This window comes from Brachycentrus maculatus, unplaced genomic scaffold (assembly GCF_059751285.1).
Source record: "Brachycentrus maculatus isolate JH-2025_06_01 unplaced genomic scaffold, ASM5975128v1 h1tg000059l, whole genome shotgun sequence".
Taxonomy (NCBI): domain Eukaryota; kingdom Metazoa; phylum Arthropoda; class Insecta; order Trichoptera; family Brachycentridae; genus Brachycentrus; species Brachycentrus maculatus.
In genome coordinates, this window is record NW_028280813.1 from 199,891 (window position 1) to 319,398 (window position 119,508).

General features: G+C 39.8%; 5 protein-coding genes across 9 annotated transcripts; 3 read left to right on the plus strand and 2 right to left on the minus strand.

Annotated features, from left to right (window-relative positions):
• Window positions 1-6,236: 6,236 nt before the first annotated feature.
• LOC148311675 (protein TEX261) lies at window positions 6,237-13,001 on the minus strand. Its single transcript, XM_088256177.1, has 5 exons — window positions 12,798-13,001; window positions 11,514-11,593; window positions 10,408-10,629; window positions 9,409-9,520; window positions 6,237-7,771 (listed from the first exon to the last, which is right to left on the minus strand). The coding sequence occupies exons 1-5, from the start codon at window positions 12,865-12,867 to the stop codon at window positions 7,653-7,655; spliced, it is 603 nt and encodes a 200-aa protein (XP_088112303.1). The 5' UTR covers window positions 12,868-13,001; the 3' UTR covers window positions 6,237-7,652.
• A 1,469-nt stretch (window positions 13,002-14,470) lies between these two features.
• On the plus strand, window positions 14,471-35,030 carry LOC148311676 (uncharacterized). The gene is made up of 13 exons (XM_088256205.1): window positions 14,471-15,876; window positions 17,053-17,244; window positions 19,341-19,460; window positions 19,628-19,733; window positions 20,600-20,754; window positions 22,593-22,735; window positions 24,121-24,301; window positions 24,998-25,237; window positions 28,049-28,148; window positions 29,207-29,295; window positions 30,673-30,870; window positions 32,917-33,066; window positions 34,720-35,030. The coding sequence occupies exons 1-13, from the start codon at window positions 14,641-14,643 to the stop codon at window positions 34,789-34,791; spliced, it is 2,982 nt and encodes a 993-aa protein (XP_088112331.1). The 5' UTR covers window positions 14,471-14,640; the 3' UTR covers window positions 34,792-35,030.
• Window positions 35,031-42,568: 7,538 nt separating this feature from the next.
• On the plus strand, window positions 42,569-78,350 carry LOC148311677 (uncharacterized). 2 transcript variants are annotated; one of them, XM_088256202.1, is made up of 25 exons: window positions 42,569-42,632; window positions 46,771-46,979; window positions 48,016-48,258; window positions 49,114-49,263; window positions 52,715-52,836; window positions 53,630-53,875; window positions 54,345-54,542; window positions 56,325-56,533; window positions 57,450-57,573; window positions 57,688-57,739; window positions 57,876-58,093; window positions 59,415-59,631; window positions 60,833-61,061; window positions 62,241-62,342; window positions 63,417-63,528; window positions 65,389-65,532; window positions 66,831-66,963; window positions 67,822-67,913; window positions 69,211-69,429; window positions 70,344-70,470; window positions 71,932-72,093; window positions 73,279-73,546; window positions 74,712-74,882; window positions 76,414-76,531; window positions 77,410-78,350. In XM_088256202.1, the coding sequence occupies exons 1-25, from the start codon at window positions 42,599-42,601 to the stop codon at window positions 77,567-77,569; spliced, it is 4,059 nt and encodes a 1,352-aa protein (XP_088112328.1). In that variant the 5' UTR covers window positions 42,569-42,598; the 3' UTR covers window positions 77,570-78,350. The 2 variants fall into 2 exon arrangements, with proteins under 2 accessions (XP_088112328.1, XP_088112327.1); XM_088256201.1 differs by lacking the exon at window positions 57,688-57,739 and having other exon boundaries at window positions 57,450-57,625.
• Window positions 78,351-82,964: 4,614 nt separating this feature from the next.
• LOC148311678 (suppressor of cytokine signaling 5-like) lies at window positions 82,965-96,269 on the minus strand. 3 transcript variants are annotated; one of them, XR_015837210.1, is made up of 10 exons: window positions 96,106-96,269; window positions 93,645-93,860; window positions 91,076-91,680; window positions 90,161-90,263; window positions 89,311-89,409; window positions 88,468-88,582; window positions 87,629-87,787; window positions 85,712-85,849; window positions 83,571-84,195; window positions 82,965-83,261 (listed from the first exon to the last, which is right to left on the minus strand). XR_015837210.1 is itself a non-coding variant. In XM_088256206.1 (9 exons), the coding sequence occupies exons 1-9, from the start codon at window positions 96,190-96,192 to the stop codon at window positions 84,032-84,034; spliced, it is 1,686 nt and encodes a 561-aa protein (XP_088112332.1). In that variant the 5' UTR covers window positions 96,193-96,269; the 3' UTR covers window positions 82,965-84,031. The 3 variants fall into 3 exon arrangements, 2 of the variants coding, with proteins under 2 accessions (XP_088112332.1, XP_088112333.1); XM_088256206.1 differs by having other exon boundaries at window positions 82,965-84,195; XM_088256207.1 differs by lacking the exon at window positions 93,645-93,860 and having other exon boundaries at window positions 82,965-84,195.
• An 888-nt stretch (window positions 96,270-97,157) lies between these two features.
• Window positions 97,158-117,957, plus strand: LOC148311679 (heat shock 70 kDa protein cognate 5-like). Of its 2 annotated transcripts, XR_015837209.1 has the most exons (17): window positions 97,158-97,386; window positions 97,589-97,644; window positions 99,502-99,589; window positions 103,293-103,474; window positions 104,334-104,445; window positions 105,311-105,416; window positions 106,776-106,866; window positions 108,299-108,461; window positions 110,464-110,619; window positions 111,140-111,286; window positions 112,211-112,451; window positions 112,952-113,161; window positions 113,879-114,066; window positions 114,991-115,131; window positions 115,462-117,048; window positions 117,088-117,274; window positions 117,481-117,957. XR_015837209.1 is itself a non-coding variant. In XM_088256203.1 (15 exons), the coding sequence occupies exons 1-15, from the start codon at window positions 97,297-97,299 to the stop codon at window positions 115,549-115,551; spliced, it is 2,061 nt and encodes a 686-aa protein (XP_088112329.1). In that variant the 5' UTR covers window positions 97,193-97,296; the 3' UTR covers window positions 115,552-117,957. The 2 variants fall into 2 exon arrangements, 1 of the variants encoding a protein (XP_088112329.1); XM_088256203.1 differs by having other exon boundaries at window positions 97,193-97,386; window positions 115,462-117,957.
• Window positions 117,958-119,508: the final 1,551 nt, after the last annotated feature.

The following is a 119,508-nucleotide window of genomic DNA, read 5'->3' on the forward strand; positions in this document are numbered from 1 at the left end:
ATGACGTATGCAAACGCTCGTTTCTCGTTTTATAACAATATGTAAAGTTTAAACCCTCATATCGCTCACTCCTTTCAAGAACGTCATAAATCAAAAAACTTGGTTTTTCAGGAGAACGATTTTAAAGTTCGAAAATATAACACAATGTATTGAAAATAAATATCAAGCCACTTATTTAACTTTTTACTGTTCACTTTTTAGGTAAAACCTGAAGGTTTTTTCTGCATTTGAAAAATATTTAGTGTGTTTAAAAAATAATTAAACAATACCTTTTCTTCAAAATGCAAAAACAACATTTTCTGCCCTGTAGCGGGTAAATATTAAGTTAAAAATTTGCCTCTTTTGCTGGGATATAGTATATTTTCTGGGCATTCCGAAGACATGTACAACTGAAAATTGTCGTTTTTTGATTTATGACGTTCTTGAAAGGAGTGAGCGATACCTCCCTTATTTCTCTACACATTGCAATAAGAATGCTACTGATAGTATTGTGATTTTTCATATTAATTTATTAGCCAATAATCACACATATTTATCCATTGTGTGAGGCTGGAGTCGCTATTACTATTAGTAAAGAGGTTGGGCATTTAGAAGAAGCAGTTTGTGGCCATTTGTATCCTGCCTTAGATCCTACGGGAATAATCCCACGGGTCACTGAGCCGACAGCCCGGCTATGTATACTGCAGCTGTTACACCTGTTCCCATCCTGAGGCAACAAAATGACAGCCCAAATATTTAGTTTCATTTCTCTAAAGAAAAATTTATGTTTGATTTTGTGATCCGAAAATTCTGTATATTTTTATAATAAAAAAATGTAAATAAAAATATATTATTACTTATAACCTTATCCGCACCTAATGGTGCATAGGGCACTGCATCAAATTGACGCAGTGTTATCTTGATCATTACTTACATGAAAGCAAGGTGATCACTCTTGCGCTTCAGGAACCAGTCCAGGGTAATATTGAATAAATATTACAGTGTTAAATCACTAATATTTTTATTTTCACCCCCCCCTCCTGGGAATCGAACCTGGGACCTCCAGCACGGTAGCCTAAACACGCTGACCATTACACCACGGAGGCGGATGAAAATATATATAATGTAGGTAAAAAATGTTTTATTTTATACTAGCTGTATTCGGCCATGCATCTCTGTGCCTCATCCTGTAAGTAAAAATGTAAGCACTGCATCATGTAAACGCAGTGTTATCTTGATCATTTAGAAACTAGAAGGAATGTGTATTGATGAGGCATTTCTATCCATTGTTGCGCGGTATGATGGATAATCCTGAAACTATCCGGAGCATCGGTCTGTATGTTCCCGATAGTTAGCTAAGGACAGCGTGGGCATAGATAGTTTCCCATTCCTATATACAGGAGCAACCTGCCGATGGTTATGCCTGTAGGAAGAGCTACCAGTTCCTCCAGGGTATGCTCGGCTACAGCAGTCTAGAGACTAGAAGGAATGTGTATTTGATGAGGCATTTCTATCCATTGTTGCGCGGTATGATGGATAATCCTGAAATTATCCGGAGCATCGGTCTGTATGTTCCCGATAGTTAGCTGAGGACAGCGTGGGCATAGATAGTTTCCCATTCCTATATACAGGACCAACCTGCCGATGGTTATGCCTGTAGGAAGATATGCTGAACAATACCTGTTCCATGTGCCTGAGGGGGTATTCCCATAAGGGATTCTTCTACATCTTTAACAAGAGTATTCTGGCTTACTTCTGATTTTTTTGATAATGTATACGCTTTAAATTTTAGTTTGTAATGTGTTAGTTAATTATAAATAAATCAATTGAATTGAAACACATGAAGGAAAAGTGATTGGCCCTCCGCTTCAGGTACCAGTCCAGGGTAATATTGAATAATAATTTTTTATAAAACCCTTATCCGCACCCCAATGGTGCATAGGGCACTGTGTCGTATAAACGCAGTGTTATCTTGATCGTTTACACATGAAGGAAAGGTGATCGGCCCTCCGCTTCAGGTACCAGTCCAGGGTAATATTGAATAATTTTTTTTTTTAAAACCCTTATCCGCACCCCAATGGTGCATAGGGCACTGTGTCATATAAACGCAGTGTTATCTTGATCGTTTACACTTGAAGGAAAGGTGATCGGCCCTCCGCTTCAGGTACCAGTCCAGGGTAATATTTAATAAATATTTTTTTATGAAACCCTTATCCGCACCCCAATGGTGCATAGGGCACTGTGTCATATAAACGCAGTGTTATCTTGATCGTTTACACATGAAGGAAAGCTGATCGGCCCTCCGCTTCAGGTACCAGTCCAGGGTAATATTGAATAAATATTTTTTTATAAAACCCTTATCCGCACCCCAATGGTGCATAGGGCACTGTGTCATATAAACGCAGTGTTATCTTGATCGTTTACACATGAAGGAAAGGTGATCGGCCCTCCGCTTCAGGTACCAGTCCAGGGTAATATTGAATAATTTTTTTTTTTAAAACCCTTATCCGCACCCCAATGGTGCATAGGGCACTGTGTCATATAAACGCAGTGTTATCTTGATCGTTTACACTTGAAGGAAAGGTGATCGGCCCTCCGCTTCAGGTACCAGTCCAGGGTAATATTTAATAAATATTTTTTTATGAAACCCTTATCCGCACCCCAATGGTGCATAGGGCACTGTGTCATATAAACGCAGTGTTATCTTGATCGTTTACACATGAAGGAAAGCTGATCGGCCCTCCGCTTCAGGTACCAGTCCAGGGTAATATTGAATAATTTTTTTTTTTAAAACCCTTATCCGCACCCCAATGGTGCATAGGGCACTGTGTCATATAAACGCAGTGTTATCTTGATCGTTTACACTTGAAGGAAAGGTGATCGGCCCTCCGCTTCAGGTACCAGTCCAGGGTAATATTTAATAAATATTTTTTTATGAAACCCTTATCCGCACCCCAATGGTGCATAGGGCACTGTGTCATATAAACGCAGTGTTATCTTGATCGTTTACACATGAAGGAAAGGTGATCGGCCCTCCGCTTCAGGTACCAGTCCAGGGTAATATTGAATAAATATTTTTTTTATAAAACTCTTATCCGCACCCCAATGGTGCATAGGGCACTGTGTCATATAAACGCAGTGTTATCTTGATCGTTTACACATGAAGGAAAGGTGATCGGCCCTCCGCTTCAGGTACCAGTCCAGGGTAATATTGAATAAATATTTTTTTTATAAAACTCTTATCCGCACCCCAATGGTGCATAGGGCACTGTGTCATATAAACGCAGCGTTATCTTGATCGTTTACACATGAAGGAAAGGTGATCAGCCCTCCGCTTCAGGTACCAGTCCATGGTAATATTGAATAAATATTACAGTGAAAAAATCACTTATATTTATTTTACCCCCGTTGGGAATCGAACCCGGGACCTCCAGAACGGTAGCCGAGCGTGCTGACCATTACACTACGGAGGCGGACAAAATAAATATTACAGTCAAAATTACTTGTATTTATTTGACCCCCCCCCTGGAAATCGAACTCGGGACCTCCAGAACGGTCGCCGAGCGTGCTGACCAAATAAAATTCGTCTCCCATATTAACACATTGTGTACGGTGTGCACATATTTGTGCGTTTCAGGAACCTTGTGTGGTGGCGGGGTGCACATTTTTGTGCATTTCGGCTACCTTCAATTTAGTATACAAAAAACACGTCATAAACTTCTAATCTCTTGGCCTTCTTGCTTTTGTTGTGTAGTGGATAGATGGCGTTGTAATATAAAAAATAATACTGATATTTACTGGTTCAAAACATGGCTAATGGTCGTAATCTGTTTTGAAGGAAATGTTACAAATTAACTTTAAACAATGGATACAGACGGTGCGTTTTTTTCTTTGTCCTAAAATGAAATAAAATACAAAGATCATTGTCCTTTACTTAAGTCGGCAGTTGGTACTTACAAAGCAATAAACGCGTGTGGGGAAAGCCCATAAATCATTTTTTATTGGCAGATTTAGAGTTTTCGGCGGTTGTTAAACTGTGTTTTTATTTTCTAATATTTTATTAGTGTTTTTAACATGTTTTTTTACTTTTGTGATTTGTGGACTAACATGATTTTATTTTGAGACGTTAGAGACCATTTAACCGTTTTTGTATTGTTTTCAAGTTCAACCTCAGAGCATTCTTGTACTATAATAAAACAGCTGTCTAATGTCGCCCGCCTCAAGATACAGTTTTATCAAAACATTGCCGTAACTAATGTGTTAAAACGCAAACATCAATTTTGGAATAATTTATTCAATTATACATTCACGTTATATAAAAAAACTTACAATTATTCATTAAATAAGACATATTTACAAAGTTAAATATTCAACAACAGCCGGTTTATTTAGAGAAGCTTGTCACAAGCTAATACATATCGCTCACTCCTTTCAAGTGTCAGTTTTGAGACACCCTGTATAACACAGCAGAACATGTCGCTCACTCCTTTCAAGAACGTCATAAATCAAAAAACTTGATTTTTCAGGAGAACGTTTTTAAAGTTTAAAAATATAATACAATGTATTAAAAATAAATATCAAGCCACTTTTTGAACTTTTTACTGTGCAACAGGTCTTTTTGGTTAAACCTGAAGGTTTTTTCTCCATTTGAAAAATATTTAGTATATTTCAAAAAATAATTAAACGATACCTTTTCTTCAAAATGCAAAAACAGTACTTTCTGCCCTGTAGCGGGTAAATATTAAATTAAAAATATGCCTCTTTTGCTGGGATATAGTGCATTTTTTGGGCATTCTGAAAACAGGCACAACTGAAAATTGACGATTTTTGATTTATGACGTTCTTGAAAGGAGTGAGCGATGTATTTTAGGTTTTTTATTCAATTATATAAAAAGTTTTTTTATATAGACAATTCCTAATATAGGGGGTCATTGACATTTATTTTTGGTATGCGAATTACTCCTTATAAGAGGTTCCACTGTATTCTTTATTACTGTTATACATATTTTTATGTATGGAAGCGAAACATGGAGTTGGCAAGAGAAGGATGAAAGTAGACTGAATGCAGTCAAAATGCGATCTCTCAGAAGAATGTGCGACAAAACGATGTACGATAGATGTGCGAATAGTGAAATAAGGAAGGAATGCAAAGCTGAGATAAGCATTATCGATAAAATTAAGAAAGGTGTTTTGAGATGGTTTGGACATGTGGAACGAATAGTGAAGAAAGAACGGTAAAACAAATTTATGAGGCGAATGTGAGTGGAAAAAGGAGCAGAGGAAGACCGAGAAAAACATGGCACGATCAGGTATGCCAAATACTTGAAAGTGGTCAGGTTAGGAGTCGTAACAATCGGCGGGTATGTATGAGGAGATGCATGAACGTGGAAGAGGCGAAGAATGTTTGCAAAGACAGAGTGGGGTGGGGTTCTATTCTGTCTGCCTACCCCTGCGGAGAAGCGGAGCGATGTTTAGTTAGTTTTTCAATTATATAAAAAGTTTATTTATATAGACAATTCCTAATATAGGGGGGGTCATTGACTTTTCACCTTAAAAGTGGCGCAAAATTAATCATCCAATTTTGAAAATGAAAAACTTTTTTACTAAATAATAAAATAAAAAAATTCAGCAGTGGAATTCTTTATTCGGACCTTTAATATTTTTTCTGTTGAGTGGAAAAGATGATTATTTGTCAAGTGGCAGTCACTAGTGTCAATTCACATTTGTACCCGTTTTATCAATCCGTTAGTTTACTGCAGCTGTCTAGTTTGCAAATCGCTCACTCCTTTCAACAACGTCATATATCAAAAAACTATATTTTTCAGGAGATCGTTTTTAAAGTTTAAGAACATAATGAAATGTATTAAAAATAAATATCAAGCCACTTATTGAACTTTTTACTGTGCAACAGATCTTTTCAGGTAAAACTGGAATTTTTTTCTTCATTTGAAAAATATTTAGTATATTTAAAAAAATAATTAAACAATACCTTTTCTTCAAAATGCGAAAACAACACTTTCTGCCCTGTAGCGGGTAAATATTAAGTTAAAAATATGCCGCTTTTGCTGGGATATATAGCACATTTTCTGGGCATTCTGAAAATTGACAATTTTTGATATATGACGTTGTTGAAAGGAGTGAGCGATATGTAAGTAAATGGTGTCATAAAGATATTCAAGCCATTTTTACTGTGTCAATTATCTTTTCTTTTACAAACATATTTACATTACAAAAAATCAAATATTTAAAAAAATTACATTTTTTGAAGCAGAAACTCTTTCATTTGTATGTGAGGTCCGAATCCTGGTTTAAAATCACATATTGCCACTCCTTTCAAGAACGTCATAAATCAAAAAACTTGATTTTTCTGGAGAATGTTTTTAAAGTTTAAAAATATAATACAATGTTTTAAAAATAAACATCAAGCGACTTATTGAACTTTTTACTGTGCAACAGATCTTTTTATGTAAAACCTGAAGGTTTTTTCTCCACTTGAAAAATATTTAGTACATTTAAAAAAATAATTAAACAATACCTTTTCTTCAAAATGCAAAACAACACTTTCTGCCCTGTAGCGGGTAAATATTAAGTTAAAAATATGCCGCTTTTGCTGGGATATAGTACATTTTCTGGGTCTATGACGTCGTTGAGAGGAGTGAGCGAAATGTCAAATATGATTGACGTACGACGCCACTTGAAAAATTAATAAGGTTTGCACCATCCTGAGACATGGAATAAGTTCGGAGCAAATTCGGCGTTTGTGATAAAAAATCTAAAATATGTAACAATACAAATTTGTTGACCTTTTTTTTATTTTATTAACCTTTTAAACGCGTTGACTTTGTTCCTAAGAGACACTCGTGCGCGGCTGTATTTCGCCGTTTTTTAAATGATTACTTTTGTAATGATTACATGTATTTAGTTATGAAACGATTTATTTTCCTAAACAAAAACGTTCAATGGGATTCATTGTGCCTTTTTGGTACTCTATAATACACGTGTCACATTATTCTTGAAATATATCGTAATATAAACAAATTAGATCGTAACATAATAAATCAAAGCATGCATCGTGTGTCACTCTTACCCACTGGCGATGCGTAGCGTCGAGAGTGAGACAGATATAGGGCATGATTATGGCGCGGACTAATTACCGACCGCAAGAAAAATCAGGGATCTGTTCTTTTATTTATCCTTGTGATGTTACAAATTATTAGTCGGATATTTCAACAGATGTCATAAGGCCGAGGATTGACGTATTATTTTATCCAAAGTTCCACACCATGAAAAAATCCCTCCAAGTTGAACAGAGGTTCAAAACTTGGAGCAATGTAAAAACACAAACGCTTATGTCAGCCGCGTATGGGGCATGTCTTGTAAAAACACATACGCTTATGCGAGCCGCGTGGATCCGGTTAACAGGAGAAATATTTGTGTTTTTATTATAGACACAAATATTTCAATTTCCTACTATTTCTGTGAGCCTAAGCGGCTCATTATTAGAAATGGGTATCAAATTGTGGTAGAGGGGTTCGAGCCGAGAAACTCCGACTTGAGAGTCCGCGACACCAGCCACGGGACCACAACCCGACACAAATGATGGCTGTACTCTGTCGCTCGTTGTAAAAGGGGAAGGAGTATAAATAGGAATTAGACTAAGTGGCGGGCCGTACTCAATAGACCTTTTTACTCCTTTGCGGTAGGATGGAGTCCTTTGCAAAACTGAAGAAGGAGAGGAGACCATATTTCTTTCCTTTTCTTGAGAAGTAATTGCTGACGACGTCGTTATCACCTGGAAGAAGAATTGTAAAAACTATTGTAAAAAAATGGTTGATTTTTGATATAGGAATGATTGCAAGACAGGGTGTTACCAGCGAGAGTTTTTGCCTAGAATTTTCATGAATTACATGAAATTATAGTAACTTTAAACATAAAGAGTACATCCACTCACGAGTAGGCATAGGCTATGAAACTTATAAAGTTGAAGCCTGAGTAGGGACATGATAAACGGTGTCGCATAAGCCGTAGCTAGATTTCAGAGTCGCTTGGACGTTAGGTAATTCAAAAAAAAAATACTCAGAAACGGACAATAGAACAATAGAACGACCCTGCTATAAAAGCCTAAGAAATTTTTACATTTTGCACATTAGGACATATTCTTCTTCTTCTTCTCTAACCCAATGGTGCATAGGGCAATGCATCACCAACGTATTACCAATTCTACAACGAAAATTTATTTATATTGTCGTTTAAGGCAAAGTAAAGCGAGTGTTTTTGTCTAGAATTTTCACTCATGAATTACATGAAATTATAGTAACTTTAAACATAAAGAGTAAATCCACTCACGAGTAGGCAGAGGCTATGAAACTTATAAAGTTGAAGCCTGAGTAGGGACATGATAAACGGTGTCGCATAAGCCGTAGCTAGATTTCAGAGTCACTTGGACGTTAGGTAATTCAAAAACAAAAAACAGGATGTTATCATTGGATTTAATTCTACTTTTATTTACATATATAGGATAATATGTGACGCGTTTTGTCGTATTAAGACATTATCAAACACTCATGCACTTGATAATGTCCTAATAAGAGGAAACGCGTCATATATAATCATATCGTAGTCATACAGGAAAAAGTGACCAAGTGCATTGTTTTACAAAAACGTGATCATTGACTATTTGATATCTTACTAGCTTAATATTGCCCTGAAAAACATCCCAAAGGATTTTAAACTCGGAAGTATAATATATTGACTTGGCAAAAATGACTAACTGCATTGGTGTTTATTTTGTTGCCAAGCAAAAGTGACTTGAAATGGCCCTCCTGAACATTTTACCTTTTGTTAGTTGGTCACTTTCTCCTGTACGACTACGATATGTTGTTTATATTATTTTTCTTATAACGCGTGTCTTATGGTGCACCGAGCACTGCACCAAATCAACAATATGTTGTTATCAACAAACTGTTGCCTTTTGTATGCTGCTATATGCACAGGGCGTCCGAGAGAGAGCATCTAACATACATATCGCTCACTCCTTTCAAGAACGTCATAAATCAAAAATTGACAATTTTCAGTTGTGCTTGTTTTCGGGATGCCCAGAAAATGTACTATATCCCAGCAAAAGAGGCATATTTTTTACTTAATATTTACCCGCTACAGGGCAGAAAGTGTTGTTTTTGCATTTTGAAGAAAAGGTATTGTTTAATTATTTTTTTTAAATATTTTTCAAATGGAGAAAAAACCTTCAGGTTTTACCTAAAAAGATCTGTTACACAGTAAAAAGTTCAATAAGTGGCTTAATATTTATTTTTAATACATTGTATTATATTACTTTAAAAACATTCTCCTGAAAAATCAAGTTTTTTGATTTATGACGTTCTTGAAAGGAGTGAGCGATATGTAAAAAGGTAATAAATAAATCTGTCTTACCCAACAATGGCCGCATTTCCCCCGTAGTTGGGAGCACGTTGTCGTTGGCGGACAGCGACACAAACAGCGCAAAGGGCACCAGCCACAGGCAGAGAGTGAAGTAAGCCAACACCTTGAAAACGCAGATAAAAAATTGTATTGTTGATTAATATGAAATATTGGTTAGATTATCTTGGGTGTGTCAGAATGCTTGTTTGCAAATCTAAGTTATTTTACATGGATGAAGAAGAATATGAAATTCTGGGTATTTACAGGGCTTACGACCAGTCACATGGTTCTATGATGGTCACCATTCTATTAAATTTTTTGGAAATCGATTGAATTTTCGTAATAATATAATTATTCATATAATTCACACATCGCTTCATGTGTGAGTTCCCGACAGTATCTATGGCTAATTTGTGTAAGTTTTGTTTTTAGCAGAGACCTATATATATATTTTTTTAACGTATGCAAAATCGTTACCGAATTATTTCACATACTGGGAGATGCCTGAAAACGTGATTTGAAATTTTTATGAAACTTATAATTCGACCAGTTAATTTTAATCACAACATTTTGGGCGTGTCCAAATCCTTGTTCACAAAACTGGCTTTCTCCACTTGGGAGTTATTTTGACATCTTGACATAGATATGAAAGTCTGGGTATTTACAGAACTCATGACCTGTCATAGACTGTTCAATTGATAACTTCAAACACCCGTGGGTAGAATGTCAAGATAGATGGTAAATCGCGCTTAGAATGGTGATAATGTTACATGTGTGCAAAGTAAAGCCTTGTAAAAACCCTTCTTCTTCTTCTGTGCGTGTCATGTCAGGTCCCCCTGACATCGACTATCACTTGAGAGTAATTGCCCTTGTCTCGGGCAGCTCTTAACAGCGCCTCGACGGTCCTAATCCCCTTCCAATCTGGTATATTCCCAAATATTATTTATGCAAATACCCAGACTTCCATATTCTTCTTCATCTATGTCGAGATGTTGAATGTGATCATCTCACCTCCGAGAGTGGCGCGTGGTTGGTGCCGAAGTGGCTGAAGGCGAGGTAGTGATTGTAGAAGAGCAGGAGCAGGGACACTATGAAGCCGGGCCGGGCGGGGGCCACGTATGGGAAGTCACGGAGCAGCGACGCGTGCGTGGCCTGCGCGCCCAAACCGCACGCCACCATGACCCAGGACAGGTTCTCAAACGCTGCCAGCCCCAAGTACAGAACACTGGACACCTGTAAACGTACGAATGTCATCAAATGTTCCCGATAGTTAGCTAAGGACAGCGTTGGCATAGATTGTTTCTCATTCTTATATACAGGAGCAACCTGCCGATGGTTATGCCTGTAGGAAGAGCTACCAGTTCCTCCAGGATATGCTCGGCTACAACAGTTCAGAGACTAGAAGGAATGTGTATTTGATGAGGTATTTCTATCCATTGCTGCACGGTATGATGGATAATCCTGAAATTATCCGGAGCATCAGTCTGTATGTTCCCGATAGCTAGCTAAGGACAGCGTCGGCACAGATTGTTTCCCATTCCTATATACAGGAGCAACCTGCCGATGGTTACGCCTGTAGGAAGATGTGCTGAACAATACCTGTTCCATGTGCCTGAGGGGGTATTCCCATAAGGGATTCTTCTACATCTTTAACAAGAGTCTTTTACTTGCTTTGTAATTTCATACACCTTAAATGCAAGTTTATCATGTTAATTATATAATAAATTCAATTGAATGATCAATCTCATGACGTTCCATGATTTTAGTTCTTAACAGTCATCTTTGATTGGATTTAGAAAGCTTCTATTTAGCAGAGCCCTTTTGTTTACCTTTCTTCATCATTCTCTTCTACATCTTTGACGAGAGCGTTCTTGCATACTTTATAATTTTTGCTTTAAAGTATACGCTTTAAATTTTAGTTTGTAATGTATGTGTTGGTTAGTATTGAATAAATTGAATTGTTTGAGATATTCAAGGAGTCAGATAACAGTATTTTTGTACAATTTGGTTTTGGTTTACTTTCCGCTGGTTTTCGCCTGCCGTTCGCACTTATCACTATGCCGCGTACCCCGCACAAAATGTGTGAAGAATATTTTCAAAGGCGAGGTAATACTAACCAGAATCAACCAGCCGATGCACTTCTTTGCGACCACTGTGTACTCCTCTACCAGCTCAGCTAGATAGTACAAACCCGCGGCTAAAACAGAGAGTCAAGATACAGTAGCGGACAGATTAATAATAATAATAAACCATATCCACAGTCCAGCAGTCCACAAACTGTCTCCAGGCTTTTCTGTCGGCTGCCAGCTCCCTTGCATCCTCCCAAGTCAGATTCGCGTCCCGAAGTTCTGACGAGAACTGCCGCCGAATCGTCAGCAGTGGTCGGGAACCTGATGCCTTGTAAAGGAGGCGAGCTTGATGGCGGCTCTCGGGAGGCATGCGGAGTACATGGCCAAGCCAACTGAATCGCCTTTTCACTTAATCGAACAGACTAAGTGAAACAAAACTTTTTTTTACAACATTTTGAGTGTGTGCAAATACTTGTTCTCAAAATCTGGATTATCTCCAATTACAGGAGTTATTTTCATATTATTTTTTGATTAAAGATGAAGAAGAATATGGAAGGACACACTCAAAATGTTGTAAATAAATTATCTGGTCAAATTATAAGCTTAAATAATAAAAATGAAAATGATATTTTCTGGCGTTTCTCATGTGTGTGATTATAATCCAGGATTCGGACCTCACATACTAATATAAGAGTTTCTGCTTAGTAAAAAGCTTCTTTACATTTCACCAATAGATGTCTCTAGTGAAGTTCTAGTGATTCAAGAAAAATGTTTAAAATTGCTTCATATATATAGAACTTCCAATAATTTGAGTAGTGTGGTTGTCAATAATGGGTAGAATTGGTGAATGTTACACGTGTGTAAAGTGATCACTTAAACCTGCCTATGACGGTCGTAAGCCCCGTAAATATCCAGACTTCTATATTCTTCTTCATCTTTGATGAGATGTCATAAAATAATATCAAAATCAACTCCTAAAAATTCATTGGAGATAATCCAGATTTGTGAACAAGTATTTGGACACACTCGAAATTGAATTACGCTTTTGGATTTCAAATGGGAATTGAATTTTAAAAAATTCTTCGCACACAGCGGCACAGTTATTGATCAGCTTCAGGTGTGAGTCTGGAGTAAGATAAAATCAACACGCTTATATTTACGTGATATGTTTTACTTTATTTTTTTATAAAGCCTGTAAATGCCCAGACTTCCATATTCGTCTTCATCTACGTTAAAAATATGACAAAAAATAATATAATTTAATTTCTACTGACGTCAAAATCGAAATGTCAAAAATGGTGCAGCCAATTTGAACGTATAAAAAGGACTTACCAATTGAAACTGTGATAAAACAGACTTGCACGATTACGGCTAGTATGCTCATAGCATACATAAACCACATTTTGGAGTTTATTTTAAATTTCAATTGATGAAAAATAAATTTACACTATTTTAAGTGAGGTTATTATTATCTGTCAAATGATACGAGAGTGACATCAGTAATATATAGCGCGTTCGAGACTTCTACGCGATAACAAAATATAGAACGCGTTCTATAAATCTCTTCTTCTTCTTTTTAAAGATCATCAGGGCGTTTGTCCACTACACGGAATTACACGGAATGTTACCGTCCGGCATGTCAGTTAGCGTTTCAAGACGACGAGTGGCTTGGATTGGCGTGTGCTTTTGTACATATTTTTCCGGATCGGTGCTCTTGATCGGTGCGTCAACACGTTGCGTGTAAATTCAATCACGTTAAACTGTCGTAGTTGCTTTCATTTTTCAAAACCGGACTGCCGGACGGTCAAATTCCGGGTAGTGGACAATCGCCCTCAGGATATCTGTGCCGCCGCCTGTCGCTCTTAGGATCTTGACTGCCAGCTATTATTCCACCTTTTTGGAGGTCTGCCTGGGCGTCTACGTCCTTCGGGATTTCCTTTAAGGGCTATACGTGGAAATATGTCCTCTGAAATTCTGTTAACATGCTCATTCCAGTATTGCCTTCGTTGTCGTCCCCTTCACATTTATGCATCTAGTCATACATGCCCTTCGATTACATACCATAATCTTACTCTTTTAATTCCATCATCACCTTCAAACACACACACACACACACACATATACTCACACACACCCACCCTCTCTTTATTTTCAACATAATTCATAACATAAATGTGTAATTATTTAATTGACTTTATTATTGTCAATGTAACTATTTTAAAAAAATAACGTACAAGCTGTATAATTCCCAAGTCTTTTTCGGCCATCCTCGTTCTGTTCTCCTGCTCACATTCAACACATATATTTTTTTAGCCATTCCCTCGTTATCCATTCGCTCCACATATCCATACCACCTTAAAAAAGTAGTCTGTAATCTTTTCAATTATCGCTTGTTCAGCCTTACATTATTTTCTTATTTCTTCGTTTTTAATTCTGTCATACATAATTTACCATATATTCGTATGAGGGAGCGCATTTCAACAGCGTTTACTCTGATTTCATCCTTTCTTTGCTAGTTCCATGTTTCACTTCCATACATCAGTGTCGGTACCAGCACTTCGTTGTGAACCGCCAGTTTTTTTTGCCAAAATTATGAAATGTATGATTATTAAAATTCACACAATTTGATGCTTTTTTAGTAATTTAATGAGTCGGTTGAATTGAATATTTGTTAATTTACGATATTTTTGTGTACTTGAACCAAACCGGTTGCAAAAAAATTACAAAAAAATTACAGGTATATGAAATTATAGTAAATTTAAACATAAAGAGTAAATCCACTCACGAGTGAAACTTACAAAGTTGCAGCCTGAGGAGGGTCATGAAAAGCGATGTTTTATAAGCCATAGCTAGATTTCAGAGTCACTTTGACGTTAGATAATTCAATCAAAAAAAGTTACAAAAAAATTTAAATGCTGAGTTTTATTTTTGTGAACGCCATCTACAGTACCTACTTAATAAAATAATAAACATTGGCAACATTTCTCATTCGTCTATCTGCTGTCAAATATTTGACATGTTTTGTTGACATATTTGTAAAGTATAACTGTTTTGCGCTCTTAATTTGCGAAGTTGACATTGATGTCTCGTTAATATTAATGATCTGAACAAAACTCTGAAATCTCGAGGGGACAACACGCCCGAGGGGGCTCATCTCGCGGGGGAATAATGAAAAATGACTGAATCTGCGCGAGACTTTCCCGACCATATTGATAAGGAATCGCACGATAGCGGGGATAAACAGGAAGTATCAAGTCCAGGAAGGCATCCCGAGTACGAGATAAGTACGGATAGCGAATTAAACTATGATATCTCGTCAAATTCTGACAGCGTTTCTTCGAAAATCAATGAAAATAACATTGGGCAGTCTGACATTTTTAACGATGTGTCGGATTCGAATTCGGAACACTTGAAAAGATCGCTACAGAATTTATCTCTGGCATCGAATTTTCAAAATTCAAATGATCTTGAAAGTGTCAACTTTAAACTGGATAAAATTGTAAACAACTTGTCTGGCTCTACTGATAAATGTATTTTCGATGGAAAAATTCGCAGTGATGCTTTTGGGGAACAGAGTGTAGAAGCTACGAGAAGGAATTCGCTTCCAGAAGCCAGTCGTGGCGATTTCGGCGCGATCCCAAATAGCTCGTCTTCCGTTACTTTTAAAAATGAATCTCAGCTGCAGAAAAATGGCGCAAACAAGATCCCATCGCTGCAATCGGAACGGGCCAAGATCGCCCCGAACATGCACAACATCTCGGACGTCGTGCGAAATGTCCACGGCTTGTTTTCGATCGTCAAAAACGCATACAAGCCGATGGAAAAAAACATAGGAGAGATGATGTTGGCGACGCAGAAAAATTTATCATCCGCCAAAAATGGATATTTAAACCGGCACGAAGCGAAATCGCAGGATGTCGTAGAGAATTTAAATAAATACGCCACGTTAAATTTGTCCAATGAGAATAAAGACTTAGACGCTGCCATTTTTGCAAAGTGCGACAGATTCGGCTCGTCAGAAAGCGTTAAAGACGCAGATAAAAACGGAGGGAAAACAAATGAGCGCTACCCAAATAAATCTGAAATTTCTGATGTTAAAATTAATAATGATTTAGGAAATTGTGAACATTCAAAAATGACAAAAACAGATGGAGATGCGATTAGCCATAGACAAAATTTAGATGGAAAGAATTTCCACGGAGACGCGTTTTCCATAGACGAAGAGGTCTGCAACGCTCGCCAGGCTGATGAGTTAAAAGTAGGTACTGTTGAAGGCAAAATGAACAATTTGAACTCTGAAGATGTTTTAGAGGCTACTGTACTGGAACAGAATTTGGAGTTGGACGTTATGAGGAACAGTCTTGCCCAAAGGGATTCGCAGAAGAAAGAGATGGAGATGAAAATCGCAAATGTAAGTGTACAAATAACATATTTACAAACTTAAATACACTCAATCAAAAGCTGAATTATTTAGAGAAAATTGTCACAAATTAATACATACGTAAAGGTGTCTTTTTGTCCGCCTCCGTAGTGTAATGGTCAGCACGCTCGGCTACCATTCTGGAGGTCCCGGGTTCGATTCCCAAGGGAGGTAAAATAAATATAAGTGATTTTTTCACTGTAATATTTATTCAAAATTACCATGGACTGGTACCTGAAGCGGAGGGCTGATCACCTTTCCTTCATGTATCAACGATCAAGATAACACTGTGTTTATATGACACAGTGCCCTATGCACCATTGGGGTGCGGATAAGGGTTTTATTTATTATTATTATTATTAAAGGTGTCTCAAAACCCTTTCATTTTGAAATTCTAGCCATTTTTACTGCGTCAATTATCGTTTCTTTTACAGACACATTTCTTCTAACCCTTATCCGCATCCGATGGTGCATAGATATTAAATTATACGCTTTAAATTTTGGTTCGTAATGTGTGTCATAGTTAGTATTGAATAAATTGAATTGTTTGAGAAATTCAAGGAGTCAGATAAAGGTATGCCAAATATTTATAGATGTGGGAATAGTGAAATAAGGAAGGAATGCAAAGCTGAGACAAGCATTATCCATCAAATTAAGAAAGGTGTGTTGAGATGGTTTGGACATGTAGAGCGAATGAGTGAGGAAAGAACGGTAAAACAAATTTATGAGAAATGTAATTGGAATAAGGAGCAGAGGAAGACTGAGGAAAACTTGGCACGATCAGGTATGCCAAATACTTGAAAGCGGTCAGGTTAGGAGTCGAAACAATCAGCGGATATGTATGAGGAGATGCGTGAACGTAGAAGAGGCGAAGAAGTTTGCAAGGACAGAGTGGTGTGGCGTTTTATTCTCTCTGCCTACCCCTGCGGAGAAGCGGCGTGATGGTTAGCTAGTGGATAATTCCTTCTATTCTGCCTTTGAAACGAGGCTGGCGCAGAAGGTGAGAATGCCCTTCCCGTCCTTGGGCATCAATCCACCCAACAGGTACAAATACCTTTCCCGTTCAAAGTGTGCTAAGTATTTTTTTCACCATTAATTTTTGAGCAAAAATAACCCTAATTATGTACATGAATTATGGAATCGGGTGGATTTTTGTCTATTTTTCAGTTGTCCAAGCAGTTGGAGGCGAGCGTCATGCGCTACGCGGTGTCGGAGAGGTCGGCCATCGCCGCGGAGAAGGCGCGGGCGGCCGCCGCAGAACGGGAGGCCCGCGCCCGGGAGGAGGCGGCGCTGCTCGACCGCAGGCTGCGAGCGGCGCAGGCGGAGAGATCGCGGATATGCGATATGCTCGGCGAAAAGGTATAGTCACACTTCCATGTCAACCCATTGTTGTCGGGCGGTTTTGTTCATCGACCCTGCCCCTGATTGTACTCTGGTAGCCTGCTGCCCGACTTTAGTATACTAATCCCAAGTAGCCGAAACACCCAATTCCCATCTGTACAATGTTTGCAGGCGTCTCTCGCGCTCTACCTAAAGTAAGCAAATAGAACGCTCGCAAGCGTCTCCCGCTCTCTACCGACAGTATGGAAAAGGACCCTAATTATACCCTGGCAGTCTGCCGCCCGACCCTCAGTATACTAATCACAAGTAGCCGCAACACCCAATTCCCATCTGTACAATGTTTGCAGGCGTCTCTCGCGCTCTACCTAAAGTAAGCAAATAGAACGCTCGCAAGCGTCTCCCTCTCTCTACCAACAGTATGGAAAAGACACTTTTAAGCTTTTCACACAAATCATGTGTTTAAGAAGCCCATAAATCATTAATCTTTTAACCGCGTTAACTTTGTTCCTAAGAGACGCCCGTGCGCGGCGGTATTTTGCCGTTTTTTAAATGATTACTTTTATCATGTATTTAGTTAAGAAACTAATTATTTTCCTAAACAAAAATGTTCAATGGGATTCATTGTGCCTTTTTGGTACTCTATAATACACTTGTGTCACATTATTCTTGAAATATATCGTAATATAAACAAATTAGATTGTAACATAAATAAATCAAAGCACGCATCGTGTGTCACTCTTACCCACTGGCGATGCGTAGCGTCGAGAGTGAGACAGATATAGGGCATGATTATGGCGCGGACTAATTACCGACCGCAAGAAAAATCAGGGATCTCTTCTTTTATTTATCCTTGTGATGTTACAAATTATTAGTCAGATATTTCAACAGATGTCATAAGGCCAAGGATTGACGTATTATTTTATCCAAAGTTCCACACCATGAAAAAATCCCTCCAAGTTGAACTGAGGTTGGAAACTTGGAGCAATGTAAAAACACATACGCTTATGTCAGCCGCGTATGGGGCATGTTTTGTTAAAACACATATGGTTATGCGAGCCGCGTGGATCCGGTTAAGGGCATTGGTTTAAAAAAAAATGTAATATAGGTTTTATTCATTGTTGACGTCTCAACTTAGATCTTATTCGGTTGATCATAAATAAACTATATTACAACATTTTGGCTGTATACACCTTGTTCACATCCTTGTTCACATATGTGGGTTTCTCCACTTGGATCAAATCGACCATAGATACTGCCGCGAACTCACACATGAAACGATCTGTTAATTATACGACAATCTTAATGGACAAAACACAGATTTATGAACAAAGGTTCGAACGCACTCAAAATATTGTAATTTTGTCTGTTTTCGGCAGGTCCAAAGATATTGAGTCAGAGTAGAACACCCGCCATGATAACGAGCTTATTCTAAACCCTCCAAGAGACTTTATCGCAAAAAAAAGTTGACCAAAGCTTCCCTCTTCCCTCTCCATCCTTCCTTTTTTTGTTATGACTTTTACTATTATAATTTTTTTTACAACCCTTATCCGTTCCTAATGGTGCATAGGGCACTGCATCAAATTGACGCAGTGTTATCATTACTTACATGAAGGCAAGGTGATCACTCTTGCGCTTCAGGAACCAGTCCAGGGTAATATTAAATAAACATTACAGTGTTAAATCACTAATATTTATTTTCACCTCCCCCCCTGGGAATCGAACCCGGGACCTCCAGCACGGTAGCTAAACACGCTGACCATTACACCACGGAGGCGGACGAAAAAATATATAATGTAGGTAAAAAATGTTTTATTTTATACAAGCTGTATTCGGCCATGCATCTCTGTGCCTCATCCTGTAAGTAAAAACGTAAGCACTGCATCATGTAAAGCAGTGTTATCTTGATCATTTAGAAACTAGAAGGAATGTGTATTTGATGAGGCATTTCTATCCATTGTTTTTTCCAAATTTTTCTTTTGTTTGAACTAGTAAAGATGAATTGTTCATATGCAAAGTCCGATGGAAACTAACTGAACAAAGCGTTTTCTTAGTATCATTCTAAGTAGGTACTGAGTTTTAAATGACAATTAATTTTTTGTTTTGTTTTATTTCAGGGTCACGACGTGGCCTCCATCCAGAGGGAGCTCGCCCGCTGCAAGGAAGAGCTGCAGGGCTGCGAGGTGAAGCTCAAGTGGACCCAGAACAAGCTCATGAGCGAGATCGAGGCCCACAAGGTTGGTCCATATTTGGTCCGTCTTCATTCTAAACAGAAAAGCCTGGAGACAGTTTATGGACTCCATACGCTCCACCTAGGGAGCGGATATGGTTTTTATTATTCATTCCAATCTGCGGTTCGAATGGCCACCCATAAATGTGTATAAATATTATCCTCTTCTTCTAGGAAGCGACTTCGCTAGCTGAGAGGCTGGGACATCAAGTGGCGCAGTTGGAGAATTCACCCGGAACTAACTCGCAAAGTATCGCTTTGCAACAATCTACCGAAATAGGTAAGAACAACTGTTTGGCCTTCAGATACAATAAAGTAGAAAAGAACTCATTCCTCAGATACAGTATAGTCACCAAGAACTCCTTCCTCAGATCTCACTCCTCATATACAGTAATGTCAGCAAACTTTAAATAAAGATAAACTTTATTCAATTAATCAATCGATTCTCACTCCTCAGATAAACTTTAGTAGAAGAGAACTCACTCTTTAGATACAGTAATTTAGGAAAGAACTCCTTCCTCAGATACAGTATAGTCGGCAAGATCTCACTCTTCAGATACAGCATAGTCAGCAACTCCTTCCTCATATACAGTAATGTCAGCAAGATCTCACTCCTCAGATAAACTTCAGTAGAAGAGAACTCACTCCTTAGAAACAGTTTAGTCAGCCAGAACCCCTTCCTCAGATACAGTATAGTCAGCAAGAATTCCTTCCTCATATACAGTAATGTCGGCAAGATCTCACTCCTCAGATAAACTATACTAGGAGACAACTCACTCCTTAGATACACAGTCAAGAACTCCTTCCTCATATAAAGTAATGTCACAAGATCTTACTCCTCATATAAACTTAGATAAAGTAGAAGAGAACTCACTCCTTAGATACAGTATAGAAAGAAAGAACTCACTCCTTATATACAGTAATGTCCGCAAGAACTCACTCCTCACATACAGTATAGTCAGCAAGAACTCCTTCAGATACAGTATAGTTACCAAGAACTCCTTCCTCAGATACAGTATAATCAGCAAGAACTCCTTCCTCAGATACAGTATAATCAGCAAGAACTCCTTCCTCAGATACAGTATAGGTAGCAAGTTGATTGCTTCTGTATCGATGACTCACATCATTATATTTTTTCTTGGGCAGATGCGCAGATGAAGGAGAAGGAGGCGTCGGCCATCTTGGAGCGCCACGAGCGCATGCGCCTGGAGACGCTGTGCCGGCAGCTGCAGGGCGAGGTGGAGCGCATGCGCGCGGCGCTGGCCGCGGCCGCGACCGAGGCGAGGGAGCTCAGGGCGCAGGTCAGTCACCTAACCTAACCAGGTTACCAGTCCGGCCTTTTCAACTTATTTATATATCGTAGTCGCACAGGAGAAAGTGACCAACTAACAAAGTGTAAAATGTTCAGGAGGGCCATTTAAGTCACTTTTGCTTGGCAACAAAATAAACACCAATGCGTTAGTCATTTTTAACAAGTCAATATATTATACTTACAAGTTTAAAACACTTTGGGATTTTTTTCAGGGCAATATTAAGCTAGTAAGATATCAAATAGTCAGTGATCACTTTTTTGTAAAAAATGCTCTTGGTCACTTTCTCCTGTATGACTACGATATACAATATATACAGTGAAACCTCTATCTATCATTCCTCGAATAACCGTTTTCCCGGATGTGTTGTTTATTTCTCCTACCCCGGATAAGAGAGATGCCCAATCATCCCGGTTTAATAACGTCACCTAGCTCGGTTAATGGTTTCATCTAACTCGGTTAGTAACTTAATTCAAACCCTTATCCGCACCCTAATGGTGCATAGGGCACTGCATTATATAAACACAGTGTTATCTTGATCGTTAACACACAAAGGAAAGGTAATCAGCCCTCTGCTTTAGGTCCTCTGCACCAGTCCAGGATAATATTGAATAAATTAGAGTGAAAAACAGTGAAAAATTTAAAAAAGAGTGAAAAAATCATAAGGGTAAGTGGTTCATTTTCATCCTGGCTTAGCATCTCTAAAGGTGTTAAGCAGGGATGTGTAATGTCACCGTGGCTGTTTAACCTATACATGGATAATTGCATGAAAGAACTGAAAGATTTAAATGTTGGAGCCAGAATGAATAATTTGACTGTCTGTTGCCTTTTGTATGCTGACGATGCTGTTCTTCTTGCCGATAACAGAGAAGACCTGCAGGCGTTGGTGACAAAAGTGTATAATGTGTGCAAGGAAAGTGACTTATTGATGAATGTTAGCAAATCCAAGATTATGGTTTTTGAAAGAGAAGAATGCAGATCTGAATGTGAAATATTGGTAGACGGAGAGATTCTGGAACAGGTAGATGATTTCGTGTATTTGGGTAGTATGTTTTCTAGGGATGGAAAGATTGATAAAGATATAGAAAGGAGAGTGAATGCTGGGAACAAAGTGAACGGTGCACTGAAATCAGTTATAGCAAATAAAAACCTATCAGCGGAAGCTAAACTGGCAGTGCACAACGGAGTCCTGGTTCCAACTCTAATGTATGGAAGTGAAACATGGAGTTGGCAAAAGAAGGATGAAAGTAGACTGAATGCAGTCGAAATGCGATCTCTCAGAAGAATGTGTAACAAAACGATGTATGATAGATGTGCGAATAGTGAAATAAGGAAGGAATGCAAAGCTGAGATAAGCATTATCGATAAAATTAAGAAAGGTGTGTTGAGATGGTTTGGACATGTAGAACGAATGAGTGAGGAAAGAACGGTAAAACAAATTTATGAGGCGAATGTTAGCGGGAAAAGAAGCAGAGGAAGACCGAGAAAAACATGGCACGATCAGGTATGCCAAATACTTGAAAGTGGTCAGGTTAGGAGTCGTAACAATCGGCGGGTATGTATGAGGAGATGCATGAACGTGGAAGAGGCGAAGAATGTTTGCAAGGACAGAGTGGTGTGGCGCTCTATTCTCTCTGCCTACCCCTGCGGGGAAGCGGCGTGATGGTTAGTTAGTTTTTTTTTTAGTTAGTTAAAAAATCACTTATATTTATTTGACCCCCCCTCGGAATCAAACCTGGGACCTCGAGAACGGTAGCGGAGCGTGCTGACCATAACACTACGGAGGCGGGCAAAAAACATAGTAACTCAACCGTACGCTATTTTTTTAGGCTGGTTCTAACGCAGCGGAGTCTGAAGCCCTCAGAGACGCGTGTGCCGAGCTGCGCTCCCAGGCCGCCAGGGACTGCGAGCGCCTGGCAGCGGCCCAGGCGAGGGCCGCCCGGGTAGACACGCTCACAGCGCACCTGCAACAGTATGTTTAAAAATATATATATTATTATCAACCGTTTGATGCTCTTGAAGGAGCAGTGTTTGGGGGCGGCGAATTTATTGCTTGAAATACCATTTTTGTATTGAAATGAAATGAATTACCTCTCCTTGTAAAAAATGCACCTTGGACACTTTCCATTCCTCGCCATAACACATCATTCTTCAGTAATTCCTCCTCTGTCCAAGCGGCCAGACTATGGAATGAATTACCTCTCCGCGTAAACAAATGCACCTTCTCTAACAACTTTCAAGGAACATCCGAGACATTACTATCTATCATTAGTACCCTAACTGTCCATCAAACCTCCTCCCTCTACCTCCTTCCCTAAACTCCCTTCTTCCTTTGCCTTCCTTATTATCATCAATTTGTAATTTATGTTTTTTTAAATGTTCAAGTACCATCTACCCTCCGATTGCAAACAGCTGTATATGGTATCAAACGTTTTGACTAATATCACTAGTCTGTTTTTGGTTGGTTGGAAGATATTGCTTTTTAGCAACAAGCCCGCTAATGTGCCAATTTCATTTCTCTACATGAAGTTTAAATAAATAAATAAATACTTACTTACTTATTTATAACCCTTATCCGCACCCAATGGTGCATAGGGCACTGAATCGAATTGGGGCAGTGTTATCTTGATCATTACTTACATGCAGGCAAGGTGATCACTCATTTGTTGCGCTTCAGGAACCAGTCCAGGGTAATATTAAAAAAATATTACAGTGTAAAATCACTCATATTTATTTTCACCCCCTCTTGAGATCGAACCCGGGACCTCCAGCACGGTAGCTAAACACGCTGACCGTTACACCACCGAGGGGGACAAATAAATAAATCTTTTCTTTTTTTATCATGTTCGCTTCCTAGGTGGAGCATATGGCCAACACGAGACGTCTCCAAGTCACTTTGTCGCGCCATCTCCTTGGCTTCCTCCCAGGTCAGTCCGGCGTCTGGAAGTTCCGCTGAGTATAGTCGGTGAATGGGCGCCGGAATCCTCGGGGTTGGAAGAAGAGACACGAGGGATTGATTCTCTCGGGTGGCATTCTAAGGACATGTCCCAACCATGTCCACCTTCTCCTCTTCGGGACTTTCAGTATGAGAGGCTGTTGAGTTCTTCTCCTCACATCGTCGTTCCTGACCAAGTCATACCACCCAGTATTCGCCTCAGGCACCTATTTTCAAAACTTCCTAGTTTCTTGCTTTGAGCTTTGGTAAGGTGCCACGACTCACATCCGTACAGCAGCACTGTTAGGATGCAGGCGTTAAAGAGACGACACTTGGTTTTTGTCGAGTAAAGCAAATAAATAATAGACGTCAATTATCGTAAGCAGAGTGTGGTGGTGTGATGAGGTGTTTGTTGTCTGCAGGGAGCAGGAGAGGGCGTCGCGCCTGCAGGCAGAGCTGGAGGCGGAGAAGCGCGGGCGCAGCGAGGCGCTGGCCGAGGCGGGGCTCAGCACGCGGCGCGAGGCGGAGCTGCTGCGGCAGTCCGAGCGCCTCACGGCCGCCGGCGTGCGCCAGCAGGCCGCCTGCTCCGAGGCCGAGGCCAAGGTCAGTGGCGTTCCTCCCGCGAGCTATATCGCTATCCTTTTAAGTAGTGTGGAATCCTTGCGGTAATATCGCTTCATATGCGGGATTTAAAGACCTAGAAAGATGAAAGATATATTTTTTCGCAGTATATAATATATTTTATTTTACACACTGGGTAACGTCTGACAATAGTCATAATCTTGGTAACACTCACAGTGAAGCTGCAGACATTTTTTCCAACTCCCTATCAGCCTATAAACAGACCTGATACAGAAGCATCTAGGCTTCCTGACAGACCTTCTCTATAATAATAAGCGAGGTACATTGAGAGCTGTCCCACCGCATTCCCAGACCTGATACAGAAGCATCTAGGCTTCCTGACAGACCTTCTCTATAATAATAAGCGAGGTACATTGAGAGCTGTCCCACCGCATTCCCAGACCTGATACAGAAGCATCTAGGCTTCCTGACAGACCTTCTCTATAATAATAAGCGAGGTACATTGAGAGCTGTCCCACCGCATTCCCAGACCTGATACAGAAGCATCTAGGCTTCCTGACAGACCTTCTCTTGCAAAGTAATTTTTTTTTTTATGTATGTTGCAAAATTTATTGAAAATGTGAAACAAAATCGTATCTCGATTGTGAAATACAAGACCCAATGGACTGCATGGAATGTCCCAATGGACGATGCCTTATGGTTTCAAGTGCTCCGCAGGCGCTGGCTCTGTCCGTGGACAACGCGTCACTGCGCGCGGCGGCGGCGCGCGCGGCCGAGCAGCGCGCGGAGGCGGCACGTGAGGCGGAGTGCGAGCGGGCAGGGCGCGCGGAGGACGCACGCGCGCTGGCGGCGGCGGCCGCGCGGCACCAGCGCGCCGCGGCGGCCGCCAGCGCGCGCGCCGAGCAGGCCGAGGGGGGCGCGCGCGCCGCGGCCGCCAAGCACGCCAGCGCCGTTAAGGTGAGCCTCCAACTGGGCCATTCATCGTGCTTTTTATTTTTTTCAAATGACTTTCATTTGGCTGGCTTAGGCGGTCACTTTATGCTCCTCCTATATCGCCTATATCGCTCACTCCTTTCAACAATGTCATATATCAAAAAACTTGACTTATATTTAAATGGCGGTATGTCCAGCATAGTAACCCCAAAAGCCCTGGTACCCAAAAGACTGGCAACCTTCACCGTTCCGATGTTTTGAATTTCCCGGAATGAATTAAAACATTGGGCAAGTTCTACGGGAATGGTAAAGTTGACAGACATATATATCGCTCACTCCTTTCAACAACGTCATATTTCAAAAAACTTGATTTGTCAGGAGATCGTTTTTAAAGTTTAAAAATATAATACAATGTCTAAAAAATAAATATCAAGCCACTTATTGAACTTTTTACTGTGCAACAGATCGTTTTACGTAAAACCTGAAAGTTTTTTCTCCATTTGAAAAATATTTATTATATTTAAAAAAATAATTATACAAAACCTTTTTTTTCAAAATGAAAAAACAACGCTCTCCGCCCTGTAGCGGGTAAATATTAAGTTAAAAATATGCCGCTTTTGCTGGGATATAGTACATTTTCTGGGCGTTCCGAAAACATGCACAGCTGAAAATTGACGATTTTTGAAATATGACGTTGTTGAAAGGAGTGATCGACTTATGTGGCGTTCACCATTCTGCCCATCATTGAACACCCCTATTGCATTAATTATTGAAACCTGTATATAAATGCAATGGTTTTAGATACTTCTACATACGGTAAGGTTTTCCATACATTGTTCAAGTAGGCTGATTGTAACGCTATCAGTTGAGGGATTTACGAACTTTTTTTATGAGGTCAACGGATCTTGCATCCCTTATGTCACTGCGACCATATTAGGTCTATTGTGACCTCCCTCTGTATCACAGCTCACTCTCAAGACCTACATGAGTCATGTAGCTTAGATATTTACCATAATTTAACATATTATGTTTAATATTATTTGACATCTCATCAATGATTAAGAAGAATATGGAAGTCTTGGCATTTGCGGGGCTGACGACCGTCATAGGCTGGTTTAAGTGATCACTTTACACACGTGTAACATTCACCAATCCTACCCATTATTGACAACCACGCTACTCAAATTCTTGGAAGTTCTATATATATGAACCAATTTTGAAACATTGTTCTTGAATCACTAGAGACATCTATTGGTGAGATGAAAAGAAGCTTTTTATCAAGCAGAAACTCTTTTATTAGTATGTGAGGTCCGAATCCTGGATTATAATCACACACATGAGAAACGCCAGAAAATATCATTTTCATTATTTTAGCTTATAATTTGACCAGATAATTTATTTACAACATTTTGAGTGCGTCCAGATACTGAGATGTTTCTAAGTGATGTGACGTCAAAAAATAATATGCAAATAACTCCTGTAATTGGAGATAATCCAGATTTAGGACGCACTCAAAATGTTGTATTATTTATTGACTTGGCGTTTAATTTGTAGAACTCCATTTTAATTTATGTATTAATTTAAAATCAAATACAGATTTTTGAGTCTACTAAGTTGTATTTTATTAACAAAAACACATAAAAAATTATACTGTGACAATTGTTTCGCCTTGATAGGGCATTATCAAACGAATGTGAAGATCAAATGGACTACGGTCCTTATGTAGCTATACAATTCTGGCAATATGGCCATGTCAATAAATTCTTCCTTTCCCAGAAAATAAATATAAGGGTACATACCTACATCCCCCATTAGCTACTGTTGTCTCCCATAAATTATTGCTGCACGTGTTAAAACTGTCACTTAGAATTGTATAGCTACATAAGGACCGTAGTCCGTTTGATCTTCACATTCGTTTGATAATGCCCCAACAAGGCGAAACAATTGTCACAATATAATTTTTTATGTGTTTTTGTTAACCGGATCCACGCGGCTCGCATAACCGTATGTGTTTTTACAAGACATGCCCCATACGCGGCTGACATAAGCGTTTGTGTTTTCACTTTGCTCCAAGTTTCGAACCTCAGTTCAACTTGGAGGGATTTTTTCATGGTGTGGAACTTTGGATAAAATAATACGTTAATCCTTGGCCTTATGACATCTGTTGAAATATCTGACTAATAATTTGTAATATCACAAGGATAAATAAAAGAACAGATCCCTGATTTTTTCTTGCGGTCGGTAATTAGTCCGCGCCATAATCATGCCCTATATCTGTCTCACTGTCGACGCTACGCATCGCCAGTGGGTAAGAGTGACACACGATGCGTGCTTTGATTTATTTATGTTACGATCTAATTTGTTTATATTACGATATATTTCAAGAATAATGTGACACACGTGTATTATAGAGTACTAAAAGGCACAATGAATCCCATTGAACGTTTTTGTTTAGGAAAATAAATCGTTTCATAACTAAATACATGATAAAAGTAATAATTTAAAAAACGGCAAAATTCAGCCGCGCACGAGCGTCTCTTAGGAACAAAGTTAACGCGTTTAAAAGGTTAATAAAATACAACTTAGTAGACTCAAAAATCTGTATTTGATTTTAAATTAATACATAAATGTTGTATTATGTTAAATGCCAAATGTGATCCTTCTTAACTGAGCGCAGGCAATCTAAATTTGGAGCAATCGTGTTATTCTCACAAAACTAGACGTTTTTTCCGCGGCACACCAACTAATCACCGCGGTACACCAGTGTGCCGCGGCACAATGCTCTATCGCACTTTGATAACAGACTGTTTGGTTCAATCCTGTTTGTGTTTGCAGGAACTCAAAAGGGAGATTCATCAGTGGAAGAGGAAATGCGAGAAGCTGGATTCTGAATCCCAGTCGCACGCGGCGACTCCTAAACCCGCGCACAGAACTGGTACCATGTCAATTATTTTATTTTTTCATTTTTAACCGGATCCACGCGGCTTGCATAACCGTATGTGTTTTAACAAAACATGCCCTATACGCGGCTGACATAAGCGTTTGTGTTTTTACATTGCTCCAAGTTTCCAACCTCAGTTCAACTTGGAGGGATTTTTTCATGGTGTGGAACTTTGGATAAAATAATACGTAAATCTTTTGCCTTATGACATCTGTTGAAATATCTGACTAATAATTTGTAACATCACAAGGATAAATAAAAGAACAGATCCCTGATTTTTTTTGCGGTCGGTAATTAGTCCGCGCCATAATCATGCCCTATATCTGTCTCACTCTCGACTACCCATAATCATGCCATAATCATGCCCTATATCTGTCTCACTCTCGCTACGCATCGCCAGTGGGTAAGAGTGACACACGATGCGTGTTTTGATTAATTTATGTTACGATGTAATTTTTATATTAAGATATATTTCAAGAATAATGTGACACAAGTGTATTATAGAGTACCAAAAAGGCACAATGAATCCCATTGAACGTTTTTGTTTAGGAAAATAAATCGTTTCTTAACTGAATACATGATAAAAGTAATCATTTAAAAAACGGCGAAATACCGCCGCGCACGTCGTCTCTTAGGAACAAAGTTAACGCGGTTAAAAGGTTAAGTATTGTGGATTTAAAACAATGCACAAACATTTTAAACTTTAGCATTTTGTGGTCCTTTACGGGAGCGTGGATTTGCTTGGTTCATTGCCTACTGGTCCCAGACAGGAGCGCTGATTGCGAGGCATTTGGCTATTGGATAACATTCATTTCTGACAATAGTCATCGCAGGCTCGATTTGAAAATGAATTTTGGTAGGACTTGGTGTGCATTTTAGGGATTTTATCATAGAAGGACTGTCTACAAAGAAGATAAGTTGGGTTGGAGCAAGGAAAAATAAGAAATGGGAACGTTTTGCACTTTTTTAGCTGTTTTTTAAAGAATTCCGTCTCTAGACAATTTGCTACTCTATTATTCCTGAGTTTGAGCTATTTTATTCATTTATTTTAGGCTCCTGCAGCTCTCTGAGCAGTTTCGAGGGGTCGTCCACTCAACAGAACTCTCAGACCGACTCTCTGGAACCAATTCTGGATGTACAGGTACTTTGTAACATATTGCATTAACCGTATTTTATGGACCATTTTCTTTGTATGAAAGCGAAGTAGTTGTCCGCCTTGGGGCCGACAGCGCAGTGCAATGCGGGGGAGTCTAGAAGGTTCCATTCTTCTCACATCCGCATACCATTTTAAATTTTTTTTTTTATTATGAGGTCGGTTTTTATTTTTGGCGTAGGACGCAGCAAATCTTGGTCACAACTGTCGTCAAGAAAAGGCGATTCAGTTGGCTTGGCCATGTACTCCGCATACCTCCCGAGAGCCGCCATCAAGCTTGCCTCTTTTACAAGGCATCAGGTTCGCGCCGCCCAGGACGATCACTGCTGACAATTCGTCGGCAGTTCTCGTCAGAACTTCGGGGAGGGATGCAAGGGAGCTGGCAGCCGACAGAAAAGCCTGGAGACAGTTTGTGGACTCATATGCTCCACCTAGGGAGCGGATATGGTTTAATATTAATAATAATATTATGAGGTCAAGGGATCTTGCATCCTTTATGTCACTGCGACCATATTGGGTCCATTGTGACCTCCCCGTGTGTCATAGCTCACTCTCAAGACCTACGTGAGTCATATAGCTCACAACCTGTCTCAGCGGTAGGAGCTTCACCTTCTCGAAGTCTTCCCAAGGATGTGACTTGGTTTGCGAGCGAGCGCGTCACAGTTATAGAGAATGTGGATGGGTGTTTCGTTGTCCTCCATTAAAAATCTGCATACTGGGGAGTCCTGTAGTTCAATTTAAGATATGTGTTTCCTCAGTCTGCAGTGCCCTGTCAAGGTCCTGGTTAGGATTCTTATTTCGCTCACTCCTCCCAACGTCATATATCAAAAAACTTGATTTTTTCAGATCGTTTTTAAAGTTTAAAAATATAATAAAATGTATCAAAAATAAATATCAAGCCACTAATTGAACTTTGTCCGCCTCCGTAGTGTGATGGTCAGCACGCTCGGCTACCGTTCTGGAGGTCCCGGGTTTGATTCCCAAGGGGGGCAAAATAAATATAAGTCATATTTATTCAATATTACCCTGGACTGGTACCTGAAGCGGAGGGCTGTTCACCTTTCCTTCATGTGTAAACGATCAAGATAACACTGCGTTTATATGACGCAGTGCCCTAGGCACCATTAGGGTGCGGATAAGGGTTTTATTATTATTATTATTATTGAACTTTTTACCGTGCAACAGATCTTTTTCATCAGTTTCATCAGTTTCCTCAGTCTGCAGTGCCCTGTCAAGGTCCTTGCACATACCCCACCTAGCAACATCCTCCATCTCGCACACTCTTGCCAGACATGCTCCTTGGAGTCTTCGTTTCTGACAAAATGTCTATAAATTGTTTGACGAGCTGGTCTCTCTCTCTCCTAGGTGGACCGGCAGCAGCTGGTGGAGCGCGTCGTGCAGCTGCAGCGCGCGTCGGCGCGGCGCGCGGAGCGGGTGGAGTTCCTGGAGGGGCACGCCGCGCAGCTCACGGCCGAGCTGCAGCGCAAGGCGCGGCTGCTGCGCGCGCTGCTGGCCGCCGCGCCCGCCGGCTCCGTGGCCGGCCCGCGCAGCGACCAGGCCAAGGTATCCACCTCTGTCGGTCTTACTGCATCAACACGCTGTGTCGGCACTAGGCCATCTGGGAAGCGCCAACTGTGAAATCAGATCGACCTCTGTTGGTCCCATTAGGCGAGGTCTTACTATATTAACACACTGTGTCTGGGATCAGATGAGGCACTAAACCATCTGGGAAAGGTGTAGCGTGCCAACTGTGAAATCAGATCGACCTCTGTTGGTCTCACTAGGTGAGGTCCTACCGTTTTATGTGAGGTCAGATATAACAGGCCATTTCTGAGTTCAGTTGCAACATGCTTTTATTGCATGCCAACTGTACAATCAGATCACCAAAGAGATGGTTCGACAGCGGAGAATCGACATGGCAGGAGGCTAATCCCTCTTAAGGAAAATAAGAATTCAGCTATTACCAAGTGTCTTGTATACCTGTCAAGTGTAACTAGCTATTATTTATCTAAATAATGTATTACAATGATCCACAATGCTTTAAATATTTAAAATAGGTATCATTGTCTTACACTACGGAGGCGGACGTTACGTCGGCTACCGTTCTGGAGGTCCCGGGCTCGATTCCCAAGGGGGGTAAAATAAATATAAGTGATTTTTTCACTGTGATATTTATTCAATGTAACCCTGGACTGGTACCTGAAGCGGAGGGCTGATCACCTTTCCTTCATGTGTAAACGGTCAAGATGACACTTCGTTTATATGACGCAGTGCCCTATGCACCATTGGGGTGCGGATAAGGGTTTTTTAAAAATTATTGTCTTAGATCATCAAGTGTCTTTTACAGCTGTCAACTGTAGCTAGTTATTATTTGAGATCACACGCGATATGCAGGGTCTGTTGTATTATGCTTTTAACTGATACTAGGTGTAGTAAGCGCCCTGTATCCGGGATCTCGGCCATCCGGGAAGGGTTGTAGTGGGCCGTCTGTGAAATCAGATCAGCGTGACACTTCAAGACTATTTATTAACCGAATCGCCTTTTCTTGACGACAGTTGTGACCGAGATTAACGCCTTATCTCTTCATTCCTCACAAAGTCAAACCACCGCTCGCCTAAAATTCTCCGCAGACACCTATTCTCAAAGCTCAGTACACGGCTGCTCTGGGCCCTTGTAAGGTGGCATGTTTCACAGCCGTATAAGAGAACAGGTGCAATGCAGGCATTTTACAGGCGGCATTTGGTCTTCCCCAGACAGATCTCCAGACAGCCTTCATACTGTTAAATGCACCACACATTGAGATTAATATTATTTTTTTATGTCATGCAGCTTGCTAACGGAATGACAGACCAGGTATATTATTTTTCACTATGTTTTCGCTGGTAAAAAATACAATGAAACAAATAAATGAAAATAAGGAACAGTTCCTACCCCCTCTGCAACCTTCAACGTCCCAAGGACGTTGGGTCTGAAATTTACTTTCAACATTTTGAGTGTGTCCAAATACTTGTTCACAAATCTGGATTATCTCAAATTTTAGGAGTTATTTTTCATATTATTTTTTGACATCTCATCAAAGATGAAGAAGAATATGGAAGTCTGGGCATTTACGGGGCTGACGACCAACATAGGCTGGTTCAAGTAATCACTTTACACACGTGTAACATTCACCAATTCTACCCATTATTGACAACCACACTGCTCAAATTCTTGAAAGTTCTATATATATGAACCAATTTTAAAACATTGTTCTTGAATCACTAGAACTTCACTAGAGACATCTATTGTAAGAGTTTCTGCTCAATAAAAAGCTTCTTTACATCTCACCAATAGATGTCTTTAGTGAAGTTCTAGTGATTCAAGAATAAGGTTTCTAAATTGGTCCATATATATATAGAACTTCCAAGAATTTGAGTAGTGTGGTTGTCAATAATGGGTAGAATTGGTAAATGTTACACGTGTGTAAAGCGATCACTCAAACCAGCCTAAGATGGTCGTCAGCCCCGTAAATGCCCAGACTTCCATATTCTTCTTCGTCTTTGACGAGATGTCAAAAAAATAAAAAATTATGATATGTACTCAAATTTATTGCATTTGGTTTGATTTCAGGCTGAGATAAGTCGGCACGGTGGAATCATGGCTTCAATATTCAACCACGAGGTGTCGGATAGCGGGATGACTCTGGAGCTCTCCCTGGAGATGAACTCCAAGCTGCAGAGCCTCCTGGAGGACACGCTGCTGAAGAACATCACACTCAAGGTGACAAAACATCTCCGTTTATCCGGAATTCCAGATTAATTATAACGTCTTTGAATAGTATAACTTTTAACCTTTTAACCGCGTTAACTTTGTCCCTGAGAGACGCCCGGCGCGGTGCGCGGCGGTATTTTGCCGTTTTTAAATGATTACTTTTATCATGTATTCAGTTAAGAAACGATTTATTTTCCCAAACAAAAACGTTCAATGGGATTCATTGTGCCTTTTTGGTACTCTATAATACACGTGTGTCACATTATTCTTGAAATATATCGTAATATAAACAAATAAGATCGTAACATAAATAAATCAAAGCACGCATCGTGTGTCACTCTTACCCACTGGCGATGCGTAGCGTCGAGAGTGAGACAGATATAGGGCATGATTATGGCGCGGACTAATTACCGACCGCAAGAAAAATCAGGGATCTGTTGTTTTATTTATACTTGCGATGTTACAAATTATTAGTCAGATATTTCAACAGATGTCATAAGGCCAAGGATTGACGTATTATTTTATCCAAAGTTCCACACCATGAAAAAATCCCCCCAAGTTGAACTGAGGTTGGAAACTTGGAGCAAAGTAAAAACACATACGCTTATGTCAGCCGCGTATGGGGCATGTTTTGTGAAAACACATACGGTTATGCGAGCCGCTAAGACGTTTCTTAACCGGTGGATCCGGTTAAGAAACGTCTGAGGCATTACTATCTATCATTAGTAACTGTCCATCAAACCTCCTCCCTCTACCTCCTTCCCTAAACTTCCTTCTTCCTTTGCCTTCCTTACTATCATCAATTTGTAATTTATTTATTTTTTAATGTTTCAGTACTACAAATGTGAATTTTCTAAAAGAAAATGATGAATGAAAATATTGATTATATCGGCTGTTGCAAACACTTCACGAGTCTAATACAATCCTTTATAGGTTGAGTGTGTTCAATTACATATTCCTCCCGTCTGACAAAGATCTATTGGGGATAATCCAGATTTGTGAACAAGTATTTGGACACACTTAAAATGCTATATATAAATAAACTAACTAACTAACTAACCATCACGCCGCTTCCCCACAGGGGTAGGCAGAGAGAATAGAGTGCCACACCACTCTGTCCTTGCAAACATTCTTCGCCTCCTCCACGTTCATGCATCTCCTCGTACATACCCGCCGACTGTTACGACTCCTAACCTGACCACTTTCAAGTATTTGGCATACCTGATCGTGTCATGTTTTTCTCGGTCTTCCTCTGCTTCTTTTCCCGCTAACGTTCGCCTCATAAATTTCTTTTACCGTTCTTTCCTCACTCATTCGTTCCGCATGTCCAAACCATCTCAACACAACTTTCTTAATTTTATGGATAATGCTTATCTCAGCTTTGCATTCCTTCCTTATTTCACTATTCGCACATCTATCATACATCGTTTTGTCGCACATTCTTCTGAGAGATGGCATTTCGACTGCATTCAGTCTACTTTCATCCTTTGTTTGCCAACTCCATGTTTCGCTTCCATACATTGGAGTTGGAACCAGGACTCTGTTGTGCACTGCCTGTTTAGCTTCCGCTGATAGGTTTTTATTTGCTTTAACTGATTTCAGTGCACCATTCACTTTGCTATATATAAATAGTTGATTTTAATGTAAATTTTTTTTTTCCAGGAAAACATGGACACGCTTGGAGATGAAATAACGCGCTTGAAAGCTGATTTGAATAAAAGGCATAAAAAATAAAAATTGCATTGTATAACTTTGTTTAACGGTATTTCTCAAATGGGTATTTTTACTTCTAGACGCATTCCTTTCTTCTTCTTCTTCTTCCTGGCTACATCCCAGCTTGTTGTCCTTGCAGACTGCTGGGGTCAGCTCTCCTCGTCCTCAGGCTGTATCGCTCACTCCTTTCAAGAACGTCACAAATCAAAAAACTTGATTTTTCAGTAGCACGTTTTTAATGTTTAAAAAATATAATAAAATGTATTAAAAATAAATATCAAGCCACTTGTTGAACTTTTTACTGTGCAACAGATCTTTTTAGGTAAAACCTGAAGGTTTTTTCTCCATTTGAAAAATATTTAGTATATTTAAAAAAATAATTAAACGATACCTTTTGTTCAAAATGCAAAAACAACACTTTCTGCCCTGTAGCGGGTAAATATTATGTTAAAAATATGCCGCTTTTGCTGGGATATAGTGCATCTTCTGGGCATTCCGAAAACATGCACAACTGAAAAGTGACGATTTTTGATTTATGACGTTGTTGAAAGGAGTGAGCGATATGTCCTTCTGTCATTTACAACGTCACCTAGGCCATTCCTAGATACATCCTTTCATTACTTTCAATAGTTTCCTAAGGGAAGCCAATATTCATCTTCTTCCAACCTTTATCCGCACTCGATGGTGCATAGGGCACTGCATCATATAAACGCAGTGTCGTCTTGATGGTTAACACGCGAAGGAAAGGTGATCAGCCCTGCGCTTCAGGTACCGGTCCGGGGTAATATTGAATAGTATTTTTCGACATCTCATCAAAGATGAAAAGTTTCCTTAATTCCTCTATCATTTGTCTTTACCTTAACTCTCATATGACCTTACCTCAACTCTCGTGTTTCCTTAATTCCTCTATCATATGTCCTTACCTTAACTCTCATCTGACCTTACCACAATTATTATTTATCTTTAATTCCTCTATCACGTGTCCTAAACTCAACTCTCATGTGTCCTTACCTCAACTGTCATATGACCTTACCTCAATTGTTATTTATCTTTAATTCCTCTATCATGTGTCCTAAACTCAACTCTCATGTGTCCTTACCTCAACTCTCATATGACCTTACCTCAATTCTCATGTTTCCTTTATTCAAACTGTTTAGTGTGTCACAATTTTTAGAGCTTGTCTAATTTGAATATTGGAGCTGTTTACATCAAGATGTTATTGTACCCTCAACAAAGATGAAGAAGTTTATTGAGATGGGAATGTGAAGCATGCATTAATGAAAGTTTCTGCTAGCTTCCTAAATTCCATCATAGATGTCGCATATGTATATATATAATTAGTGTTGGTTCTTTGTTAACGTAAATATATCCAAGTTTATAAAATAATTTAATTAAAATATATATTTATTATTACCAAAATGTTTTTTTATTCATTATATATTTTGCCTTTACTGACTTATTCAACATGTGTAGGTGTTACCATCACTCAAAAAAACTCCGATTTGACGCATATATGGCAACACTATCGCCAGGCCATTATGATTTATGAATAGTACCTACCTTCGGACGATACGTGTCGAAATTTCATGGCATTCTGACGGTTAGTTTACAGGCTGCAGCAGTTTTGGTGCCCCCGTTGACTTTTTAAATCAGTCAAATAAATATAAAATAAATTTTGTGTTTTGTTGTGTTACTCAAAAAGTCTCCCTTCTGACGCGTATATGGCAACACTATCGCACAGAGTATTAATAGGGTAGGCAGTAAGGTAAGCTAGATACTACTTACTAGGGTAGGCAGTAAGGTAAGCTCGGTACTACTTACTAGGGTAGGTAGTAAGGTAAGATATGTGCTACTTACTAGGGTAGACGGTAAGGTAAGCTAGGTACTACTTACTAGGGTAGGCAGTGCGGTAATCTCGGTACTACTTACTAGGGTAGGTAGTAAGGTGAGATATGTGCTACTTACTAGGGTAGACGGTAAGGTAAGCTAGGTACTACTTACTAGGGTAGGCAGCAGAGTAAGATATGTGCTACTTCCTAGGGTAGACGGTAAGGTAAGCTAGGTACTACTTACTAAGGTAGGCAGTAAGGTAAGCTAGGAAATACTTGCTAGGGTAGGCAGTAAGGTAAGCTAGGTACTACTTACTAGGGTAGGTAGTAAGGTAAGATATGTGCTACTTACTAGGGTAGACGGTAAGGTAAGCTAGGTACTACTTACTAGGGTAGGCAGTAAGGTAAGCTAGGTACTACTTACTAGGGTAGGTAGTAAGGTAAGCTAGGTACTACTTACTTGGGTGGGTATTAAGGTAAGCTAGGTACTACTTACTAGGGTAGGTAGTAAGGTAATAGGTACTACTTACTAGGGTATGTAGTAAGGTAAGCTAGGTACTACTTACTAGTGTAGGTATTAATGTAAGCTAGGTACTTCTTACTAGGGTAGGCAGTAGAGGTAGGTAGTAAGGTAGGCTAGGTACTATTTACTAGTGTGGGTAGTAGAGGTAGGTAGTAAGGTAAGATATGTGCTACTTACTAGGGTAGGCAGTAAGGTAAGCTAGGTACTACTTACTAGGGTAGGTAGTAAGGTAAGATATGTGCTACTTACTAGGGTAGGCAGTAAGGTAAGCTAGGTACAGTAGTACCTACCCTAGTAAGTATACTAGGGTAGGCAGTAAGATAAGCTAGGTACTACTTACTAGGGTAGGCAGTAAGGTAAGCTAGGTACTTAGTAAGGTAGGGTAGGTACTGATTGCGTTTTTATGTCACGCGGGTAAGTTAGGATTGGCACTACTTTTCTGTCTATATAAGAGAAGACACGCCCCTGGGTACGGCTTACGGCAATATAATCGGAAATACCATATGCTGCCATGTTCTTCTGCCAAAGTTTTCTCGGCTCTTCGAATTCAATCCTTATTTCGTATCGTTATTGGTACCATATCGCTCACTCCTTTCTAGAACGTCATTAAATAAAAAAAATTAGGTTTTTCAGGAGATCGTTTTTAAAGTTTAAAAATATAACACAATATATTAAAAATAAATATCAAGCCACTTATTGAACTTTTTACTGTGCAACAGATCTTTTTAGGTAAAACCTAAAGGTTTTTTTCTCCATTTGAAAATATTTAGTATATTTAAAAAAATAATTAAACAATACCTTTTCTTCAAAATGCAAAAACAACATTTTCTGCCCTGTAGCGGGTAAATATTAAGTTAAAAATATGTCTCTTTTGCTGGGATGAAAATCAACTCCTGTAATTGGAGATAATCCAGATTTGTGAAGTATTTGGACACACTCAAAATGTTGTAAATAAATTATCTGGTCAAATTATAAGCTTAAATAATAAAAATGAAAATGGTATTTTCTGGCGTTTCTCATGTGTGTGATTGATATCCAGGTTTTGGACCTCACATACTAATATAAGAGTTTCTGCTTTATAAAAAGCTTCTTTACATCTCACCAATAGATGTCTCTAGTGAAGTTCTAGTGATTCAAGAACAAGGTTTCTAAATTGGTTCATATATATAGAACATCCAAGAATTTGAGTAGTGTGGTTGTCAATAATGGGTAGAATTGGCGAATGTTACACGTGTGTAAAGTGATCACTTAAACCAGCCTATGACGGTCGTCAGCCCCGTAAATGCCCAGACTTCCATATTCTTCTTCATCTTTGATGAGATGTCAAAAAATTATATGGGATATAGTACATTATCTGGGCATTCCGACAACTGAAAATTGACGATATTTGCTTTATGACGTTCTTGAAAGGAGTGAGCGATATGCTGCCATGTTCTTCTGCCAAAATTTTCTCGGCTCTTCGGATTCAATTATATCGTATAATGATTAAAGAAAACACTTCGTTTTTTACCACTTGAGTTTTATTATAGACTACATGTTTCAGAAGTTAAACTTCCATCATTCAGGTCTGTATAATAACTAAAATATAAAATTGTTCTATAAATAAGGAGAGGGGAAAGTAAGGGGAAGGGGTTAGTCAAGGAACGGAGTTTGAAAACAAAGGAAAAATGGAAAGCAATGGCGAAGAATTTTGAAACAATATACTATTTAATAAATTATTATTAGAATTCAGGTATATATCGTATCGTTATTGGTACCATATGTATTATGAAGATCAAAAATCTTCGGACAGATCACATACTAGTTTAAATATTTAATTTTCATTATCAAATATGACGGTGGTAGGTGTCCGAGTATGTGACATTGTTTATTTTTTACGTATATCTTTCTCTCACACAATGAGGAACATACTGAACTCATATCGGAGCATAAAATTAGATAAACTGGAGCTACCGACACATTTCGCTCACTCCTTTCAAGAACGTCATAAATCAAAATTCGTCAATTTTCAGTTGTACATGTTTTCGGAATGCCCAGAATATGTACTATATCCCAGCAAAAGAGGCATATTTTTAACTTAATATTTACCCGCTACAGGGCAGAAAGTGTTGTTTTTGCATTTTGAAGAAAAGGTACTGTTTAATTATTTTTTTAAATAAACTAAATATTTTTCAAATGCAGAAAAAACCATCAGGTTTTACTTAAAAAGATGTGTTGCACAGTAAAATGTTCAGTAAGTGGCTTGATATTTATTTTTAACACATTGTATTATATTTTTGAACTTTAAGAACGTTCTCCTGAAAAATCACGTTTTTTGATTTATGACGTTCTTGAAAGGAGTGAGCGATTTGGGGAGAATTATCAATCATTATTTATATTTGCACACTAACTTCGTGATTTTCCACTTTATAATTAAAATGTAACTTTACAACATTTTGAGTGTGTCCAAAAATCACCATATATATATATATATATATTTTATTATAACTTAACCAAGCGGAGGGCTGATCACCTTTCCTTCATGTGTAAACGATCAAGATAACACTGCGTTTATACGAAGCAGTGCCCTATGCACCATTGGGGTGCGGATAAGGGTTAAATAATATAATAACTAAATTATAATGTCCACCGGTTTCCGAGCTAACCGCTTCTTTATCAAGATATTATCAAGTATTAATCAGTCCTGATAAAGAAGCGGTTAGCTTGGAAACCGGTAGACATTATAATTAAGTTATAATAAAATATTTATAGTGATTTTTAAACAAAGTTACATTTTAATTATATTTATCAATCAGTTTGTATATCGGATTGTATTGAAAACGTTATCGGACAATATCAATAGTGACAGGTCATCAGAAGCGGTCCGGATAGTCGTTCTTCTTGGCGAAATGACAGCATCTCACAGGTTTGCAGCAACATCTACTATTTACCTTAATAGGTAGATCGTAAGAGCATCTTAATAGATCGTAACAACGTCTTAATGGGTAGTAACAGCATCTTAACATTTTGTAACAATATACCTCAATAGCTAGAGCGTAACAGCATTTCAATAGATCGTAACATCTCGAAAAATTGTAACAGCGCCTCAATATATCGGTAACAGCATTTTAATAGATCGTTAAAGAACATTTTGTAACAGGTAATCAACTGTGAACTGTTCGTAACAGCGTATTTTAATAAGTAGATCGTAAGAGCGTCTCAATAGATCGTAATAGCGTCTTAATGGGTATTTACAGCGTTTCAATAGATTCGTGATAGCGTCTCAATAGTTCGTAAGAACACATATTATTAGGTAGATCGTAAGAGCATCTTAATAGATCGTAACGGCGTCTTAATGGGTATTAACAGCGTTTCAATAGATTCGTGATAGCGTTTTAATAGTTCGTAAGAACATATAGGTATGATTAGGTAGATCGAAAAAACATATTAATAGATCGTAACAGCGTCTTAATGGGTATTAACAGCGTTTCAATAGATTCGTGATAGCGTTTTAATAGTTCGTAAGAACATATAGGTATGATTAGGTAGATCGAAAAAACATATTAATAGATCGTAACAGTGTCTTAATGGGTATTAACAGCGTTTCAATAGATTCGTGATAGCGTTTCAATAGATTCGTGATAGCGTTTTAATAGTTCGTAAGAACATATAGGTATGATTAGGTAGATCGAAAAAACATATTAATAGATCGTAACAGCGTCTTAATGCGTAGTAAGAGCATCTGAATAGATCGTGATATCGTCTTAACGGGTAGTAAGAACGTCTCAATAGATCGTGATTAGTGCGTAACAACAAACCTCAATGGATAAATCGTAATAGATTGTAACAGCTTCTCAATTGTCCGTAATAACTAAGGTAGATCGCAACAGCATCTTAATAGATCGTAACAGCGTTTCAATATATCGCAAAAGCGTCTCAATATATCGTAAAAGCATCTCAGTAGTTCGTAACTGCATCTTAATAAATCGTAACAGCGTCTCAATATATCGCAAAAGCCTCTCAATATATCGTAAAAGCATCTCAATAGTTCGTAACAGCATCTTAATAGATCGTAACAGCGTCTCAATATATCGCAAAAGCGTCTCAATATATCGTGATAGCATCTCAATAGTTCGTAACAGTATCTTAATAAATCGTAACAGCGTCTCAATATATCGCAAAAGCGTCTCAATATATCGTAATAGCATCTCAGTAGTTCGTAACTGCATCTTAATAAATCGTAACAGCGTCTCAATATATCGCAAAAGCCTCTCAATATATCGTAATAGCATCTCAGTAGTTCGTAACAGCATCTTAATAAATCGTAACAGCGTCTCAATATATCGCAAAAGCGTCTCAATATATCGTAAAAGCATCTCAGTAGTTCGTAACTGCATCTTAATAAATCGTAACAGCGTCTCAATATATCGCAAAAGCCTCTCAATATATCCTAAAAGCATCTCAATAGTTCGTAACAGCATCTTAATAGATCGTAACAGCGTCTCAATATATCGTTACAATTCAATAGCTCGTAAGAGTAACTCAATATCATTTTAACAATTCGTAACAACATCTCATCAATTCGTAATTATATAACATTTCAATAGTTCGTAAGAGTAACTCAATATCATTTCAACAATTCGTAACAACTTAATAGTTCATAACAGCATTTCAATAGTTCGTAAGAGTAACTCAATATCATTTGAACAATTCTTAACAACATCTCATTAATTCGTAATTATATAACATTTCAATAGTTCGTAAGAGTACCTTAATATCATTTCAACAATTCGTAACAACTTAATAGTTCATAACAGCATTTCAATAGTTCGTAAGAGTAACTCAATATCATTTCAACAATTCGTAACAACATCTCATTAATTCGTAATTATATAACATTTCAATAGTTCGTAAGAGTAACTCAATATCATTTCAACAATTCGTAACAACATCTCATTAATTCGTAATTATATAACATTTCAATAGTTCGTAAGAGTACCTTAATATCATTTCAACAATTCGTAACAACTTAATAGTTCATAACAGCATTTCAATAGTTCGTAAGAGTAACTCAATATCATTTCAACAATTCGTAACAACATCTCATTAATTCGTAATTATATTACATTTCAATAGTTCGTAAGAGTAACTCAATATCACTTCAACAATTCATAATAACTTCTCATTAGCTCATAACGCCATCTCAACACCCCAAAACATCATACAAACTAACAGACAGCATCTCTACAGCCTGAAATATAAAATAATAAGTTTTTAAGAACATATTATAGTACAAAATATGTTCGCGACGGTCCAAAGCAGCATCCGAATATAAAAATACATCTTATTTCGAATGTTTCCCATCGGTCCGTTGATTGTGTGCTTATCAGGTCAAAAAGTTGAATTGACTGTTCAGAAACAATGCTGATAATGGAAGATTGTGTTCTCTGTACGTGTGGAAGGCAGAGTGGCGAGAGCACGCCAGCTCTTTCCAGATATGGACGCGTTTCGGATGCTGTGGATTATTTTAGGTAAGTTTTTATATCGCTCGCTCCTTTCAAGAACGTCGTAAATCAAAAATCGTCAATTTTCAGTTGTGCATGTTTTCGGAATGCCCAGAAAATGTACTACATCCCAGCAAAAGAGGCATATTTTCAACTTAATATTTACCCGCTACAGGGCAAAAAGTGCTGTTTTTGCATATTGAAGAAAAGGTATTGTTTAATTATTTTTTTAAATATACTTAATATTTTTCAAATGGAGAAAAAACCTTCAGGTTTTACCTAAAAAGATCTGTTGCACAGTAAAAAGTTCAATAAGTGGCTTGATATTTATTTTTAATACATTGTATTATATTTTTGTCCGCCTCCGTAGTGTAATGGTCAGCACGCTCGGCTACCGTTCTGGAGGTCCCGGGTTCGATTCCCAAGGGGGGTAAAATAAATATAAGTGATTTTTTCACTGTAATATTTATTCAATATTACCATGGACTGGTACCTGAAGCGGAGGGCTGATCACCCTTCCTTCATGTGTAAACGATCAAGATAACACTGAGTTTATATGACACAGTGCCCTATGCACCATTGGGGTGCGGATAAGGGTTATTATTATTATTATTATTGTATTATATTTTTAAACTTTAAAAACGTGCTACTGAAAAATCGAGTTTTTTTATTTATGACGTTCTTGAAAGGAGTGAGCGATATATCATATTTGTTATAAATATGGCGTGGTTCTGTCGGCAAACGGGTCTATGCGATATTCAGTATTAAGTAATTCAATATAATTTCAACAATTCGTAGCAATGTCTCATGCGTTCATAGTAGCATTTCAAAAGTTCGTAAGAGTATCGTTTAATCATATCAATAATGGATTACAATGTCATTTCAATAATTCGTAACAGTATCTTATTAGTTCGTGATAGCATTTTAATATTTCGTAAGAGTAACTCTTGTGAGTTACTTTATCATTCAATCATATCGTAGTCGTACAGGAGAAAGTGACCAACTAACAAAACGTAAAATGTCCATGAGGGCCATTTAGGTCGCTTTTGCTTGGCAAGAAAATAAACATCAATGCAGTTAGTCATTTTTAACAAGTCAATATATTATACTTACAAGTTTAAAACACTTTGGGATTTTTTTCATGGCAATATTAAGCTAGTAAGATATCAAATAGTCAATGATCACGTTTTTGTAAACAAATGCACTTGGTCACTTTCTCCTGTATGACTACGATATACAATATATACAGTGAAACCTCTATCTATCATTCCTCGAATAACCGTTTTCCCGGATGTGTTGTTTATTTCTCCTACCCCGGACAGGAGAGATGCCCAATCATCCCGGTTTAATAACGTCACCTAGCTCGGTTAATGGTTTTATCTAACTCGGTTAGTAACTTAATTCAAACCCTTATCCGCACCCTAATGGTGCATAGGGCACTGCATTATATAAACACAGTGTTATCTTGATCGTTAACACACAAAGGAAAGGTAATCAGCCCTCTGCTTTAGGTCTTCTGCACCAGTCCAGGGTAATATTGAATAAATTAGAGTGAAAAATTATACTTCCAAGTTTAAAATCCTTTGGGATGTTTTCAGGGCAATATTAAGCTAGTAAGATATCAAATAGTCAATGATCACGTTTTTGTAAACAAATGCACTTGGTCACTTTCTCCTGTATGACTACGATATCAATAATGAATTAAAAATGTCATTTCAATAAGTCGTAACAGTATCTCATTCGTTCGTGAGAATTTCAATTGTTCGTAAGACTATTAACTCTTGATTATAATATAATTTATCCATATATATAATGGTATATAGCGTCAGTTCAATAATTCGTAACAGTATCTCATTGCTTCGTAATAGCGTTTCAATAGTTCGTAAAAGTTAATCAGTATCATTTCAACAATTCGTAGCAATGTGTCATGCGTTCGTAGTAGCATTTCGAAAGTTCGTAAGAGTATCATTTGATCACATCAATAATGAATTACAATGTCACTTCAATGATTCGTAACAGTATCTCATTGGTTCGTAATAGCATTTCAATAGTTCAAAAGATTTAAACAATATTATTTAAAAAATTCGTAACAACGTCTCATTCGTTCAAAGTAACGTTTCAACAGTTCTTAAGAGTATCATTCAATAAAAAAATAATAGATTACAATGAAATTAAAATGATTCGTAACAATATCTCATTTGTTCGCAAGAGTATCATTCAATCACACCAATAATGGATTACAATGTCATTTCAATAAGTCGTAACAATATCTCATTCGTTCGCAATAGCATTTCAAATCTTCGTAAGAACTCTTGATATACTTTATTATTTAATCATATCAATAATGGATTACAATGTCATTGCAATAAGTCGTAACAGTATCTCATTCGTTCGCAATAGCATTTCAAATCTTCGTAAGAACTCTTGATATACTATATTATTTAATCATATCAATAATGGATTACAATGTCATTTCAATAAGTCGTAACAGTATCTCATTCGTTCGCAATAGCATTTCAAATGTTCGTAAGAACTCTTGATATACTATATTATTTAATCATATCAATAATGGATTACAATGTCATTGCAATAAGTCGTAACAGTATCTCATTCGTTCGCAATAGCATTTCAAATGTTCGTAAGAACTCTTGATATACTTTATTATTTAATCATATCAATAATGGATTACAATGTCATTGCAATAAGTCGTAACAGTATCTCATTCGTTCGCAATAGCATTTCAAATCTTCGTAAGAACTCTTGATATACTATATTATTTAATCACACCAATAATGGATTACAATGTCATTTCAATAAGTCGTAACAGTATCTCATTCGTTCGTAATAGCATTTCAAATGTTCGTAAGAACTCTTGATTACCTACTATATTATTTAATCATATCAATAATGGATTTCAATGTCATTTCAACAATTCGTAAGAAAATCTCAGTAGTTCATAACAGCGTTTCAATAATTCGTATCAGTAACCCAATATCATTTCAAAAGTTCGTCAAATTTAAACAATTAGTTAATACTCTTAAAAGCTTCTTTACATCTCACCAATAGATGTCTCTAGTGAAGTTCTAGTGATTCAAGAACAAGGTTTCTAAATTGGTTCATATATATAGAACTTCCAAGAATTTGAGTAGTGTGGTTGTCAATAATGGGTAGAATTGCTGAATGTTACACGTGTGTAAAGTGATCACTTAAACCAGCCTATGACGGTCGTCAGCCCCGTAAATGCCCAGACTTCCATATTCTTCTTCATCTTTGATGAGATGTCAAAAAATAATAGTTAATACTCACTAATACTCACTGTCCGCCTCCGTAGTGTAATGGTCAGCACGCTCGGCTACCGTTCTGGAGGTCCCGGGTTCGATTCCCAAGGGGGGTAAAAATAAATATTAGTAATTCTTTCACTGTAATATTTATTCAATATTACCATGGACTGATATATATGTGATATAAAGGTGATCAGCGGAGGGCTGATCACCTTTCCTTCATGTGTAAAACGATCATGATAACACTGCGTTTATAAGACACAGTGCCCTATGCACCATTGGGGTGCGGATAAGGGTTTTATTATTTATTAATACTCACAAATGTGAGATTAAAAAATGCAAAACTACCGGTTTAAATTCAATTTATTCAAAATAATAATATACACATTACAAATAAAAATATTTAGGGCGTATACATTAAAAATATAAATTGAAAAGTAAGCAAGAAGACTCTTGATAAAGATGTAGAAGCATCCCTTATGGGAATACCCCCTCAGGCACATGGAACAGGTATTGTTCAGCATATCTTCCTACAGGCATAACCATCGGCAGGTTGCTCCTGTATATAGGAATGGGAAACTATCTATGCCCACGCTGTCCTTAGCTAACTATCGGGAACATACAGACCGATGCTCCGGATAGTTTCAGGATTATCCATCATACCGCGCAATAATGGATAGAAATGCCTCATCAAATACACATTCCTTCTAGTCTCTAGACTGCTGTAGCTGAGCATACCCTGAAGGAAATGGTATCTCTTCCTACAGGCATAACCATCGACAGGTTGGTCCTGTGTATAGGAATGGGAAACAATCTATGCCGACGCTGTCCTTAGCTAACTATCGGGAACATACAGGGTAATATTGAGTATATATGCATTCCAGGTGTAATAGTAGCCAGCAGAGCCGACAAGACGTCTCCGTCTCCCTTGTTCCGCAGTCCGGGCGTATTCTCCTTCTCGTACAGCGCGCAAGGCGACAGCGGCTTCTCTCTGCCTGTCGGCGCCAGGTCCAGATTTGCCCTGTCGGGATCTCTGCAAGTGGTCGTGCCCGCGAAGGGCAACCCCTGGATCCTGCAACTGCAGGATCTGAAGGTGAAATTCTTGCCAGTTTTTTTTATTTAACCTGCTAACCGGGCGGTCCGCTGTCCAATTCCGCAACTTGTAACGGGCGCGAATACTGATACACTCCGTGCCTTGAATTCATGTCTAGCCTCTAAGCTGCTCGATTTCGAGTGTCAAACTTTCCGTCCCGTGCTGGATTATTTTACTTTACAATATTTTTCACAAAAAAAACATATTTTTGCCTATTTTTTGTAGTGAAACTTTCGGATATCCATCATAGATGTTCACAGTACACAATGCACTTTACTTATTATGTTTTTATGGTGTATTTACGCAAAAATATTAACATTTACGGACTCGCGGCCTAAAGTATGGCGGCTGTATAGAAGACGCGGCTGTCGTATCTGCGGAGCACGAGCCGACCGGAAGTATTCACGATAAAGTTGACACTAAATTAAAATAATTTTGATATTTTATGACAATAAATCAAAGAGAACTAATTCATCCATGCCTCGAACCAAATTTAAGTGCAAAAAATTATCCATAGGTGTTGATATAAGTACGCAAAGTTGAAAAACGACTATGCAAGCGATCCGCAGTCAACGGTACTTCTATAAAAAACGACAATAGATGCGATCCGCAGCTTACGGGCTAGACGTGTATGGATGACTAATACATTTGTTGTTCGATAAATATACGTCCAAATATATATTAAAATAAACAAATTAAACTTTTTAATTACTACCTAACGTCCAAGTGACTCTGAAATCTAGCTACGGCTTATGCAACACCGCTTATCATGGCCGCTTATCACCCTACTCAGGCTTCAACTTTATAAGTTTCATAGCCTATGCCTACTTGTGAGTGGATTTACTCTTCATGTTTAAAGTTACTATAATTTCATGTAATTCATGAGTGAAAATTCTAGGCAAAAACAGTCGCTATCAAAATCTATATATATATGAACCAATTTCGAAAAATTGTTCTTGAATCACTAGAATCTCACTAGAGACATCTATTGGTGAAATGGAGAAGCTTTTTTGAGATGGATGATCTCTGGTTTCAGTATGCTTCTCTGAGCGGAAAGCACGACGCCTCTGCCGACGGAGCGCCGCAGTACTCGGCGCTGCCCGGCGGCGCGGACGCGCTGCTGTCTCCGTTCCTCCTCCGGGTCCGGTCGGACGGCGCCGCCACGGCCATCGGGCTGGCCACAGCGGAGCCGCTGTGGGCGGTCAACATGAAGAGGGCCATCGCCGTGGCGCTGCAGATGAACGACCGCGAGATGCCGGGCGCCTTCAAGGTCAACGAGGTGAGTTAAATTAGTTGGAAGCCGTCCTGAAGAAGAGAATATATTTAAACTTACAAAAAGTGAACCGGAATGAGTGGTCGAAGATTTATTTATTTCTCAAATATTTCTTCGTTTCAACTTGAGATGAAACATTTATCGTTTTATATGAAAGACGATGGAAGTCTGAACATCTGTCTCCCTCTCTCTTCCTCCTCCCTTCCCCTCCTCTCTTTCTCTCTCTTCCCCTTTCTCTCATCCTTTCTTCCCCCTCCTTTCTCCCTATCTCCATCTCTATCAATCTCTATATCTCCCCCCCTCTCTCCTTCTATCTCCATCTGTTTCCTAATCTCCATATTCCTCTCCCAAAATATTCCCATATTTCTCTCCCCATATCTTCTCTCTCTCTCCCTCCCCATATCTACTTTCTCTATCTCCTCCTTTTCCAATTTCCCTTTTTTTTCTCTCTCTCTCTCTCTCTCCGTATTTCTTCCGCTCTCTCTCCATATCTTCTTGTCTATCTCCCCACATATTTTTTCCTCTCTCCTTCCTTCTCTGCCTTTCTCTCCCCATATCTTCCTCTCTCTCTCTCTCCCTATTCCCCTCTATCCCTCTCTTCCCCTCTCTTTCTATCTTTCTTCATCTCCCCATATTGTATTCCTTCTCTCACACTCTCCCCCGCCCTCCCTCTTCCTCTCCCTATCTGCCTTCATCTTTTAGTCTCTCTCTCTCTCTCTCCCTTTCTCCCCCTCTTTCTCTGTCTATCTCCCTCTTACCCACTCCTTCCCCCTCTCTTCCTCTCCCCATACCTCCTCCTCCCCATATCTTCCTCCATTGTATTGAGGTATATGATGACACTGTGCATGCGTTGCGTTGCAGCCGTGCCTGCACGGCGTGTGCGTGGTGGAATACAGCTCCGCGGACGAGAAGCTGGTGCGCAAGAGCAGCGCCGTGCCCACGCTGGCGCCCGGCCCCTCGCACCGCCTCTGGATCTCCGTCATGCCCGACATCTGCACTAAGGACATCAAGGTATGTGGCAATCTGCGCCAAAGAAACCAACTTACATAAATTGGGTTTGCATATCATCACTAGAGATTTTTTTTTTAAACCCTTATCCGCACTCCAACGATGCATGGGGCACTGTGTCATATAAACGCAGTGTTATCTTGATCGTTTACACATGAAGGAAAGGTGATCAGGCCTCCGCTTCAGGTACCAGTCCATGGTAGCATTGAATAAATATTACAGTGAATAAATCACTTATATTTATTTTACCCCCCTTGGGAATCGAACCCGGGGCCTCCAGAACGGTAGCCGAGCGTGCTGACCATTACACTATGGAGGCGGACACTAGAGAATTTAAAGAATTTAATTATATGAATTGTACACAAAATCTGCACTAAAGAAATCAAGGTACAAAAAATCTGCACTAAAAGGATTCAAATTACATTAATCGGGTATACAAAACCTTTACAACATTTTGAGTGTGTCCAAATACTTGTTCACAAAATCTGGATTATCTCCAATTACAGGAGTTATTTTCATATTATTTTTTGACATCTCATCAAAGATGAAGAAGAATATGGAAGTCTGGGCATTTACGGGGCTGACGACCGTCATAGGCTGGTTTAAGTGATCACCTTACACACGTGTAACATTCACCAATTCTACCCGTTATTGACAACCACACTACTCAAATACTTGGAAGTTCTATACATATGAACCAATTTAGAAACCTTGTTCTTGAATCACTAGAACTTCACTAGAGACATCTATTGGTAAGATGTAAATGATGTGGTTTCTAAATTGGTTCACATATATAGAACTTCCAAGAATTTGAGTAGTGCGGTTGTCAATAATGGGTAGAATTGGTGAATGTTACACGTGTGCAAAGTGATCACTTAAACCAGCCTATGACGGTCGTCAAGCCCCGTAAATGCCCAGACTTCCATATTCTTCTTCATCTTTGATGAGATGTCAAAAAATAATATACACAAAATTTTCACTAAAGATTTTTTTTTAATATAGATGGCGTTGCACATGAAATACGTTGCATTTGCCAACGTCAAGTCAATTGAATATTTTTCTATATTATAAAATATGATATACTTATTAAACTATAAATTTATTCCATTTAATTTCAAAAATACAACTAAAAAAACTAACTAGCCATCACGCCGCTTCCCCGCAGGGGTAGGCAAAGAGAATAGAGCGCCACACCACTCTGTCCTTGCAAACATTCTTCGCCTCCTCCACGTTCATGCATCTCCTCATACATACCCGCCGATTGTTGCGACTCCTAACCTGACCACTTTCAAGTATTTGGCATACCTGATCGTGCCATGTTTTTCTCGGTCTTCTTTTCCCGCTAACATTCGCCTCATAAATTTGTTTTACCGTTCTTTCGTCACTCATTCGTTCCACATGTCCAAACCATCTCAACACACCTTTCTTAATTTTATGGATAATGCTTATCTCAGCCTTGCATTCCTTCCTTATTTCACTATTTGCACGTCTATCATACATCGTTTTGTCGCACATTCTTCTGAGAGATCGCATTTCGACTGCATTCAGTCTACTTTCATCCTTCGTTTGCCAACTCCATGTTTCACTTCCATACATTAGAGTTGGAACCAGGACCCCGTTGTGCACTGCCAGTTTAGTTGCCAGTTGCAAACAACTAAAAGTCTGTACATAATAAGGTTCCTGCTCGCCAGGATGAGATGGATATCTGTAGGGAGGGGAATGAGCGGGGCCAGAGTTTTTAAAAATGTTGGCATTCGGTCATTTATTGGGCAAACAAAGAATATGTGGTTGAGGTCTTCCTCTTCAAAACGACACTCGCAAACGGGGGAGTCAAAGACACCAATCCTCGCAAGGTGATCTCTCGTACAGCAATGTCACTCAAGAATTCAAAGCACACAAAATCAGCACTAACGAAACTATGTTACATAAACCGGGTATCTTCTTCTTCTTCAAACCATAACCCAAATTTAAAAAAAGAGATTTTCACATAAATAGAACTAAAAATATCAAATTATCTTTTTATTTTATTTTTTACTTGTTAAATTAAACAGATTGAGTCTACTAAGTTGTGTTTTCATTTTTTTTCAAACCCTTATCCGCACCCCGATGGTGCATAGGGTACTACAAGTTTAAAACACTTTGGGATTTTTTCAGGGCAATATTAAACTAGTAAGATATCAAATAGTCAATGATCACTTTTTTTGTAAAAAATGCCACTTTCTCCTGTATGACTACGAAAAACAATATATACAGTGAAACCTCTATCTATCATGCATCGAATAACCGTTTTCCCGGATGTGTTGTTTATTTCTCCTACCCCGGACAGGAGAGATGCCCAATCATCCCGGTTTAATAACGTCACCTAGCTCGGTTAATGGTTTTATCTAACTCGGTTAGTAACTTAATTCAAACCCTTATCCGCACCCTAATAGTGCAAAGGGTACTACATCATATAAACGCAGTGTTGTCTTGATCATTAACACATGAAGGAAAGGTAATCAGCCCTCTGCTTTAGGTCCTCTGCACCAGTCCAGGGTAATATTGAATAAATTAGAGTGAAAAATTAAACTTCCAAGTTTAAAATCCCTTGGGATTTTCCAGGGCAATATTAAGCTAGTAAGATATCAAATAGTCAATGATGATAATAATAAATAATAAAACCCTTATCCGCACCCTAATAGTGCATAGGGCACTACATCATATAAACGCAGTGTTATCTTGATCATTAACACATGAAGGAAAGGTGATCAGCCCTCTGCTTCAGCTACCAGTCCAGGGTTGTTTGGACACACTCAAAATGTTGTTTATATTGGAGTGAAAAATCATGTATATTTATTTGACCCCCCCCCCCCCTGGGAATTGAACCCTGGACCTCCAGCACGGTAGCCGAACGTGCTGGAGGCGGACAAAACCGGGTTTACAAAATCTTTAGTAAAGAAATCAAGGTAGATTCTTACTAAACAATTCAAGCACACAAAATCTTCATGAGCTAAGCCTCAATATAGTATTAGCTGATATGAAACACCTGTTAGTATTTCTAATGTACATATCGCTCACTCCTTTCAAGAACGTCATAAATCAAAAAACTTGATTGTTCAGGAGAACGTTTTTAAAGTTTAAAAATATAACACAATGTATTAAAAATAAATATCAAGCCACTTATTGAACTTTTTACTGTGCAACAGATCTTTTTACGTAAAACCTGAAGGTTTTTTCTCCATTTGAAAAACATTTAGTATATTTAAAAAAATAATTAAACAATACCTTTTCTACAAAATGCGAAAACAACACTTTCTGCCCTATAGCGGGTAAATATTAAGTTAAAAATATGCCGCTTTTGCTGGGATATAGTACATTTTCTGGGCATTCCGAAAACATGCGCAACTGAAAATTGACGATTTTTTATTTATGACGTTCTTGAAAGGAGTGAGCGATATGTTTTGTTATTGTTTAGAATCCTTTGATTGGCAATTCTGAAAAGTGGTATCACTTGGACGAGCTAGGAATGACCAAGATGGAATCATACGGACTTATAGAAGTACACTACCACAAGCACGTGCTGACAGCGTCTGTCAAGTAAGTACAAGCCAAGCAAGTAACAATTAACTAAGTACATTTAGAACCAGTGCAAGTCAAGCAAGTATGTACAAATGAACTAAGTACATATAGAGCCAGTGCAAGCCTAGCTAGTACAAATTAACTTAGTACATTTAGAACCAGTGCAAGCCAAGCTAGTATGTACAAATGAACTAAGTACATATAGCGCCAGTGCAAGCCTAGCTAGTACAAATAAACTTAGTACATTTAGAACCAGTGTAAGCCAAGCTAGTACAAATTAACTGAGAAAATATCGAATTTTCTCAGACTAATGTCCGGCAAAATGATGTATGATAGATGTTCATATGGTGAAATAAGAAAGGAATGCAAAGCTGAGATAAGCATTATAGATAAAATTAAGAAAGGTGCGTTGAGATGGTTTGGACATGTGGAACAAATGAGTGAGGGAAGAACGGTAAAACGAATTTATGAGGCGAATGTAGTTGGAAAAAGGAGCAGAAGAAGACCGAGAAAAACTTCAGGTATGTCTAATACTTCAACGATCAGGTATGTCTAATACTTGAAAGCGGTCAGGCCAATAGTCGAAATAATCGGCGGATATGTATGAGGAGATGCACGAACGTGGAAGAGGCGAAGAATGTTTGGAAAGGCAGAGTGCTAGGGCATTTTATTCTCTCTGCCTACCGCTGCGGGGAAGCGAGAAACCGCATTCAGACTGCACGCAATTTTATCAAATCAATAAATGACAACTGTTTATCGGAGGACTCCCCTCCCGAAACCGGTAGTAAAAAACGAATCGTCCATCTTTCAGCATGACCCTCGAGCGTCGCAACGTCTCGGAGGAGGTCCCCGCCGCCGCAGGGGACTTCCCCGTGTCCGTGGGGCTGGCCTTCCAGCCGCCCGCGCCCGCGGACCCCAGCGGCGGCCGCGCGGTGCCCAGCGCACCAGCGCTGCAGGAGGAGCTGCTGGCACTGCTGTCACGCGCCGCCGACGGGCTGGAGCAGCACGGCCCCCGGGACACGCTGCTGAGGGACAAGCTGCCTTACGAGATACACAGGTGCCAAAAAAAACGATAGCAAACGCTGCCACATTTCGTTATGTTGAATTTTTTATACCTTATTATTTACTGAACATTTTTGCTGATACTTTATATGCAGCATATTTTATAAATATATAAAAAAAATACTGTGTCCAAATCATTGTTTACAAATCTGGGTTTCTTTGCTATGTGTGTGTGTGTGTGTTCCAAAATTTCAGTATTGTGGTTGTCAATTATGGCTAGAATGTTTTATGTGTGTAGAGTGATCACTCAAACCAGCCTATGACGGATCGTGAGCACTCACACCTCACAGCTACAAAGGAAACATACTATAAAGCATCTGTTTTTTTGTACAAATAAAATATATAAGTCTGAGCATCCTGGATGGCAGCACCATCTGTCAGATGCGACCGAGATCGTTATATCCTTCATCGTATTAATAAAAATAATATGAGGAAGGTTTCCACCACGTCTCTTCTCATTGCAGGGTCATGTCAACGATGCAGTTCCCTAGCCTGAAGGCTGTGCACGAAGAGCTGGATTTGGGTACCAGCTACCACCGGGAGACCATGAGGAACATCTTCCTGGAGGCGCTGCCGCAGTGCACCAACCCTGCCAGCGCGCTGCTGGTCAGGGACATTGTGCAGCAGGGCCGGGCAGGGGAAGCGGCACTGTCCATGCTACGGTAACCTGAACATTCCCTAATTCGCACCTGAGCTTATTTATTTATTTAATTATTGAAAATCAACAGCCATTAACAAAAATAATATAAATATACAATATAAGGAGCCGATAATGAGGCCAATTGCTGAATTCACATTTTATTATTCTTCTAACCCTTACGCGCATCCAATGGTGCATAGGGCACTGCATCATATAAACGCAGTGTTATCTTGAGCGTTAACACATGAAGGAAAGGTGATCAGCCTTCCGCTTCAGGTACCAGTCCAGGGTAATATTGAATAAATATTAGATTGAAAATTCACTTATATTTATTTGACCCCCCCTGGGGATCGAACCCGGGATCTCCAGAACGGTAGCCGAGCGTGCTGACCATTACACTACGGAGGCGGACTTTTAAATAGACATAAATATGTATTTGGCGAGAATCCATTATGACCATCGATGCATTCCGCAAGAATGGCAAGTTAGGTTAAGTTTAGGTCACAATAGACCTAATATGGCCGCAGTGACATAAGGGATGCGAGATCTGTTGACCCCAAAAAAATGGCAAATTTACTTATTGCTAGTCTATCATTGTATTGTAGAATAATTATGTTTTGAGGAAAAATGCTCAGAGTGAAAAAGGTTAAAAAATTAAGGATTCAATCTCCATTTGATCTGCCTTCAACAACTGAGTCCTCCATCCTACATCCACATCTGGTCCTTTTTTTTCATTTCCAATCCAATTCAATTTATTCAATAATTATTATATATTATTTTTTGACATCTCATCTAAGATGAAGAAGAATATGGAAGTCTGGGCATTTACGGGGCTGACGACCGTCATAGGCTGGTTTAAGTGATCACTTTACACACGTGTAACATTCACCAATTCTACCCATTATTGACAACCACACTACTCGAATTCTTGGAAGTTCTACATATATATATGAACCAATTTAGAAACCTTGTTCTTGATCACTAGAACTTCACTAGAGACATCTATTGGTGAGATGTAAAGAAGCTTTTTATCAAGCAGAAACTCTTATATTAGTATGTGAGGTCCGAATCCTGGATTATAATCACACACATGCCCAGACTTTCATATTCTTCTTCATCTTTGATGAGATGTCAAAAAATTATATGAAAATAACTCCTGTAATTGGAGATAATCCAGATTTGTGAAGTATTTGGACACACTCAAAATGTTGTAAATAAATTATCTGGTCAAATTATAAGCTTGATAATAAAAATGAAAATGGTATTTTCTGGCGTTTCTCATGTGTGTGATTATAATCCAGGATTCGGACCTCACATACTAATATAAGAGTTTCTGCTTAGTAAAAAGCTTCTTTACATCTCACTAATTAATACCTACATTACAAACTAACATTTAAGGCGTATACATTAAAAAAAACAAATTCAAAAGTAAGCAAGAAGACTCTTGTTAAATGTGTAGAAGAATCCCGCTTCGGAAGACTCCTTCGGACACATGGAACAGATCAATATCCAATGTGATATTGTTCAACATAGCGGTAGCTCTTCCTACAGGCATAACCATCGGCAGGTTGCTCCTGTATATAGGAATGGGAAACTATCTATGCCCACGCTGTCCTTAGCTAACTATCGGGAACATACAGACCGATGCTCCGGATAGTTTCAGGATTATCCATCATACCGCGCAACAATGGATAGAAATGCCTCATCAAATACACATTCCTTCTAGTCTCTAGACTGTTGTAGCCAAGCATACCCTGGCGGAACTCGGTCAGTCGGCTTGGTCTTCAAATCTCCTCGCTTGCAGGAAGCTGCCGTTCTCCGTGCAGGGCCTGGGCCCGAAGCTGCTGGGGGAGATGGCGCTGCTGCTGAAGCTGGGCCACGAGCAGCCCGCGGCCGTGCGGCACGCGGCCATCTTGGCGCACTCCACGCTAGTCTTTCGCACCTACATCTCTGGCGCCTGCTCCGACGACATGTTCGAGGAGTACGTTCAACTCTTCTTCTCCAGATTCACAGGTTGGCGCTTTTAATTTTACTCAATCGAACAGTTACATCAATTTATACACACATCGCTCACTCCTTTCAAGAACGTCATAAATAAAAAATCGTCAATGTTCAGTTGTGCATGTTTTCGGAATGCCCAGAAAATGTACTTTATCCCAGCAAAAGAGGCATATTTTCAACTTAATATTTACCCGCTACAGGGCAGAAAGTGTTGTTTTTGCATTTTGAAGAAAATGTATTGTTTAATTATTTTTTTAAATATACTTACTTTATTACTTATAACCCTTATCCGCACCCAATGGTGCATATGGCATCAAATTGACGCAGTGTTACCTTGATCATTACTTACATGAAGGCAAGGTGATCACTCTTGCGTTTCAGGAACCAGTCCAGGGTAATATTAAATAAATATTACAGTGTAAAATCACTAATATTTATTTTCACCCCCCTCTGGGAATCGAACCCGGGACCTCCAGCACGGTAGCTAAACACACTGACCATTACACCACGGAGGCGGACAAATATACTTACTTTATTGTAAATGATAAACTGTATTTTCTAAAATTCAATATAATTTAATGTATTTTGTTGAGTGGAAAATTCAAGATAAAAACTGTATAGTATATCTATTTACAACATTTTGAGTGTGTCCAAATACTTGTTCACAAAATCTGGATTATCTCCAATTACAGGAGTTATTTTCACATTATTTTTTAATATAAGAGTTTCTGCTTAATAAAAAGCTTCTTTACATCTCACCAATAGATGTCTCTAGTGAATGTTACACGTGTGTAAAGTGATCACTTAAACCAGCCTATGATGGTCGTAAGCCCCGTAAATGCCCAGACTTCCATATTCTTCTTCATCTTTGATGAGATGTCAAAAAATAATAGTATATCTATAGTTATATTACCTATTATATTTCCAGAGAGCTCAGACTACGCGGACAGGCTGACCTGGCTCATGGGGCTGGCCAACCTGCAGCTGCAGCAGGTCAGGACCTACCTGGCGCCCATCATAGGCGGCCGGCTGGGCCACTCCCAGCACGAGAGGTTCCTGGCCGTCATGGGCACCATGCCCCTGGCGCACCTCTACCCGCAGGAGGTAAGCCATCTAGGGCAGGCACACTTTCTCTAGAGGTAGGTGCCTCACTCCCAGCACGAGAGGTTCCTGGCAGTCATGGGCACCATGTCTCTAGCCCATCTCTACCCGCAGGAGGTAAGGCATCTAGGGCAGGCACACTTTCTCTAGAGGTAGGTACCTAGCTCCCAGTACAGGAGCGAGGTACCTACATACTTCTAAGGGGCGGACTCTTCCTCCTCCAATGCCGGAGCTGATGATTCCTCCCTTGCAGATGCACGACCTGTACTGGCCGATCCTGCTGAACCCGCGGGAGAGCCTGGAGCTGCGCGTGTCGGCGTGTGTGATGCTGCTGCTGGCGGAGCCGTCCCCGCACCGCCTGCTGTCGCTGCACTGGTACGTGTCTGCGCAGCCCAGCAGCCACCTCAAGCACTTCTTCCACACCACCGTCAAGAGCCTGGAGCACACAACCTACAACTGCTACAAACATATGTGAGTGTAACTCCTTCTTCTTCTTCTTTTTATTATGGGCCTTGCGGCCTGTTTTTAAGAGGGATTAGCCTCCTGCGACGTCGATTCCCAGCTATCGACCCATCTCTTTGGTGGTCTGCCCGGGAGTCGTCTACCATGTGGTCTGCCATACAGTGCGATGTGGGGGAGTCTGGATAGTTCCATTCTCCTCCCACGCGCATACCATTGTCTCCTTCGTTGCCTTCCCCACCTAACGACATCTTCCATCTCGCATATTTCCCTGATCCTGGCAAATCTGATTCTATCTCGAAGACTCTGGCCTGTTATGCTGAGTAATGAAAGTGTAACTCGTCCCCATTAAATTTAATTAAAATAAAAAGAGAAAATATAGACGCGCCAAATGGATCAGCCACGTGCTGAAACAAGAGGGTTTCCTGCACCAAATAATAGAAGGGACGATGGAGGGAACAAACGCCAGAGGACGCCAATACCTAAGCAACTTATACCAAGACATGGGCTTCTCCACGTATGAGGAGCTGAAGAGGACTTCCCAAAACAGGCGAGAATGGCGAAGGATATGTCATCCGTTGCTACAGACCAATCTGCAGGATTGAAACCAGAGTATATTTCACACAAATATTTCAATTTCATACTATTTCTGTGAACCTATACGGCTCATTATTAGAAATAGGTGTCAAATTGCGGTAGAGGGGTTCACTTAACTTTTAGAGTCCACGACACTAACCACGGGACCACAACCTGACACTATTGATCATCCATATTTTGCCCATCCTCTTCCGTAGTGTAATGGTCAGCACGCTCGGCTACTGCACTGGAGGTCCGGGTTCGATTCCCAGGGGGGAGTCAAATAAATACAAGTGATTTTTTCACTCTAACATTTATTCTTATATTAATACTATCCTGGACTGGTGGTACCTGAAGCGAAGGGCTGATTCCTTCATGTGTTAACGATTAAGATAACACTGCGTTTATATGATGCAGTGCCCTATGCACCATCGGGTGCGGATAGGGGTTTAAATTTTTCGACTTACACAAAAACTTTCGAAAATGAATCATGTAAGTAGAGGACTCACTAGTAACTAACTAACCAGCCATCACGCCGCTTCTCCGTAGGGGTAGGCAGAGAGAATAGAAGCCACACCACTCTGTCCTTGCAAACATTCTTCGCCTCTTCCACGTTCATGCATCTCCTCATACGTACCCGCCGATTGTTTCCACTTACTATACTGCATCATTTAGTCAAAATTGCATATTTTCAAGTTAACGTTTTTAGCCAGCACACCTGCGATATGCAATATTTGATTTTTCTTGTTTGCCTTAGAGCCAAGTTGTCTTCGTACCTGGGGCGGGTGGTGGCCAGTCCCGGCGCGAGGTTCTGGGCCACGGGGCTGTACCTGGTGGACGCGGAGGACCGGGGGCGCGACATGGCCGTGGCGGCGCAGATTCTGAGCGTGGCGGACCCCAACACGGGCCTGCCCAACGCGCTGCACTTCACCGTCGTCATGCAGAATGCGGGCCTGGTCGTGTACGACCTGGGGGTGAGTGGCTACCCTGCTGCAGAGGCGTGCAGAGGTGGATTGGAAGATAGTTAGCTGATTGGCTTGCCTGTTAGCCCTGGAGATCAAGACTAACTTGGCAGCTAGCTTTTCATTTCAAGACTGACTTACCTTGAGTTCAAGACTGACTCTGCAATTAGCTCTTGAACTCAAAACCGTTAACTCTAGAGATTAAGACACATCGCTCACTCCTTTCAACAACGTCATAAATCGAAAATCGTCGTCAATTATCAGTTGTGCATGTTTTCAGAATGCCCAGAAAATGTACTATATCCCAGCAAAAGCGGCATATTTTTAACTAAATATTTACCCGCTACAGGGCAGAAAGTGTTGTTTTTGCATTTTGAAGAAAAGGTATCGTTTAATATTTTTTTTTAAATATTCTAAATATTTTTCAAATCTAGAAAAAACCTTCAGGTTTTACCTAAAAAGATCTGTTGCACAGTAAAAACTTCAATAAGTGGCTTGATATTTTTGTATTATATTTGCAAACTTTAAAAACGATCTCCTGAAAAGTCAAGTTTTTTGATATATGACGTTGTTGAAAGGAGTGTATAACATCATTCAACAAATCTACCATAAAAAATTAAACAATAAATAAATTATCTGGTCAAATTATAAGCTTAAATAATAAAAATGAAAATGGTATTTTCTGGCGTTTCTCATGTGTGTGATTATAATCCAGGATTCGGACCTCACATACTAATATAAGAGTTTCTGCTTAGTAAAAAGCTTCTTTACATCTCACCAATAGATGTCTCTAATGAAGTTCTAGTGATTCAAGAACACGGTTTGGAAATTGGTTCATATATATATAGAACTTCCAAGAATTTGAGTAGTGCGGTTGTCAATAATGGGCAGAATTGGTGAATGTTACACGTGTGTAAAGCTCTGCTCAATAAAAAGCATTTTTTTATCTCGCTAATAGATGTCTCTAGTGAAGTTTTGTGATTCAAGAACAACGTTTCGAAATTGGTTTATAAATACAAGAATTTGAGTGGTGTGGTTGTCAATAATGGGTTAAATTGCTGAATGTTACACATGTGTAAAGTGATCACTTAAACCAGCCTATGACAGTGGTAAGTCCCGTAAATGCCCAGACTTTTATATTCTTCTTCATCTTTGATGAGATGTCAAAAAATAATATGAAACTAAACAATATCTAACCAGCATGTGATTGCAGATCTTCCTGAAGCTGCAGGGCGTGGCGGGCAGCTTCCTGACGCGGCTGCGCCGGCTGAGCGGGGAGGCGGTGCGGCTGGAGCGGCTGGTGGCGGCGCTGCGCGACGTGCGCGCCAGCACGCGCGTGCCCAGCCTCGTGCACGCCGAGCTGCTCGTGCGGCACCAGGGCAAGACCGTGTTCGCGGCACACGCCAACCAGACCACCTTCGACAAGTGGACCAACGGAGACCGTGAGAGATTTGGCCTTTAGCTTGCTATGCTAGCGGATTCTGATCATTGCGCATCAAAATGCACTACATATGGAAACGCACTATGTATCAAAATACACTATATTTCAATACGCACTACATATGAAAATGCACCATATGTCTAAACACACAAACACACGTCAAAATACACTACGCTTAGATACGCGTTGCATCCCTTTTCAGCTTTCAAAGACAACAGCTGGAGTCGCGTTGCAGGAGCCTGGATGAGGACCTATCCGACATCGGATCCGTGATAGTTCATAAGGAACTGCCACGAGAGGTGACATTTTTATCTTACATGATAAGGACATTGGTAACGTGAACCAAAGTAGGACACAAAATGCCGAACCCTCTTCTAGTGGAATGGAAGACCTGTAGAGGACAGTCCGCAGTCTCTCTGAGCTGCTTCTCCTGAGGAGTTCTACGTAGTTTCCTTCCAGCAATGAGCAAATGCTGACAAGTTCCCGACTGGCCCACACTAGATTATCCCTCCTGTTCCCAACACAGATTCTAATAAACACATATTTCATAATTTTTGACATCTCATCAAAGACGAAGAAGAATATGGAAGTCTGGGCATTTACGGGGCTGACGACGGTCATAGGCTGGTTTAAAAGTGATGACTTTACACACGCGTAACATTCACCAATTGGTCAATTCTTTATTCTTCTTTATTTTCTTCTTCATCTTTGATGAGATGTCAAAAAATAATATGAAATATACTTGCAGACATTGCTTCAAACCTTTATACGACTATTTCAAGTAAAAAATTATCTATTGACACAAAAATTACACTTTTTCCACTTTATTTAGTGACCGATAACCGAATTTCGTCATCGCTGACATCAGACTTGTGACGCACGGCATGTACTATGTCCAAGAGGGTGTGAGTGTGTGTATGTGTGACATTCAGTTTGTTGAAGGAAAGCGTCTGAATCTGGCATGGCCCAAGAAACGTTGTCCATGACAGAAGGACCTACAGCCTGAAGACGAGGAGAGCTGACTCCAACAGTCTACAAAGACGATAAGTTGATATGGGGCCAAGAAGAAGAAGAGATGGAAGCATCTGTAGCCTCCGAAACTAGTCGCAACAAAATATATTACTCTAAAAATAAGTGTTTTATTTACAATTTAATCTCAATGGCTTTTCTATAATTTTAGTAACTCAGATGGTGCACAACTTCCTACAGGCGGAGAGTCACATCAACCAGCAGACGATGCTATATCCCACACTCTTGACTAGTGTCCTGCCTTCAGATCTAGGTAATTCTCATGTATGGAAGTGAAGCATGGAGTTAGCAATAGAAGGATGAAAGTAGACTGGATGCAGTCGGGACGCCATCTCTCAGTGCGGCAAGACCATGTATGGTAGATGTTCCAATGGTGATATAAGGAAAGGGTGCAAGGCTGAGATGAGCACTATCCAGCAAACAAAGGAAGGCGGCTTGGGATGGTTTGGGAAGGATGAGAGTAGACTGGATGCAGTCGGGATGCCATCTCTCAGTGCGGCAAGACCATGTATGGTAGATGTTCCAATGGTGATATAAGGAAAGGGTGCAAGGCTGAGATGAGCACTATCCAGCAAACTAAGGAAGGCGGCTTGGGATGGTTTGGGAAGGATGAGAGTAGACTGGATGCAGTCGGGATGCCATCTCTCAGTGCGGCAAGACCATGTATGGTAGATGTTCCAATGGTGATATAAGGAAAGGGTGCAAGGCTGAGATGAGCACTATCCAGCAAACTAAGGAAGGCGGCTTGGGATGGTTTGGGAAGGATGAGAGTAAACTGGATGCAGTCGGGATGCCATCTCTCAGTGCGGCAAGACCATGTATGGTATATGTTCCAATGGTGATATAAGGAAAGGGTGCGAGGCTGAGATGAGCACTATCCAGCAAACTAAGGAAGGCGGCTTGGGATGGTTTGGGAAGGATGACAAAAAAATGTGTTGGTATTGTTTGGCCATGTGGAACTAATGCATGAAGAAAGAACGGTAAAACAAATTTATGAGTCAAAAGTAGTTGGAAATAGGAGCAGAGAAAGACCGAGAAAAACTTGGTATGATCAAGTGAGGAGTTAGAATAATCCGCAGGTATAAATGAGGAGATGCATGAACTTGGAAATAGGAGCACAGAAAGACCGAGAAAAACTTGGCATGATCAAGTAAGGAGTTAGAATAATCCGCAGGTATGTATGAGGAGATGCATGAACTTGGAAGAGGCAAAGATCTTTTGCAAAGACAGAGTGGTGTGGGGTTCTATTCTCTCTGCCTACCTCTGCGGAGAAGCAGCGTGACGGTTGATTAGTTTCTTAATTTCGGTTATTACTTGGCTGTTCCAGGAATGCCGGTACAGACTGACACGATGCTCGCGTCTCTGACCTCACTGAGAGGGAACCTCACGCAAGCGAGCCGCGCTGAGGAGATTTCCAGGCGGAACGACGTCCATTTCAGGTCTTTTAACTTCTCCTTGGTACCATCACCTTACCCCTACTGTGGGACCATAAAACAGCAGGTCAGATAGTATATAGAAGGTGAGATAGCAGGTCAGATAGTATATAGGAGGTGAGATAGCAGGTCAGATAGTATACAGGAGGTGAGATAGCAGGTCAGATAGTATACAGGAGGTGAGATAGCAGGTCAGATAGTATACAGGAGGTGAGATAGCAGGTCAGATAGTATATAGGAGGTGAGATAGAAGGTCAGATAGTATATAGGAGGTGAGATAGCAGGTCAGATAGTATATAGGAGTGCTTATAACGGTGTTTGAAAATGATGCGGAATGTATCGAAACACGTGTCACAGTGGATTTTAAGAAATGTGGTATTTACTAAGTAAAACGTTAATTAAAAATGGATAGATTTTACCACAAAGTGACTGCTGAATCAATTGATGAAAGTATATAGGTCAGATAGCGTATAGACCCATATTTGGGGGGTAGTGATCATTTCAAATTGACAATAAAAAATAAAATAACAGTATGTAGTTTTTTCCAACATTTTGAGTGTGTCCAAATACTTGTTCACATGTGGACTATCTCCAATTATAGGAGTATAGACTTCCATATTCTTCTTCATCTTTGATGAGATGTCAAAAAAGCAAATATTGTCAATTTTCAGTTGTGCATGTTTTCAGAATGCCCAGATAATGTAATGGATGCCCAGATAATGTCCCATATTATGTTTTGACACCTCATCAAAGATGAAGAAGAATATGGAAGTCTGGGCATTCACGGAGCTGACGACCGTCATAGGCTGGTTTAACTGATCAAATTAAACCAGCCTATGATGGTCGTCAGGCCTGTAAATGCCGAGACTTTCATATTCTTCTTCATCTCTGATGAGATGTCAAAAAATCATATGAAAAATACTCCTGTAATTGGAGATAATCCAGATTTGTGAACAAGTATTTGGACACACTCAAAATGCTGTAAATATATTATCTGGTCAAATTATAAGCTAAAATAATAAAAATGAAAATTATATTTTCTGGCGTTTCTCATGTGTCTTATTATAATCCAGGATTCGGACCTCACAACTAATAAAAGAGTTTCTGCTCAATAAAAAGCTTATTTTCATCTCACCAATAGATGTCTCCAGTGAAGTTCTAGTGATTCAAGAACAATGTTTCAAAATTGGTTCATATTTATAGAACTTCCAAGAATTTGAGTAGTGTGGTTGTCAACAATGGGTAGAATTGGTGAATGTTACACGTGTGCAAAGTGATCACTTAAACCAGCCTATATTTGGATTTTTTCACTTTAATATTTGTTCAATATTACCCTGGACTGGTACCTGAAGCGGAAAGCTGATCACTTTTCCTTTGTGTATTTAACAATCAAGATAACACTGCTATCGAGATACAATGCAGTGCCCTATGCACCACCGGGTGCGGATGAGGGTTTGAAAAATGAATAAAAAGTTACAAATAAAAAATAAATAAATAAATAAAACCCTTATCCGCACCCCAATGGTGCACAGGGCACTGCGTCATATAAACGCAGTGTTATCTTGATCGTTTACACATGAAGGAAAGGTGATCAGCCCTCCGCTTCAAGTACCAGTCCAGGGTAGTATTGAATAAATATGACAGTGAAAAAATCACTAATATTTATTTTACCCCCCTTGAGAATCGAACCCGGGACCTCCAGAACGGTAGCCGAGCGTGCTGACCATTACACTACGGAGGCGGACAAAGTTAAAGTGACAAGTTAAAGTACAAATACTGGAGATAAAGTTACAATAACCGAGTTTAAAGAGGGAAGATATTGAGTTATATAGCTGTTATTGAGTATGATATGTTTTTTTTTTCCAGAACATCATCCCTGGCGATGATAACTCTCTCCACATACAACCCAGTAGCCAGTTCCCTTCACACAGCAGAGCTGGCTCAGGTTATGGATATTTATTTGCCGGCTAATTTCACCGTATCTCTCTCCGTAGCTGAAAAAACTTTCAGGTACGAATCTAGATTATAATCAATTTACATTTAAATTCTACAGGCCTTGCGTAGAGCTTAGAAATCTTATTCTTTATTTATTTAAATGTCCGCCTCCGTAGTGTAATGGTCAGCACGCTCGGCTACCGTTCCGAAGGTCCCGGGTTCGATTCCCAGAGGGGTAAAATAAATATAAGTGTTTTTTTCACTGTAATATTTATTCAATATTGCCCTGGACTGGTACCTTAAGCGGAGGGCCGATCACCTTTCCTTCATGTGTAAACGATCAAGATAACTCTGCGTTTATATGACGCAGTGCCCTATGCACCATTGGGGTGCGGATAAGGGTTTATTATTATTTATTTAAACTTCATGTACAGAAAATAAATAAGTACATTGGCGGGCTTATTGCTAAAAAGCAATATCTTCCAACCAACCAAAAACAGACTAGTGATATTGGTCAAACGTTTGATACTATATATAGCTGTTTGCAATCAGAGGGTAGATGGTACTTGAACATTTAAAAAAACATAAATTACAAATTAATGATAATAAGGAGGGCAAAGGAAGAAGGGAGTTTAGGGAAGGAGGTAGAGGAGGTTTGATGGACAGTTAGGGTTCTAATGATAGATAGTAATGTCTCGGACGTTTCTTGAAAAGTTTTTCTCGGTGTATATAATTTTCCCTGAAGCACAGAAGAGATCACCTTGCCTTAATTTAAGTAACGATCAAGATAACAACACTATATTAACGTCTTGTTTGAAGAACTCGTGTTTTAATGTCTTATTTGAAGAACTTGTATTTCAATGACGTGTTTGAAGAACTCGTATATTAACGTCTTGTTTGAAGAACTCGTGTTTTAATGTCTTATTTGAAGAACTTGTATTTCAATGACTTGTTTGAAGAACTCGTATATTAACGTCTTGTTTGAAGAACTCGTATTTTAATGTCTTATTTGAAGAACTTGTATTTCAATGACTTGTTTGAAGAACTCGTATATTAACGTCTTGTTTGAAGAACTCGTATTTTAATGTCTTATTTGAAGAACTTGTATTTCAATGACTTGTTTGAAGAACTCGTATATTAACATCTTGTTTGAAGAACTCGTATTTTAATGTCTTATTTGAAGAACTTGTATTTCAATGACTTGTTTGAAGAACTCGTATATTAACGTCTTGTTTTAAGAACTCGTATTTAATGTCTTATTTGAAGAACCCGTATATTAACAGCTTGTTTGGAGAACCTGTATATTACCAAATTGTTTGGAGAACCCGTATTTTGATTGGATCGCCATTGCATTTGATGTCCTGTGCCCCCAGGACGAGCTGGCTGCAGCCGCACGGCATCCTGGGTCCCGGGATGACGGCCTACTCCGCTGCCAAGGTCTTGTGGAGACCAGGCGACGGGCCCGTCCAGGAGTTGACCATAAAAGCCGAGGGAAAAACTGTCAAGGTAAGATATCGAGAAATGAATTTTTTGCCAGCTTTTCTTAGTGAGTATAATTTTAACTAACTAACTAACTAACTAACCATCACGCCGCTTCACCGCAGGGGTAGGCAGAGAGAATAGAACGCCACACCACTCTGTCTTTGCAAAAATTCTTCGCCTCTTCCACGTTCATGCATCTCCTCATACATACCCGCCGATTGTTACGACTCCTACCCTGACCACTTTCAAGTATTTGGCATATCTGATCGTGCCATGTTTTTCTCGGTATAATTTTATATATATTTTATATATCTATATATATATTTTCTCGGAATAATTTTTGTGGTAATATTTATTTAATATTGCCCTGGCTGGTCCCTGAAGCGCAGGAGTGATCACCTTACCTTTGTGTAAGTAACGGTCAAGATAACACTGCGTTTATATGGTGTAGTCCCCTATGCACCATTGGGGTGCGGATAAGGGTGTGAATTACATTCTTATATTTATTTAATATTACCTATTGGACTGGTCCCTGCAGTGTAGGAGTGATCACCATTTCTTTGTGTAAGGAACAATCAAAATAATACTCTGTCGATACGATGCAGTGCCCTATGCACCATTGGATGCAGATAAGGGTTAGAGACTGCATTTTATATAGTAAAACAACATCTCTTTTTTTGACATCTTAATATAGATGAAGAAGAATGTGGAAGTCTGGGTATTTACAGGGCTCATGACCAGTCATAGGTTGGTTAAGTGATCACTTTATATGCATGTGACATTCAATATTCTACCCATGATATTATGAACAAAGATTTGGACAACCCTCAAAGTGTTGCCATGTTTAGATGAGTGAGTAAAAATGACGTGTTTTTGTTGCAGGAGACTTCCGGCATGACCCTCCTGTGCGAAGACGCCACAGAACCCTTGGAATACATCTGGGAGGTTGTCAATTCGCACAGGTCCAACGCTGCGTAAGTGGATTTCCACGCAATATTACCAGTTGACGAGTCCATGGGTCATAGACGGCTAATATTTAACTTTTCACCCGGTGACTCATAGATTTTATGCACATTTAGCTCACAGAGTGTGACACCTTCAATAACACATATTTAAAATTTGGCACACAGTGTGTGACACCCATTTCAAAAGTTTGGCACATTTCACAAACAGTGACACCTTTGATAATCAAACATTTGGCACACAGTGTGTGACATCTTAAAAACCGCCTAACAAACGTTTGGAACACAGTGTGCGACACCTTCAATAAGGCCTATCGCAGTATGTGACACCATCAATAACACCTATCGCACATTTGGCACATGTGTGACACCTACAATAACACATCAAACGTTTGGCACACAGTGTGTGATATAAAAAAAGGCCTATCGCACACAGTATATGACACCTTCAATAAGGCCTATCGCACATTTGGCACACAGTGTGTGTCACCTTCGATAACACATCAAACATTTGGCACACACTGTGTGACACCGTCAATAAGACCTATCGCACATTTAGCACACAATGTGTGACACCTTCAATAACGCCTGTCGCACACAGTATATGACACAGTCAATAAGAACTATCACACATTTGGCATACAGTGTGTGACACCTTCAATAACGCATGAAATTTTTTTGGCACACAATATGTGACACCTCCAATAACTTATTTATTGTAACTGCAGACAGTTGGTAGAATTCCATATTGAATTGTTGGGTAATATATCCAAAATTAAACAAGGTTATTGGATTGAATTCTACATTTATTTATGTATATGTTAATATGTGATTCGTTTCCTCTTCTTAGGACATTATCAAACACTCAAACAGTCAAACATCAGAGTGTTTGATAATGTCCTAAGAAGAGGAAACGAATCACATATTAACATATACATAAATAAATGTAGAATTCAACCAAATAAACCTTGCTTAATTTTGGATATATTACCCAAGGTTATTAAGGATATTACAGGTCCCGGGTTCGATTCCCAGGGGGGGTCAAATAAATATAAGTGATTTTTTCACTGTAATATTTATTCAATATTACCCTGGACTGGTACCTGAAGCGGAGGGCTGATCACCTTTCCTTCATGTGTAAACAATCAAAATAACACTGCGTTTATATGAAGCAGTGCCCTATGCACCATTGGGGTGCGGATAAGGGTTTTTATATATTATATATTACCCAACACCTCCAATAACGCCTACCATACGTTTGGCACACAGTGAGTGACACTTTCGATAACACCTTGCCGTATGCTTCCAGCGCTGTGCCCTGGAGCAAGCCTCTGCTGGTGCTGCTGCACGCGCTGGCGCTGGCCACCGTGCCCGCCGAGGGGGCGTGCTCCCTCTCGCTCGCGGCCACGCCACCCGAGCCGCGCCCCCCCGGGGAGGGGGGCGCGGAGCCAGTCAGGACAGACACGGAGCTGCAGGTGGTGCCGGCCGCTTCCAACAGGATACACTTCAAGACCAAGCTAGTGAGAAGGTATCGATGAATGAAAGGAATCAACTCTTTACCCGAGGTCGGCACACAGTATGTGCCGGCTGGCTAATGCAAGACGTGCGTTCGGCACACAGCGAGTGTTTTTGCCTAGAATTTTCACTCATGAATTACATGAAATTATAGTAACTTTAAACATAAAGAGTAAATCCACTCACAAGTAGGCATAGGCTATGAAACTTATAATGTTGAAGCCTGAGTAGGGACATGATAAACGGTGTTGCATAAGCCGTAGCTAGATTTCAGAGTCACTTGGACGTTAGGTAATTCAAAAAAAAAAAAAGGCACACAGTTTGTGCCCGATTTTTACCAGACTCTCGGTTGAAGTCTGCTATGATTTCCGGCTCATTCTCCATGCGATGGCATGGATGCATATCTGGGGAAACTATCTCCAAGAAAAGTATGTGAGAGGGAGATGATCCAAGGTAAGGAGATATTATGATGGACAGTTAGGGTTCCGAGGATAGAAAGTAACCAGAAGGTACACAGAGAAAGCGTATTCTTGGTGTGGAGATGTTATCTATTTTAAAATCATTTTTATCAGTTTTAAAAATTAAAATAAAGAAAAATAATGATAATTTAAAATGAAGAATGTCTGCCTCTGTAGTGTAATGGTCAGCACGCTCGGCTACCATACTGGAGGTTCCAGGTTCGATTCTATGGGGAGGGGGTCAAATAAGTATAAGTGATTTTTTTACTCTTATATTTATTCAATATCACCCTGGACTGGCACCTGAAGCGGAGGGCTCATCACCTTTCCTTAATGTGTTAACGATCAAGATAACACTTTGTTTATATAATGCAGTGCCCTATGCACCATTGGGGTGCGGATAAGGGTTTGATGGGTTTGAAAATAAAGAAAAATGTATATATTTTGATTATTTTTGCTTTTTTTCCAGTAAAGAAAAAGACGGCTCCGTCATCTTCAGGCTGAATTCTACGTACCTCATTGAGCTGGACGAAGATCGGGCAAGAGTCTCCGCCAAATACTTGGGACTCTTCCTGCCCGACGCCCCGGAGTGGAAGGTGAGCTCCTGTATGCAGATTGGATCACCCAATATCGGTTTTATTTCATTGATCAACTTGAAAACTAACCGACTGTTATATTACAAAGGTTGTGGAAGATAATCAGTAATAAAACACCATTATTTTTTGACATCTCACCAAGAAGTATATGGAGGTCTGAGCATTTACGGGGCTGACGACCGTCATGGGCTGGTTTAAGTGATCAAATTAAATTAAAAAGCTTCTTCATCTTACCAATAGATGTCTCTAGTGAAATTCTAAGAAGTACAATATTTCGAAATTGTATCATTTATATAGAATTTCCAATAATTTGAGTAGTGTGGTTGTCAATAATGGGTAGAATTGTGTGAATGTTACAGGTGTGTAAAGTGAACACTTAAAAACCAGCCTATGACGGTCGTCAGCCCCGTAAATGCCCAGACTTCCATATTCTTCTTCATCTTTGATGGAATGTCAAAAAATATTATAAATAGATTAGTACTATTACTATGTTGAGACATCTGTAAGTATATTTAATATGGTTATAGCTATTTGCTATAACCATATCGTGGCGCAGTGGTCAGCGCGTTTGGCTACCGTGCTGGAGGTCCCGGGTTCGATTCCCAGAAGGGTCAAAATAAATATGGCCGATTTTCACTCTCATATTTATTTAATATCACCCTGGACTGGTACAAGAAGCGCAGGGCCGATCACCTTGCCTTCATGTAATCTACGATCGAGATAACACTGCGTCGCTACGATGCAGTGCCCTATGCACCATTGGGTGCGGATAAGGGTAAGAAGAATTTGCTTTGTTATTCTGGCTTGTTTCTTTGCGGCGCGTTGCCGTTATGTTTTGTGGAGTTGGTGACCAGAGTAAAAATGAAAGAAAGTACTTACAGTGGGTTCCTTTATTAAAATAAATGAAAATTTACAACATATAATAATAAAATAATAAAACCCTTATCCGCACCCCAATGGTGCATAGGGCACTGCGTCATATAAACGCAGTGTCATCTTGATGGTTTACACATGAAGGAAAGGTGATCAGCCCTCCGCTTCAGGTACCAGTCCAGGGTAATATTGAATAAATATGACAGTGAAAAAATCACTTATATTTATTTTACCCCCCTTGGGAATCAAACCCGGGACCTCCAGAACGGTAGCCGAGCGTGCTGACCATTACACTACGGAGGCGGATTACAACATATACTGGAATCAAATAATGACGAATTTATAATATATGGAGTCACAAAAATGAAGTTAAAATCTAGTTAAAGCGTCTTTTCTAGTCAACGATCGAAGCAGCTCTGGCGGCTTTTGAGTTCTCTCGCTTCAGAGTAGGGTCGCTCGGAAATCTTCGGTTTAGTTCGTATCGAAAGGCTTCCATACAGCTTACGTCAGCGTGGCAAGCCAACTGTGTTACCACATGGTAATCTGTGATCAATATTCAGTATATTAAGGTTACTGGTTTCTTGGCAGGTCTGCCTGGAGCTGGAGTCCAAGCGGTCGCCCATGGAGGTGCGGCTGGGGGCCGTGTACGGGAGCAGCGCGGGCCCCACCGCCTGCCCGGCCGACTCGGAGCTCGGGCTGTTCCTGGAGGAGGTCGAGGACGAGTACCGACTCACGGTCTCCGCCAAAAACGTAAGTCGCAGCTGGGTCAGTCAGCGGGGTGGTCTTGGTGACCTGTCCGGACTTAGGGTAGCCCTGAGTATTGGATTGGGAGGATGCAAGGGAGCTTGTGGCTGACAGAAGCCTGGAGACTGGTTTATGGACTCCACATACTCCCGTAAAGGGAGCAAATACGGTTTAAAAATATATTAATATATACACGTCTAAATCATTGCCTCGGTAGTGTAATGGTCAGCACGCTCGGCTACCGTTCTGGAGGTCCCGGGTTCGATTCCCAGGGGGGGTCAAATAAATAAATGTGATTTTCTCACTTTAATATTGATTCAATATTACCCTGGACTGGTACCTGAAGCGGAGGGCTGATCACCTTTCCTTTGTGTGTTAACGATCAAGATTACACTGTGTTTATATAATGCAGTGCCCTATGCACCATTGGGGTGTAGATAAGGGTTTGAATTGAATTCATATGTGTATGTATGTATTTACATATCCATGTTCAAATATGACATAAATGCATATTTAGCAGGAATCCATTACGTCTTTTATTTATTTTGTTTATTCTTAATTTAAAATTATTTTCCACTACATGACATAAATTAAAATACAAAAAAATGTGAATAAAATACAAATTCTTCTTCTTCTCCGTCTTATTCCGCATTGTTGTGACCCTTGCAGAAGCAATGACTCTTATCCCTTGACTGCGCTGCACGTAGCGCTCCAACCACCGAGGTGCCTGCTGCTGCTTTAATTTGATCGGTCCATCGTGTGGGGATCTTCCTCTCCCTCTCTTTCCCTCCAGGCTACCGATCACAACTAGTCGTTCCAGGCTATCCTCGTTGCCACGCGCAACGTGTCCAAAGAACTGGAGAATCCGTCGGGTAGAAACATTGGCCAGAGTCAAGCCATCCAAGCGTAGTTCCTGGCGAATGGACTCATTGGTGCGTCTAGCTGTCCATGGAATTCGGAGCATGCACCTCCAACACCACATTTTTCTCCTTTCTGCTGCTTTTATGGTCCATGTTTCAGCAGCATAGAGAAAAATGGAGTGGACCAAGCTCCTGACAAGCTTCATCTTGGTGTTGTTACTCTAAAAATATAAATATAAATACAAAAAAAGATCCCACAAAGGCATGGTCTTTCAATGCATTTCACGAGTAGGGCAAGTGCTCACTACCCCTATCGCCATTCTCCCCCCAGGTCCCGCCCAGAGTGTCCTCCCTGTCGGCCGACCTCTCGGCGGTGCTGGAGGCCTGGCGGCTGGTGGGCGGGCGCCAGGGCTCCGCGGCGGCCGCGGCGGCCGTGGCGCGCGTGCTGGGGGAGGCGCGGGGGGGGCGCGCCAACGCGACGGCGGCGCTGCGGCGCGGCGAGGGCGGCGGGGAGGCCGCGCAGGCGCTCGCCGCCGCCAGCTCGTGGCTCGTCGGCCCACCCGGGGAGATGAAGATACTGGCGCAACTGGGCATCATCCGTGAGTAACTTTCACATCAATATCTTCTACTCGGTTGAGTGGAGTTAGTTTACTCCACTCAACTACCATGCTACAATGCTGGAGGTTGCAGGTTCGATTTGCAAGAGGTTAAAATAACATTAGTGATTTTTCAGACTAATATTTATTTATTTTGAGAAATAAAAAGACTTTGTTTTTTGATCCACTCACATTTTTACTAAAATCAACTAGTTTCAGCAACAACTTGTTGCCTCTTCAGGGTTTAATTTATGACTAATTGCATAAATTAAACCCTGAAGAGGGCAACAGGTTGTTGCCGAAACTAGTTGGTTGTTAATAAAAATGTGAGTGGATCAAAACACTAAGTCTTTTTATTTCTCAAAATAGTATATCAATATGATCCACAAAGTTAATACTTTCAATCTTCAAAATATTTATTTAACCTAGAAAGATCGTCTTTTCTTCATGTGTTAATGATCAAATAGCACTGTGTTTATATGATGCAGTGCCCTATGCACCATATGCAGAAGACGCAACTAGCTATCTGACCATCATACTGTAAATCTATATCATTAAATATATGAATATCATTTTAATGTATGAATATTGCTGAATGTATGAATATCATATATTATACAAATTTCATGAAATATACGAATATCATTGAAAATATATGTATTTCATTGAATATATTAATATCGTTAAATATATATGTATTTCATTGAATATATGAATACCATTAAATTTTTACTATAAAATTTATGTAATATAACCTGAAGCCTTCGTAGTGTAATGGTCAGCACGCGCGGCTACCGTACTGGAGGTCCGAGGTCCAATTCCCGGTAAGGAATTAAAATAAATATAAGTGATTTTTTCACTGCAATATTTGTTCAATATTGCCTTGGACCTACATACCTGAAGCGGAGGGCTGATCACCTTTCCTTCATGTGTCAACAATCAAGATAACACTGCGTTTATGTGATGCAGTGCCCTATGCACCATTGGGTGCGGATAACGGTTAACATTGATCATAAAAATACATGGATATCATTGGATATATAAATACATGAATATTATTTAATATATGAAAATATCACTGCATTTCCACTGTAGAATGTATGTAATGTAACCCTGGATAGGTGCCTGAAGCGCAGGACTGGTCTAATTGGAGTAAATTTGTTTCCAGGTGAGTGTCGAGTAACACCATCCCACATTGTGAACCTTAGAGGAGAGGAGCATGCCCTGCGAGGGAACAACTGCACTCTTCTTCTGCTGGGAGACTGCACCAGCACTCCCCACTTCGCCATCTTCCTGCTTCCTGTCGCCAGCGGACTCCGGATACGCTTCTACACCGGAGGTATGTACAGTGTAAGGGGGTCAGACTACTCCCCGAGTGGTAGAACAGTGTACGGTAGATGTACCTGCAGTCGGAATGGGTGCAGAGTGTAAGGGAGCACTGCCCGCAGAATGGAGGTCAGACTACTCCCTGAATGGTAGAACAGTGTACGGTAGATGTACCTGCAGTGCAGAGTGTAAGGGAGCACTGCCCGCAGAATGGAGGTCAGACTACTCCCTGAATGGTAGAACAGTGTACGGTAGATGTACCTGCGGTCGGAATGGGTGCAGAGTGTAAGGGAGTACTGCCCGCAGAATGGAGGTCAGACTACTCCCTGAATGGTAGAACAGTGTACGGTAGATGTACCTGCAGTGCAGAGTGTAAGGGAGCACTGCCCGCAGAATGGAGGTCAGACTACTCCCTGAATGGTAGAACAGTGTACGGTAGATGTACCTGCAGTGCAGAGTGTAAGGGAGCACTGCCCGCAGAATGGAGGTCAGACTACTCCCTGAATGGTAGAACAGTGTACGGTAGATGTACCTGCAGTGCAGAGTGTAAGGGAGTACTGCCCGCAGAATGGAGGTCAGACTACTCCCTGAATGGTAGAACAGTGTACGGTAGATGTACCTGCAGTCGGAATGGGTGCAGAGTGTAAGGGAGCACTGCCCGCAGAATGGAGGTCAGACTACTCCCTGAATGGTAGAACAGTGTACGGTAGATGTACCTGCAGTGCAGAGTGTAAGGGAGCACTGCCCGCAGAATGGAGGTCAGACTACTCCCTGAATGGTAGAACAGTGTACGGTAGATGTACCTGCAGTGCAGAGTGTAAGGGAGCACTGCCCGCAGAATGGAGGTCAGACTACTCCCTGAATGGTAGAACAGTGTACGGTAGATGTACCTGCAGTGCAGAGTGTAAGGGAGCACTGCCCGCAGAATGGAGGTCAGACTACTCCCTGAATGGTAGAACAGTGTACGGTAGATGTACCTGCAGTGCAGAGTGTAAGGGAGCACTGCCCGCAGAATGGAGGTCAGACTACTCCCTGAATGGTAGAACAGTGTACGGTAGATGTACCTGCAGTGCAGAGTGTAAGGGAGCACTGCCCGCAGAATGGAGGTCAGACTACTCCCTGAATGGTAGAACAGTGTACGGTAGATGTACCCGCAGTCGGAATGGGTGCAGAGTGTAAGGGAGCACTGCCCGCAGAATGGAGGTCAGACTACTCCCTGAATGGTAGAACAGTGTACGGTAGATGTACCTGCAGTGCAGAGTGTAAGGGAGCACTGCCCGCAGAATGGAGGTCAGACTACTCCCTGAATGGTAGAACAGTGTACGGTAGATGTACCTGCAGTGCAGAGTGTAAGGGAGCACTGCCCGCAGAATGGAGGTCAGACTACTCCCTGAATGGTAGAACAGTGTACGGTAGATGTACCTGCAGTGCAGAGTGTAAGGGAGCACTGCCCGCAGAATGGAGGTCAGACTACTCCCTGAATGAACAGTGTATGGTAGAAGGATGTCACACTACTCCCTGAATGTCACATTTTTACTTTCCAGGTAACTACGCGGATATAGACACGTCAGGTGAAGATATCGAAGTATCTGTCAATGATGAAAAGATGAATTGGAAACCCTTATACCAATTCCCTCCTGAAGAACAATTCTATGACTTCAAGTAAGTTTTTAAATTTTAAATAAATAAATAAAAATAAGAAACAGCTCCTACCCCCTCTTCAACCTTCAACGTCCCGAGGACACAACTCTACAATTTTGAATTAGCTTCACGTACGGTGTTTGAAAATGTGCAGAATGCGTGGAAACACAGTAGATTTTAAGAAAAAGTGGTATTTACTAATATAATAATAATAAAACCCTTATCCGCACCCCAATGGTGCATAGGGCACTGCGTCATATAAACGCAGTGTTATCATGATCGTTTTACACATGAAGGAAAGGTGATCAGCCCTCCGCTTCAGGTACCAGTCCAGGGTAATATTGAATAAATATGACAGTAAATATATATATATTTTACCCCCCTTGGGAATCGAGCCCGGGACCTCCAGAACGGTAGCCGAGCGTGCTGACCATCACACTACGGAGGCGGACTAAAATAGGGTATTTACTAAGCAAAACTTAAATTGAAAATAATAATAATGATTTTAGCTTTATATAAATAAGAGGACCGTAACAATTTCACTTCAGTCTACAGTTGACCTGATGATGGAGTGATTATTCCGAAACTGATAGTTACAAAGTGGTATTACGCAAAGTGACTGATGAATGATGAGGAGAGTGTCAGTCTAACTTAGTTTTAATGCCGAAGTGACAATACAGTGATACTTATCACTGTATTTTGATGAAGTATCACTGTATTGTCACTTCGGCATTGGGCACAAATCGTATTAAAATGACTACTTTGAGGGGGCACATTGTCTTTGAAAAATGGCCATAAATTTCAAAATTTTAAAATTTAAAACAATTTTTCCCTCCCTCATCAGTATTGGAGGGATTTCTGGAAGGCACCCTCACTCATGAGCGTTTCTTGTGTTCCAGGATCTCCGAGCTGAACAGCTCTGTGTACCTGGACAGCAAGCTGGGCGCCCTGAGTCTCCGAGTGTTCAAGGACCAAGCCGTGGTGCAGCTGCCGGCCACGCAGCTCGATCGCGGCTGCGGCAAGTGCATGAGCGACCGCCAACACTTCACCAAGTGCTAGCTCGCCGGCAATTGGCGAAAATCCACGTCTAGAAGACTTGTTACCTCATCAGGGACTTTCCAGTGAATTTTCCAATGAAGTCCGGGTAGTCTGAGTGGAGAGAGAGGGGTGCTAGTGCCAATTCTCTCTTTCTCTCAGCATATCAACAAAAAAAATTAGTAAACAAACGATTTGACAAAAAAAACATTTAAAAAAATTGTATAAGTACAAATTCGCGTAATTAGAGCCCTGCGTAGTTCAGCTAACGTTTTTCAGGCGTTTTAAATTTTTCGCGGGTATTTTTGTCTGCCTCTGTACTGTAATGGTCAGCACGCTCGGCTACCGTTCTGGGGGTCCCGGGTTCGATTCCCAAGGGGGGTAAAATAAATATAAGTGATTTTTTCACTGTAATATTTATTCAATATTACCCTGGACTGGTACCTGAAGCGGAGGGCTGATCACCTTTCCTTCATGTGTAAACGATTAAGATAACACTGCGTTAATATGACACAGTGCCCTATGCACCATTGGGGTGCGGATAAGGGTTTTTATTATTTATTATTATTTTTTTCTACTCTTTTTCATCTCTATTTTTTTCCCAACATCCGATATTTTTTTAATGAAAATTACAGCCCCAATTGCAAAGAAATGTTTCCCCTCTGTTTATCTATATTTATTTGTCTGTTTTATTTACGTTTTTATTCATATTTTTCGTTTCGAAGTGAGATTTTATGGTCGCAATATCTCTCTGGGAACTTGCGTTAAAGTTCATGAATTTCCGGTTTCGGCGGCCATTTTGAATGTCAATCTGACTAACTAGTTATAAGTATTATTTTTTGACATCTCATCAAAGATGAAAAAGAATATGGAAGTCTGGGCATTTACGGGGCTTACGACCGTCATAGGCTGGTTTAAGTGATCACTTTACACACGTGTAACATTCACCAATTCTACCCATTATTGACAACCACACTACTCAAATTCTTGGAAGTTCTATATATATGAACCAATTTAGAAACCTTGTTCATGAATCACTAAAACTTCACTAGAGACATCTATTGGTGAGATGTAAAGAAGCTTTTTTTTTTATTCTTTAATATTCTTCTTCATCTTTGATGAGATGTCAAAAAATAATATGAAAGTAACTCCTGTAATTGGAGATAATCCAGATTTTGTGAACAAGTATTTGGACACACTCAAAATGCTGTAGTTATAAGTATATGTATGAGTGCATTAGCGCGACCGCTGCCGAGCCAGGGAAGCAATATTTCACCAGAGACCAAGTAATTTTTCTTGATAAATATTTTCCATAAGTAAAATCAAACCCCGTATAGTTATAGGAAAATATGTTTCCTACAAGGAACTTTTCCTATAACGAATTAACTACGTTATACGAGGCTCCATCGTAATTGTAAATTTTAGTGAATAAAAACACAATTAAATGTTGAATATTATTTTTATCCTGAATTAACAATATTGAATATATATATGTAACATTAAAATAAATCATTTATCTTTATATATATATATGAGAATACATTTTGAGTTTTCTTACGACTATACAAAATTTTACAGACAGAACGAGTTATTACACAGTATCTTAAAATAATAAGTCAACTCCATTCAAATAAAAGTGAAATCTGTTCAAATAAATATCAACTCCGTTTAAATAAGCGAACTCCACTCAAATACAAGTTGACTCCATTCAAATAATATGTCAATTCCATAAAAATAACAGTCAACTCAATTAAAATAAAAGTCAACCCCATTTGAATAAGTAAACTCCACTCAAAAAAAGACATATTTGAATAAGTAAACTCCACTAAACAAAAAAAGACATATTTAAATAAGTGAACCCCACTGAAATGAAAGACAAATCCATTTGGATAAGTCAACTCCACTCAAATGAAAGACAACTCCATTTCAATGAGTGAACTCCGCTTAAATAATAGGTCGACTCCATTCAAATAAAATACAAATGAACTCCATTGAAATAAAAAGTCAATTCCGTTTGAATAAAAGACAAACCCATTGAAATAATATTCAACTCAATTCGAATAAGTCAACTCCGTTAAAATAAAAGTCAACTCCGTTAAAATAATAAGTCTACTCAAATAATAATAAGTCTATTCAAATAATAATACAAATACATAAAAATATTGGCATTTTTCTCAACAAAAAATACAAAAGGGGGTATTTTGATATCGTTTTTTATTTTTATATAAACAATAGAGGAAAAAAATATTTCAATAGAATAGAATGTACACAGTGATTGATTTGATATTTAAATTAAATAAAATACGACTCTAAAAAACATTATTCCACGTGTCTACGTTCAATGCGAAACACACAACAGGCATATTTCAGTGTCGGGACATTTTGCATGTCTCAACAGAGACGAAGATATTATTTTCATCACTTCGGACACTGGATTATTCACCCTACGGATGAGATGTCAATTTAAACGTGTCCCAACTTTTGATATGAAACACATGAAGTGTATAAAGTGATCACTCAAACCAGCCGAATGACAGGTCCTAAGCCCTGGGACGCTCAGACTTCCGTCTTTTTTCATTGACAAAAAAAAGGAAAGAACGATACATGTTCATCATATATAAATTTGATCTTTAAAGAGACGAAGATTTTCCCAAGCAGGGAATATGCTATATAAGTCTGGGCGGCTTATATTTACAAATCTTAACGACTCGTATCGGCTGATTTAAGTGATCACTTTATACACTTGTACAACATTCACCATTCTGCCCGTGATCGATCATTTAGTTATGTTGACTATTGGAATGATACAATGAAAGACTTGTACGAATGATATTCACAAAAATTTAATAAAAAAAACATTGTCTCTGTTAAGAGATCACTGTAGTTAGTTACTACGCTACTTTATTTTAAATGTTTCTTGAGAAAATATGCTTTTAAAATAGTCAGTAACAAAAAAATGACATATCGCTCACTCCTTTCAAGAACGTCATAAATCAAAAAACTTGATTTTTCAGGAGAACGTTATAAAGTTCAAAAATATAATACAATGTATTAAAAATAAATATCAAGCCACTTATTGAACTTTTTACTGTGCAACAGATCTTTTTAGGTAAAACCTGAAGGTTTTTTCTCCATTTGAAAAATATTTATTATATTTTTAAAAAATAATTAAACAATACCTTTTCATCAAAATGCAAAAACAAAATTTTCTGCCCTGTAGCGGGTAAATATCAAATTTTAAAAATGCCTCTTTTGCCGGGATATAGTACATTTTCTGGGCATTCCGAAAACATGCCCAACTCAAAATTGACGATTTTTGATTTATGACGTTCTTGAAGGGAGTGAGCGATATTTGAGAGGTCAATTCCAAAAAAAAAAAAACAATTTTGAAGGAAAAACACTAAACTAGAAAAATTACATATTAAACTAAGAAATAGTCGTTTTAAAAGTAACTTACGAAATACGTTTTATAACAGTTATTTTTTTATATTTTTATTTATCACTTTTTTAGTAGATTATCGCACCAAAATATACCGGGAGGACACTCCCGTCGTAAAAACTCACACGGAAACGGTTACGCGTTGTACGATGCAAATTCTCTTCGTAAACCACGCGTTAAAAATTTTAAACACGCATTTACATCGCAATGTTTAATTTTATTCTCAACTGACGAGTTACATGTTACAAGTTATATGTTATAAGTTAAATGTCTCAATCGAAATGTTACAAGTCACAAGCCACTGGTTACAAGATACATGTTACAAGTAGCAAGTTACAAGTTACATGTAACAAATAATAAGTAACATGTTACATGTTACAAGTAGCAAGTTACAAGTTACATGTAACAAATAATAAGTAACAAGTTTCATGTTACAAGTAGCAAGTTACAAGTTTCATGTTACAAGTAGCAAGTTACAAGTTACCCGTAATAAATAATAAGTAACAAGTTACAGGTTACAAGTAACAAGTTACATATTACAAATAATAATTAACAAGCTACATGTTATAAGTTACATGTTACGAATAGCAAGTAACAAGTTACATGTTACAAGTTACATGCTTCAAGTAACGAGTAACAAGTTACATGTTACAAGTTACATGCTACAAATAACGAGTAACAAGTCACATGTTATAAGTTGCCTGTTAAAGGTCACAATTAACATGTTACAAGTGACCACTAACATATTGCAAGTCACAATTAACATGAGTTACATGTTACTAAGAAGTTACATGTTACAAGTCACAAGTTACGTGTTACGAGCAACCTGTCACAAGTTATATATTACTCACAAGTTACTTCTTACAAGTCACGTGTTACATCTTACACAAGTTACATATTCACATTGCAACTAACACTATTAAATCGCAAATTAAAATCTTGGATAATAAATGGTATGTTTACGTGTTCACATTAAAAATCATACATTTCCGTTTGAGTTGCATTTTTAACATCGTAAGTTACATTATAAATCATACATTTAAATTGCAAGTTACACATTTTCTCAGTAAATTATGATTTCACATACATGTTCACACCGATAGTCTCTCATTTACATTGTAAGTTTTACATTTTAGATAGCGAGTTACGTGTCTACATCGTAAGTTACATGTTCACATCGTAAGTTACATGTTTGCATCGTAAGTTACATATTTACATCGTAAGTTACATGTTGGCATCGTAAGTCACATGTTTACATCGTAAGTTATATGTTTTACCTTACGAATCATGCAACTATGTTTTCTCATTGAATCATATGTCCGCACCGATAGTCTGCATGATTACATCACTTTTACACTACACACATTTGAATTACACGTACCATCATCGTACATCACGTGTTTTCATCGTAAATTACACATTCACATCGTGAATTGGTCGCCGTTCGCAGTGCGAGTCGCGAATTAGGATCGTCAGTTATAAATTGAGATGGCAGGTTACGATTGGTCACTCATGCACTGGAAACAGTGCGAGACGTTACGATTTACAAACTTTATATATACGCAAATTACCCTGTGCCGTTTATACAACACTTACGAAGCTGAAAAATAGACATTGCAATTATATATGAAAAATTCTTTCTAATAAGTATATATATATATATATATATATATATATATATATATATATATATATATATATATATATATATATATATATATATATATATATATATATATCTTATGTTAAAAGCGGAATTGTTAGCAGAAATTGTGAATCCGGCTGAATATGTCTCTGTTTGAACTAATGTAGGGGCAGGGTGGGGTGTGTGTGTGTACACGGGATGTGGATTCGAAGATATGTGTATTAATTGAGAGAGATTTTTATGTAAAATAATGAATTTTTGAGTGATGTGATGATCCGTACGTTGCATGGGGCGTCCGCGCATGTTGAATGAGGGATTATTTCGAGTAGAATGAGGGATTTTTTAGTGTTGAATGAGGGATTTTTTAGTGTTGAATGAGGGATTTTTTAGTGTTGAATGAGGGATTTTTTAGTGTTGAATGAGGGATTTTTTAGTGTTGAATGAGGGATTTTTTAGTGTTGAATGAGGGATTTTTTAGTGTTGAATGAGGGATTTTTAAGTATTGAATGAGGGATTTCTCATGTTAAACCTCATTTTATTCCTCCCTCAGATTATTGCGAGTAGAATGAGGGATTTTTTAGTGTTAAATGAGGGATTTTTAAGTATTGAATGAGGGATTTCTCATGTTACACCTCATTTTATTCCTCCCTCAGATTATTGCGAGTAGAATGAGGGATTTTTTAGTGTTAAATGAGGGATTTTTAAGTATTGAATGAGGGATTTCTTATGTTAAACCTCATTTTATTCCTCCCTCAGATTATTGCGAGTAGAATGAGGGATTTTTTAGTGTTAAATGAGGGATTTTTAAGTATTGAATGAGGGATTTCTCATGTTAAACCTCATTTTATTCCTCCCTCAGATTATTGCGAGTAGAATGAGGGATTTTTCAGTGTTGAATGAGGAATTTTTAAGTATTGAATGAGGGATTTGTCATGTTACACCTCATTTTATTCCTCCCTCAGATTATTGCGAGTTGAATGAGGGATTATTGCAAGTTTAATAAGGGATTTTTTAAATGAGGGATTTTTCATATTGAATGTAAATGGTTGTGTGTTGAATAAGGGTTTTTCATTCAACAATGATGGATTATTGCGTGTTGAGCGAGTGCCGAATCAGGGATTATTGAGTGTTTAATGGGGGATTATAAAGTGTTGAAATTCTGCTAGTTGAATGAGGGATTATTGCATTTTGAATGACCGATATTTCATGTTGTTTGAGGGATTATTGCGTGTTGAGGGATTTTCGCATGCTGTTTGAGGGATTATTGCGTGTTGAATGAGGGATTACTGCGCGTCGAATGAGAGATTCATGTGTCGAGTTGCGATTTTGTACATTTGGAAAGCGGTCTGCCTTGTGCGACATCGGGGGGACGCGCCTCCGTCGGGTGCGCCTGCCTCCGGGGTCACTGCCTGGGGGCGGCGGGCGCGGCGCCGGCGCGGCCGGCCGGCTCCTCGTAGCGGCAGCCCGCCGGCACGGCGTCGAAGCGCTTGACGCGCACGCGCTGCCGGTAGTGGTACTCCTTCAGGTACGCCTTCATCCTCTGCGGGAGGGGCAGCTCGTTGATGCCTGCAAAACCAAAAACACATTTATATATATATATATATATATATATATATATATATATATATATATATATATATATATATATATATATATATATATATATATATAGTGTAAGGTCCGCCTCCGTAGTGTAATGGTCAGCACGCTCGGCTACCGTTCTGGAGGTCCCGGGTTCGATTCCCAAGGGGGGTAAAATAAATATAAGTGATTTTTTCACTGTAATATTTATTTAATATTACCCTGGACTGGTACCTGAAGCGGAGGGCTGATCACCTTTCCTTCATGTGTAAACGATCAAAATAACACTGCGTTTATATGACGAAGCGCCCTATGCACCATTGGGTGCGAATAAGGGTTTTATTATATATATTTATATATATATATATATATATATATATATATATATATATATATATATATATATATATATATATATCTATATATAAATATATATATATATATATATATATATATATATAATTATTTATTTCAAACCCTTATTGCAACCGATGGTGCAAAGGGCACTGGATCATATAAATTAGATTTTCCCTCCACCTCCCGCCCTAAACTCCCTCTTTCCTTTGCCTTGTAATTTATGGTTTTTTTTTAATGTTCAAGTTCTATCTACCCTCTGATTGCAAACAGCTATATATGGTATCAAACGTTTTGACCAATATCACTAGTCTGTTTTTGGTTGGTCGGAAGATATTGCTTTTTAGCAATAAGCCCGCCAATGTACTTATTTATTTTCTGTACATGAAGTTTAAATAAACAAATAAATAGTTCACAATAAATTAATAAAGTTAATCCCTAAACAGAATCTACTTCTTCTTGTTCTTTCCATGTTCGCTCCCTAGGTGGAGCATATGGCCAACACGAGACGTCTCCAAGTCACTCTGTCACGCGCCATCTCCTTGGCTTTCTCCCAGGTCAGTCCAGCGTCTCGGAGTTCCGCCGAGTATAGTCGGTGAATGGGCGCCGGAATCCTCGGGGTTGGAAGAAGAGACACGAGGGGTTGATGCCCTCAGGTGGCATTCTAAGGACATGTCCCAACCATGTCCACCTTCTCCTCTTCGGGACTTCCAGTATGAGGGGCTGTTGAGTTCTTCTCCTCACATCGTCGTTCCTGACCAAGTCATACCACTTTATACCCAGTCCGCCTCCGTGGTGTAATGGTCAGCGTGTTTAGCTACCGTGCTGGAGGTCCCGGGTTCGATTCCCAGGGGGGGGGGCGAAAATAAATATTAGTGATTTTACACTGTAATATTTATTTAATATTACACTGGACTGGTTCCTGAAGCGCAAGAGTAATCACCTTGCCTTCATGTAAGTAATGATCAAGATAACACTGCGTCAATTTGATGCAGTGCCCTATGCACCATAAGGTGCGGGTAAGGGTTATAAGTAAAAGTATAATTCGCCTCAGGCACCTATTTTCAAAACTTGCTAGTTTCTAGCTTTGAGCTTTGAAATAAAATGGGTAGGTTTAAAGTTATGGAAAGCCGAGAGAGTAACTTACCGTCGTATGTGATGGAGGATGCTATGACGGCCCTGCAGAGGTGCTGCAGCGCGAAGGTGTTGGCGCGGCTGAGCGGCGCAGTCAGCATCGGCTCAAAGAACATCACGCACGCCGGGTCCTTGTAGTGCTCGATCAGCCCTGAAACCAGAGGCGGATCAGTACAAGGCGCTGCCAGACTGAACTCACCAGCGCAAGAGAGAGAGAGAGACCCTTTTTTTGAAGGAATAACCCGCAAGGCATCTATTTGCTAGATGCTAATAAATCATTAAAAAAATAAAAATCCGCTATTTTAGAGGCTTGTCTGCAGGTAGGAAAGTAAGGATAGGGAGAAGGTAAATGTGTAAAATGCATCACAAACACCCAGACCATTTGAAAGTAAATCTTTCTTGAAATCATTTTGCACTTGGCGGGACTCGAACCCGCGACGCCAGTTTCGCAGTCGAGCGTCTACCCAACCGCGCCACGGCGCCTGTCCTATTTTAAGGCGCAGTATCCTTCACTAGAGACATCTACGGCGGGATGAGGATAGCTTTATTAACCAGAGACTCTATCATTAGTATGTGAGGTCCAAATTCTGGATTATATTCATATACCTGACAAACGCTTAAAAATATTAATAATTTTTATTATAGATGATTTAGATTTGTGAACAAGGATTTGGACATACTCAATTAACCTTGTTTTCATACTCTATTGGACATACTCAACTCGGACTGAAATGTTGTATTTAAATTATTAGGAAGAAACAAGCACAAATCGCTCACTCCTTTCAAGAACGTCATAAATCAAAAATCGACAATTTTTAGTTATGCATGTTTTCTGAATGCCCAGAAAATGTACTACAGCCCAGCAAAAGTGGCATATTTTTAACTTAATATTTACCCGCTACAGGGCAGAAAGTGTTGTTTTTGCATTTTGAAGAAAATGTATTGTTTAATTATTCTTTTAAATATACTAAATATTTTTCAAATGGAGGAATAACCTTCAAGTTTTACCTAAAAAGATCTGTTGCACAGTAAAAATTTTAATAAGTGGCTTGATATTTATTTTTAATACATTGTATTATATTTTTAAGCTTTAAAAACGTTATGAAAGTTTATGACGTTATTGAAAGGAGTGAGCGAAATATGAATTTTTCTTGAATGTTTTCCGCAGATACTTTGTGGGACATTTTATAAACTTTATAAAATCAATTTACTTTGTTTTCATCATTTTTTTATGAATACAATTTAACCTTTTAACCGCGTTAACTTTGTTCTTGAGAGACGCCCGTGCGCTTTTTTAAATGATTACTTTTATCGTGTATTTAGTTATGAAATGATTTATTTTCCTAAACAAAAACGTTCAATGGGATTCATTGTGCCTTTTTGGTACTCTATAATACACGTGTGTCACATTGTTCTTGAAATATATCGTAATATATACAAATAAGATCGTAACATAAATAAATCAAAGCACACATCGTGTGTCACTCTTACCCACTGGCGATGCGTAGCGTCGAGAGTAAGACAGATATAGGGCATGATTGTGGCGCGGACTAATTACCGACCGCAAGAAAAATCAGGGATCTGTTCTTTTATTTATCCTTGTGATGTTACAAATTCTTAGTCAGATATTTCAACAGATGTCATAAGGCCAAGGATTGACGTATTATTTTATCCAAAGTTCCACACCATGAAAAAATCCCTCCAAGTTGAGCTGAGGTTGGAAACTTGGAGCAAAGTAAAAACACAAACGCTTATGTCAGCCGCGTATGGGGCATGTTTTGTGAAAACACATACGGTTACGCGAGCCGCGTGGATCTCGACAAGAACCTTGTCATCATCAGAAACAAATACGAACGTTCACACGCTAATTTCGCAGTCGAGCGTCTATCGAGAGTGAGGGCTGGCGAGTGTGGGGGGGCGGGACACTCACCCGTGACGGTGGTGGCCGAGTAGACGCCGGGGTCGTGCGAGTCGAAGCTGAACTTGTGGTTGAACTGCTCGATGCGCGCGTGCAGCGAGCGCCCGTACTTCCGGAAGGACACGGAGAACAGGTACTCCTCCTGGGCCGAGTCGCGCAGCAGGAACGTGCCTGGAACGGCGGGACATCGCATCATTTATTTATTTATTTAAAACAAGAGAAACATTTGTGTATAATTTATATTTGAAATAAAGGTCTAAATATATTACACACATGAAATCTTCTTCTTCTTCTAACCCTCATTCGCACCTAATGGTGCATAGGTGCATATAATGTAGTGCAATGGCACTACATTATATAAACGCAGTGTTATCATGATCGCTAACACATGAAGGAAAGGTGATCAGCCCTCCGCTTCAGGTACCAGTCCAGGGTAATATATTGAATAAATATTACAGTGAAAAAATCGCCTATATTCATTTGATCGCCTCTGGGAATCGAACCCGGGACCTCCAGAACGGTAGCCGAGGGCGCTGACCATTACACTACGAAGGCGGACAACTACAACTACCCTTATCCGCACTCAATGGTGCATAGGGCACTGCATTGAATTTTGAACATCTATCATACATCGTTTTGTCACACATTCTTCTGAGAGAACTACTTTCATCCCTTTTTTGCCAACTATCTTATTTCTCCAAATAATACAAAATTGCATACTTTCGATTTAATGTTCTTTTCCAGTAATTAATGAAATACGGAAAGGTCCAACAAATACTGGAGAGAAGAATCACCTAGATTCATTTACCCTCCCCACCGGGAAAGGAACCTCAGACCGCGGCCATACATACCTTCCGGTTTCCCCTCCAGGAGCCTCTCGGCCTGGTAGCGGTCCATCTTGCCCCAGTAGAAGCTGCAGTTGTTGATGGACTGCAGGTCCGGCACCAAGCAGTGGATGAAGTCAACCTGCGCCAACACCAAAAAGTTGCATTTTCCATATCCAAAGGTACTCTACTTACGTGAATCATTCCTTCCAAAGGTCTATATATTTGTGATTTTTTTATACATATCGTAGTCGTACAGGAGAAAGTGACCGACTAACAAAAGGTAAAATGTTCAGGAGGGCCATTTAAGTCACTTTTGCTTGGCAACAAAATAAACATCAATGCAGCTAGTCATTTTTCATTCGAACCCTTATCCACACCCCGATGGTGCATAGGGCACTGCATCATATAAACGCAGCGTTATCTTAATCGTTTACACATGAAGGAAAGGTCTTCGAGCCCTCCGCTTCAGGTACCAGTCCAGGGTGATATTGAATAAATATTAGAGTGAAAAAATCATTTACATTTATTTGACCCAAGCTCCAAGATCCAAGCACAAGAGCACAGACTCTTTTATGGAGAGGCACAGCGAATCGAAATATAAAAGTTCTACATATGTATAAATGATTCAAATGTTATTATGTTATAAATAAAAATGTAAATATATTAAATGAATAAAAAAATAAATAAAAAATCATTTGACCCCCCCTGGGAATCGAACCCGGGACCTCCAGCATGGTAACCAAATGAGATAACCACTATGTTATGTAGGCAACAAATGACACATCTTTCGCATGCGGCCCGCGGGTTGGCCAGGCCCGCTTTAGAGTGATGAACATTTTGAATTGTCATCAATCCGGTACAATTTACCTGGGTGTGTATCCGCGGCAGCGGCTTGGGTTCCGGAGCGACCGGGTTCGGCTGCTGGATGAGGACGGCGTGCACTTCCCGGCTGCTGCTCTGCAGCATCTGGAGACAGCGGAGACGTGTTAGGGCGGACGGTAAGGGTCCCAAAGATAAATGGTATAAACAGATATTAAAAATACATAAAATATTAAATTTAAAAAAACTACTACTACTTCTTTTTCTTCTTCAATCCCTTTTTCGCACTCCAGTGGTGCATAGGGCACTGCATCATATAAACGCAGTGTTGTCTTGATCGTTAACACATGAAGGAATGGTGATCAGGTGGCAGTCCAGGGTAATATTGAATAAATATTAGAGTGAAAAAATCACTTATACTTATGTGACAACTCCCTGCGAATGAAACCAGGACCTACAGAATTGTAGCCAAGCGTGTTTACCATTACACTACGGAGGAGGACAACTACTACCACTAACCCTTATCCGCACCCAATGGTGCAGAGGGCACTGGATCATATAAACGCAGTGTTATCTTGATGGTTAACACATGAAGGAAAGGTGATCAGCCCTCTGCTTCAGGCACCAGTCCAGGGTGATATTGAATAAATATTAGAGTGAAAAAATCACTTACAATTATTTGACCCGCCTGGGAATCGAACCCTGGACCTCCAGCATGGTAAACAAATGAGATAACCAGTATGTTATGTAGGCAACAAATATCACATCCTTCGCCATTCCAGTCTATCACGCGTCACCCTCTTAATTCCTGACTCGTCAAAAAGCCCATATCCTCATAAGAGTTTCCTCCCGCGTCTGTTCCCTCTATAATCAGTAGCTAGGTCAAGTCAATGGTCACCTGAATGTGCGGCCGGAAGCCCGGCGGGGGCTCCACGCCCTCGAAGATCTCCCAGGCCCTCCGGATGCGGGCCCGCTCCTCGCAGTCCTGATCGGACGTCCACCTGGCAACATCACACGATAAGTCTCCGGTCCGACACACATATCGCTCACTCCTTTCAAGAACGTCATAAATCAAAAATCGTCAATTTTCAGTTGTGCATGTTTTCGGAATGCCCAGAAAATGTTCTATATCCCAGCAAGAGGCATATTTTTAACTTAATATTTACCCGCTACAGGGCAGAAAGTGTCGTTTTTGCATTTGGAAGAAATGGTATTGTTTTACTATTTTTTTAAATATACTAAATATTTTTCATGTGGAGAAAAAACCTTCAGGTTTTACTTAAAAAGATCTGTTACACAGTTTAAAGTTCAGTAAGTGGCTTGATATTTATTTTTAATACATTGTATTATATTTTTTAAACTTTAAAAACGTTCTCTTGTAAAATCAAGTTTTTTGATTTATGACGTTCTTGAAAGGAGTGAGCGATATATCACTAAAGATAAATATAGAAAATCACTATAAATATTTTATTAAACTTAATTATAATGTCTACCGGTTTCCAAGCTAACCGCTTCTTTATCAAGACTGGTTAATACTGATTGATAAAGAAGCGGTTAGCTTGGAAACCGATAGACATTATAATTAAGTTATAATAAAATATTTATAGTGATTTTAATACAGAGTTACATTTTAATTATGATCATGGAGCAGATAGATGTGTAAGAAGGAAGACACACAGGCCATGCCTTTGTAGGATCTTTTTTTGTATTAATATATTATATATTTTAAGTACTTTAATTAAAATATATTGTGAAACGCAAAAGAATTTAAAATGGTAAAAAAAAAAATAAAAAGAGGATGCGCAAAACTAACCTGATGTCTATGACCGGAGTGTGCTGCGACACGGGGAACAATCCGGACACCGGGAACGGCACAAAGATGACATCGTCGCCTCCGGCCGACCGCGGGTGAGCGCCGGCGTTATCCCCGACAATCTGGACATTTTCATACACCCCGTTGAGATCGCTGTACACGCCGTTACCCCGGATAGTCTGGTAGACGCGATTGGAGCCGTTTGCGTTGCCGTACACCCTGATGTTCAGCCGCAGGTTGGAGATGTTGATGGGCTGGTCCGCCGGCGGGGCCGGCTCGGCCTTGGCCGGCTCGTCGACCTTGCGGTAGAGCGTGCAGACGCAGCCGTCGTCCGCGGAGGCGCCGGCGACGCTGGGCCCCGCGGCGCCCAAGTCCGCGGCCTTCGCCAGCCGGCCGCCGTAGAACTTGGACACCCACTTCTTGGTCCTGGAGACGGGCTTGTCGCAGGCGCACTCGGGGCCGGCCGCGCGGTCCGTGAGGGCGCTCATGTAGCGGTCGATGCTCGACGACTTGGCGCAGGCGGCGGACGAGTCGTCCGCTGACGAGGAAGCCCCTTCGGCTTCCGTGTGGAGGCAGTCGACGCTCTTGCAGTGCCGGCTGTTGACCTAATAATGGGGGAAAAAAAAATCTTAAAATAGATGAAGAAGAATAGAAAATATAAATTATGTTTGAAGAACTGACTTGGTGATTTTCCATTTTATAATTAAAATGTAACTTTGTTTTAAACTCACAATAAATATTTTATTATAACTTAATTATAATGTCTACCGGTTTCCAAGGTAACCGCTTCTTTATCAAGACTGATCAATACTTGATTACAGTATTAGTACAGTATCCGTAGCGCAGTGGTCAGCGCGTTTGGATACCGTGCTGGAGGTCCCGGGTTCGATTATGGCCGATTTTCACTCTCATATTTATTTAATGTCACCCTGGACTGGTACAAGAAGCGCAGGGCTGATCACCTTGCCTTCATGCAATTAACGATCAAGATAACACTGCGTCGCTACGATGCAGTGCCCTATGCACCATCGGGTGCGGATAAGGGTTAGAAGAAGAGGAAGATAGTATTTGTTATACATAGTATTAATCAGTCTTGTTCAACTAATAACATACATAAACATTTTGTCCGCCTCCGTAGTGTAATGGTCAGCACGCTCGGCTACCGTTCTGGAGGTCCCGGGTTCCATTCCCAAGGGGGTAAAATAAATATAAGCGATTTATTCACTGTAATATTTATTCAATACTACCATGGACTGGTACCTGAAGCGGAGGGCTGATCACCTTTCCTTCATGTGTAAACGATCAATATAACACTGCGTTTATATGACGTAGTGCCCTATGCACCATTGGGGTGCGGATAAGGGTTTTACAATATTTATTCAATACTACCATGGACTGGTACCTGAAGCGTAGGGCTGATCACCTTTCCTTCATGTGCAAACGATCAAGATAACACTGTGTTTATATGACACAGTGCCCTATGCATCATTGGGGTGCGGATAAGGGTTTTATTATTTTATTAACTAATACTATAATCAAGTATCAATCAGTCTTGATAAAGATGCGGTTAGCTCGGAAACTGGTAGACATTATAATTAAGTTAAAATAAAATATTTATGGTGAGTTTAAAACAAAGTTACATTTAAATTACAAGAATATGGAAGTCTGGGAATCTGCAGGGCTTGAATAAAAGCTTTCAAAATCTAATCATGGATGGCTGTTGTGAACTCAACCATGGAACGTCACGAGATTGGTACATATATCACTCACTCCTTTCAAGAACGTCATAAATCAAAAAACTTGATTTTTCAGGAGAACGTTTTTAAAGTTTAAAAATATAACACAATGTAAAATAAATAAATATCAAGCCACTTATTGAACTTTTTACTGCGCAACAGATCTTTTTAAGTAAAACCTGGAGGTTTTTTCTCCATTTGAAAAATATTTAGTATATTTAAAAAAATAATTAAACAATGCCTTTTCTTCAAAATGCAAAAACAACATTTTCTGCCCTGTAGCGGGTAAATTGAGTTAAAAATATGCCTCTTTTGCTGGGATGTAGTACATTTTCTGGGCATTCCGAAAACATGCACAACTGAAAATTGTGAGGAGTGAGCGATATATCACTCACTCCTTTCAACAACGTCATAAATCAAAAATTGTCAATTTTCAGTTGTGCATGTTTTCGGAATGCCCAGAAAATGTTCTATATCCCAGCAAGAGGCATATTTTTAACTTAATATTTACCCGCTACAGGGCAGAAAGTGTTGATTTGCATATTGAGGAAATGGTATTGTTTTACTATTTTTTTTAAAATATACTTAATATTTTTCAAATGGAGAAAAAACCTTCAGGTTTAACCTAAAAAGTTCTGTTGCACAGTAAAAAGTTCAATAAGTGGCTTAGTATTTATTTTTAATACATTGTATTATATTTTTAAACTTTAAAAACGTTCTCCTGAAAAATCAATTTTTTTTATTTATGACGTTCTTGAAAGGAGCGAGCGATATGTGACTTTCAGAATTTGAGTGGTGCGTTTGTCAATGGGAACAGACGTCTCCGCCCCTACCTGTCCGGGCTCCATGAGCAGGCGCGAGCGCAGGCGGCGCGCAGCGCTGCAGGAGGCGCTGCGGCGCGCGGGGCGCCGCGGGGCGGGGCGCCGGGGGGCGGCGGGCTCCGCGGGCGGCCGCGGCAGCAGGGCGGAGCGGGCCACCGACGAGATCTGCTGGCCCATCCTGCCTACAGGCCGCAGGGACGGGGCGCAAGGCTCACTTCCATTCCCAACCTGCCGGAGAACGGCATACTATAGTACCGCCATGCTAAACATTTCTCATGGCGGACAGCATGCTTATTAAAAGCAGCTGACATTTTTCATATACAGTGTTTTCAATTTCAGCGTTATTATATAGATTCTTTTAAAAATATGCATAAATTTACTGGATATAAACACAGTATCTAATATTAAAAATACATATGCAAGGCGCAAGGCTCACTTCCATTCCCAAACTGCCGGAGAACGGTATACTATAGTACCGCCATGCTAGACTTTTCTCATGGCGGACGGCATGCTTATTAAAAGCAGCTGTCATTTTTCATTTACAGTGTTTTTTTTATAGATTCTTTTAATTTATAGATTCTTTTAATAACATACAGTGAAACCTCTATCTATCGTTCCTCGAATAATCGTTTTCCCGGATGTGTCGTTTATTTCTTCTACCCCGGATTCATTTCATACTAAACTAAACCGCATCGATCGTTTCTCTATCACCATTTACCGCATTTATCGTTCGAATTAAGCTGCATATTTGATACATTTTGTCTGTTTTTTTTACATTATTTCCAATTTTCTTACATTCAACGGCAACGTATGGGATAGAAACTATGAAAAGCTTGTGTAACCGATAGCAGGAGAGGTCAATATTGATGAAAAGGAGCCGCTGCCTGTACCTGCATTTCCAGAAGCGCGCACACTCTTTGAAAGAAAACTTTCTACAACGCACATTCAATAACCGATGCTGAAAAAATACTATTTGCAAAGCCGAAAATATACTATTGACTTACAAAAATAAAATAAATAAAAATCAAAAGTATTTTTTAAAATTCTATTCAGGTTTGTATTTTCTTTTTAAATGAATACATTTGCATCTGAAACATGTATTCTTCTTAGAATTTTAGCCTACGAATGTTAATGCAGATTGGGTAGACGGTATCTTAACTCGGTCGTATCTATTTGCGTATTGACCTCTTAATCCTGCATTCATTGTTTTGGTGATACAGAAACGATCGATGCGGTTTAGTTTAGTATGAAATGAATTCGGGATAGAAGAAATAAATGACACTCATCCGGGAAAACGATTATACGAGGAACGATAGATAGAGGTTTCACTCGGCTATCTTTCTGGAGGTCCCGGGTTCGATTCCCAAGGGGGGTCAAATAAATATAAGTGATTTTTTTACTCTAATATTTATTCAATATTACCCTGAACTGGTACCTGAAGCGGAGGGCTGATCATCTTTCCTTCATTTGTTAACGATTAAGATAACAGTGCGTTATAAGGTGCAGTGCCCTATGCACCATTGGGGTGCGGATAAGGGTTTGAAGATGAAGAAAAAATAATTAAACAATACTTTTCTTCAAAATGCAAAAGCAACACTTTCTGCCCTGTAGCGGGTAAATATTGAGTTTAAAATATGCCGCTTTTGCTGGGATATAGTACATTTTCTGGGCATTCCGAAAACATGCACAACTGAAAATTGACGATTTTTGATATATGACGTTGTTGAAAGGAGTGAGCGAAATGTCAAATATGTTTAACACCTTCCGATAGGGTGATAATTTTGTGCCACCCTGTATGATTTGCATTTGAAAGCACTATAGAAGTATGTAACTTTGAAAGAAAAAAAAACATGCATTCATTCATTCACGACAAAACATGTTCCGACATGCGTACAATTTTGGAGAAAAATATCTTGAAAACCCCGCAAAAACTTAGGATATTAAAAAAACTTGCTTTAATCAATACTTAAATGCGACCTGCAGCGGTCTAACTAGTTTTAAAAACAAAATATTGCGATTTTAAAGATGGTCATTCACATACGGTGACAAATACATCCGTAAGGCCATCTTGAAAATTCAATAGTAGGCCTGGTTCCAGTCGTGCAATGTCACAAACAAAACTCATTTTTTACCCAAAACATATGTGAATATGTTAAATAAATACACGATAAGCCATATTTTCATATTATTATAATCACATCGGCTGACACACACATTTCGAGATATAAAATTAATAAAGGAAAAATTAAAAAAATTCGGACATATTCGACGTCAAAAAAAAACACTTAAGACAAGAAAGAACTATGTCAGTCACCACAATTAACTAAATTAGTTTATTAACGTATCATTTGTGGCGTATTACCGTGTAAATAATAAATTTGGAACATTGTATTTGATTTTTTATAAAGTTGAGAAATATGTACGTAAACAGGCTGTCGAAATAATGCACAGGTAGTGAAAAAATTGTACGAACCTTCGATACGATGGTTATAAATGAATGATGGATCAGTTTGAAATAGAGATAAATAATAATTTTTGCACAATAATAAAGACTTTTCATTAATACAGGTGGATTCGCTAGCTGATCACTGCGCGATCCGAGTTACTCCATTTTGTTTTACGGGCAGCGGTGATGTCATATATAAAAAAAAATGGTACCAACTTTAAAAAATATATTTTTATGAACAGGTAGGTACTTCATAAATACGACGTTGTCATGAACCAAGAAGAAGAAACACTGTAATGTCTTTTCCTAGAGTTTTTTCACATTTAAAATACATGAAATTATACTAACTTTGATCAAAAATAGTTAACGATCACTAATACATAGGCTATAAAACTAACAAAATCGTACACAAAGAAAAGACACGATAAGCAATGTAAAGTGTAGCATGAACCGTAACAAAAAGTGTCTTTGCAGCTGGATAAATATGTAAATGAAAAAATAAAATAAAAATATCTGATGCAAATCCTGATGTTAAGTTTGGCTTCGGCTTAATCATTTGAATATATTTTTTTGGTTGACACTGACATGATTTTGCAAGAATTTTTACATTAGATTGTTGAAGTAAAATTATGCAATCCTGAAAACCCTAGCTGATAAACTATAGTTCTTTTTTTTTTGCCTCCTTCAATACATTTCTCATAAGGTGGGACCGGAGACTGACCGGAGCATTTTGTCGTACCGTAACGTCGTAACGTTGCTCGCGGCGAGCGCTCCGACTATAGATGGAGCGCTCGGTGCGCTGTACTGACTATACGAATGCTCGCATTGTAACGTGTTACATTACGACGAAATGGCTCCGGTCAGTCCCCATCAATAGAGCCATTATATACTATGAGTTTTTTCTTTAACATTATCATCTTTAAACAAAAAAATAAATTCCACTCTCTCAGGCTTAAGAATTAAGACTGCTGGTCTGAAAAATTGTCTAAATACTTTTTTTTAAATAAAAAATTAAGTAGGTACTATTGTTTCAAGTCACGAATAATCGAAAGTATTCCGATTATTCGAGAAAATTTTTATATCTATGATTTTCATTCATCTATGATTTCTTATTTCCATTTCCAAATTTCCATCAGTTTCGAGGCGAGTTGCGTCATCCGCACGTGAAATAGGCTGTACATTAAATAAAGCAAATTGTTGCTGAATAAATACTACAAAATGTTGAGTGCAGCAAGAATAATAAGCCGCAAGGCAGTGGAAACCGCCGATATGGCCTGCCGAAGGCAGTTTTCCAACATAGTACGCAGCGTGAGTACCCGGTGAAATTCCGGAATTTAACTATTCATAATTCTAAAAATTCTCGTCTTTAATGCTCAAATCAAAGCTAAGAGCGCAACTTTTCGTAAATTCGTACATCTAGCCACGATATTTCATTGTTAATTTTGCGTTTAACCCGGTAGTGCGCACCAGTCGCCATTATTTTCTGACGAAATTCTCGTTTTTCTTGTAGACCGCTTCTCCTGCCGGCTCGGCGTTCTGCAGATATGGCCACCAAATCAGATACAAGTAAGTTTCATGCCCGTTCTTTCAGTGTTCTCCTCATTGTCCTCGATTCGTGATGGTTCAAACTTTGACCTCGAGACATCTAACCTCACTTTTCTTTGCATCCAGAATGTGTAGACGGACGGATTGCACAATAATTTTAGACTTAATTTTAGAATCGTGTGTTTTAAATTAAATTGAAAAAAAGGGCTACAAAATTTTATACAAAATGAACCAATATAATACAATATTTTATTTAAATAATTTATTTCACAATACCTCAGCTCCTTGATCCCGTTCTTTTTATTCTCCTTGTTATAAAAAAATGGACACTTTCATTTAATTTTAAAACAATTAACACTTTATAAAAATAAAAATAATAATAAATCCCTTACCGCACCCCAATGGTGCATAGGGCACTGCTTCATATAAACGCAGTGTTATCTCGATCGTTTACACATGAAGGAAAGGTGATCAGCCCTCCGCTTCAGGTACCAGTCCAGGGTAATATTGCATAAATATCAGAGTGAAAAAATACACTTGTCTTCAAACCCTTATCCGCACCCCAATGGTGCATAGGGCACTGCTTCATATAAACGCAGTGTTATCTCGATCGTTTACACATGAAGGAAAGGTGATCAGCCCTCCGCTTCAGGTACCAGTCCAGGGTAATATTGCATAAATATCAGAGTGAAAAAATACACTTGTCTTCAAACCCTTATCCGCACCCCAATGGTGCATAGGGCACTGCTTCATATAAACGCAGTGTTATCTCGATCGATTACATATGAAGGAAAGGTGATCAGCCCTCCGCTTCAGGTACCAGTCCAGTGTAATATTGAATAAATATTAGAGTGAAAAAATCACTTATATTTATTAAACCCCCCTGGGAATCGAACCCGGGACCTCCAGAACGGTACGGCTGTCCAAATTTAAAACACAGTAAGGGACATTTTTTTTGTAGTAGGTTTTTTTTGCATTTTTGGACTAAGTAGAGTCTACTTAGTCCATAAATACAAAAAAAACCTACTGCAAAAAAAATGTCCCTTACTGTGTTTTAAATTTGGACAGCCGGGTAGGCGAGCATGCTGATCATTACACTGCGGAGGCGGATTCTTTAAAATACTATTTTTTATTTATTTGGTGATTCGTATTACTAACTAACCATCACGCCGCTTCCCCGCAGGGGTAGGCAGAGAGAATAGAGCGCCACACCACTCTGTCCTTGCAAACATTCTTCGTATTACAAATTCTTGTAATTTATGTATTTTTTACAACATTTTGAGTGTGTCCAAATACTTGTTCACAAATCTGGATTATCTCCAGTTAAATGAGTTATTTTTCGTATTATTTTTTGAGATCTCATCAAAGATGAAGAAGAATATGGAAGTCTGGGCATTTACGGGGCTGACGACCGTCATCGGCTGGTTTAAGCGATCACTTTACACACGTGTAACATTCACCAATTCTACCCATTATTGACAACCACACCACTCAAATTCTTGGAAGTTCTATATATATGAACCAATTTAGAAACCTTGTTCATGAATCACTAGAACTTCACTAGAGACATCTATTGGTGGGATGTAAAGAATCTTTTTACTAAGCAGAAACTCTTATATTAGTATGTGAGGTCCGAATCCTGGATTATAATCACACACATGAGAAACGCCAGAAAATACATCCCGGAATGTGGAAGTCTGGACGGGGCTGACGACCGTCATAGGCTGGTTTAAGTGATCACTTTACACACGTTTAACATTCACCAATCCTACCCATTATTGATAACCACACTACAGTTGTGATTTTATTTACAAAATCATTAACAATATGTTAATGATTTTATTTACAGACCATTTATTTATTTATTTTATTGTGCAGATCAGACACAGTCAAGGGAGCGGTCATTGGGATTGATCTGGGCACCACAAACTCCTGCGTTGCGGTCATGGAGGGAAAACAAGCTAAGGTATGTGCCAATTACATATCGCTCACTCCTTTCAAGAACGTCATAAATAAAAAATTGTCAATTTTCAGTTTTGTATGTTTTCGGAATGCCCAGAAAGTGTACTAGATCCCAGCAAAAGAGGCATATTTTAAACTTAATATTTACCCGCTACAGGGCAGAAAGTGTTGTTTTTGCATTTTGAAGAAAATGTATTGTTTAATAATTTTTTAAATGTACTAAATATTTTTCGTCCGCCTCCGTAGTGTAATGGTCAGCACGCTCGGCTACCGTTCTGGAGGTCCCGGGTTCGATTCCCAAGGGGGGGTAAAATAAATATAAGTGATTTTTTCACTGTAATATTTATTCAATATTATTACCCTGGACTGGTACCTGAAGCGGAGGGCTGATCACCTTTCCTTCATGTGTAAACGATCAAGATAACACTGCGTTTATATGACGCAGTGCCCTATGCATCATTAGGGTGCGGATAAGGGTTTTATTATTTTTTTATTATTAAATATTTTTCAAATGGAGAAAAAACATTCAGGTTTTACCTAAAAAGGTCTGTTGCACAGTAAAAAGTTCAATAAGTGGCTTGATATATTTTTTTAATACATTGTATTATATTTTTAAACGTTTAAAACATTCTCCTGAAAAATCAAGTTTTTTGATTTATGACGTTCTTGAAATAAGTGAGCGATATGGCGAAATAATCAATATTTTCATTCATCATTTTCTTTTGGAAAATTCGCCTTCGTAAAAACGTTGGTAATGAATGACGTCGCAGAAACAATGGACTTATTTTAATGTTGGTGTCATTGCTAAATTATTTGCGGCTCTATTTGTTGATGTCTATGGTCCACCCTCCCACCCCCCCTTCATATTAAATACAAACGGTACCGTAGAATACCGGCTTCTTGAGCCTTGATGTGTTACTTGAGCCCAGTACAAAGAAGAGATTTAGATCTGTATTTGGTCTACAATAATGAACGTATGGACATGATTCATTGTTTCCCTGACAGGTGACACTTATTGTCACCATACGTTCATTATTGTAGACCAAATACAGATTTAGCTATCTTTTTTGTACTGGGCTCAAGTAACTCATCAAAGTTCAAGTAGCCCCGTTCTACGGTACTGCACTGGTAAACAAATAATCCGCACTATTGCTATTACAGCTCTATAAAGCAGATACATATAAAGGGATACGCCCCATAACACACCCCATAACGTAAAATTTGATGACGTATCCGTTAAACGGTATCCGTTCTTCGTTTTATTAAAATATGTAAAGTTTATTATATAACCCTTATCCGCACCCAATGGTGCATAGGGCACTGCATCGAATTGACGCAGTGTTATCTTGATCATTACTTACATGAAGGCAAGGTGATCACTCTTGCGCTTCAGGAACCAGTCCAGGGTAATATTAGATAAATATTACAGCGTAAAATCACTAATATTTATTTTCACCCCCCCCCCTGGGAATCGAACCCGGGACCTCCAGTACGGTAGCTAAACACGCTGACCATTACACCACGGAGGCGGACAAAAAGTTTAAACCTTCATATCTCCCTTAGTTCCCTACAGATTTCAATAAGAATGCTACCGATTGTCTTGTGATTTTTCATATTAATTTATTAGCTAATATAGCAGAAGGAATGCAAAGCTGAGATAAGCATTATCGATAAAATTAAGAAAGGTGTGTTGAGATGGTTTGGGCGTGTGGAACGAATGAGTGAGGAAAGAACGGTAGAACAAATGTATGAGGCGAATGTAATTGGAAAAATGAGCAGAGGTAGAAGAAGGAAAACATGGCACGATCAGGTATAATAATAATAATAAATTTGGATAACTTATATAGCGCCATTTTCGTCAAAAACTACCTCAAGGGCGCTTCACTGTGAATGAATTGGGGAAAATATTAGGGTGGAAATGATTTAGCAAACAAATGTGTTTTTAGTCTTTTTCTAAAGACCATCTCACTCTCACTATTTCTAACCATTGGTGGAAGAGCATTCCACGCCGTCGGTCCTGCAACAGCAAAGGCACGCTCGCCAAATTTAGTGCGTTGGTTGCGAGCTGGTAAGATCACTTTGCCCATTGCAGATGTTGTAGCCGATGGAAGCGTGAGACGTCTGTCAACCAATTCATCTGGAATACACAGCTCCTTAAGATACTCTGGAGCCATATTGTGTATTGACTTATACATGAGTAGGCAGAGTTTATACTCAACCCTTTAGGTATGCCAAATACTTGAATGAGGTCTGGTTAGGAGTCGTAACAATCGGCGGGTATGTATGAGGAGATGCATGAACGTGGAAGATGCGAATAATGTTTGCAAAGACAGAGTGGTGTGGCGTTCTATTCTCTCTGCCTATCCCTGCGGGGATCGGCGTGATAGTTAGTTACTTAGTTAGTAATAGCACATCATGAAAATGATCCGTAAGTCTATTATATAGAGTTTTTACTGTAGACGCATCTCGGCTGTCCAAACTTAAAACACAGTAAGGGACATTTTTTTGTAGTACGTTTTTTTTTGCATTATGGATTAAGTAGAATCTACTTAGTCCAAAAATGCAAAAAAACGTACTACGAAAAAATGTCCCTTACTGTGTTTTGAGTTTGGACAGCCGATCTGTCTTTGTTTCCATAGACCCCACACATGTCGCAACACCGATCGGTCCTGTGATCTACATGTCTGAAGGATCTTTGCAGTGTTGCCATATTACGCAGCCGGGCCAGCGAGTCTCCGAAACCATATATCGGAGACTTTCATGAACCCGGCGCACACTTCGCTCACTCCTTTCAACAACGTCATACATCAAAATAACTTGATTTTTCGGGAGATCGATTTTAAAGTTTAAGAATATAATAAAATGTATTAAAAATAAATATCAAGCCACTTATCGAACTTTTTACTGTGCTACAGATCTTTTTACGTAAAACCCGAAAGTTTTTTCTCCATTTGAAAAATATTTTGTATATTTAAAAAAATAATTAAACAATACCTTTTCTTGAAAATGCAAAAACAACACTTTCTGCCCTGTGGCGGGTAAATATTAAGTTAAAAATATGCCGCTTTTGCTGGGATATAGGACATTTTCTGGGCATTCGGAAAACATGCACAACTGAAAATTGTCGATTTTCGATGTATGACGTTGTTGAAAGGAGGGAGGTATGTGATGCTTCTTTCTTTTTGACGTTTGCGATCATCATTTACACACAGTTTTTACATTTTTAAATTTCTTTTAATAGTTTATTACAATCTTTTAACATTATTTTCTTAAGTAATGTCCCAACAAAGAAAAGCTTTGTCAGTGCGAGAGAAAATGAACATTCTCGAAAATGTATATAAAAACGTTGATTCACGCGTTTCGCCGGCGCTTGATTTGGGGCTACATATCACTACTTTGGCTACAATAATAAAAAATCGGGTTTCGATTTAAAAAAAATGCAATAGAATGTGGTCCAATGGTGAAAAAACGCATGTACATATCCACATCCAAGTACGATAAACTCGAAGAGATTTTGAAAAAGTGGTTTGTCATATACATGATTTTAATATTTAAAAAAAAAAAATTAATGTTGTTTTTTTTTCAATACCGCCCCCTATTTACATTTCCCTCCATTTAAGTTTTTTTTTTTGGTCCCTTGAAAAATGTACAATAGGGATTTCACTGTATATACATTATGACGTCGCTGATTCCTCTCTGGTGTCCAGGTGGTGGAGAACAGCGAGGGGTGCCGCACGACGCCCTCGCACGTGGCGTTCACGCGGGACGGGGAGCGCCTGGTGGGCGCGCCGGCCAAGCGCCAGGCCGTCACCAACAGCGCCAACACTTTCTACGCGACCAAGCGCCTCATCGGCAGGCGCTTCGACGACCCCGAGGTCGCCAAGGACAAGTGAGTCCGGCCCTGTTCACCTAACTAACCAACTAACCCCTTTAATTTTATTTTTTTCTTTTATTTCATTTTTATTTTCGTATAAAACTACCTCAAAGGCGCTTATACAGGTATGGATTATGATATGAAAATGATGAGAGAAAATTTAAAAAATATATTAATGAAAAACGTCGTTAATTAAATTAAAAAAATACAATAATTTTAATAATTAAACCCTTATCTGCACCGCAATGGTGCATAGGGCACTGCGTCGTATAAACGCAGAGTCATCTTGATCGTTTACACATGAGGGAAAGGTGATCAGCCCGTCCGCTTCAGATACCAGTCCAGGGTAATATTGAATAAATATTAGATTGAAAAAAACACTTGTACTTATTTGACCCCCCTGGGAATCGAACCCGGGACCTCCAGAACGGTAGCCGAGCGCGCTGACCATTACACTACGGAAGCGGGCAAAAATATATTGATGAAAAACTTTATTTTAAATTATGCATTACATGAATTCAAATACAAAAAAAAAAATATGAAAAAAATATAAATATGAATACTAAAAAAGATCCCACAAAGGCACGGCCCGTGTGTGGGTATACGGTACAATTTAAGTCAAAGTAAAGCGTATAAGGTTGTCCGCCTCCGTGGCGTAATGGTCAGCGTGTTTAGCTGCCGTGCCGGAGGTCCCAGGCTCGATTCCCAGGGGGGGCGAAAATAAATATCAGTGATTTTACACTGTAATATTTATTTAATATTACCCTGGACTGGTTTCTGAAACGCAAGAGTGATCACCTTGCCTTCATGCAAGTATCAAGGATTTAGACATGCTCCAACATGTTGAGAAAAAAATGTGTTTTTTCTTCTTTAGGAAAAATCTCTCTTATAAGATCGTGAAAGCCTCCAACGGAGATGCTTGGGTCCAGGCTACAGACGGAAAGATGTATTCTCCGAGTCAAATTGGTGCCTTCGTTCTTGTCAAGGTGAGTTCTCTTCACACCACTTCCAAATAACTAAAGCATCCGTGCGTATAACAGTACAGTGCCAGATCGGTAATCCCAAAACTCCGTAAGGCCAGATTTACACCGAGTCCGTAGCTGACTTTAAACACATGGCAAGTCGGTCCTGATTCGGCACTGCTTTAGTATAAATTTGAATGTATGAAGAATGAAAAGAATTTAAAAATAAATGTTTTGTTTACTGCAAGGAAATGTAAATATATATAGGATTTAAATTAAATGTAAATTATAGTTTGTATTAAATGTAATATAAGCTAACTGAAGAAAAAAATAAAGAAAAAATATATAATTGATTTCATGTCAGTTTCGGACTTCAAACACAGGGCAAGTCAGTGCCGAATCAGTACTGCTTTAGTACAAGTTAATTTCGCGTCAGTAGCTGACTCCAAACACAGGGCAAGTCAGTGCCGAATCGGTACTGCTTTAGTATAAATTGATTTCACATCAGTAGCCGACTTCAAACACAGGGCAAGTCAGTGCCGAATCGGTACAGCTTTAGTATAAATTGATTTCACGTCAGTTGCGGACTTCAAACACAGGGCAAGTCAGTGCCGAATGGGTACTGCTTTGGTATAAATTGATTTCACGTCAGTAGCTGACTTCAAACACAGGGCAAGTCAGTGCCGAATGGGTACTGCTTTGGTATAAATTGATTTCACGTCAGTAGCTGACTTCAAACACAGGGCAAGTCAGTGCCGAATGGGTACTGCTTTGGTAAAGTAATATCTCCTTGTGTATTGACTCCCTAATCCCGAATTCATAGTTTATTTAAATAGATCCCTTTAAAAACGATAGATAGAGGTTTCACTGTGTACTGGTTGGTTTTCAGATGAAGGAAACTGCGGAGGCGTACCTGAACACACCCGTCAAGAACGCAGTTATAACCGTGCCCGCGTACTTCAACGACTCCCAGAGGCAGGCAACTAAGGACGCCGGTAACGTTTGACTCTTTACTATCGCTATTCCTGCATGGCTAGAGCTCCCCCCCTCCCGTAGTGTGATGGTCAAGCTAACACTGCGTCAATACGTGCGTCGTATTGCCATACGCATCATCAGGGGCGGATAAAGATGAAAAGATAAAGAATGGGACTCTTGCAAGTGTCCTGTGCGCCGTACGCTCGTCACAGATTAGTGTACAATTTACACGAGTCGGTGAGAGTGCTAGTATGCAACCCTGAGCGCCCTAGCCATTGCTGCTATTCTTCTCAATCCACTGGCTGTTATGCATTATAGTGTAGCGGTTACTGTATTTGGCTACCGTGCTTTAGATCCCGGGTTCGATTCCCAGGGGTTCGAAATAAATGTTACAATTTGAAATCTCAACGTAGTGTGGTCGTCGATCATGGGTAGAATGGTGAATGTTGCATAGTGCATAAAGTGATCACTTAAATCTGATGAAGGGGTCAAGAGCCCTGTAAATACCCAGACTTCCATATTCTTCCTCGTCTATGTTGAGATATCAATAAAAATTCACAAATGTTCATTTGATTACAAAAAATTATGTCCTTTTGAAATTTGACACAATGTCGCATTAAATATGATCTGTCATCAGCTGGTTTAAGCGAATCAGCCTATAACAGTTCATAAGCCGTGTAAATACTTACACTTCCAGTCTTCTTTGCCTATATTGAGAAATATAAGAAAAAAAAATAATAAAAATTCAAAACACTTTTCACCTATAGCTTTGAAATTTCGACACATTAAGAATGACCTGTCTTCGGCTGGTTCGAGCGAACCAGCCTATAAGGTCATAAGCCGTGTAAACACTACCAAACCAAATGTATTCTTCCTCGCTTATATCGAAAGTAACTAACTAACAAACTAATCATCACGCCGCTTCCCCGCAGGGGCAGGCAGAGAGAATAGAGCGCCACACCACTCTGTCCTTGCAAACATTCTTCGCCTCTTCCACGTTCATGCATCTCCGCATACATACCCGCCGATTGTTACGACTCCTAACCTGACCACTTTCAAGTATTTGGCATACCTGATCGTGCCATGTTTTTCTCGGTCTTCCTCTGCCTCTTTTCCCGCTAACATTCGCCTCATAAATTTGTTTTACCGTTCTTTCCTCACTCATTCGTTCCACATGTCCAAACCATCTCGACGCACCTTTCTTAATTATATCGATAATGCTTATCTCAGCTTTGCATTCCTTCCTTATTTCACTATTCGCACATCTATCATACATCGTTTTGTCGCACATTCTTCTGAGAGATCGCATTTCGACTGCATTCAGTCTACTTTCATCCTTGTTATATATGGAAAATAAAAATTATAAATGATATTTTTAGGTCAAATTTCCGGACTGAATGTTCTCAGAGTGATCAACGAGCCCACCGCTGCTGCCCTCGCCTACGGAATGGACAAAACGGACGACAAAATGTAAGTATTGCTAACCACCGTCTTGTTCACAAGGATGTGTGACCGCTGAGCTATTAAGTCCATTGATTTTAGACCCCTAAATTTTTTTTATTTTTTTTTATTCGGGAATTGTACAGCTTACATATAAAAAAAATAATATAGCAAACGATAGTTACATTAACAATAATAAACATTATATTACATTAACCGGATCCACGCGGCTCGCATAACCGTATGTGTTTCAACAAAACATGCCCCATACGCGGCTGACATAAGCGTTTGTGTTTTTACTTTGCTCCAAGTTTCCAACCTCAGTTCAACTTGGAGGGATTTTTTCATGGTGTGGAACTTTGGATAAAATAATATGTCAATCCTTGGCCTTATGACATCTGTTGAAATATCTAACTAATAATTTGTAACATCACAAGGATAAATAAAAGAACAGATCCCTGATTTTTCTCGCGGTCGGTAATTAGTCCGCGCCATAATCATGCTCTATATCTGTCTCACTCTCGACGCTGCGCATCGCCAGTGGGTAAGAGTGACACACGATGCGTGCTTTGATTTATTTATGTTACGATCTTATTTGTTTATATTACGATATATTTCAAGAATAATGTGACACACGTGTATTATAGAGTACCAAAAAGGCACAATGAATCCCATTGAACGTTTTTGTTTAGGAAAATAAATCGTTTCTTAACTAAATACATGATAAAAGTAATCATTTAAAAAACGGTGAAATACCGCCGCGCACGGGAGTCTCTCAGGAATAAAGTTAACGCGGTTAAAAAGTTAACAAAAAATAGCTACTTTAAAAAAAAGCCAATTAAACAATTCCACATTTACGTTATAAACAACATTTTGAGTGTGTCCAAATACTTGTTCACAAAATCTGGATTATCTCCAATTACAGGAGTTATTTTCATATTATTTTTTGACATCTCATCAAAGATGAAGAAGAATATGGAAGTCTGGGCATTTACGGGGCTGACGACCGTCATAGGCTGGTTTAAGTGATCACTTTACACACATATAAGAGTTTCCGCTTAGTAAAAAGCTTCTTTACATCTCACCAATAGATGTCTCTAGTGAAGTTCTAGTGATTCAAGAACAAGGTTTCTAAATTGGTTCATATATATAGAACTTCCAAGAATTTGGGTAGTGTGGTTGTCAATAATGGGTAGAATTGGTGAATGTTACACGTGTGTAACCAGCCTATGACGGTCGTCAGCCCCGTAAATGCCCAGACTTCCATATTCTTCTTCATCTTTGATAAGATGTCAAAAAATAATATTATGTTATAAAACTATTTAAAAACATTTAGAGATTAAAAAAAGGGTATTATGTAAAATAATAGATTTAGCAGGAAGGAGAAGAAGAAGGAAGGAGGAGGAAAGGAGAGGAATTAGCGAGGGTAAATCACAATGTGTTGACGATTTTTTGTTTCCAGCATCGCGGTGTACGACCTGGGCGGCGGCACCTTCGACATCTCCATCCTGGAGATCCAGAAGGGCGTGTTCGAGGTCAAGTCCACCAACGGGGACACCTTCCTCGGCGGGGAGGACTTTGACAACGTGCTCGTCAACAACCTGGTCGCCGAGTTCAAGAAGGAGGTTAGCCGTCCCTCTGTCTCTGGATGTGTGATTATAGGAGGGTGTAATTATGCGGGTGTGAGATTGTGTCCGTATGCGTGATTATGTGAGTGTGATCATGTGAGAGTGTGATTATGTGAGTGTATGATCATGTGAATGTGCGATTGTGTCCATATGTGTGATTATGTCCATATACATGATTATGTGAATGTGAGATTATGTCCATATGCGTGATTATGTGAGTGTGATCATGTGAGAGTGTGATCATGTGAGTGTGCGATTGTGTCCATATGTGTGATTATGTCCATATACATGATTATGTGAATGTGAGATTATGTCCATATGCGTGATTATGTGAGTGTGATCATGTGAGAGTGTGATCATGTGAGTGTGCGATTGTGTCCATATGTGTGATTATGTCCATATGCATGATTATGTGAATGTGAGATTATGTCCATATGCGTGATTATGTGAGTGTGATCATGTGAGAGTGTGATCATGTGAGTGTGCGATTGTGTCCATATGTGTGATTATGTCCATATACATGATTATGTGAATGTGAGATTATGTCCATATGCGTGATTATGTGAGTGTGATCATGTGAGAGTGTGATCATGTGAGTGTGCGATTGTGTCCATATGTGTGATTATGTCCATATACATGATTATGTGAATGTGAGATTATGTCCATATGCGTGATTATGTGAGTGTGATCATGTGAGAGTGTGATCATGTGAGTGTGCGATTGTGTCCATATGTGTGATTATGTCCATATGCATGATTATGTGAATGTGAGATTATGTCCATATGCGTGATTATGTGAGTGTGATCATGTGAGAGTGTGATCATGTGAGTGTGCGATTGTGTCCATATGTGTGATTATGTCCATATACATGATTATGTGAATGTGAGATTATGTCCATATGCGTGATTATGTGAGTGTGATCATGTGAGAGTGTGATCATGTGAGTGTGCGATTGTGTCCATATGTGTGATTATGTCCATATACATGATTATGTGAATGTGAGATTATGTCCATATGCGTGATTATGTGAGTGTGATCATGTGAGAGTGTGATCATGTGAGTGTGCGATTGTGTCCATATGTGTGATTATGTCCATATACATGATTATGTGAATGTGAGATTATGTCCATATGCGTGATTATGTGAGTGTGATCATGTGAGAGTGTGATCATGTGAGTGTGCGATTGTGTCCATATGTGTGATTATGTCCATATACATGATTATGTGAATGTGAGATTATGTCCATATGCGTGATTATGTGAGTGTGATCATGTGAGAGTGTGATCATGTGAGTGTGCGATTGTGTCCATATGTGTGATTATGTCCATATACATGATTATGTGAATGTGAGATTATGTCCATATGCGTGATTATGTGAGTGTGATCATGTGAGAGTGTGATCATGTGAGTGTGTGATTATGTCCATATGTGTGATTATGTGAATGTGTGATTGTGTCCATATGCATGGTTATGTGATTATGTCCATATGTGTGATTATGTAAAAGTGCGATTGTGTCCATATGCGTGATCATGTGAATGTGAGTGTGTGATTATATCTATATGCATGATTATGTGAATGTAAGATTATGTCCATATTTGTTATTATGTGAGTATGTGATCATGTCCACATGTGTGATTATATATACGTGATTATGTCCATGTGGATGATTATGTGACTGTGTGATTATGTGAATGTGTGATCATGAACGTATATGTGATTTTGTGAGTATGTGATCATGTGAGTGTGTGATTATGTCCATATGCGTGATTATGTCCATATGTGTGATTATGTGAGCGTGCGATCATGTCCATATGTGTGATTATGTGACTGTGTGATCATGTGAATGTGAGATTATGTCCATATGTGATTATGTGAGCGTGTGATCACGTCCATACATGTGATTATATGAGTGTGTGATCATGTGAATGTGACATTATGTCCACATGCGTTATCACATCCGCACACATACTGAAGGCGGTGTGATGTTCTGTCCGGCAGCAAGGCGTGGACCTCACCAAGGACCCCATGGCGATGCAGCGGCTGAAGGAGGCGGCCGAGAAGGCCAAGGTGGAGCTGTCTAGCTCCGTGCAGACGGACGTCAACCTGCCCTACCTCACCATGGACGCCTCGGGGCCCAAGCACATGAACCTCAAGGTGAGTGACCCCCTGTATTACCCGCATCCGATATCACGCACTGTCGGTGATCCACACCAATAAATAAGATAGTAACATAAAAAAATCAAAGCACGCATCGCGTGTCCCTCTTACCCACTGGCGATGCGTAGCGTCGAGAGTGAGACAGATATAGGGCACGATTATGGCGCGGACTAATTACCAACCTCGAGAAAAATCAAGGATCTGTTATTTTATTTATCCTTGTGATGTTACAAATTATTAGTCAGATATTTCAACAGATGTCATAAGGCCAAGGATTGACGTATTATTTTATCTAAAGTTCCACACCATGAAAAAATCCCTCCAAGTTGAACTGAGGTTGGAAACTTGGAGCAAAGTAAAAACACATACGCTTATGTCAGCCGCGTATAGGGCATGTTTTGTGGAAAACACATACGGTTATGCGAGCCGCATGGATCCGGTTAATATACGATAACAATAATAATGAGGACCAAGCGGAGGAAGCCACATTTGTGAACAAGGATCTTTCTTATTCCAGCTAACGCGGACCAAGTTGGAGCAGCTGGTGGGCGACCTGATCAAGCGCACGGTGGGCCCGTGCCAGCGCGCCATGCAGGACGCGGAGGTGCAGCGCAGCGACATCGGGGAGGTGCTGCTGGTCGGCGGCATGACCCGCATGCCCAAGGTAAGGCAACTCTTCCCCGAGGACGGGAAGGCTGAACTGGCAGTACTCGATCCTGAACGAATGAGTGAGGAAAGAACGGTAAAACTAAAAATTTATGTGGCGAATGTAATTGGAAAAAGGAGCAGAGGAAGGCAGAGAAAAACATGGCACGATCAGGTATGTCAAATAATTGAAAGCGGTCAGGTTAGGAGTCGTAACAATCGGCGGGTATGTATGAGGAGATGCATGAACGTCAAAGAGGCGAAGAATGTTTGCAAAGACAGAGTGGTGTGGCATTCTATTCTCTCTGCCTACCCCTGCGGAGAAGCGGCGTGATGGTTAGTTTGTTAGTTTTCAATCCTGATGTGAGGCGTGGTGTTGGGAGGAAAAGGATGAACAGCCAACATAGCTATAGCTCTGTATCTTTTGCAACACTGCTGCTAGCATGGGCTTACTGTCATTGCCAGTATAGCCCTGTATCCGCTGTCGCACTTGCCGGGATAGGTACAGCTCTATCTTGTGAAACACTGCTGCTAGCATGACGCTATATCTGGTATATTGTCATTGCCAGTGTAGTCCTGTATCCGCTGTCGCACTTGCCGGGATAGGTACAGCTCTATCTTGTGAAACACTGCTGCTAGCATGGCGCTATATCTGGTATACTGTCATTGCCAGTGTAGTCCTGTATCCGCTGTCGCACTTGCCGGGATAGGTACAGCTCTATCTTGTGAAACACTGCTGCTAGCATGACGCTATATCTGGTATATTGTCATTGCCAGTGTAGTCCTGTATCCGCTGTCGCACTTGCCGGGATAGGTATAGCTCCATATCTTGTGCTGATAACATGGACATACAGTGATGGCCAGTGTAGTCCTGTATCCGGTGTTTATTGCCGGCACAGCTATATCTCTATCGGGCGTATCGTGATGTCCTCTCGCTGTGCAGGTCCAATCGACGGTGCAGGAGATCTTCGGGCGGGCGGCGTCGCGCGCGGTGAACCCGGACGAGGCGGTGGCGGTGGGCGCGGCCGTGCAGGGCGGCGTGCTGGCCGGCGACGTGACGGACGTCCTGCTGCTGGACGTGACGCCGCTCTCGCTCGGCATCGAGACGCTCGGCGGCGTCTTCACGCGCCTCATCACGCGCAACACGACCATCCCCACCAAGAAGAGCCAGGTCTTCTCCACAGGTACTGTGATCACCCACATGACAAATCTAGAATCCCACCTGCCCGACTGTGCGGGATGTTGTCGTCACCGCCGTGTCACCAATGTTCTTACATTAGATTCATCAGGCCAATATACATGATGCGGGATGTTGTAGTCACCGCCGTGTTACCAACATACCCACATTAGATTCATTAGGGCAATATACACAATGCGGGATGTTGTCGTCACTGCCGTGTCACCAACGTACCCATATTAGATTCATTAAAGCAATATACACAATGCGGGATGTTGTCGTCACTGCCGTGTCACCAAAGTACCCATATTAGATTCATTGAAGCAATATACACAATGCGGGATGTTGTCGTCACCGCCGTGTCACTAACGTACCCACATTAGATTCATTAGGGCACACACCATATGTGTGATTTTGGGCGTGTATGATAAAGGATTATGTCCGTGTGCGTGATTATCTGGGTATGCGATCATGTCCGCACTCGCTGACGTTTGATTGGTGTTGCAGCGGCCGACGGGCAGACGCAGGTGGAGATCAAGGTGCACCAGGGCGAGCGGGAGATGGCGGCGGACAACAAGCAGCTGGGCGCCTTCTCGCTGGTGGGCATCCCGCCCGCGCCGCGCGGCGTGCCGCAGGTGGAGGTCACCTTCGACATCGACGCCAACGGCATCGTGCACGTCTCCGCGCGCGACAAGGGCACTGGCAAGGAGCAGCAGAGTGAGTACCTCTCTGCGTGTATTGTGTGACCGGCTCTGCAGTGTCATTCTGTAGTGCAGCTCTGTGGCTTGTGTGACCAGCTCTGCAGTGTCATTCTATAGTGTAGCTGTGTCTTGTGTGACCAGCTCTGTATCTGGCGCAGTGTCATTGTGTAGCATAGCCCTGTGTCTAGCTATAGCTCTGTGGCTTTTGTAACAAGCTCTCCATCTAGCAGTGTCATTCTATGACAAGCTCTGCATGTGGCACAGTGTCATTCTATAGTATAGATCTGTGTCTTGTGTGACCAGCTCTGCATCTGGCACAGTGTTATTGTATGACGAGCTCTGCATGTGGCGCAGTGTCATTCTATAGTATAGCTCTGTGTTTTGTGTGACCAGCTCTGCATCTTACAGTGTTATTGTATAGCATAGCCCTGTGTCTTGTGTGACCAGCTCTACATCTGGCACAGTGTCGTTGTATAGTACAGTCCTGTGTCCGGTGTAGCACCGCCGGCATAGCTGTAGCTCTGTGTCCTGTGTAACACTGCTGCTAACATAGTGCTGCACTTGCCAACATAGCTATAGCTGTGTTACACTGTTGGCGGCGTAGATACTGCTCTGTATCTGGTGTAGCACTGTTGCCAGCACGGATACGTTTCTGTATCCGGTGTGACACTATTACCGGCTTAGCGCTGTATCCGCCGCATCGCACTAACTCGGGATCGCTTCCCATTTGCAGTCGTGATCCAGTCGTCGGGCGGGCTGAGCAAGGACGAGATCGAGAACATGGTGAAGAACGCGGAGCAGTACGCGGCCGAGGACAAGAAGCGGCGCGACACGGTTGAGGCGTCCAACATGGCCGAGGGCATCCTGCACGACACGGAGACCAAGATGGCCGAGTTCAAGGACCAGCTGCCTCAGGAGGAGGTAACGCACCCTCAATCTCATATATCCATATTGGTATCGATGCGATGGTGGGTCGTAAGCACTGTAGAAACCCAGACTTCCATATTCTTCTGAATTGAGATAGCGATCCTTGTTGAAACATCAATCTTTATGGAGTCATTGATATTTATCCAGATATTGACCTTTATTTATTTATTGACCTTATTGAGAATGTACATTTAAAGACGTATCGACCTTTAACGTGATATCGGCCCTAATCGAGATATCGACATATATTGTGATAATGACCTTTATCGAGATATCAACCTATATCGGGATATTGATCTTTATTGACTTTTATTGAAATATCGACCTATATCGAGATATTGACATTTATCAAAATAGCGACCTATATTGAGTTATCGACATATATCGTGATATTGACTGTTTTGAGATTTTGGCATTTATCGTGATATTGATTATATTGAGATATTGACATATATCGTGATATTGATCTTATTGAGATATCGTGATACTGACTTTTATCGGGATGTAGACCTTTATTGTTCAATGTATTTAGTGATATCGATGTATATCATGATATCGACCCATATCATGATATCGACCCATATTGTGATACTGATCTTATTGAGATATCGTGATATTGACTTTAATCAGGATGTCGCCTTGGTTGAGGTATCAATGTATATCATGATATCGTCCCATATCGTGATATCGTCCCATATCGTGATATCGACCCATATCGTGATATTGATCTTATTGAGATATCGTGATATTGACCTTTATCGGGATGTCGACCTTTGTTGAGGTATCAATGTATTTAGTGATATCGATGAATATCATGATATCGACCCATATCGTGATATCGTCATATATCATGATATCGACCCATATCGTGATATCGTCATATATCATGATATCGACCCATATCGTCTCTGGTTGCAGTGCGACAAGATGCGCGAGGAGATCGCCAAGGTGCGGGAGATGCTGGCCAACAAGGACAGCACGGAGCCGGAGGCGCTGCGGGCGGCCACCTCCGCGCTGCAGCAGGCCAGCCTCAAGCTCTTCGAGCAGGCCTACAAGAAGGTACCCTACCTACCTAACATGATTTAATTTGGTGCAGTGCCCTATGCAACATTGGTTGCAGATAAGGGTTAGAGAAGAATAATTATTTAATATCACCCCACACTGTCACCGTGGCTTAGTGTATTTTACGATTAATATGACATCGCATCAATTTGATGGGAGTGCCTTGTGCACCATTGGGCGTGGATAAGTGTCAACAATAAAAGTAACAATTTTTCTTGAAAATATATATATATATATATATATATATATATATATATATATATATATATATATATATATATATATATATATATATATATTTATATATTGTTTTTGCGATCTTTCCAGATGGCCGCCGACCGTGAATCTTCATCGTCGTCTTCGTCGACGCAGGAGCCGGAAGCCGGGGACGAGAAGAAGAAGGAGGACAAGAACTAGTGACGGAGCATCTTCGAAATACCTACTTAGATTTACTGAATACCACTTAAAAGTCGAAATGGAACCGCCGCAACCGAAACGGCGACCAGTCCAACCGAGACGCCGGATCCCGGTCACTCGCGCTCTGCGCTAGAGACCGAGTACATCTCACACGGTCTTTCGGTTATCGCAAATGTATTTCCAATTACGTCAAGTGATAAAAATCCAACTTTCGCGTATTTTCGGCATGTCAATGTTTGATAAATGTACGTCATTTCGACGTCACTCTTTCGCAAACGCGTCGTAATTTCAAGATATGTTCTGTTTTACAAATGTCGATTTTGGCTCCAGCTACGAATGTCGCCAATTCTACAATATGAATTTCTCAAACCAAATTTATCCGCTGGTAAATCTGTCCCGGAATTGTGATGCTTTGTATAATACGTTTGGAATGATATTGAATCTGTACTTGACAATATTTTAGCTAGGCTTACGATGTATCGCGTAAGGTTGCAAGATACATCGTAATCTCGCAATACAATGTAAAGTTGTAAAATATTGTGCAATCTTACGATGTGTCATGTAAGGTTCCAAGATATGTAATCTAACAATGTTTCATGTAAAGTTGCAAGATACCTTGTAATCTTACAATTTACTATGTAAAGTTGCAAGTTATCATGCAATCTTACGATGTTTCATGTAAGGTTGCAAGATACCTCGTAATCTTACAATGTACAATGGTAAGTTGCGAGATACCTCGTAATCTTACAATGCACAATGTAAAGTTGCAAGATATGCAATCTGACAATGTTTCATGTAAGGTTGCAAGATACCTCGTAATCGTACAATATTTCATGTGAGATTACCAGATACCTCGTAATCTTACAATTCTTCGTTTAAGGTTGCGAGATTCCTCGTAATCGTACAATGTAAGATTGCGAGATACCTCTTAATCTTACAATGCACAATGTAATGTTGTGAAATACCTCGTAATCTTACAATGCTTCATGTTAAGTTTGCGATATATCATCGTGCAATCTGACAAAGTTTCATGTAAGGCTGCGAGATACCTCGTAATCTTACAATGCACAATGTAAAGTTACAATTCTACCGTAATTGGACCATTCCAAATGTACTATACAGAACCCGTCACCATAACTGAATTTTGTAATATTATATATTAAATAGTATAATTTGTCTAGAATATTCCATTGCTTGTATTTTTACAGCTTTGTACGTTTTTAATGGGTTCTCTTATACTGCGTTTTGATTGTTTCAAAGTCCAGTGCCTTCTGTATCTGACCGGTACGTGTGATCTCCAAACTGCTATTGGCTCCTAGACAAGCCTTTGGCATGGCGGCCTCAACGGATAACCCAATCAATCAATCTCAACTTCCGATTGGCTAGTAATTAGATTCGACTGGGAATCTGTCAGTTTCGACTGGGAACTTCTCAGTTTCGACTGCCGACTTGCCAGTTTCAACTGGAACCTTGTCCGTTTCGACTGCTGAATTGCCAGTTTCAACTGGGAACCTTGTCAGTTTCAAGACTTGCCAGTTTCAACTGGGAACCTTGTCAGTTTCAAGACTTGCCAGTTTCAACTGTGAACCTGTCAGTTTCAACTGTCAACTGATCAGTTTCAAATGGGAACTTTGTCGGTTTCGCCTACTGAATTGTCAGTTTCAAGTCTTGAATAGTCAGTTTCAAGTTTCATGTCTTGCCAGTTTCAACTTTTAACCTGTCAGTTTCGACTGGGAACCTATCAATTTTTACTGTAGACTTGTCAGTTTCAACTGGGAACCTGTCAGTTTCGACTGGCGATCTGCCAGTTTCAAGCCTTGCCAGTCTCAACTGTGATCCTGTCAGTTTCGACTGGAAACCTATCAATTTCGACTGTAAACTTGTCAGTTTCAACTGGGAACCTGTCAATTTCTACTGGGAACCTGTCAGTTTCGACTAGCGACAGATTGAGATCTGCCAATGGCGAAAACACATCACACTGGACTTTGAAACGACGGAGATGTACAAGCAATCGTTGATTTTATATTTTTGTATATAGTTTTCTTGAACCGTAGCGTGTGAGTTCGCCGTATAGTTAACGGTTGTACTGTTTAGTTTAGTTTTTAGTTCGTAAACTCACAATTGTTCCAATGTGAAGTGGCTTCGTACATCGCCAATTCGTAAGCGCCCATTTTTTTACAATTAATTGTTCCGTACCGTAGTCGATTCTTTGATTTTAAGTTAAGGTAAGGTGAGACTTGCGACGGTACCGCAGCCGGCGCGCTCCGGATGAATGGTGTTAGCTCTAAGTGTTGGATCTAAGGCTCCGGTACGGCCGTTGGCTTATTTGGATTGAATTGTCTTGAATTATTTCTATCGATATCACGTTATGTTTGAACTATGTAAAAATAAATCTTTTTTAGTATATGTGCGAGTTTTATTTACACCCTGCTGTGCCTCAGTATGGTCAAATGGCAAAGAAAGGATAGAAAAATGCACATTTCTATATATATATATATATATATATATATATATATATATATATATATATATATATATAAAGATATTTACACACACAATGAAATTGAATGTGACAGCAGTGTCAAGAAGCATGATATCTGCCATGAGTAATGTTGAGTATTGGGTGTGTTGTTGTTACGTTAAACAGATGGCGCTGCCATTACGGCATCTGGCTATGTGGTGATCCGAATGGGGGGTGCAGGGGTAGGCAGAGAGAATAGAGCACCACACCACTCTATCTTTGCAAACATTCTTCGCCTCTTCCACGTTCATGCATCTCCTCATACATGCCCGCCGATTATTCTGACTCCTGACCGAGTATTTGATACACCTGATTGTGCCAAGTTTTTCTCGGTCTTCCTCTGCTCCTTTTTCCAACTACATTCGCCTCGTTAATTTGTTTTACCATTTTTTCCTCACTTGTTTGTTCCACATACCCAAACCGTCCCAAGCCGCCTTCCTTAGTTTGCTGGATAGTGCTCATCTCAGCCTTGCACCCTTTCCTTATATCACCATTGGAACATCTACCATACATGGTCTTGCCGCACTGAGAGATGGCATCCCGACTGCATCCAGTCTACTCTCATCCTTCCCAAACCATCCCAAGCCGCCTTCCTTAGTTTGCTGGATAGTGCTCATCTCAGTCTTGCACCCTTTCCTTATATCACCATTGGAACATCTACCATACACGGTCTTGCCGCACTGAGAGATGGCATCCCGACTGCATCCAGTCTACTCTCATCCTTCCCAAACCATCCCAAGCCGCCTTCCTTAGTTTGCTGGATAGTGCTCATCTCAGCCTTGCACCCTTTCCTTATATCACCATTGGAACATCTACCATACATGGTCTTGCCGCACTGAGAGATGGCATCCCGACTGCATCCAGTCTACTCTCATCCTTCCCAAACCATCCCAAGCCGCCTTCCTTAGTTTGCTGGATAGTGCTCATCTCAGCCTTGCACCCTTTCCTTATATCACCATTGGAACATCTACCATACATGGTCTTGCCGCACTGAGAGATGGCATCCCGACTGCATCCAGTCTACCTTCATCCTCCTTTTGCCAACTCCATGCTTCACTTCCATACATTAGGGTTGGAACCAGGACTCCTTCAGGCTTCCAACTAGCAATTTAAAAATAAAACCATTTTTCAATTCATTATTTATTTGCTACATAATTCTTCATATCTTAAAACATTAATATAAACATTCCTTTAAAACTATCATGCAATTTGAATACCTCTACCATATTTCACGATAGAGTTCTCATTTTGTATCTATGGTTGAACCCTCATATTGGAAAGTCAGTAAATCAAGGCAAAAGGCTTGTTAATCCAGACCTTGATGTGAAGTATGTAAGTCTCTTATGGCATATCGCTCACTCCTTTCAAGAACGTCATAAATCAAAAATCGTCAATTTTCAGTTGTGCATGTTTTCGGAATGCCCAGAAAATGTACT

Excerpts from the sequence above, each read along its gene's own strand:
- LOC148311675 (XM_088256177.1), bottom strand. The coding sequence starts at position 12,867 with ATGTGGTTTATGTATGCTATGAGCATACTAGCCGTAATCGTGCAAGTC. Across the intron at positions 10,630-11,513 it reads GCATCGGCTGGTTGATTCTG|GTGTCCAGTGTTCTGTACTT; the intron begins GTTAGTATTACC and ends GTACGTTTACAG. Across the intron at positions 9,521-10,407 it reads ACCACGCGCCACTCTCGGAG|GTGTTGGCTTACTTCACTCT; the intron begins GTGAGATGATCA and ends TGCGTTTTCAAG.
- LOC148311676 (XM_088256205.1), top strand. The coding sequence starts at position 14,641 with ATGACTGAATCTGCGCGAGACTTTCCCGACCATATTGATAAGGAATCG. Across the intron at positions 28,149-29,206 it reads TAAACCCGCGCACAGAACTG|GCTCCTGCAGCTCTCTGAGC; the intron begins GTACCATGTCAA and ends CATTTATTTTAG. Across the intron at positions 30,871-32,916 it reads CGCGCAGCGACCAGGCCAAG|GCTGAGATAAGTCGGCACGG; the intron begins GTATCCACCTCT and ends GTTTGATTTCAG.
- LOC148311677 (XM_088256201.1), top strand. The coding sequence starts at position 42,599 with ATGGACGCGTTTCGGATGCTGTGGATTATTTTAG. Across the intron at positions 58,094-59,414 it reads TACAACTGCTACAAACATAT|AGCCAAGTTGTCTTCGTACC; the intron begins GTGAGTGTAACT and ends TGTTTGCCTTAG. Across the intron at positions 62,343-63,416 it reads TGTCCTGCCTTCAGATCTAG|GAATGCCGGTACAGACTGAC; the intron begins GTAATTCTCATG and ends TGGCTGTTCCAG.
- LOC148311678 (XM_088256206.1), bottom strand. The coding sequence starts at position 96,192 with ATGAAAAGTCTTTATTATTGTGCAAAAATTATTATTTATCTCTATTTC. Across the intron at positions 89,410-90,160 it reads GCTTCCGGCCGCACATTCAG|ATGCTGCAGAGCAGCAGCCG; the intron begins GTGACCATTGAC and ends CGCTGTCTCCAG. Across the intron at positions 87,788-88,467 it reads CCTGGAGGGGAAACCGGAAG|GCACGTTCCTGCTGCGCGAC; the intron begins GTATGTATGGCC and ends CCGCCGTTCCAG.
- LOC148311679 (XM_088256203.1), top strand. The coding sequence starts at position 97,297 with ATGTTGAGTGCAGCAAGAATAATAAGCCGCAAGGCAGTGGAAACCGCC. Across the intron at positions 99,590-103,292 it reads TGGAGGGAAAACAAGCTAAG|GTGGTGGAGAACAGCGAGGG; the intron begins GTATGTGCCAAT and ends TCTGGTGTCCAG. Across the intron at positions 114,067-114,990 it reads ACCAGCTGCCTCAGGAGGAG|TGCGACAAGATGCGCGAGGA; the intron begins GTAACGCACCCT and ends CTCTGGTTGCAG.